The sequence below is a fragment of the Solea senegalensis genome, linkage group LG5 (genome assembly GCF_019176455.1).
Source record: "Solea senegalensis isolate Sse05_10M linkage group LG5, IFAPA_SoseM_1, whole genome shotgun sequence".
Classification (NCBI taxonomy): Eukaryota; Metazoa; Chordata; class Actinopteri; order Pleuronectiformes; family Soleidae; genus Solea; species Solea senegalensis.
Window position 1 is genome coordinate 6,079,760 of NC_058025.1, and position 144,179 is coordinate 6,223,938.

The 144,179-nt window shown below is 41.7% G+C and overlaps 4 protein-coding genes across 11 annotated transcripts; 1 reads left to right on the plus strand and 3 right to left on the minus strand.

Annotated features, from left to right (window-relative positions):
- Positions 1 to 284: 284 nt before the first annotated feature.
- rtkna (rhotekin a) lies at positions 285 to 77,732 on the minus strand. Of its 5 annotated transcripts, XM_044026169.1 has the most exons (12): positions 77,384 to 77,732; positions 11,963 to 12,224; positions 11,129 to 11,182; positions 8,575 to 8,692; positions 7,784 to 8,008; positions 7,602 to 7,696; positions 5,976 to 6,082; positions 5,246 to 5,377; positions 3,919 to 4,084; positions 3,562 to 3,666; positions 2,878 to 2,974; positions 1,279 to 1,653 (listed from the first exon to the last, which is right to left on the minus strand). In XM_044026169.1, the coding sequence occupies exons 1-12, from the start codon at positions 77,492 to 77,494 to the stop codon at positions 1,647 to 1,649; spliced, it is 1,479 nt and encodes a 492-aa protein (XP_043882104.1). In that variant the 5' UTR covers positions 77,495 to 77,732; the 3' UTR covers positions 1,279 to 1,646. The 5 variants fall into 5 exon arrangements, with proteins under 5 accessions (XP_043882100.1, XP_043882102.1, XP_043882103.1 ...); XM_044026165.1 differs by lacking the exon at positions 2,878 to 2,974 and having other exon boundaries at positions 285 to 1,653; XM_044026167.1 differs by lacking the exons at positions 2,878 to 2,974; positions 77,384 to 77,732 and adding an exon at positions 49,138 to 49,796 and having other exon boundaries at positions 285 to 1,653.
- Positions 77,733 to 84,670: 6,938 nt separating this feature from the next.
- Positions 84,671 to 90,284, minus strand: smn1 (survival of motor neuron 1, telomeric). Its single transcript, XM_044027069.1, has 8 exons — positions 90,154 to 90,284; positions 89,279 to 89,350; positions 89,069 to 89,185; positions 88,722 to 88,913; positions 86,676 to 86,861; positions 86,009 to 86,077; positions 85,703 to 85,810; positions 84,671 to 84,820 (listed from the first exon to the last, which is right to left on the minus strand). Exons 1-8 carry the CDS (start codon positions 90,199 to 90,201, stop codon positions 84,764 to 84,766), a joined length of 849 nt encoding a protein of 282 aa, XP_043883004.1. The 5' UTR covers positions 90,202 to 90,284; the 3' UTR covers positions 84,671 to 84,763.
- Positions 90,285 to 90,306: 22 nt separating this feature from the next.
- Positions 90,307 to 92,034, plus strand: hspb11 (heat shock protein family B (small) member 11). The gene is made up of 5 exons (XM_044027070.1): positions 90,307 to 90,533; positions 91,070 to 91,176; positions 91,572 to 91,640; positions 91,728 to 91,771; positions 91,869 to 92,034. Exons 1-5 carry the CDS (start codon positions 90,442 to 90,444, stop codon positions 91,959 to 91,961), a joined length of 405 nt encoding a protein of 134 aa, XP_043883005.1. The 5' UTR covers positions 90,307 to 90,441; the 3' UTR covers positions 91,962 to 92,034.
- Positions 92,035 to 96,655: 4,621 nt separating this feature from the next.
- Positions 96,656 to 116,176, minus strand: lzts1 (leucine zipper, putative tumor suppressor 1). 4 transcript variants are annotated; one of them, XM_044026702.1, is made up of 10 exons: positions 107,243 to 107,427; positions 106,487 to 106,606; positions 104,637 to 104,986; positions 104,418 to 104,546; positions 101,743 to 101,896; positions 101,008 to 101,393; positions 100,737 to 100,910; positions 100,099 to 100,230; positions 98,967 to 99,161; positions 96,656 to 98,045 (listed from the first exon to the last, which is right to left on the minus strand). In XM_044026702.1, the coding sequence occupies exons 3-10, from the start codon at positions 104,865 to 104,867 to the stop codon at positions 97,512 to 97,514; spliced, it is 1,935 nt and encodes a 644-aa protein (XP_043882637.1). In that variant the 5' UTR covers positions 104,868 to 104,986; positions 106,487 to 106,606; positions 107,243 to 107,427; the 3' UTR covers positions 96,656 to 97,511. The 4 variants fall into 4 exon arrangements, with proteins under 4 accessions (XP_043882637.1, XP_043882636.1, XP_043882638.1 ...); XM_044026701.1 differs by lacking the exons at positions 106,487 to 106,606; positions 107,243 to 107,427 and adding an exon at positions 115,903 to 116,176; XM_044026703.1 differs by lacking the exons at positions 106,487 to 106,606; positions 107,243 to 107,427 and adding an exon at positions 115,029 to 115,253.
- Positions 116,177 to 144,179: the final 28,003 nt, after the last annotated feature.

The window sequence follows — 144,179 nt, forward strand, 5'->3', positions numbered from 1 at the left end:
ATCCAGTCTGGGGCGGATCATGAGTCACGCGGGCCCCTGGTCACAGACTGGAAAAGGTCTGAACGCAGTTTGAGGTTTGTTTTACTAATCAGCTCTCGTACCAGAGGTCAACCGATATAGCCGATGATTTTCAATGAAAACAATCTATTAAATAATATTAAACTTAAGTTTAATTTTAGATTTTAGTGACTAAGCCACATTTACCAAGTTTCTGAGAACATGCAAAATGCATAATTTGTAATATTTGGCTGATTATTATTAATAATAATAATAATAATAATAATAATAATAACAATAATAATAATAAATCTAAATGAAATGCAAATTATTTCATATTATAGCAGCTGAAGTCGAGGTTTGACTCACTCGAGCTCCACCACACGCTCAGATTTGTTAAAAACACAATTTGAATGTGTGTTTAAATAAAACGTGTGGAGAAGCCAGAACTGGTCTTTGTGTTTTCACAGGAGACACATCGAGGACGTGTTTTAAGGCCAGGTGTGAAATGTCCTACTTCGGGGTCAGTGAGGACGGATGTGAATACCAGGTCTGAACGAGGCCTTAGAACGAGATTCCGACGAGTCGTCCCGTTTATCAGAGCACTGATCACTTCCCATGACCGTTGTGTGTCAAAGCAAGCAGAGAACCTCCCATATAGTGAAGAAAACTGTGGCAACCCTGCAAAAAGAACACACACCTGCAGTGATTGTCACCTGTCTTTGTTTTTGTGAGAAGACATTCCAGTTTGTCCCCAGGGAGAGTCTTCCATGATCCTTCCTCCACCAGGAGGCAGGACGGAGGCAGCTCCTCTCCTTCTCCGGGCTGTGCTCATGACCTAACAGGTAGCCTGAGGTCGGATCATGCATTAAACCGGCTAATGATTTGATAAGTACTACTACCTTCAGGCCAGCACAGATTGTCTGCCAGGAAACGGGGATCACACTTGACTTTGGAGCCAGTTGCGAGGATCGAGTCTGGCCCTGAGGTTCCTGAGGCTGCGTCGAGCCGGGGAAGGCCTCGAGAAAGGGAGTCCCTCTGAAGACTCGGGGCTGTGGCTGCCCTCGCTGTTGCTGGAGCTGTTGCTGGAGGTGGAGCTGGAGCAGGAGAGCGTGGTCTGCGTGCTGCGCTGCGATCGAGGTGAACAGGAGGAGATGGGAATAGGAACGAGCAGCGAGGAAGGAGGAGGCTGGCAGGGGCACTGGAAGGTCCCTCCTCCTCCTCCGTAACCCCTCCCTCGTAGTGTGCTGAGCTTCGCGTCCAGCGACAGAGTGCGTGGCCTCAGGCGGGACGGGGATGACGACGAGAGGGAGAAGTTTGAAGGCTCAGGCCAGTTGTGATGGTGGGAGCAGGGGCTGGTGCTGCACTGGCTGTCGCTGTCTGAGGTCAGGCTCACATCCGAGGACAGCAGGCCCAGCTGTGGGCAGCGGTGAGGGCTCACAGGGCTCCGGGGGAAGCGGTGGGGGGTGCGGGGGCTGCGGCCAGAGAGGCGAGAAGTACAGGGACTTGGGCGGCCAGCGCTTTTCGGGTTGTCCTCCTCGAACAGAGACATCCAGGTGGGAGAGGTGCCCAGCTGACTGCGGAGCTCCAGCTCCTGCAACCTCCGAGCCAGGATGTCTGACACGGTGCTGCTGAGGTCATCGGACGACTCAATAACTGCAGGACAGATAAAACTCATCGTCAGACTGCTGCAGAGGAATCCTGAGAATCCTAAGTTAAAGATTAAAGTGGAGATCACTAAACCAGCAGGGACAGAAGGAAAAAACAGAAGGTTCACAGGGACACAGGAGCTGCTGATCTACTGGTGCCTTATTTTGGAGGTTTGTGTTACTTTTGTTAAACACCAAAGTCACACGCTAACACTTTAAAACTTACTGACGGAGGCAGCAGCGGCTCAATAACTCTTGTGTGCAATTGGATAAAATTGCTGATTTTCTCTATGGACACTGGTGTGAGGGGAGAGAGGGATTTCCAAAATGTGTTTCCAGCCAAAAAAGGTCGAGTCAAACAGCCAAATGTTTCTAAAGAGTCAGGTTTTTCATTTGTCCCTGCTGGCAGCCGTTTGATCTCTCTCTTTCACCATTTGCAAAAAATGATTTAGTTACCACAGTACTTTATGAATATTTTATTCATTCATCTAGTTATGCTTACAATTACAGGTGATGCACAACGTCATATTGTTTTCATTTGAATATGGGGATAGCAAAATCAGCATCAGTGCAGATTAACAGCATGTCTTCCAACACATGCATGTGGTTATTAGAGCCCAGCTGTAATGTCCGTATTTCATAGGTTTAGCTTCACAAAAAAAAGTGGGTAATTATTTATCAAAATGAATAAATTAGCAAAAATAAATGAATACACATGAAATGTCACAATATTAATATATGTATTTAGCTTCACGTTACCTGCTACACGTGGTCAACTCAAAGAAAAAGGACATCATGTAAACGACAGGGTTTTTGTTTTTATTTATTAAAATCTATCTTACATATCTTACAGAAATTTTCATTTAATGACCTTTCATGGCCCACTAGGGGGCAGTGGCTCACACTTTGGGAACTAAAAACTTCCTGCCTTGTTACTTGTTTTTGCTGAATCTACAAAACCGTCATCGAAGCTCAGGCTGATGCTGAATATGAAACCAATCCTTGCTCGTACATACACATATATATATATATATATATATATATATATATACATATACATATATATATATATATATATATATATATATACATATATATATACATATATATATATATATATATATATATATACATTTATACGTATATTGTAAGTCCAGTCCAGCGTGTGCAGACTGCAGCATTTACCACAACATCATTAACACAGACCGTGTCCTGCTCCTCTTTACTTCACCTGTCGTTGTAATAGGACGAGAGCAGAGCGCGAATCTCAGCAGACACAGCGTTATCCTGCAGCAGGAGACCCTCACAGGAGGGTGTGGCAAGAGGAGCTGCCAGAGGAGTTAGGAAAGATGAAGGAGGAGGAGGAGGAGGAGGAGGAGTGTGAGGGAACAGGCAGAGGTTTTGGTTTGTGAGTGTGTGTGTGTGTGTTTTGATTTCAGGACAGAAAACAATAAGCGAGGAAATGAATGTTCGGGCGTGATGGCAGAACACAAAAAGATTCATTCGAGGGTGATGATGATGGCGGTGGAACGGGTTTAAAATGTGGAGGTGATTGTGAATTATGTGTGAGGAAACAAGGAGGCAATAATAAAGAAGGACAAAGGACACAAAGCCAAGGAGCGACGGATTAAAAGACAAACGTGGGGAAAAATCAGAGAAAGAGAAAGAGAGAGAACACAGAGAGTCAGTCAGCGTGTCAGAGATAAGACACACACTTCTATCTACAGTCCAGAAAAGTAAAGCAGAGTGTGAGTGTGAAATATCAGGAAAGGAACATTTAATTACGGCAGCATCGCTCATGCACACGGACTTGAGGAATTAAATTCACATGCAGTGCAGGCTCAGTGCTTCCTGTCCCCGTCTTCTCTTACTTCTTCTTTTTTTTTTGTTTTTAAATCAGAAAACAATGTCTTACCCATTTCGTGGTAGAGGGAACCCTGTTTTGGTGTGGCAGGTGCCGGTTTCCGTGGCGACGGCAGTTCAATTTTCATCAAGTCATCGCAGCACTGCTTCCACTGGCCTGTGTAACGGTGACAAAACAATAACCTTTAACACATAAATGAGAAATAATAGCAGTTTTGTGCCTGTAAGGCGGCAGCTGTGGTGACACAAATGTCAAACTATGAAAATCTGTCCTTTTTTTTAGATATTTAGTTATCGAGCAGCAAAGAAACAAGGAAATAATCCCATTTAAGAAGATAAAATAGCAGAATTTGACTTTAGTCTATATTTAATATTATGTAATGTCATACGTAGGGGAGAAAATGCTTACTCATGTCGTAGAAGTGCTGCCAAAAGGCCTCCATCCACCGGTGTGTGTCCTCGCGACTGTCTGTGGTCAGCGTGTGAGTGACCTCCTCGCCTCCGTACTGGTTACTGACACAGATGTTCTGGACTTTACTCTGAGGGTCTTTCTCCGACGCTCGTATCCTGGTCTCCTGAAACACGGAAGCACAATCGCCTACTTTTAAGATGACGGTAAACCCAGAGTTTCAGCACAGACAGAAACTGTGCCACTGAGAAATAAGCGGGTGCAGACGTCCACTTCTCACTCTCCTGCAGAACTCTCAAACATTTAATCTCAAGTTATAATGAGTCTTTTTTTTAATTTACACATTACTTTTGCATCATTAATCCATTTAAATTGTCAAAACACAAGCTTTTATTTTGAATTATGTGAAATATCGTCACAAATCTTAAGCTTGTGTCGCCCATTAACAGACATATTGCATGCATAATAAACAAACACACAACAAAATGAAATATCCTCCTTTTATACGAGAATTATCAATCATAAAGGCCCATAACCAACATTATTTTCCTCACTTAACATCCTCAAAAATACACCTTCTACTTTATGACTCAATCTTTCTAATGGCAAGAATTCTGTTATTTGGTCTAAAAACATCTTACAATTAGAAGGTGATTCATTTTTTCCAAAAAGAAGAGAATTCTCTTTGCAAAATATGATAAAAACGAGTAAACAGCAGCATTTCTTGTTATCAATATGACAATTAGACGTGGGTTTAAGTCAAATTCTCTCTGATTTAGTAGAGATTTCGTACACTTTTCCTCCTCATCTGTCCATGTCTGTAAAGTACCCACTAGATGGCACTGTTGCTCCACTCAGCACCCAGAAATCTCTCTTCCCTCTTGTCTCTCCTCTCTATAAAAAGCCAGACAGCTGACTTACAAAGGGATCACACAGAGCCTGATGTCATGTGACGTGATGTCAGCGACTTGGCCGAGGGTCAGCTGTGTGGCTCAGGGTCAGAGGCTACAAAAGACTCAGTGAGTCACTGTGGAAGGAATGAGGAAAGTCCTCAGACGTCCACTCTCAGACACAGACACAGGAAATAAGACACTGATTTAAATGTTTAAACTCGCATTTTGTCGTCTCTTTTTAATCTTTGCTGAATATTTACAGTTCAAAGATGTGACATGATAGCAGATAAGGTAGAAGACTGAAGCTGGCAGCAATCCACAGGTCGACTGTCTATGCTGCCACAGCTGTGTGTGTGTGTGTGTGTGCGTGTGTGTGTTTTCTCTGACATTGGATCAATTTTTCAGTTTCAGACAAGTTTCTCCACTTCTCTGACCTTGTTGATGGCGATAGTGAAAGCCGGTTCAACGTTAGCCTCCACGTCCTCTTGCCGGTGGTAGCAGAAAAGGCTGCTTCCTTTCAGAGCCGCGTGCACCTTTGTCCAACTCTGAGGGTCGGCGCCGCACTGCTGCGAGGAGGCGGAGAGGAGGCGATCAAGTCCGTGCGGCGTAAAAAGGAGAAAGAAACGGTGGTCATAATAATGCAGGTCACACTAAATTCAGGATCATTATCCAGATCCACACCAAATCTTTCCTGTTCATAGCTACGTTGAGAGCAAATCTAAGCCACGCAGGAGTGGCTTTCTATCTGATGGTGACGTCAAGAAGCTACAGTGGCCTCCACATACCAGAAAGGACGATGTTCTTCCTCATTTTCGTTGAAAACTTGCGCTTAAAAATACAAAATGCGCGATTTGTTGAGCGGTCTGTCTGTTCAGGCTACTGTGGAAACACGGCGGCACAAAATGGCGGTCCCTGTAAAGCCAAGTACGTACATTCTGATGCTAGAAAACAAAATTATACAGCTATAAAGAAGTGCAGTGTGAAAGCAAACTGCCGAGTCCAGCGGACAACTATGGTGTGTGAAAAACGACCTCAATGTCGTGTGACAAGTAGGGCAGATTAGATGAGATTATTCTCCTTTCTGGTCCTTTTCTTTCATTGTTTGGGGACTTTCTATGTCCCCTAACAGTGCACAGTGCTGCACACACCCACCCTCAAACTTACCTTCACCTTTAAACATCCACTCATCATCTGCTGGGTCATACAGAGAGGCTGAGCTGCAAGGCGACAACACACGCTGCCATAGAGAGGCAGCCAGTATGAACACTCCTCTGCAGGGGGAGAGAGGGAGAGAGAGAGAGAGAGATGGATGGATGGATGGAGGAGAAACACCGTTAATGACATTCAGTATTCTCTCACACCGACACGTATAATCATGTGTGTTTCATCCCCATGTCACACTGACACCCTTAAACTGCCACAATAAGTTGAAGCAATGAAACTTTACAGCAGGGCTGAAGGGCCAATGAATAAAACACTAGGGGCCTGTCTGTCTGTCTGTCTGTCTTATGGGACCGGGCCCTTGTTAGCCCACATTATTACAGCTTTACACACAACAGCCGCCTCACTGGCACGCAGCCTTTATCACTGTGACCTTGAAAATATGGCTGTCTGTCACAGGAAGAGGAGGACGGATAAGGAGGAGGAGGAGGAGGAGGAGGAGGAGGAGGAAGGTGGGTGGAGACGCACAGAACGTGGGTTTTCAGTTCAAAAACAAACCGCTTCATCTCCCTCATTACCAGCCGCTCCAGTTACAGATGCTACTACATGGAGCTACTCGTTGCTTCCTCGTGGATGAAACAATAACTTAAAGAATAAATAAATAAATAAATAAATAAAGGACTGGCGGGAAAGTCAGAGGAGCTGTGGAGGTGAATCCACTAATCGAATCGGAGAGTTTCGGGAATCCTGAAATGTTACTTTTTGGGAAAAGATGTCAGAGTGGGACAACCTCTAAAATGTTACCCTTATTTTTTTGTGTAGACGACTAATTTGGCAAAACAAAGATTCAGTCATAATCCCACCTCTCCCGCTTATTATTATTATTTTCTTTCCTTAGTCTCTGTCTCTGTGATTGTACACATTGTAATGTCTATTTATTTGAATAAAGCTTTATTTTAACAGAAGGTCGTACACAGAGCACATGCTGCAGCGCCACATACAGGCCTGGTGCATTTATTACAGAAATTTAGAGACGTTTTCGTTTAAATAAAATGCTTAAATAATGAAACAACAAAGAAAAAGACATTTAGTTTCTGTGTGGATAGAACCACAGTATGCTCCTGCTTATTCTGACCCAGTGTTTCTCATGTCTCCCTGATTCTAATAAATGGGTCGTTATCGGGCTTGATGAGCTGACTATTTGAATCATGTGTGTTGGAGCAGGGAAAAACACCTAAAATACGCAGGCCAGTGGGTCCCCAGGACCAGGATTGAGAAACCCTAACTGTTTCTGGCTCGGAACAAAACAATAAGACAACAATTGGGTCCCATCATTCGAGAATGTGGACCTCCTTGCGTAATATCAGTGTCCATGTGTTCGTTATTGTCATGACGACCACAGCACAGACCTCTGTGGACAAAGTGATGTGGAAAATACGACCCAGGACAAACATACGGCTCCAAAAAAACCTCTTACAACAGCATAAGGTGGACAACGTGTGTGTTCTTTTTAAACAGAAAAATGGAGTGGTATGGATGTAGCCGAAGAAGAGACAGACGAGAAAGGAACAGACGTCAGACAGACAGGTGAGAGAGACAGACACAGATTGATGGGCGGCTGCCACTCACCGTTGCCTGAGATGGTGAGGTCGTGTGTGCGAAAGCTGTCCTGCACGTGTGACAGCGACAGCGTGGTATGAGCTAAGAGATGGTACTTGGGGCCTCTGTGGACACAGAAGAGCGGGGAGGAGGATTTATTAGGTGTCTGAGTCCGCACGCTCTCCGCAGTCACGACATGAAAACACACTCACGGTACGGAGGGAACAGGCAGCAGGAGGGGAGACGCCCCGCCGTTGCTGACAGGACTGCAGGCTCCAGGCTCCATGGACGCCCGCAGCTTCTTGCCAGACGATCTGCCCAGAGAGGAGCTCAGTTTGCTGGCGAGTTTCCTCGGTGTGCTCCCTGCTGAGTAATCGTCCTCCGAGCAGCAGCTGTACAGTTCGACCCGCAGCTCGAAACCTGGGCTGGCATCAGTGCTGAGAAGAGACACAGACGCATGACGATGATGAATGTAGCTGCGAGACATGTTTTCTTTCCTACAGAGCAGAAACTTTTTTACACGAAATAGCACCTGAGAAAATATTGAGCTCTCAGCAACATTAAAATACAGTGGTGTAAATAGGTCTACAGACTTTTCTGTTCCCTATAAGACCATTTGCTCTCTCATCATCCTCCTCTTCCTCACATGTCTGGTATAGTGACACTGGATTAAGATGGAGCGAGGGATGTAACGGTATGAAAAAACACTGATAAATTGAAATTATTTCACCAAGATTTATATTTAAAATGATTTATTCTGTATTCAAGTACCAAGTTTATTTTGATTTATTTCTGTATGTTTTTAACGAATAGATTAATAGTGCATCACAAATAAGTTCATATTAATAATATAACTATTTATCCTTCCATGTGAAAACAAACTGTTTTATTTTGAAATTCTATGACATATCAGTGTAAATGTGATTATTTTTTCTCTCAAAAAGTGACACTCTGTGGTTTTGGAGGAGTTTGAGAGCCCTGCTTTAGAATTATAATGACTTACAATACAATGGCGTTGTCGAAGCAGATGTCCGTGAGCGTCCGGTCCACGATGACCATGTCCGTGTCAAAGATCTCTCCTCCCAGCTGCAGCAGGCAGAACACGGCACATCGATGAAGCTCTGCGAGAAAAACACAAGGACAAAAAAAACAGCAACATGAATTGATTTTCAGCTAAAAAAAGAAAAGAACGAACAGCCTTCACAATTTATAAAGCTTTGTGTCTTTAGTTGTAGCAGCAGAAAGAAGAGAGTTCGCAGCTCGACTAAAGATAATATTCAGCCCTGCTTCATCATTTCTTCATAATACATACAGTACCTGTTGTACTTCCCAATTTCAATCACAACAAGTGCCCACTTCTCACAGAGTTTAAAGGACAAGTATGTAAAATAATTTATAGTCGAGCGGAAACTGAAGATACTTTCACTTCTTATTTCTTTGTGAAGATTCTCCGACAGCCTTGTGGAGAGGGAAAGGTGAGGCCAGAGAAATCCAGCACCAGCATTCAACTCCATCAATTCATGTTGCCAAATGTTACACAATGTACCTTCAACTCATAGTCGTTACTGAACCAACGTGTCCTGGACAACAGTGACCTGAAAGCAGGGCCGGCCCCAGCGTTTATGGGGCCCTAAGCAGAATCCCACCACTTGGGATTAGCCTGTGTGTTGACTAAAAGCTGCACATGACACCTTTGCGCCTATTTTTTTTAGGTCTCCGCTTGAAAATTGCATCCGCATAATGACATTAGTCGAGCTCTGCAACCACAAGGTCATATCTGAATACTTTGAGTGTCGTATAGTAAAGAGAACGCGTGGGTTTCTGAATAAAGTGCCGTAGCAGGCGGGTCGACACAGCTCGAGTTTGATAGGTCACGATTTATTTAGCTGTTATTTGAGTTGTGTTTGGCACATTGTAGCCCAGGTTCTGCTATATTCTCTCGTGATGAGTTCATTATTTCTCTCCGTCCCTGGTTTGAAGGGTATTTTTGTGAAAACGCCCTCCTATTATTTATAGGCACCATTTTAATATTTCATATGTGTAAAGTAAGAATGAAGGAAACTCCTGTACAGCGTTATTTGTACGTTTTTGTGGCCGACGCTAAAGCATGATGGTCTTTCATGTTGCGGTGGCCACAGAGAGCAGAGTAACAACAACAACAGCAGCAGCAGAAACTCCGGCCTTATAAATACATTTCAGATAAACTCTCGGGGAAAACATGGGCCTTGTGAAAAACGCAGTACGAGTAATTTATGGGGAAGCGGTGCGCCATCACATCCATTACAGGTGGAAACAATACCTCGGGTGTCACTGCTGTAATATAAATAACACGACCCTGGACCAAGTCCACTATCTCTTTTCTATTCTAGTGTTTCTCCTCTTCAATTACACAACTGTGTAACTGAGGGAGGCACATTTTCTTTTCCTATTCTCATACAAAGTCAAGGTTGCAGAGACAGGTGGTGTGATCGTCCATGTCCACAGCACAGCATTGTTTTTCATAATCGATCAATCCAGTAATCGTTTGGTCCATAAAATGTCAGAAAATGTTGATCAATTTTTTTCCAAACCTGGAAATAATGATGCTCTCAAATGTCTTGTTTTGTCCACAAACCAAAAATTAATCACTTTTAATGATTTCTTTGTTTTATGGAGCAAATAAACCAGAAAATATTCACGTTGACGAAGCTGAAGAACCAGAAAAAAATTGTTTCAATTTTGAAAACACTCACAAAAGTCAATGACTGCTGCTGCTTGTCGTACGATTGAACGCGTGATAAAAACATACGATGCTTCGCTCCTCCTGGGCTTCATTTAAAGTCTCACCGTGCTTAATGACCTTGACTAACGGCCTCATTAAAGCTTTGTTAAGCGTCCTCTACAGTACCCGTCTCTGGAGTTCGTTTAGATGCGACGGGCCGCGAGGATTCATTCTCTTTAAGTTGCCAGGGGAGAGAAGGAGCTGCTATAATAATAATAACCGCACACAGGTTAACCCGCATTGACTGTAGCGAGAGGAAAAAAACACTTTTGTCACATTTTCAGCACAATCGCTGAACTCTGAAATGCCACACACACACACACAAAGTAATATTCCATAGGGTTATAGAACGGGGCGGTCCTTAATGGACAATTCCAGATTTCATTTTTATTTCCACTGTTCTCTGTCCTACTATTAATGGACCCACTTCAGCACCTGTGTACTGTGGGTGAGATTGTGCCGCTCACAACATGCTCTCGCATCTCGACAAAAAACAAACAAACCAAAAAATTGTGTTTTTTGTAAAAGAATGAGCAACACAAGCAGCTGTGCTGTGGAGCCTGAAGAGAGTGGACACATGGATACAGGATACACAGTACAGTGTGTTGAGCATGTTTTTGAAATATGAAACACAAGCACACACGTCCACATGAGGGTTTTACCCTGAAGCCACTGATGACTTCTGCTCCACAGTGAGGGGGAGGAGGAGGAGGAGGAATCACACACACTCGTCACACTTTGATTAAATCGTACAGATATAAATCATTAATAAATCCTCACTGCTTTGGTTCCTCACCTCCTTTGTTCTTGAAGTATTCGGTGTCTTTCCACATGAGAGGGATACGGAGATCTGTAAAGACAAACAGCAGACGTTAGAGGCGCTGGATTGACCTGGTTAAGACTTGGTTTAAGGGTTAGAATAAGGTTAAGGGTAAGAGATAAGCACTTAGTTGTGACGGTTAAGGTTTGGGTAAGGGGCTGGGGTATGCATCAGTTCTACAAGATTTACTATTATAGCATGATTTGATTTCTTTGCAGTTGTATAACTGGATTAAACAATTCATATACACAACGTTGAACACGATCTCATCGATTTTATGCACAAAAAAACCCACATACAGTTTATTATTACCTGCAACTGTAACTACAATACAATAATACAGTGAAACCTTGATATCTTCATTGATATCAAATACCCGATATCAAAAACTCATATTTTCCTGCTCTTCACCGTCCTGCTGTCTGCAGCATGTGTAAGACACTACACTCACTGTGATCAATAACAATGGAGGGATACATTCCCAAAGAGACAGAGAAGCTGCGTCTGACCCCGTCTCCAACATAAGCTGCTCTTTATTACATTAAAAAACCACTAAGCAAATGGCAAAGACGTTCTCTGCATTTCAAATTAAAAGCCCTTACAATTCCACAAAAACATTTCCTTTTTTATTACAGTACAGCAGCCATTCCCTTCATGTGAGAGTGCCAGGACTCGCTTTGAAATCTGAAAATCCTCCTCGATCCAAACCTCGAATTAAGACTCTGATCCAACCCACGAGACGAGGATCAATAATTATCATATTACTGTTTTCATGTGAACACAGGGACACAAAAATGCACTAATACTTGCCTGAAATGGCCACTTTTCCTTTACACGGGAGTCTGTCGTCCATCGGCCCCGCGTCCGACGACCTCCGCGTGACCTTCTGCATGACCTGCGCCTCCTTCATCCTCTGCAGCTCCGACATGTAGGCCATGATGCGAGTGCTGCACGTCTGCAGGCTCTTTGCCGCCTCCAGGGCCTGGTCTCTCTGGGAGCAGGCGGCCAGCAGTTTGCAGGCTCCATCGCGCATCCGGATCTCATGGTCGATCTTCTTCTGGATGTCGCTGTCCTGCAGGGACGAGAGGGAAATGGAGAGGGGGAATTATTGGAGAGAGAACATCGAGAGAGCGAGGGTGAGGAGATCATAATAAAGGACAAATGAAAGACAATGACGGAGCGTGGGTCTGTATCAGATTACGGGCCCTCGGTGGATTGAAGAATGTCTCCGAGAGCGTTCTGGAGTGTGAGTTCACTCGGGCGTGTTCAGTGTGGGAGTTGGCACCGGCACAAAACTCAAAACTCATGGCCTTTCGCCCTCTCACCCCCTGCTGAGCAGACATGTACATGCTGAATCATTTAGCACACACACACACGCACACACACACACACGAGTGAGAGAATAGATTATGAAGCTGTCACACAGTCAAAGCCTGTAACCAAAATGAGACACGATAGACACATAAATGTCCACATAAACACAAAGTGAATTCCTGTCCGCTGTCAGCCTTCTCTAAGGAGGAGAACATACGAGTCTGTGATTTGAAAGAAAGGTTTTCTTCACACCAAAACGGCCAAATACCCAAGGAGAGATATTAGATACGACTACTTAGACACTGTTGTTTTACAGCGTCATCAAACTAGGTCTTCTGTGACTGTTTTTGCAGGAATTAGACACGAGGTTATGCGAGGACGTCCCCCGGGAACCCCGCGCCTGTATGATAACGCAAGGACATACAAATGGGGGTGACTGAGTTGGACCTTGTTCTGTACGTACATCAGAGACACTCCATCTGTCTCTGTCTCTCGTGTCCCTCTCCACTCTGCACCAAACCACTGCGTGCATGAACTTTACAGAGTCGCTGAGGGCATCAGAGTGAAACAATGACTCAGCAAAATTAAAGTTGGCTTGACCTTGTGTGTGCGGTCTTAATCATGAAACACGTGTTGAATCAAATCAACTCACACGTATGTACGTGTATGAATGAATGAATGACTGCTGCATGTGAATGTGTGCGTATCTCATCACAGATACATTAGCGAGCTCCCACAATTACTCTCTAATGCTCTCTTTGCCCTTCTATTCCCTCACCGCTCTGTCAGCCTGATAAAAGCACCTTCTCCTCCCTCCAACGCCGACATTTTCTCATTTATCTTTCTCGGGCCCAATTCTTATGAATTTTTTATTCTTTTGATTTAAGCTTTTATACTTTGCCTTCTCATTTTTTTCCTCCCCTCTCCGCCCTCCATCCGTTCCGCCTCACCGTCCCCGTCTGACTTGTTCTTTCTTCTCCTCCCTTTACTCCTTTGTACCTGCGTCTCGGCTCAGCACGAGCCTCTTACTTTGTTCACAGACAGGCCCAGAGGGAGAGGAATTAATGGTGGTTTGGACAGAAAAAAAAAATTATGAAGAAATCCACATTTGGACACAGATACTTGCTCGGACACCGTGCACTGTAGACTGAGGTTAACTGGAATCCGCTATTAGCCGCTGTGTTGGAAAAAGTGCGTTGCTTCTGAAGATACAAGCCCACGGTGGTGAACGCTACACTAACAGCTGTCAATCACACACACGCAAACCAAACAACTACCAACACAGTCCAACACTGTCGGTACACTATGACTCACTGGACACTAACATGGCGTGACGACAGAGGTGGTTTCCCTTTAGAAAAACAGCGGCATTTATTAACCACAGCATGATTTAACATATTTATATTGACGTAATGATAACTAGAAGATCATCCTCTGACTGGTTAATGCTTTCCATATGAGCTGCGCACTTAACATGGGTCAGTATAGTCTTTGTCATTTCAACTTTTTTACGCAATAAAAATGGTGAACGGCACTTTTTCAAGCACCTAAAGGGCAACACTCTCCTCCAAATCAATACATGGTGTCCTTTTTATAGGTAAGGAAGGAAGGAAGGAAGGGAGGAAGGAAGGGAGGAAGAATCAGCTGACAAAAGACGTGCAACACTTGTATAAACATAAACTTGCTGTAGAGAATTGATCAGCTCTTCTTTCGCCTGAGCAGAGATGAGTAATTATACCTGAGAATGATGAATTATGTTGACGCAAGACAATTTAATCTGTGACACTTTTGATTATGTATCCTGTGTTGAAGCAAATGATCAAATCCCTCATGTTTTCCATGTGAATAAAGTTGCTCCTATAGATATATATATATATATATATATATACATATACATATATACATGATATATATGTGCTCGTGTCCAAACATCTGCTCATGGTGGAACCACAAAATGCATCCTTTTAAATCCTGCTCCACACCCAGGAGGATTTTTCAAACATGACCTGACTTTAAAAACATAGAAGACCACAGACGCAACCAACTTTGTAACCGATTTTCAACGATTTAATCCTGAGAAAACACAGACTAGACCAGATCCAGTCAAGACGCAGCACCACACACAAATGAATATCAGGGAGGGGTGTCCAGGGATTTGGGACGTCCAGTATTTAGAGCAGCTAAATGAACAAACTGCCTCTTCTGGAGGAGTTCCGAGAATAGACGACAGGCCGCCTCGATCTCACGCTCAATGTCATCAACCTGACATTAACATTCACAGATGAAAATACGGCATACAGGCAATTTCATTGAATTTAATAAAACGATCACAGGCACAAGAACACACATGCTGTGAGTCCCTCATCACAGGGAGACAGAGGCAGGTGTTAGACCAGAGAGTCTGACCGAGTGTGAGGGTGACAGTGTGGACGGCAGCCAAACACGGAGTGAAGGGAGGGTGGACTGGCAGCAGGGAAGCAGTGCATTCTGGGTATCAAGCAAGCAGCAATGACACAGAGAGAGAGAGAGGCAGGACGTGGTGCCATGACAGAGAACGGGGAAGAGATATGTGATGACAAGGTGAGAGGTCTGCGTGTGGAGTGAGTGAGTGAGTGTGAGGCAGTAGAGTGAAAAAATAAAGAGATAAGCTAAGAGGGAAAGACGTGGAGGAGGAAGGAGAACGAGCAGAATGTCAAGCAGGGAGACAAGAGTTCGTTTAAGGAATAAAGAGGCAGAAATGTAAATGTTGTGGATGGAAACTGCAGCAAAGAAGAAGAAGAAGAAGAAGAAGAAGACATTTATTTTATGAGCGTCTTTCAAAACAGGATTTTGCCCAAGACAATAATGGATATAAAAGATTCTACTGATTATAATAACTGTAAGAAAAGAGAAGGTTTCCAGCTTGGCTCCATGACGCACACACAGTAGATGCATAAATGACAATGTAACGTTTGGGCAGGTAACGTGACGCCAGATGGTCACTCCGTCCTGTCATGTCTCTGTCCCTGTCTGTTTTGATCCTGACTTGTGTGTGTGTGTGTGTGTGTGTGTGTGGAGCGGGTGTGATCCCACATACACGCTAACACAAGCCACAGTTGGGGATTTGACGCCGCTGCAGATGGTGTGTAATGGTTTGTTTACGATGTGTTGTTCTACATGACTAGGCTTTGCTGTTCAGATGGCCGACCCTTGACCTATGACCTCTATAACTGGACCAGACGGCTGCTGTTACACCATTAGGGTTAATCCATAGGGGTGAGTGTTAAATGCTCAGTGAGTATTAATACACAGTTTGCATCAGTTTAGTTAATTATATTTTACAGTTTAAGCTACAGTTAAACTGTAGTAGTTTCTTGTATATTATATTGTTTATATACACTTTATTTTGTATAGATGAATTCACTAAATTTTTTTAAAACATTTTCTATGCTGCTAAATGATGGTAAATATTGACCTGTTATTCTGTGAATCTTTCAAAAACAGAGGCACAAAAACTGGCCAGGCAAAATATGCTTGGCTAAATTAATTCAAACTAAATGTAGCCACATTACAACAGTAATGTGCCAAGAAAGTTGGGCACAGGCAAGGAAAATAATTTTTTATTTTTTTAAATTTTTTAGATATATTTAGCAGCGATAGGTTTTTGTTGTTGTAAAATGATATCATTTCAAATACTTAGATTCTACATGAACACAACAGACAGCAAATATTACCTCTGACTACTGCAGGTCAGAGGTCAGAGGTCATTTCACTAAAAGACTATAGCTTTCCTGACCAGTAAACAACTGAGCCACCTTTTTCTGACCCTGAGGCTGTTTTCTTTTTCAACAGACAAGATACTGAAGAAGAAAAACAAAAGCCTGATGGACAGGAAGTGCAAAAACACTGACAGATTCACTTTTTCACTAAAGCACACAAACACACACACGCACACACAGACACACAAAAAACACAATCAGCCAGTCTTGGCCACGAAACATGTGCACTCATACAAATGTGCTTTCTCTGAATTTTACATAAACACATGACCATGAGTTGCAGAATCGTGACCCCTCCCGTACACTTTAACGTACAAACTACTGGCTTTCAATTAGCCCGGCCACAGCTATGTGCCTCGCCTTCCTCTCCACCCTCTTCCGCTACTTTCCCTTTAGCTCACCCTCTTCCCGTCTTCCTCTCCCACACCCTGTAATGGATGGAGCGAGCAGTTGAGAATGCAAGACAGGAAAAATGAGTCATTAGCAAATTAGATAATGAAAGTTAAGATGTGGGCATTTGAGTTAAAGTGATGTATAGAACATATATATATATATATATATATATATATATATATATATATATATATATATCCTGGTATCAGATTTGGGGGAAATAATACAGCTTTTGCAAACCGCGCCCAACCCTGCTCAAGAACAATGACCCAATTCACCAAACAACGTCCCTACAGTGTTTGAGGTTCCAGCTGCTGCTGAAAGGGCACGACAACAGTGAAGGGAACTGGTTTGGTACTGGTCATGGAAGACAGGAGGGGAGTAATGGCTTTACTGTTTGCCTTTTTTACGACAGCAACGTTGGCTGCACAGCAGTCCAAGTCTGGTCAATGCCAGGACACACTCAACATGACACACCCAGGGCCCTGTAATATGGCAAAAACCTGCATCCTTATTGCCAACATGCTGATGTCATCACTGAGGTGATGTCTATAGAGTGTCAACTGTGAGCTCTCTCTCCTCGCATGCCCCAAAGCTTATGCATTCAATTATTTCCTGACAATAGAAAGTGTTTGTGTTGGAAAACTACTGTATGTGTGTGTGTGTGTATATCTGCGCGCGTGGTGGACGTATGCCCAAGTCTGTGCCCAAATGACTTTGCAGCCAGCTGTTCTCACACAAAGGCAGTGTGTGTCGATGCAGCAGGGCCCCAGCACACGTGGGGCAGAGTCGGAACATAAAGTGCATAAAGAGAGATAATATGAATGTGTGTGTATGTGTTTCATATACAGAAGGAGGTAATGAAATAAGCCTGTGTATGAGGCCGGGTGAAAAGAAAGAACTCCCAACGGTGTTGCAATAAAACGCAGGTCGATGATGATGTAAAGACTTCGAGTATTTACCAGAAAACACATGAAAGAAATACACAAAACAACTGCCAGTACCGTCCTATGAAAGAGGGTTATCAATGTATCAAAGTAATCTGACTACAAATGGAACTCAGCATAATTGCTGCGATAAAGAAATAAAAACAGCAACTTGTAACTCCAGCAAGAAAACATTTTCAACAGTCTATAAACGTGAGGCAGTAGTTTAACTTTAGCAAATCGCAGGATAAACTAACTCTAATGTTAGTGCTGTTTGCAGTTATAGAGTTAGTTTCACCTGCTAACGGTTAGCAGCACAAGCATTAGCAGCAGCAATTTGCTAAAGCAGTGCTAGAGCTAATGCGAGGGTGGCTAACAGCACTAGCATTAGCAACTAAAATAACAACAGACATCAGCACAGTATGTAAAAAAAAAACAATGTTCTAAAGCACAAACAGAGATTGTGTTGATACTGATAAACGGGCTGCAACAATTATTTGATTAATTGATTACTAAGTTAATCGTCAACTACGTTGATAAGCGATTAACCGGTTTGAGTGTTTTTTTCAATAATTAAAACACATTTTCAGATTTTTTAGCTTCTTAAATGTAATAATGTTCTATTTTCTTTACTCCACATTCCAAAGAAATCATTAAAACTGAATCATTTTGGTTTGTGAAAACCAAAACAAAACACCACATTTGAGACGTTTGGGAATTTTTTTTGACATTTATGCACTAAATACTAATTAGAAAAATAGAAAATAATTGAGAGATTCATTGATAATGATGAAAATAATCGATAGTTGCAGCCCTAATACTGACCAGCATGGGAAAATACTAATTCCATTACTTTGCCATATAGCTTAGCCTTACCTTTCTGTGAGTGCAAATAAATTCATGCAACTACAGCAGTACATACATTTCCGTGTTTTTTTTCCTCTTGCTGAATGGAGCCCCCAAGGAGAGCAACAGTGGGGAGACTTTCAAGCCATAAAACAAATTTGTTTAGGGTTACAAGAGAGTACGGGGAGCTTTGTGTCTGCCAAACAGTGATCACTTCAACAATTTATGGCGCACTAAAGCTTGATGGCTCTCACACGGCTGTGCACACTCAGCCTAATACACATAGTCCACATTATCATATAGTAGCACGCTGGGAGCTGGGGGAACCAGCGAGCGAGCGGGGCAAACCAAACTGCACAATAATTTGAAAGCAATGTATAGGTGATAAAAACAGGAAGTGAGTTTGCGCTCATGCATGGTTGTGTGTTAGAATGTCTACTGTGTGTGTGTGTGTGTGGTCCCACAACATGCATACAACTACCGGGCCCGCAGAGTATAGATTTGGGAAACACTGCCGACAGGTTCCAGACCAGCCTCATAAATAAGAGAGCTGGAAAGAAGTATACATTCAGCCTGGTAGTTTATTACAAGTAACAACAGCAAAAAAAACACTAATAACAGCAGTAACTCCTCCTGACCTCCTTCCATCTCACCTCTAAGAGCTCCGAGGGGAACAAACTGGACCGTGTTCAAAACCTGATTGTAAATTTGAGCTAAAAAAGACAAAAAAACCCCAACTAAATCATAAAGATGGAAATGACAGCCTCTTAGAATAACTGCTCTGTGAGAAGAGAGGCTCTGGTGAGGGTTTGAATGTTGCAAATACAATGGAGAGGAGACCAAACGGCTTCCTTTTTCAATTAAACGCTAATGGAGAAAGTCTAATGACAATAACTGGCAGACCAGGCTGTCTGGGGCGGCACGGGGCAATTAATGAAACACACACACACATACACAGCAATACTGTAACCTCATCAGAGCACTTAACTGGCACATTCTGATTTTTGCACTGCAGGCTGAAACAAAGCCGCTGACTATTACACAAATTCAAACTGTGTTATTAACTGATTAGCTGGCTTTTCCTGTAAGATACAAACCCAGAGAGTGAAAGGAGAGGGAAAAGAAACAGGTCTGATCAAAGACCGCTGTGATCTCTCTCAATGAGAGCACTAGAGAATCTTTAAGATGGAGAAAAGGATATTTAATCAGAGTAAATGAAGGGGAAAAAAGGGCACTGGTGTGACACTGTAATCCACTCTGCTGGAATTCTTCCCCGTGTCGTTACAGCCTGTTCTTTCTCACATTCGCGTCAAATTCGAGTTTGAAGAGAGGTGTTAGTCTGAGGACGATATCAGGCTGGATGACAGGATAAGTGAAGTACACTTTCTTCTTTTCTGTCATGTATCACGATGACTGACAGCTCTCAGCGTGACATGTCATCTCACACCCACGGTGGAGCATCGGGGACGGTTGTAGCTCGAATTCACCATTTAACTGTCCTTGTCCCAGTGTGCAGGCACAAACAGGGAATCTACTTATCAAAGTTGAACTTTCACATCTCAGATCCAAAGGACTAGAGCTTGGCACCAAGTTGTTTCCATGACGAGCACCATTTTGGGTCTTTCTACCATCCATTAATGTGAAATGATTAAATTCTTTGAGCTGACAGAGCATTATGTTTGGTCACTGCTCTGGATTTGGCCTTTTTTGTTTCCCACTGTTGCTTCTCCTTCTTCTTGTGCGGACTAAGGGTGGGTCAAAAATATCCATTTGGTGATATATATCGTTGTCCTTCCTCGTGTAATGCGATAATCGGGTAAATATTGATATTTTAATTAACAAATGAAGGCGCTCTAAAGTGATATTATTGGTATCATGGACAACGTAATGCGTATCGGATCATGGGGTACCCTGTGATTATCACCCTCTAGTGGCCAATTGGGTCCAGTTCAACATGAATTTGGGACAGGTCGCTAGTCCATCACCGGGTCACATAGAGACAAACAGCCATTCACTCTCACAGTGTCCAATTTGCCTAATCCCCAGGCAAACTCCATGGCCAGGGTGGCCAGTGAAATATTCCTGGTGGTCAACAATACCTGTACCTGTTATTTTTAACTAAGCTACGACATGTAAACTTGTGCTGTAGGGTGGAACGGGAAGAAGCGCCGGAGTGTGAAGACATGACGGACAAATGGCCACTTGAGAAACCGATAGCAGGACAAAGAGACAGAGGGCAAGAGGTCACAGTGTCACAGCTTCCTGTAGGGGAGCAGCGTCCCTGCTGGGTTCCATACCATTAAGCTCCTCTTCATCCTCAGCGGGGTTATCTCACTTCCACAGCCCAGGATTAATCCTCGCTGTGCAACACAGTGTAACAAGCTCGCAGCTCTCATTAGCCGTCTTTTTCAAATAAGTGCACCCTGAACCACTCCCCCCTTCTGAATAATGGTTTCCACCAGCTGACACAATTTCAATGCCACACACACACATTCACACAAAAAGTGCTTGTCTCTGTAATCCCAAGATTTCCTCCTCATCTGAATCAGGATGAGCACAATCTGGGTTAATTAGCTCAGTCGGCCTAACTCGCATTTAAGCCTCACAAACTCTGCTCCCGGTCGGCTTTTACCTCTGCTCCCTGTGCAGACTCACGTTACGTTTAAAGCCTGTGAGGTTTAGACCACATTCGTGCCAAAATTCAAATTACATTTGCACATTTAAAAGCACAGGTTTGCAAAGTTAAGGAGCAGATTGAGCTCTTTCTAAAATCCATCTTACGAATGTTTAACAATGGAACAATATACAGTATTATCATATATGTCCCTGTGATTTATTTTAAAGTTCAACAATTCTTATTTTTTCACTTAGTAACATTTTGGGCTAACACAAGTTAACAGACCTTTCGCCTTTGTTTTTCCAGGATCACCAGTCCCGTTTTTGTTCCTGTCTACTCCGACAAGCCCGTCTCCTTCCTTTGTTTTCACGATCGCTGGCTTTCAGTAGTGCTGCCGCTAAATACACCAGACTCCTCTGTTAAATGATGGAGATTAAGTTTTCAGGATTTTTAAGTCTTTTTAACTGATCTACAGTTTAAAAGGCTAATGAGAGTTCCAAGCAAAAAAAGCAAAAAAAACATGCCAAGCCGCTGCGAGTCGTGCCGGGACCACGTCGTGGAAAAAGTGGTATTTTTTTTATCTTTTTACTGAGTCTGCGTGTCTTTGTGTCCTTGCCTGGTGACAAATACACCTATAAAAAACATTTACAGGTGTATTTGGACTTTGTCTGATATATAACAAAACATTACAGTCAATGAGAAACTCATACTACCTCTGTATACAATATCTCATGTGTATTGTTGCTTTTAAACTGCATAAAAGCATTTAATTAGCAGTGGTGGTGGCATTTAAACTGTCAAAGCACCCGTATGGCTCGTCCTCTATAATATTTATACTGTGTGTGTGTGGACGATAATCTCTGCTTCCATTCTTCTCTACACTTTCCAGGAATAGTCCACAATTACAGCTCGGCTCTATGGAGGAAAAAGCCATCAGACAATGTTGTTAACAGCATCAATCGTCTCAATCCAAACTCCAATATCACAATCAATGGAAATGCCGTCATTTCTCCTTCTCTCTGTGCGCTCTCTCTCTCTCTCTCTCTCTCAGAATTCTAGCCTAGAGCTTTTATCACACTGTATTATTAATCACCGTTGTTACTGTATTTAGACTGTATGACCACATGTGTATATAAAAATCACGTGTGCCAAGATAATAAAGCAGTAGGTGCTCTCTATGGTGAAACTGTGTGTGTGTGTGTGTGTGTGTGTGTGCATATGTATGGGCGTGTGAGTGTCTTCTTCTATACGTATCGACCCACGAGAGCCATGAAATGAATGCAGTCCATTATAATATTCATGAAGCAGCAGCAGCAGGACTTCAGAGCGGAGTCAAAGCAAATGCGAATATCACTATTTGACCCCTGAGCCCTGAGGGGACAGTGACCAAGAAAGGGACGCATGAGGCGGCAGGACACGAGGGGTTTTTATGCGAGGACGCCTTTTTTTAAGCACTTACTTTGCAATTAAAGCTGTTAAATCATTAAAGGAATACTTCGCCGATTTGCATTTAGCTTTGTATTACTAGAATAGGGGTAGTATTTTTTTAAATATTGTGCTTCATAGCCTCAGTCACTACCTGTATAAATAAATATCTGCATTAACTAAGACAAGACAAGTGGATGTGAATTGTGGTAAAAGATATTAAAATTGACTTTATTGGATTATTGATACAAATTATATAGAGAATGTCTCTTGTGGTTGCCGTGCAGTTTATACGTCGTCGCAGAACGCAGAGTCCGATTCCAGTCGGACTAAGCGTATACATGCTTAGTCGGACTATGAATCACATTATCCAGGTATGTTAGTCCGACTAAGACTAGCTCGACTGTAGTCGGACTAACGCGTTTACATGACATTAAGAAAACTATTGTCTTAGTCCGGCTAAAATCTGACTGTTAACATGCATGTAAACACACTGATTGACAGGCAAAAAGCTCTGTTACCAGTCTCAGTTTGTCCTCGTCCTCAGACTCACAAAAGAAAACCTTGTGCTCGCTTCTCAACACACTGCTGTCTCTCATGAGTAATACTTTCTAAAAAAAGAAGCCAAATAAATGCAGATGAGAGAATCATATTCCGGTTTACACTGGCACACACACACACACACACACACACAGTGTACCTGAAACGTCACTTGATATACAGTGCAGTTTCCCGCATGTTAGAATGGATGTAGATTAACTCTGATACGGATATTTTAAAAGCATTTTTATCTGAAAGCGCTGTCGTACGGCCCGGGTGAAGTAGTTAACAACCTTGCGGTGCACCAGTAATTAATGGCTGCTATGAATCAAGGCCTGAGTTATGCTACTATCACAGGGTAATAAAAGTTGTATTTGTTTCACTGCCTTGATTAATGACGGCCATATTAATGACACGGGGAAAACATGTAAGATGAGATCCACTCACACTCGCCGACTCTGTCACTTTGGTTCCACCCTTCTGCCACTTCACAGCACTTACAGCCCGCTCTGGTTACTAATGGGACACATTAACCCTTGGAGTCTCTGTGTGTGTGTGTGTGGTGTGTACAAGCTTGTGAGTCAGTTCATTATAGACAGAGGGAAAATGAGTCAGGAAGGAAAGAAGGCGGGTAAGATGGAGAAGACCAAGAGAGGGAATATAATTCATCATGGCAACTTTGTGTAGGTGTGTGTGTGTGTGTGTGTGTGTGCATTATCTCTACCCTCCAGAGCATCTTTAAAAGATTGGGATTCTACATTAACATACAGACACACACACACACAACGTGGCGTGAAATTTAAAAACCTATTGATCAGTCAAATTAATCGACTAACAATTACCAGGACAGAGACGAGGAGACCCAATCTGATGGTGCGTTCGCGCCAACCCTTCTTCATCGAACCCTCGTCCGTTTGCTCGGAAAGTCCGCTTCGTTTGTGGAGGTGTGAATGCCTCGGAAAAAAAAATCTACATGAAGTCTGAGGAAAGTGTAAGTCATAAAAGTTAAATGAAAGTAAGTGCGTTGAAGCGGAAACATTAACTCCAAGGCTTCCACATTTTACTACACTGGAAAAATGGCAGACGGGAGGAGGTTCTGTATGTGTGAACTAGGGCTGAAAAAATAATAATCGCGATTATTTCAAACAATTACTCATCGACTTGAACGTGAAGCAAATTTATGTTGGATTTATTGTAGGAAAAAATGTTGACCTTTACCTTAAAATTATTGTATATTGTATAAATATCTTTACGTGCTGAGGGTTTTGAATTGGGACAGGAAGTCAAACACCATCACCACATTAAAGGCGTTATCTTCAGAATAAAAGCCCCCATTTTGTAACCATCGTTTTGTTTCGATTATTTCAAGTTCGTAATCATTTGGGGCCAAAATCCGACAACAGATGAGACAAACAAAACAAAAACATGTGTAGCACACAGTTATGTCCTCTTATCCTTCCTCTGTGAAGAACCAGGCTCTAAATTTGGTGCCACCGTCAGCTCGTCTCTGTGAACTAACGCGGACAGTGGACGGAAATTGAAAGATTCTGTTAAAATGTCCGATACGTTTCACAGATTGTGGTTCAGTGAATTATGTGTGTGAGGGAGAGAAAGTCTATATAGACATATATATATGTAACATCATTATTATTGATTCTATACGGCCATGCCAGCATTTCATCACCAGGTCGGGGGAATAGGATAAAGATCAGCTGTGATGGATAATCCATTATATGAAATCTCTGCACATCTACTCAAGAGTGTGTATTTATGTGGGTGTTTGTGTGTGTGTATGTGTGTGCACACATTTGTGACTCTCACTCTATTCCACTAAGTAAACATCATGGACACAGACACATGAAGGCAGCAGGTAAGAGTGACTGACAGGTTCATGGGCTGCTTCCTCGGTGTGAGTTGACGGACAGACAGATGTTTTCCACAGCCAGAGGCTCCTCCGCGTCAGCCGTGCTTTTGTTTATCTGTATGAGCGACGGCGCTTCTCTGAAATCACAATCTCTCTGCATCGTGGGCTCATCGCTCCTCGTTCCTAATTGCCTGCCTGTGAGCGTATTAACCTGCCCTCTGTTGGTAAATCACTCACATGCTCGTCCGCCGACGCTGCATCATTAAAGCTGCACCGTGTCTCCGCCTCAGCATTAATATACTCGGGTACATCTTCCTGCATTAACCCCAGTTTCTCTCCACTTCATCTCCTGTCACATCAGAACTAACTCGGCGAGAACTCTCGTCACTCTGCATTTGAAATACGAAAAAAAGATCATCAAGGGAGATCAATCGTGGCGTTTTTTTAACTGCCTTTGTCTCTTGTGTGAATTTAAAGCAGGAGTGGATGACCAAAGCTGGGAAGAAAGACTTTGTGATTCCAGCTCAGAATCAGCATCTCTACAAGTGAAAACATGCACCACGTGAGCATTGTATTGCACTGGACGTGCGTGTGTCGGTTTAAACAGGAAACTGTTTCCTTCCTCTGCGGCTATTTGCTTAGTTGGAGAAACAGGTGAAGCTCATTTCAGGCCCAGTTATTTATACACAAATCCTGCAAATGAACAACTGGGACAAGGAAACGTGATAGTAACGTAAAACTGAAATGTTTAAATAGTGTTTTTATTTACAGTGTGTACGCGCAAATGAAAATGGTCTATACCTCCCTCGCAAAAAACTCGTGAAATGTAAATACAACACAGGAAATATTTCACTTTGACATTTTAGAGGAGGCTGAGATTCAATTCTTGTCTTCCAGCAATCACCAAGAATTAGGATTTCTGTTATGAGAACAATGGCAATTGTTTCAGCTTCTTAAATGTGAATATAAAATGTCCATGTAACAGAGAAATCCTTGAAACGTAATCATTTTGGTTTGTGGTCTACATTCGAAAATGTAATTTCCATTTTTCAACATTTTCTGACATTTTACGCACCAAACGAGTACTCGACGAGTAGTAGCAGCAGCTGCTTCCTCATTTGAAAACGAGTTTGCACCATTTTCAAACTTCTCAGGTTTCTGCCCTCTGAAGTGCCACAGTAGTGTAGACGTCAGGTATGTCCTGAGTAGAATTTATGTGTTTTCACGTGAAAGATCAGCTGACGTGACATCTAATACCAGACATGATGTCTCTCTTCTTCATTTGCATCATAATCTACTGTTTAAAAATGTGAAGTGCATGCTACGGCTGGTTTGTGCACGGCCTAATATGCCTTAAGCACATCTGAAAGGTTTCTTCTCAAGCTAAAAGCAAATACATGGACATACTTATGGGTTAATATATTACATTTCAGCCAATAAATCCTACAAAATGTTACACAATGGGCCTTTAAGTCAGCCCAGAGGAGAGAAAGGTGGTATATTAATAAGCTTGAGTTAAAAGATTTATAATTTGGAGGATGAAGAGGCAATACGGAGGCAGAGCAGTGTTTAAGTGGCTCATTTTTCACACTATCCCTGAAGAAAACCGGCTCAAGGAGACAACGTACACACAATATAAAAGTCCTCCTCCTCCACAGCTTGTGTCACGCTGTACAGTGCATAGAGTAATGGGTTGCAGTTCACCCCGTGTTTCCCAGTAAAAGGAGGTCCTACATATCTCAGTCCCAACAGCTGCCTCCTGGGAAAAAGTGATGGACAATATCAGCAGAGGAAACACAATGTCCTCTACTGCAGCATGGCAAAAAGAGACAAAAAGACATGTCACTGTGACTGCAGAGATGACCGAAGGATGGAGAGGGAGCAGAGACACACGGATACAAGCAGAGGTGACACTGGAGATGGAAGGTGGACAGACAAGAGACTCGGCTGCAGAAAGCTCCTCTGCAGTAAGTGGTTATTGATTGTGACCCAAGGATTCCAAGGCCGGTGAACTGACACTGGATGCTGCTGACTTTTTATCCTGCTTGAATAATTGCAAACTCAATGAGAAAGCACGAGCACAGATGCATTTTTGGGATGTGCTTAACTGCAGCACACACAAACACACACACACACACACTGACCAGGACATTAGACCAGAGGTGGAAGATATGAGCTTAAAATTACATCACGAGTTATCCGAGGAAAATCTGTGCTAACTTAATTCCTGAAGATTAAAAAATGCAAAACTGAACAATGTTTTCTGGCAGCAACATCTAGAAGTACAAAGATGAGAAAATGACTACCTACATAGTAGTGCATGGACTACTAAAAGGTGGCAGCAGCGGCAGGTTATTGCTGTTATTATCGGTGGTTGGCTTTCAAGTTACCTTGAATGCGTCTCATAGCTTTTAGCATCTAATTAGGTTAAAATCCTCCATCTTCTACCACTTTATCCTCCACATGAGGGTCACGGGTGCAATCTGCAGTCTCACCATTAGATGTCACTAATTCTTACATACTGGACCTTAAATTCAACCTCTGCCAATTCTGTACCAATTCTACAATAGGCCACTCACTACCCCCAAACCAGAAAAATCAGCTTATAGAATGATTATATCTTGCTGGAACAAAGCTACTAAACTACTGCTGCCTTCATCGGTGAGTTCATTTTGGTGTTTGAACTCCTTTATTGGAATTTTCTAACGTAATCCATCAATCCGTCAATTATTTTCTCGACTCATCGAGTAGATGTTTGGTCCATAAAGTGTCAGGAAATGTTGAACAATATTGACTGGCGTTTCCCAAACTTCAAAACGACGACGTTCTCAAATGTCTTGTTTGGTGCACCAACCAGAATTATGTCAAGTTTTATTGATTTATTTGTTGCATTGAGCAAAGAAACCAGAAAATACTCACATTTAGAAGCTGGAAACACACTCAACCGATACATCGATAATCAGAATAGTTGATAATTAACTTAGTAATTGATTCATAATCAATTCGTCGTTGCAGGCCTGATCTAGTCCAAGGATAATAGAAAAGCATCACCGCACAAAAAGCATTAGAGAGACTGTGAGTGTGTGTGTTGAAGAGGAGGAACATCAATGACCTTTTCACTACTAATGAGCCGAGATGGCTGCGGTTGTAACAGTAGTAGGGACAAAATGAACACACACACACAGAAACCACATGCATTGAGCTTCCCGAGCATTGTACGTGCACGCACACACACGCACACACACACACACTGCAGGCTGTACTCCAGAAATGAAAAGATCACATCAGCCCTCGTGTCTCGTCTCTCTCTGACTTACACTGATGATGCAGGTGACCTTTTAAATCAACATGAGACTAAAAATCTAAACTCTCACACATCGGGAAGCAGCAAAGCCTGTCATTACGCTAAGTGAAGGCAATCAACAGACAGAAGTGCAGCCGGTTATTTGGTTAATCTGTGCGTGGATCGAGTTTCAATGACAATAATAAAAAAAGCTGATTATAGGAAGTGGTGGAGAGTCTGTCATTTGAATGAACTCATACTTAGAGACCAGTACGGCTGCCTGTCACACATATTTAGGTTCCCTGGCCTCCGCTTTAGAGGGGACAACATTTTTCTTTCTTTCTTTTCAGTATTTCTCTGAGGTTTGGGGTGTGCTTGTGTTTATGTGGCAAGTATGGTGAACTCCTTCCTGAAATAGAAGTACATGATAGACATGTTTGTGCTCCGAGGACCGGCATTCAGGGAAAGCAAGACAAAAAATCACTTCATGAACGAACACAATACTCTATAGTGTAGAATGAAACTGAAAACTCTGCTGTCGCTGTATACTTAAATGCAACATAAGCGCGAGTGCTCTCAGTGTGTTTCCATCATAAACACACATAACAATCATAATAACAAGGCAGGGGGAGAGTGTGCCGGCTGTAGATGTGCTTTGCCAAACAAAGATCAGCAGAAACCAACACACAAATAATGGCACTTTTCCACTACAGCAGTGCTGTCGCTAAATATACAACACAATCCTCTGTTAAATGTTGGAGATTAACGCATGTTTTCAGGATTTTTAAGTCGTTTTAACTCATCTACAGTTCAGCATTGTTTGGTTTGATTCTTGTGTCGGACGACACGCTCATGACTCGTCCAGTGACGACATCACATTTTTGGACAGTGGGAAGACACGGGGAACCCGGAGAAAACTCACACACACACACGGGGTGAACGTGTGAACTCCATGCAGAAAGACCCTTGTTCCAACCGGGGCTCGAACCCTTGCTGCAAAGGCAAGAGTGCTAACCACTACACCAACTGTGTGGCCCCCATGTCAGGACCATGCAGTGGGAAATAAAGCAAATAAGAAAATTCACAAAAACATGCAACACACTATAGAGCCAAGAGCTGCTGCATTCATGCACACCGCCATCTTCTAACAAAGAGAGGATCAATATCAGCTCATGAACGGTCACAATCACTGGATCAGATACCAGAAATGTTAATACTCTCTCTATATACACCACTAATAAAATATACCAATAAAAAGAGCCAGGATTTACATATAACCACTTAAAACCACATGTAATAACACTATTTTTGACAGAAGTTGAACTCAAGCGATTTGTTTCTGCAAAGGCGACGACAGTGAAAGTGTTTCCCAAACATTCTGTAAATGGAGACCCATTTTTTTTATAAAGACGGCAAACTATCATGACCCAAATCACGACAAAAAAAGAGCAAATTTGTGCATCGTGCACATGTTTGGTAAATTCATTAAAACTTAATTTATAAGGCATGCTACTTGTATTTGGGGACCCAAAGAAAATCTCCCACGATCCATGTGTGGACCCCGAGCCAGTGTTTCGATGTACAAAACGCTGCATCAGGACTAATATTAATATTTGTAGATACTCGAGGCTGTAATATCTATATCAGTATGCGACACTATGAAGTCAAACTGAACAAATCTCAATATTCTCACATTTCAAGTTTTTTTTTTTCCTCCCTCAAAATTCAATTTAAATCACGGCTGCCTCTCTGCTGCCTGTTCAGGAAACATTTATTCACCAGAGAGGGGAAAGGTTGACGACTGGGAGACACAAGTCATTATAACAGTCATAACCTACAGCTGTCACTTTGTCCCTCACTGTGCTTTCACACATCATGATATTCAGAGTTATTATTCCCAAGCTAATGCCACAAAAAACATTATAGCTGCTGTTTGGTCATAAATTCCACCACACAGGGTTATGAATGATCGGTCCCTTGGTTAAAGGACGAGGTTACAGAATAAATGTTTAAAGGAAAATCATACAATACATAAAAAAAACTACTGTACAAATGTTGGTTGTTAAAGTGGACAGTGTGGCTTTAAGGATTCCACAAATCATTTGCCACAACAAGGCTGCTGCTGCTGCGACTAATGATTATTCTCATCAGCGATTAATCTGCCCATTATTTCCTTGATTAATCTTTCAGGGCAGAGTACAGTAATGTAAAATGTCTTCAAAGTCATATCAATCGCATTATTGAACAGTGGTTTGTTGCAGGACCTATATTGACGTTTAAAAATCTTTGTTTCTATTCATTCAATGTTTATTCAGTACACTTAAGAATCTGAAAGATTACAAAACATGTTTTTTTTACCCCGAAAAACGCTCAAACTAATTAAGTAATAATTCAGGTAATTGGTTATTAATTTAGCAACAGTTACAGCCCTTTAATTCGGCATATACAGTATCTGATATAGCAGCCCAGCTATTCATCCTCTTTTAGAAAAGGTTCATCTATTATTACATCCATCTTCTACTTCCATTCAGAAAGAAAAACGGTGTGCGATAAAGAGCGACGTAAAACATCTCTTAAAGTTGCAATTTCATACATTAGACACAAGCCGAATTCATCAACTCATCATCAACGATCAGACACAGTACTGATTAGTTCGAGTGAGGAAAGCAGAGGTCAGAGATAAACAAGACAAGTTTAAAATGACATGTTTTTCAGTGGGAGTGTCGCATCTCTGCTCCCTCAGCTGCTGCTACTGCTGCCGCTGCTGCTCTGCGGCGCGTCGCTGGATCAAAACGTGACGAAATAACAGCGAGTGTGACGTGTCAGGTTCCAGCTGACTTACGTTCACCATTTCACCACAAACCCCAATACGCGAACATCCCCGATAATCACCCCAAAACGAGGCAGCTTACCCTGCGGCAGGCTGAGTTGTCCATCGTATTCCCAGAGCAGCGCTGCGCCTCGCAACTCTCCAAGAATCTGGCAGCACGGGGCGCTTTTTACGCAACACCACCAGTGTCCGAGCAACGTCCCAGCACACTGACTGACTGCAGCCCGTGGAAAAGACCTCACTCTGTCTCAACTCACACTTTCCATTCTGTGATTCACACGCGACGCACGTGGGGAAAAAAGAACAAACGAGAGGAAAATCCACGGAAAACACAAAACTGTCGCCCTGGTTCTTGTAAGTTGGTGCGAAAAGAAAGACACGAAATCACTCAGTGAGATGACAGCGGTCATGTGTCTCTGTGTCTGTGTGTGTGTGTGTGTGTGGGGTGCCTTCACTGTCGTCATCATCATAATCACTGTCCTGCACACGCGCGCGCGCACACACACACAGCGCACGAGAGGATAAAGGCTGACCGACTGATGGACCAACCAAGAGCCACTTCTGTGGAGGCGTGTGTGCGTGTGTGTTTATGTGTTCTTGTATTTGTAGCCTTTTTAGGACCATAAACACTGACCTTGTGAGGACCAGTTAGTCCTCATGGAGACCAAAACCTGCTCCTAATGAGGCTGAACCTGATTTCTGAGGAGGTGTAAGATAAGGCTTTATTTAGGCTGTTCAAATAAATGCAAGTCAATGCAGAGACCTGAAGAAGACTAACAAACAATGTTTGGTTCCCAGAACGTTAACTTTTGGTTGCGGGAACGTTCCCTAGGTTCTCCTGTGGTTGATATGGAATGTTTTCATAATGTTCCGCTAACATTACTTTTATACAACCTTTAGAAAATGAAGGTTGAATGTTCCTTTTATACAACCTTCATACAACCTTTAGAGACCGTTCTCCTTTGGTTCCCTGAACGTTCCCCTAACGTTACTTAATGATATTTTAATATATATAAAATAAATCTAGATTTCTTTATGTTATAAAGGTTTTTTTGGGGTTTTTTCTCCACATACTATTGTGCACCTTAATGGTGACTGAGGTGGGTGGGGCTAAGTCACACTCAATTCTGTTTTACCTTAAAATAAATTACTTTAGGGCTGCAACTAACGATTATTGTCATAATTTTCTTGATTAATCCAGTCATCATTTGGTCCGTAAAATGTCGAGCAAAGAAAACAGAAAGTACTCACGTCAGAGAACTTAGTTGTATTAATTAGATTGATCGATTAACCATTGCAGCGATCCAAACAAGGCTTTTCCGAGAGAATTTGTCGTGTGTTAAATAAAAATACCATGAGTCATTATCCTACATGTAATTCTATTAAACAAGGCTTTTCCGAGAGAATTTGTCGTGTGTTAAATAAAAATACCATGAGTCATTATCCTACATGTAATTCTATTAAAACAACTTATCATTTCCCCGTAAGATAAAACATCTCCTCATGTCTCGGGCCTGTTGTCTTTATGTGCCTGCCTCCGTTCGTTCGTTTAATGCCAGGTCCAAATGTGCACACTGGGAAGTTGTTGTGCAGTGGAGCGCGTCTCCTTGTCCACCGGTGATGTATGAGGGTGATTTGTGGGGCAGGTGGAGACGTAAAACATGGGATGAGTCCGGCTAGAATGAGGTGTGGGAATAAAATGGGGGCTCAGGGTGAATAATGGAGTTTCCAAAGACATGGTGTGTTTTTTTTGCAAATATACCAACAATGGTATAAATAACTGCTACAATCCTCAGTAATAAGTGGACAGAAACCACAGCGCTTGTTCTGTTGTGTGTTTGCGGAGTGAACACACTCGGTATAGAGATGAAGCAGATGACGAGTGGGAGGATCAGGATGGAGGAGGAGGAGAGAATCAGTCTGTAGGCAGCGTTCACTAACAGCTACAGTGCAACAAAGTCGCTCTCAGTGGTGCAATAATACATCTATAAAAGCAGCCTGGAGGGAAGTGCTTTTTTTCACCAATAACGACGACAGGGGAGAGGGGGTGTGATGTCACGAGGAGAACGGGACCCTCCCACAATTGGCCAAAAAGCATAAAAACGATGAAGGGCTTGAGTATTTTTAGGAATTGCTTTGACCCGTCTTATTCAAATCTCTTCCTCTTTGTGCAACAACAAAAACAAGATGAGCCTTGATAACCCAGAGATTTAGAGCTGTAAATACACCGTTAATCAGATTAAGGTTTCATCAGAGAGAGTAGCTGCAGCTGTAGCTTTGCCAGGAAGGCTGCGGCCGCCGTCACAGACACGCTGTCGGAGACGACGCTACGCTCACACTTTCACTGCGAGCGGAGGTCACGGCGCAGGACACGCGTGTGAGCGACAACACACACACAAAGATAACTGTCCATGTGTCCAAATAAATCTGTCCATGTCTATGTTTTATCACAATCATCTGCTGACAAAGGTTAGAGCAATATCAGGGATGAGGTTAGTATTGGCCGTTATTGACATTACAATGTTTTATTTACTGTAGAGCTGGGATTATTTATGGCTCTTTGATATCAGCTCCTTCTTGTATTTAATTATTTTTTAGAAAGCAAACAGGGGTAACTCATTTTATCGATTATGAAAATGAGTGATTCCGCTTTAATGATTTCTTTGTGCTATGGTGCAAAGAAACCAGACACTATTCCCATTTAAGAAGCCAAAAAACAGAAAAATTATATTCATTACTGACAAAAAGACACACCAATTCATCGACTATCAAAATCGTTCCAAGTTTAAGATAGTCAGTGGTTAATAATCGAATAATCGTTGCAGCACTGGTCTCATTTAACGAGTTCAGATCAGGATGAATGGTCATGTCACACATATGTGAGATAGTAATCCAGAAATTCGTCGGAATAAAAATGTAAAGGTTTCAGTGTCTGTGCTCTCTGACAGATCTTGATCTCAGGATGAGAGGACATTCCTGCAGACAGACAGACAGTACACCAGTTCATCCTCTAGATCCTTCCTTCTTTCCTACTGGAGCTGTAGGCTGGTCCAGAATGCTGCTGCCAGAGTTCTGACTAAAACCAGGAAACTGGACCACATCACACCAGTCCTCAGGTCTCTACACTGGCTTCCCGAGACTCAAAGGATGGATTTCAAAATCTTACTATGATCTTGGACCAAAATACATCCTGGACTTATGAGTTCCCCACTGTATGACACACACAGAGCTCGAAGATCATCAGGAAGAAGGTTTATATAAACTGTTAAATTGGCAAAACACACTTTTATTTCTCATGATTTGAATGACTATTTTAATTTTAATGTCTTGCTTTTATTATGATTCATGTCATTTCGATATCTAGCTTTTATTTTGATAAATGTCAGTTTTTTCTGGATTTCTATTGTGCCCCCGTGTATGAACAGTGCTATACAAATAAACCTGCCTCGTCTTGTAGATATTGTACCGCTCTGTCTTTCCTTCCCACGTCTGTTCAGTCTGTAGTCTTTCATTTATTAAATGCATGGATACGAATAAAAATCATAATCAATAAAACGGCCCCCGAGCAGTATCAGCAGCCTAAATAAACCTGACTAAACCCTGGATGTGCAGCCTTTTATCGACTTTGTTGTTATTGAAAAGACAGATCTCTGTATCTCCATCATAGATTTTCTCTCTGTGTTTAAAGATAAAAAAGCCTCTGGGCACTTTCACATAAATTGGCCCAAAGGAGGCGCTGAAGCACACGGACGAGCTTCACTTACTTTATTACAAGGTGCAGGGAATAAAAAGCAAACATGCAAGAAGACACTGACACTTTTCTCCTCTTCTTGTTATTTAAGACAGATGTGTCTTTTATGTCGGGACGAGTGCAACATGTGATCAGATGCACGTGTTTTAAACTCACAAAAATAGGTCAATTATAGCGTTAAGTTATGAAATTGTTTGCAATTAAACCCTCAGTTCTTAAGTTTCTATGTCTTTTTAAAAAGCTGTTTGGATTTTATATTATATATATATATATTTCATATATATATATATATATATATATATATATATATATATATTATATTTTATGTTATATTTAAATTTTAAGTTTGAGTTTCCTTTGTTTTAACTTGAGTTTGGTGGAATTTCTGAAAATGAATCAATTTGGAAAAATGCAATAAACGGTTATTAAATTTTTTTTGTGGTCACAACAGATTCTGAGAAATCTGAGGTCATACCATCCTGATCTATTTTATTATTTAACATATTTATAATAATAATAATAATAATAAGAAGAAGAATGAGAAAAGGAAGAAGAATGCATTTTATTTGTAAGCACCTTTCAAATACTCCTTAAATAAGAAGACAAATCAAACCCACAAAGGTTAAGATGAAATAAAACAAACACGATCAACATAGTAGATACTAAACATTATTGTGGTTTGATTAGTATCCTACGCCTATATCTAAAGACCTTTTTCTTACTTATTTTACCATGAGATTGTAATCTTTTTACCTCTCTGAAAATGTTCAACTCTTAAGATTATTCCCTTTGTGTTGATTTCTTTAAATATCTGTCTCTGTGTGTGTTATTTTTAATGTCTGTAAGTGCAGCACATTGACTCTACCTTCATGTATGAATAAGGCTTTATCAATAAAACTATTATTATTATTAATAAACTTATTCAGGTGACTGCTCCAAGAATTCCCTTGTATATATATATAAACATCTTCCCTGGTGTCCTCAGCCCTCTGCTGGCCATTAGAGGGCAGAGTGATACAGTACCTACTGACACTGACAGGCTCATCCTCTCCTCTCTAAACTAACACTGTTATGTTCCCGTCATGTACTCGTCTTCAGAAAGCACAGGACTCATGTAGAGACTTGCTCTCTCTTCCCAGCCCGAGGTGCCGCGCTCATCGCGTCACGGACTGTTGTTTCACTCCGGCGGACGGGAAAACTGACACCGCACATGACATCAACATCACAGGGCCGACTTAACCGTTTCAAACGAGCCTGTAAATCGAGCTTTTACACAAACTGTGAGTGCAGTAGTAGCTCCTTCGCTCCCACGCGGCAGTAAAAACCACATGCGAGTTAAAACTCAACAGTGATCATAGTCAAAGTTATATATACATAAGAGTCACAGTGCTGTGTTTCTATACCGACGCCAAATAAACGGACACGTGTGGTTACGTAACAAGCAACAATGACACAGTCTGTATGTTTCCAGAACTTTAGAGTAAGTTTGAAGAAAAACAGACTTTTAAAATACATGAAAACACGTTAGTCCAACTGAAATTATACTAAATTAAAAGTCAGTTGTAAGTACAAATACTGTACTGTACTTAAGTACTAACTTGTTTACTTGTACTTTATTTATATTTCTAGCAAAGTCTACTCGACTACATTTTCCTATCAACTATCTTTGTTACTCGTTACTACCAAATAAAATCTGAAGAAGAAGAGTTGGTAATGATCTGTATTTATATGGAGTTACACTTTACACTACAGGTTTCACCCATTCACATGCTTCAACATGAGGTGTCTTGCTTACCATGGCTCCTAACTTCTAAAAGTTAAGTACATTTAATATCAGAAAATGACATGTGATACTTAAGTACAGTAAATGTCATATACTTTAAGACTTTTACTTAAGTAATTATCATAATAAAGTGACTTCAACTTCTACCAAAGTCATTTTCTGGTAACATACTTGTACGTTTACTCAAGTATCCCCTTTAAGGTATTTTGTACAAGACTGCTAACATCAACAATAGTGTGGTTGTGAGTCAGATAACTACAGTATAACTGTCTCACACTTCCTGCTCCCGGGCTTTGACCTGGAAACAATAAAGGAAGCTGGTACACAGATGAGGAACAGTGAGGGGAAAAGGAGGCGGAATTTGGACGCTCCGTTAGTTTCAAGAATGAAATCATTTGGTGTAGAACGGCACTCGCTAAAGCCGCTTCAGTCTGCAACGTAACAGTTAACCAGGAAAACACTGAACTAACAGTACACAGCATAAGCAGGACATAATATGTGACATTCAGACCAATGACCACAGGGTTTCACAGGGACTCGGTGCATCGCTGGGTTAATTGGGGTCAACTACAGTCCAGCTAGTAATAATAGTCTCTCACTGAAAACCCAATAGAAATCTGAGCTTGAGTTCTTCAGTCGTCTCCACTGGAGCTGGGGCGGATTAACCTTTTCATCTCCCGAGATTAGGATCACATACGCTGACATATGGACACTCATCCGCTGTAACTACACTCTCCAAGCTTCTCTTTAACAGCTTCACTAACGGTGGAGATGAATCAGAGCGACAAGGGTCAGCGGGAAAGCATAAAGCATAGTCTGCGAGCTCAGCGTGATTTATCCTGACCAAAATATTATTGCAATCCATGGCATTATTGCCAAAACAGGAAAAAAAGAATGCTTCAAATGGGTTAAATGTGCACAAATGTGATCAGACTAAATGATGACGTCCTGAAATGACTGGAAAGATGCAGCCTTCCTTCCAAATAAATCACTAGGAGTTTATGCTGCACAGCAATTTCAAGTTACATTTTGATGTTTTATTTTAACGATAATGAAACCAAAGATCGCTATAAATGAGGACAGTTGACACATGATTTTATCTATTCATTCTGTAATTAAATTTCATGTGAAAATCGATTGGTTATTGGCTTCATCAACTAGTAATAATGTTTATCGATTATATCGGCCCTTAAAAATCAATTTCTAGTGATGCATGATAACATTTGAATGTTGTCCCACGACTAATATGAGCACAACACACTTTTTTACATATCCCTCGACCACACATGCAGACAAACATCTTCCCCCAACATGACCCTGAGCTTTTGACCCTAAAACCCCAAACGTGACGTCATCCAGCTCCAGCATTTGTTCCAGGGGCTGTTTTTTAAGGGAGGGCGGTGTTGTTTTTGTGGGGCGGGGGGGGACAGCTCATCCATGTCTCTCAACACCTCCTGCCACAACAAGAGGCCCCTTTCAGGAGCACTAGAAGTCAGATCTACCTCAGCCTTAAGCCCCGGCTCCTGCTGACCCGCCTTCAAACCCTGGAATTCCCCCGTGACAGTTTGCCTTTGGCACTCAGATATTCCTTAACAGCACAACCATCAATCTTTTTGAGGCTGCAGGCACCCACCTACAGAAGCCACGGAAGAGTCACAGCCTCTTTGTGTTTCTGTGGCGGTGATAATAAAGACGTCGACAGATGCTCGGTGACGCCATCTGTTCAGTTTGTTACTTTCAGGCAACATCAATACTACTACATAATCATTTGAAAACAACGTTTCCAGGTAAAAACAACCTCCGTCCAGATGAGTGTTTCGTCTCCATGTGAGCTGTAATCTGAGTCCATAATAACACGCTTGGAAATATATATCATGTGACTTTTCAGGGGCACTGGTTGTGTGTCTGCTGGTGTGAGCAGAAGCTGATTTACTCCTCTGGAGTTGTTTCAGAGAGAAATAATAACACAAGAAACGACAATGGTCGACGTGAAGAGCAGAGATTGCTGAGATTAGACCGACAATATTTGAAAATTCCTTCGTAACTTTAGCTCATGAGAGTTAGTTACAGTAATGCATGGGTTCGCAGCATGTTTAGATGCTAACAAGATGCATTCAAAGACTGATAAGATGAGATCACTTTTGTGGAACTGACAGCATGTTGTGCTCGGACGAGCAGCTACAAAGTGCATTCAAGAAACCTCATAAACTTCTTCACTTCTGCAAACACAACTAATCCAGTAAATTAATGTGTGTTGAAATAGTCACAGTAACTGATTGGCTTTTTTTTTTATATAAAAAAGCCAATATATAATATATAATCAGACACTCTTGCCCATCACTAGTGAGAAATTCTATTGTTTTCAAAGATCAGACAATGATGCGTCACCAGTTTTCAAACTAAGGCTACATCCATGTTACTGCATTATGTTTGAAAACACATCAAATCTGCTCTGGATACACCTGTTGTTCATAAAGTCTTGGGGTTGTGTGTTTATTTTGGACTGGACAAACACCCACTTCCTGACTGGTTCTTATCAGCTGTGACTCCACTATCAGATGTGCAACACTTTCAGTTTCATTGTGTCACTTGATATTTTCTTTTCATCATTGTATTTCGAAGCAAAATTAAACTAAGCAAACCACTGCAGAGGAGAGACTTAACCGGCAAACACATGTCCACTGTGAATGTATATGAAGCCAGCATATGTTTAAAACTTGACAGTTTTCTGGTCTGTAAAACGGCGACAGCATCAACAGCACATTATCGGGAGCAGAATTGATGTCTGTAGTAGAGAAATGTGGACATGGGGAAATGAGACACGGCGACAGAGACCATTACAACAACATTAGATCATGTATGAAAGAGGGAAGGGATCCTCCTTTGTCCTTGATGAAAGCAGAATGGAAAGCCTCAGATGGTCAGAGGGCAGAGCTCCAAGTGCTGACAGAGATGTCCCACCTGCCAAACACACACACACACACACACACACACACACACAGACCGACAAGTGTCTCACAAACTCAACAGCCATGAAGGATCATGGCCAAGGATCCAGCGCTGTGTAATGATTCAATCAGACACTTTTAACTGTGCTCATTGTGCATTTAAGCAGCAAGCCAAAGTCATTCTGCTTCCTTAGACACGATTGTTGGGGTTCCAGAGGTGCTGGTGAAGTTATTGATGCTGTAACAGGAATGGGGGAGTTTCAACGGCTGCAATTGATTTTTTTGGGCAGCTACTGGTTCCTGCTGGCCCTCCTCCACCTCACTGACTCACACCTACTCTGATCCAGAGGGGAACTCATTTGGTTCTGAGAGTCTGACGTGGACGATGAGATCAAAACCGACAGAAATAGACTGATTTTACACGACCACACTCAAAAAGTGCCCATGTAAGTAAGCCTCATCAAAGACCAATCAAGTCGCTGCGCGAGCCATAAACTTGCACTTGATCGCGCAACACTGAGCGAGACAGGGAGTGTGTGTGTATCTCACAGGCTGACAGACAGATCACGCAGATATGCGCTTAAATTGCATCCATATGGACCAAAACAAAAGCAGCATCTACAGGCTCAATTAAATATGTTATCAAGTGTGGTTTCACGGACACATTCTAAGAAGAAAAACAGACATCTGATTAAAACAGCCTGCACCACCAGCTGCATCTTCAAGACACGCTCACATCTTTTACAGGGGAGCTCAACGTTTTAATATCTCCCCACTTGAGAACAGCGATCCGTGAGCTGTTGACACGGTAAGTTTAACATCGCTTTACACCCAATCTGTGCTGATTTGAATAATGCCTGCAGTTAATTCCTTCCAACAGCTTAAATCGGCTCAGTTTTCATTTGCAGCAGTAGCAGCAGCACAAAAAAAAGAAGTTAAAACCAAAGCAGAAAGTGTGGAGGAGGAAGGATAGAGTAAGGTGATGCAAAAAGGGGAGATAGATGTGTGGAAATAAAAGGCCAAAAGCAGAGAGAGGGGCAGAGAGACAGGAGAACAGCAGAGTGAAATCATCACACAGTTTTTGGCAGAGGTACAGAGTGAGGAGGGAAGCGAACGTCTTAAAAGAGGTAGGGCAGTCTGGGAAGGAGCAGGGAATCGTGCCGATGTTTGGCTCGGTGTTTTCTCCTCCTCACTCTCCTGGCTCACTCACGCCTGCTGTTTTTCAAAGGAAACTGGCTCAGGCTGCCGCATCTAACTGGTTCCTGCTCACACAGAGTGCCTATTCAGACCTGCACTGCTCCTCCTATCCGCTGCATGGGCGATGGCCGGTGTGAGGCCTGAGCTGCAGACGGGGGGAGTATATAAAGCACCCGGAGGTGGGTGAGGTGTTGGGTGTGGGGGTGACACCAAAGGAACCACACGATTTTTGACTGTGGTTAGCAGATTTGACTCTGGCGGAGAGACAGGAAGACGTGGATGAGACGGCTTTGGGCCCCTCCAGACATCCCGCATTCCATATCTGCAGAGTCTCGATGCATGTGGTCTTAAAAATTTAATTTAATTGGCAAAGTATTGTAAGGTACACCTTGTCAATGTGTGTATGGACTTAGGGCCCATTTATACTCTAGACAAAAGATGGAGACGGACGTAGCCTTTCGTCTGTACTTAGCGGTAATTTTGTCCATCATTCTGTGGCGATGACAAACGAAACGGAGCAATACCAGCATAGAGTCAATACTAAATAATGAAGAAGAGTCAATATACAGGCTCTTTGACATGGTGCGAAAATATATCCATCTATATGACATTAAGTTTGATTCAAGGGTCTCTCCGGCCAAGCAGGTTGTCAAAAGTCGCAGATTATAGGAAATAATCTTCCTATAGAGCCATCAGTCTTGCATTTCACACGTTTACTCAAAGAAAATGACATCCCAGTAGGTGGCAGTAGATGACAATGAGTCTGGCTGTCTTTAAAAGGAAGAAGAAGAAGCAGAGGCATTTTTTATTGGTACAAACTAGCGTTGATAGTTGATTTTAACCCCAAAGAAAACAAACTTTAAAGTCCTCTAAATCCTGTTAAACATAAAAAAAGTATACAGCCTAGACGTGTATTAGACCATCTGAAGTCATTCCCGCGTGGTACAGTAGAGAGCGCTGTGAGAGGACACTGATGTCATGTTGTTCTGCTGACAGTGTGGAGGACAAAAGCGTGTTAAAGCGTCCTCCTGAGAGGACACACCACCAAAGCATCAGAAAAGCTGTGTGTGGAAGCATTTAGGGTTTTACTCCATGTTATTAATAGCAAGAGCAATAATTGATACTGTTCGCTGAAGGAACAGCATGTCACAGAATCAAACTTCAGACTTTTTAAAAAGCAGACAGCCCTACAGAGGACATATAAGCATCTTTGTTGGAAATTGTTTAACAACAAAATATACTGAATTATGACTTTTACGTCACACGCACCATGGACGATGTGAATCCAAAGGGGAAGAGGAGAGTGCGATAGTCGGCACAAGGTGTGTGTACGTGTGTGTGATGTGACACAAAGCCCCCTTTCTCCCCCTTTCTCCCCCTCTTCTTTACACACCATGCTAGATTTTGGCACAGAGAGCGCTGGAAAACTGGAGCGTACTGTATGTTTAGGGTGCACATGCCAAAAGACACACACGGGCAAACACAAGATACACACACTCGGCAAACAGAGTAAAAACCCATGTACATAACACTCACAAGCAAATAAAGCTGAATATATTCATTTAGGCTGTTGCTCAACTGTCGGAAACCACTTCCACCTTAATTCAGTACAAATGAAAAAAAACAGAAAGCCCATTCGTATTGGCAGTGAATTTCTACGTGATAAACATAATTTCTCCAATTACATCAAAGCACTCGCTGCTCCATTATACGGCGTTCAGTATCTGCTTATCACACTATTTGCTCGCACATCGCCAGAGGAGACGAGCTCCACAGGAGCAGGGGCGAAGCGCTCGAGTGCTTCGCTCGCGGAGGAATGCGCTTTGGCTCAGACGCGACTGAGAGTCACAAAAGTGCCGAGCTGTTTGCTTTAGTGCACCTTCCACTGGAGCAGGCAGCTCTGCTGCAGCAACTGAGGCTACTTAAACAACTTCACAGCTGAACTAACATGCAGAATGTACACACACACACACACAGATTTGATCTGCTGACCAACTGCTTCTTCATGAAAGGATATATTGATTTGCGATAGGCATCATTGGAATTTAGGAAGAATACGTGGGGGAAAAGTGGTTAATGCTGTTGCCTTGCAGTAAATGGTGCTTTTCCCCAACACAGTTCCAGCACGACTGGACTCGGCTCGACCTTTTCCCTTTTCCATTAGAGTTGCACCTGGTACCTTGTTTAGTACCTGCCAAGGTTATAATAGTTTGGGATGTTTCATTAGTTTTAGTTACTGAGTTAAACTGAGTTAGATTTAATTTGTTTTAGAGCAGGTTTGCTAGTTTTTATTTTTTCTAAATGCTTCGTTTTAGTGTTCGTTTTTGGGAACACGGAGTATTTGCGAGGTGCAAGATTCGAAAAGGTGAGAGTACTGTGTCTCAAATACAACCATTCAAAATTGCCGGCAGGGAAAAAATAAATACACTTCATATGAACCCAAAAGGATTATGTATGAAATTAATTTACAGAGACATTTTCGCCACAATTTCAGCTAGTTTTAGTTAGTTTTATAACCACAAACTGGACTAGCCGGGCTGGGATTGGCTCCAGTGACCCGCGACCCTCATGTGGATGATAGATCCAATCCAATCCAATTGTATTCAATAAGCACAACAATAAGAGGGCTAATAAGGGGTAAAAGACACACATAAAAACAAAAGAAGCATTTAAGAACAAAAAAAATAAAAAAATAACACACATAGGAAACATAGAGTAACAAAAGGTGCTGGTGCACTTCGCCACCATGCCCTGCTTCCAAAATTAAATAAATTACAAATGAAACTGAAGTATAAAGCAGGTAAACCATGGGTCTAATCCTTAAATGCACTCTTATACTATTCTTGCACAAAAAGGATTAACCTTTGGTCTCAAAACAAATTAATCATCAGTCCGGCCAGGCCACAGCGCTCAAGAAGATACTGGTCAACTGTCCCATAGCAGCCAGGTTTTAACTGCAGTCAATTTGGCCTTTGGCCCTTCCAGGACCTCCTACGTTTACAGAGCATGAGATATGTGAGGTCTTAAGGGAGTGAAGCTGGAAAATAATCTCTCTCCAGGCCTGAAACTCAGATGGCTTTCTACACAGCAGAGAAATGCAAATCACCACTTTCACATTAGTGCAGTTTTATATACAGGAGACACTGGTCAGTGGACAGTCAGCTGGTCCATGCAGCTTCACCAGTGTTGTGAGATCAGATGCTGTGTGAAATACCAGCCAATGGATATTTAAGGCCGGCCCGTCCGCTCTCCTGCCTGAGGGGGGGTCGAGAATCCGCAGAACTATCCGAGGCATGACCGCTGCTAAGTTTAGGGTTTGGGAGCGTGTGAGAGGTCAAACATGAGTCCTGGGTGAGGCAGCAAGAAACTCCCGCCTGACCCCCGTGTGAGCTCACTGTCACTGTCAGCCACGGTCAGAGGACGAGCTGCCACCGCCAGTGGCAGTTGCTCCACGAAAAAAAAAAAAAAGGGAAATCATTTTAATCTTCCCTCAGATGATATCACTGGTATTACCAGGGGCTAGCCAGCGCTGCAGCAGCCAAATATCCCGAGCTGCAGGGCTACAGTGATCCACTGTGATCAACAACACTTGCACATAAAGAAAGCATTGTGTTTCTGCAAACAATGGCTGATTAACCGAATGAAATCCCCAATACAAATCCTGCTTTTATAACTAGGGAGGAAAAAAAACCACCACACAAAAAGACCTCAGAAACCCCGTCACAGATGTCAACATGTAACCGGCAAAGTCACGATCAATGCGGTCAAGGCCGATCTAGACGCTAAAATTAGCCCTGGGAGAAAGTGTCCATCTACGGCCCGTTGGCTGTCAACGGGGAGAGAAGAGGGACGGAGCCCGAGATGAGGGACAACAGACGTCCAACATCAAGTAAATAAGAACAAAAACAACAGCCGCTGTGTGGTGACAGGAAATGGTGTGTGTATGTCCATTCATGGCAGTGGGTTCAGTGACACAGTGTTGTCTCTCCCGCTGGGAAACAGCAATTACATGTGACTATTTCCTGTTTCCCATCGGCCATTTCTCCACTGAAGGGGGAATCCTGTGTATCCTGTTGGTGTTTTTTTTTTCTTACACTTCTGAGATTGTTATGGGCCTCATAAGAGAGGAGGGAAAAAAGAAAAACACTGTAGTGGAGACAGGAATGTAGTCATTCCTTCTAGCTGACTTGTTAAAACCTGAATCACAGAAATGTTACTTCCTACTGAACTTGAGAATAACACACTGACTCTTTCTCTTTCTCTCTCTCTCTTTCCCTGACACAGCAGTTAGAGGAGCTCGAGGAATGCTGGGACCTCAGGACATGCATGATCTTTTATTGTTTTTCACGACACACCCCATTTGAGGCGAACATTGCAGACAAGAAAGGTTCACCTCTCTGCATAGAGTGCGTACACGATGAGAGTGACTTTAAACTAAAAGGTAACTATACTGTAGCTAAGTTTCCATTAAACCGACCTAATGTAGGATTTCAACCTTCAAACAACAAGATTATTTTGATAGCACATCAACTAACAACAGGGTAAATGTCACCTCTGTCAGCAGCTCTGCATCGCCTGCACCTTCTCACTCCTGGTTTCTGGTCCGCGCCACAAAAAGAACTTCACGACATTTTTGGACATCAGAAGTGATTCGATAATTTTGCTAGAGTTCACTAGTATATCTGTCTTGCAAGACTTTAAAATCCAAATTCAATGAGCTTTTATCCACATGAAGTGGGCATTTTGGGAGGCTGAAAACACAATTGTGGGTCCCAGAGTGAAAAAAGCCACCCTTCTGTTGTCATTGTCTTCTTGCGTTTGGAGTTTCTACACAGCTTGCAAGCTCCATGCGCATGTTCCATGTGTTCTGATCCGTTAATAGTGTATTTCTGTGGCAGTGTTACATACAGACCTGGCATATACAGTATATACTACAGCGACTTGAGTTGCTTTGAGGGGGGTTATGAGTGTATGAGGACATTTATTTAAATGATGCCATGTTTATTCAAACAATTTCTCCTTTTATCCCCTAGAGAAAAATGCAGAATATTTGATTTATGTTATTTCTAAGCATATTCTTTTAGTTGCTGAAACTGTTTCCACAGGACGGGACTCATCTGTATCTACTTTTCATCGAAAACACCAACTGTTACATCTCCCTCAAGCCTTAAAAACACCGTTTCCAAGTTTTCTGTTTCCATCCAGGTGTTTGAATGCACACAATGTGTATAAAAAAACATGCTGATGGAAACCCACCTTATGTTGCTGCAGAAGAAGAACAACAACAACAAGCAACAAAAGGAAAGTTCACAGCGTAATAACTGTAAGTTGTGACGATGCAGCCCGAAGCAAACAGCATCCATAGCTATACAGCTGAAATTACAGCGAGACTGTGGGCTGTGCAGCTCAGCCACATACAAAGAATCCCTGTCTCATAAACCCACCCAGGCAGAGTAGACATGGGGGGAGGTAGGGAGGGAGGGAGCGAGAGAGAGAGAGTGACTTCAGGGAGTGAGCATGGGAGCAAACAAGTGAAACTGTTTACCAGCAAAAAAGACCCATGAGTTGAGGACGAGTCACCACTTTGGTGTCTCACGTGTTGATGCAGTGTAATCACCCTGACCTGTGTGACCTCCCTGTGAACAGGAGGACAGTGATAAGAACTTTTTCTCACACGGTCGAGTGACAGCTCATCATCTCATCAGCGCACACTACCTGTCCGTGCTAATTAATTTACACACTGAGGCCGGAGGACGGCTAAATGCACAAAGGTTCAGACAGACGGTCAGTCGCGTTGTCTGCATACCAACATGATGCAGAAGCGCTCGATCCAGTCATGAGACAAAGTACCACTTATCTGTCCACATCAGCTGAGCCGTTTGTTCCATCATAAAAGTACCTGTGTCACAGAGTCGTAATCTAATTAGTACCTGATCAACTTGTTAGCAGAAAAAGACCTTGCGATAGCCAATTTGTGCCTGCGATGTTCAGGCTGTGGGCTATAAAAGACTCAAGAAAATCACTTTTACAACAGGGCTCTGTAGTTTAATGACACTTAAAGACAATTAGTGAAACTTCACATCCCACGAGCAGAAGAGACGGCACTTCAAACGAGCTACACAAGTTGGCAGTGCATGTGTCATTTCACATATCTGCTGCTGTGTGAGTACAAGCCATTCTCTGTGGCAGTTGGCACAGGTAACAAAGCAGCACCTCGTGCTGCAGGTACGACACATATCACCCTCTCACGCAGCCTCCGTGTCACACGGCTTACGGCCATTTGAGCAAAGCTTTCAACCGACACAAAAATAAATCTGCTTTTTACACCTCCAAACAGCTGCAGCACAGACAGTCGGTATCTTCTCAGATCCTGAGGCCAGAAAAATGAAATATATCACAATTTCCCTCCAGAGTTCTTGCCACATTTCCAATAGACATGTGTCTCCAATTCGCCTGAACTTTGCTAAGGATGAGACAGACACGTTGGCCTCATCCATCCATACAACTGTGTTTATTTCAGATTTTGGATTGGATTTTCAAACAAAAATAATCTTCAAAAGAAAAATAAGATACAGAAGAACGGTATGCAGGTTCACTGGACGTGCACATGCAGGTATAAACAGGGAGGTGAATTTCTCCTCTGCAGTCAATTGCATAGTTTCAGAAAGCTTACAAGTAAATTGCAGAAGTTGCAATTTAATTCTTCTACGTCTGACTGTTTATTTTTAAATAATTTTAAATCTATTACGCACTGAATATTGTGAACCTTCACTCGAAAGACAAAATACAATATGTGTAAGAAAAATGGCAACGAGATGTTTCCCCCTTAATTTTAAAGCCATGCAAATAAGAAACAATAACAGTGTTAAAGTAAGAGTGGGGTGAAAGTGAAAGTGTGAACAGAGCGTTTGATTTCACAACAGATAAAAGAGCCATGAGTCACAGGGAGCAAATACAGGTAACTGCGTCAACATCTCAACCGACTCGGTGTTTACAAACTTCACCATTTTCAGGATTCTGAAATTCTGAAATGAATGTGGATGGCAGGTGTATAAGATGAGAAAGAAAATATGCATTTTTGAACAAAAACAGTCTCAGTCAGCAGGTTTTTTTTAAAACGTCTTAATTGTGAGGGCTCAAAAACAGAGATAAAATTTGTTTATTTGGTCCATAAAATGTCAGAAAATGATGAAAAATGTCAATCAGTGGTTCTCAAACCTGAAAATTATGACGTTCTGAAAACATCTCGTTTTGTCCACAAACCAAAATGACTCCGTATTAATGATTTCTTTGTTAAATGGAGCAAAGAAACCAGGAAAACATCCACATTAAGAAGCTGAAAAGTCTCTAACTCAAACCAATTCATCGATTATCAAAATAGTTGACGATTCATTTAGTTATCGAATAATCTACTACTCGTTTCAGCCCTAATTGTAAGTATAAAAAAGTTTATTTATAAAGATGCCCTTTATAACTCAAGGTAGTGTGGACGGCAGGCGTATCCAGAGAAGAATAGAAGCATTTTCAAACAAAAACAGTGTAATGTGGACGCAGCCAACAACACTGCCTCTAGTTGTTTTCAACCAAAATAACTTTCGGGACCCAAAAACTCACAGGTAAGATATTAAATCAGAAAGTAAAGCTTAAATTATTGTGGATGAAACCATACTTTCTTTGTAAGCGAGACAGTGGGAATTTGCCAAGAAAAAAAGTGGTAAGACTTTTTTTACGTTGCATGAATCATTACTACAACAACACTAATCAGCCCACCCACCCACAAACACATCAGTACACATGCACGTACACACACTTCTATAGGAAGTCCAGGGCCATGTGTGCAGCTGTGGACTGTGTGTGTGAAACCCTGATGGACAGAGAGACACAGACAGAGAGGGACATGCACTGTTTTCTATTTACTGTCAGACAGAGAGAACTTTTGCTGCGCGTAATGAAAGAGGGAGAGACCACACCAGCGTCAGCCCGGCGTGTCACACTGAGAGATTCTTCAACAAAACTCTGTGTAAACTTTACATCACACTGGGGCACAGCTGCAGACTCAAGTTAACACAACAATGCACTGTGCTGTGTGTGTATGTGTGTGTGTGAGAGAGGTGGTGGTGTTGGACATGACTGAAAATAGATTTCAGTCATCAACCATGTTCTCATAATCGCAGCGGACAGACAGTGAATAAAAAAAGATATTAAAGCCATGGGACACATGCATTGACTTCCATTCATTTGGATGGAAGCCCATTCAAAACATTATAGCGCAACCCTAACCTTAACCAGACAATACATACAACAAACCTCAATTTAACCCCCAACTTTACCCAGTTTCTCAAAAATTAAATGATGTCTCAATAAGAGCATGAGGGACTACCGGTCCAGAAAAGGCAACAAAAACGAGCACACACACACACACACACACGTTGCGTAAAAACAATTACCAGCAGCGCAGATAGCAGCAGAAAAGCGCGCTGTGGGTCAGAAACAAGAAACAAACAATTTACCTGTAAACTCAGTGCAATCTGCCGGATGTACATCATATTTAGATCCTCTAATATCCACAGTTTCTCCTCCATGTTTGCGAACTTGTCAACTGGCATCGTGATTTTCTCTTTTTAAAGGCAAATATCCACGAAAATGAAAGTTGATGCTCGGACTCTAAGCCGCTGTCACGCAGGTACCGCGGAGACGAAGTTCATTCTGACAGTCTGTGAAGGAAAATCAGTGCGTAAAACGGTGCGTAAAAGTTCGGTTACTCATCCAAAACCACGCTCGAGCAGAAACTCCGCCAGAGAAGACAAGAGGTGGAGAGAGAGTGGATGACAACATCAGCTGCACTGAAGTAACCCTGAACATTAAATCCCCCCCTCGACGCGTTCACGTCGCGTTTTCTTCTCCTTCTCCTTCTTCTTCTTTACTTTTCTCCGGGCAACAAAGATCTTCTCAAACACCCACAGTCATCGCGCAGCGGCAGCGGGGGAAGAATGGAGTCTTTTAAAAATCGACTTCTTCTCTTTGACTGTGAAAGCCGTCTGTCCTCTGTGTGACAAGAGCGACCCTCTCCACAAAAGGGCATCGCCTCTGCGGGAGTGAGCGGCACAAACCAGCCCACTGTGCGCGTCCTGGCGCGTCTCAAACCTCAGCCACAGCCACAGTTACAGCCACTGGTGCTGCTGCTGATGCATTAACCCCTGCGACGCTTTGATGATGATGATGATGATGATGGTAATGAAGTTTTTTTTTTCTTAACAAAGAAGAAAACACTAAAGTCTTGAAGCATCCACACCCTTAAAAAAAACAAATATCAAATACCTCAGCACCACAACAACATAGCAGGGGTGTAGAACTTTGTTCTTTTTTAACTGGCTTCATGGTAAATGGAGGAATTAGAAACCACATTTAATCTAAAACCACACCCTAAACCCATGGTGCTCAAACTGTGGTATGTGTACCGCCAGTGGTACATGGGCTTCCTCTGGCCACCATCCTGCCAGCAGGTGGCATGAGTTTTCATGTGTTGATGTTTTCTGGCATGGTCTCTTGTGTCACGTATGAAGTAGTTTTAAGTTAGTAATAAAGACGTTACCTTAAGATAACATCATATATTTTATATAATTTCATTGTAAATTAGTGTAAAATGACAGCTGTTCTGTTTACTTCTGACTTTATGTTATAATACTATGATTTAGCAGTATCTCCTTGTGTAAATACTGTATTTTACAGTAACTTCACAGTAGTTACAATATACATAACTGAAATTCGACATTAAGCAGTATTTTAATGTGTTTTAGTGTGATAGTTGCATTTGTTTGTATAAAGATTATATTTTACTGTGTCTTCAAAGTAGCTATTGCATATTTTGCAGTATTTTTGTATACTGTAATTTACAGATTTAGCAGTAATTTTGCATTTTTTTGCGCGTAGTTAGACCAGATATTACTGTGATTTAGCACTGTAATAATACTATATATTAATATAAACCCATTGTTGTAATGCCATATAGTATATACAGTATTCAGTGTTCTTTCTGTATAAATATAGAATCTGACTGTAACTTCACTGTGGATATACCACATATTAATATGATTTTGTAGTATTTTTCTCTATAGAATGTGTATACTGTAATTCCACAGAGGTTAAACACAGTATGTGACTGTGACTTTGAGGTGTTTTCCTGTATAATTGCTGTATTTAAGAGTATAAATAAAACTGGGGAGAAAGTAATTACTGTAGTAGACTTTCCTTTTATGGCCACACCTATTAAACTTTGACAATAAAACTGAAAAATATGGGTCCGGCATCAAAATGTTAAAGCCAGTGGATGATAATCATGCATAATTCATAGTAAAACATTTACAACTAAAATATTTTTACAGTGCAGTCTGACTCAGAAATAGCCTGTAGGTGTGACTGGCTACACGAACAAATCTACTGTTGCATATTATTTTTAAGAACAAAAATCATTGTGTAATTAGGCTCCGATTAACCATGAGCACAGAGAGCATAAGCAAACATGTGCCTCAGTAGGTCAAAAGGTCAAAAGCATTTTGCCAAGTCAAATACATATTTCATAGCACATTTTTTCCCCCCAGTGTCTCAGTTGGTTTCAATTTTTTATCACTCATCCCTTTAAATATTCATTTAAGTCTCTCTTGGCAATTCTTTCCACATCCAACAAAAACATCAGCTCACAATTTCACATTGAGTGCTGCAGGAGTTTGGATGTTAAGGAAAATACGAGAGAGTTGTTGTTGGACGGAGAAATATTTCCTTATAGACGACAAAAGTCTCATCCACCATCGTCACTCCAGCTGTTTGGCAAGTTTCCTCAAAACAAGATGAAGTTCAGTCCGAGGTTTTTGTCTTTTCTCTAACAGTTGTTTCCATCATCGGTTCATCTGTAGATTATTTTCTCTATTAATCGTTTGTTATTGGTCAAAAATGTTGAAAAATCAGTTTCTCAAACCTGGAAATGATGATGTTTCTCAAATGTCTTGTTTTGTCCACAAACCAAAAATGAAGTAGTTATATATATTAATATTTCTTTGTTGTAGTGCACAAAGAAACCAGAAATATTCACATTTAAGAAGCTGAAAAAATAAGTGATCTTTAGAAATCAGTGCCGACTACATTTTTTTCTCTCTGTTTGATAAAATATAACAGTTTATTAACTACAAATGACAAAAAAAATACACACAAAATAGTTTAAAGTCACATTTACTACACTGTATTTAGGTCTGTTTCTTCAGTCTGCTTGATGTATCCACACTTTGAAATAAAATAATATAATACATAAACATTAAACACATGAAGGAATTTCATGTATGAATTTGGAGGAATTTCGTTGCACATTTTGCACATGACAATAAAGCCTTTGAATCGTTGAATCTACAGATTAAACTCTATTGAAATAACCTTCTGGAATCTAGATCTATGCTCTATGAATAAATAGAGTCATAATAAAAACTAAAAAAGAGAGATGATGGCAACAGTGATACTCAGCTGGAAAAGAAAGAGAGACGACTGCAAACACGTTGAAGCACGATTTGTGGAAAAATGCAAAGAAACGCCCAGAAAAGTTTCAGATTCAGCAGTTTGAGGAGATAAATGCATCTTGTACCCGCCCGCCGGACTGCCCGCGCTCTGCTGCTGTATACACCCAAACGCTCCCTCATCAGGTCTGATAGATTTGCTTGACAGAGCCCCTCTGTCACATAAAGAACGCAAAAAACAATGAACGTGACATCGTTTACGTTCACAAACACTCCTTAATAAAAGTTACATAGTGCAGCTTTAACATTTGGCCTGAGACTTTTTGGGGGATTCTGTTTTTTTTTGTTTAGTCCACGTGACACTTCAGCCACAAATCGTCTCAGACAGCGCGAAAACCTCTGCACCACGTTAATCCTGGACCCCGTAACAGCTGTTGTGTCAGATGTTTGTTTCCTTCCTGGGGGGGTGGGTGAGGCCGAGCCCACCCCTCGACAGGAAACCGAGGCGTCACATTGTGCTGCTCACTGTGAGCCACATTAACGTCCACTCACATTCTTCTGGTATTTCAACCAACCACTGACTCACTTACAGAGCAGCAGGGACTTCGACAAGAGTTCAACCAGAGGAAGAAACTCACTCTGTGAAGGAGGTTTTAAGGAGGTGGTGTTAGTTTTTTCTTTTACGTGACACACACACACACACGCCCATATGGCCCTCCATCACTGCAGGGCACGTCCTCTCAACTGTTTTACACGAGCAAACAGTGAAAACAAAGCAGCTGTAAAGCCCCCTTTCACCTCGGAGCAGGGCAGTAGCAGGCCAGGTCACTTCCAAAAGAGAAAAAAAAAAATCCTCCACCCCTCGAGGCTTTAAATCACCCGGCTAATCTGTCGCAGACACCAGCAAATACGTGCGAGCAGAGCAGAGATTTATTGTTGTTGAGGTGGAAAGAGAAATAGTTCAGAAGGAAGGTTACGGGAGCTCACAAAGACTCTCTGGTGTCCTTGTAGGTGTGTGTGTGCTTGTATTTGTCACCTCTCTAGGACCTTTTCTGGCATAAACACTGACCTTGTCAGGACCAGTTAGTCCTCATAGGAGACCAAAACCTGGCAGAACCCCATCTGAAGAACTGGTTAAGTGAAGGGTATAAGATTTAAATTGTGGTATTGTTAAGGGTTTCAATGCGGTGTCCTTAAAAGGATAGCTGCACAAACCTGTGTGTACATTTAAATCCAGTCAATTTTCTATTAAAGTTGCTGCTGAAGTGGAAATGATTCACTTCACAAGATCTCAAACATAAACCACCACACAGAATTGGGATTAAACAAGCTGTTACTCCCTTAATGAAGTTGTGCAGCTCGTGTCTAACTGATACATTTGAACAGGCAAAATAATAATTTAGGAATGTAAATGTATGTCATGTGATACGTCATAAATAGATAAGAAATGATCAAATGTAAATAAAATATGACATTAAGACCAATAAGACCTGTGACTATATGAAATGTACAGGGACCATTATCCTACACCAGTGTTAGTGGAGCAGGGGAATAAAGCATGAGGCTTTTTAAATCTGACAGGTAGACGTGTCAGGACAAATGGGAAAGAAAAAAAGGAGTTCAGGACTTTTATTCTGAAAAATATGAACTTACAACAATAGATTCTGTTGCTAGAAGTGACAGTTAACCTAAACTTAAAACACTGCTGTTTGGGGAGTAAATGTCCATAAAAAATAACTACTTGTGTTATATGTTAGGCTCCAAGAAGAAGCAGTAATTCTTGATTCTGATTAAAGACAACGTCCACATTATTGTTAACTTAAGGCAGCAAATGTAGGTTTTTTTGTTTCCGACTGAAGACGTTATATAGATACCATGTTTTGGCCCAAATATTTGGCCCTGGACCACGTTTACTTGCTGATCCCTGCTTCATGAGTCTCAGTTTAAACAGCGGTTCCTTAAGCAGAACATGTTGCAGGTGAATCCCTGTGCAGCGAAACACACAAACACTGACACTGCACAACAAAAAGTCTCAGAGGCTGAACCAAAAACAGCAGAAAACAGCTATTATCTCAATGACAGGACAGGAGAGGGCGAGCGGCTCAAACACAGAGCTGCAGCACTGCTTCCAGGTCTGCACTCAGATATACACAGACAACAGATTAGAGAGAGTGAAAGAGAGAGGAGTTTCAGGCCTGACTGGGATTCATGCTATGTTAAATGGTGATTACCAACTGATGGGGTGGTGGATTAGCAGCTTGTGACTAAAGGGCTGATCTGAATGTAACGGGGCCAGATGTGCTAATTGGGCGCCGTGAGGGAGGAATGAAACCAGAACATTAGAGTTAAGCAGTTAATCCAACAGCAACTCTGAGGTTTGATCAAAACTGCCAGGATTAAATGAAGCGCCGACAGGAAACACTTGTTCCAGGAGAAAATCCTTCGCTCGAAGCACACACACACACACACACACACACACACACACGCACACGTACGTACAATAATAACCTCTGCAGAAAAGGTTCAGGGAAGGTTTCAAAACAATTCCCGGTGCCCTTCTTGTTCCTGTGTGGAGGAATATAGACGACTTCCTCTGTTCACACACCTAATCAGCTGGAGGAAACCTGCTGAAGTGCTGCTGCTGCTGCGCCTCAGGGACATTAGATTGTATTGTATGTGGGTGTTTGCAGTGGAGTGAGAGAGAGAGCGTAGTTATTAGAGTGGAATGAGTTGGAGATCATATCCGATTGCAACTTCTTCACGTTTGTTTGGTGAAATTTGAGTTGCAATATCCATCCAATTTCTACCAGGTTATCTCCACATGAGGGTCCTGGGGAGCAGGGCATGGGGTTAAACCCTGGACCGGTCACCAGTTCATCACAGGGCAAACAACCGTTCACTCTCACGTTCTCACCCCGTGGTCAATTTAGAGTGTCCAATAAACCTAATCCCCTGGATTATGAGAGGAAAACCCACGCCAACCTTAGGAGAACATGCAAACTCCAACTGGTGACCTTCTTGCTGCAAGGCAACAATGCTAGCCAAAGTACCACTGTGTGGACACTGATTTACAATATAATTTCTTTTGTCAAGTTGAGCTTGATTTCAATGTTAATGGATTAAAAATGTGATGTGATGGAAAAGATCAAATCAATACAGCAGCTATGATTCTGCAAGGATGGGAATTCTGATCATCGATTTTTTCGTTTTTTTAATATGTTCTGGTTTCTTTGCTCCATATCACAATGAAACCATAATTTTGGACAGAAGACATTTGAGAACGTCATCATTTCGAGGTTCATGGACCAAATAATTACTCGATTAATCAAAAAGAAAACAGCCCGACAGATTGGGTGAGTTGAGCATCCATTATGTTCATATAGGTGTTCATTTAGGTGTATAACATAGATTAAAATGTAAAAAAAACCCACTTATTTTGCATACCTGTTCACTTAAAGCATATTTATTTTATATTACTGATGTTATATCACAGTGTAGTTCTATTGTAACAAGTGAATTTCCCCCGTGTGGGATCAATAAAGTCAAATTTAATCTAATCTAAGCTCCACACATTCATATTCCCATTTGTGATGATGTTAAACTACCTCGGCAGTTTCTTTACTATATTTTATCGCACACGATTATTGGGTCCAAATACTTTTATTCATAAAGTTTATTAGTTAAATTCCTGCCTTTGAGAATCACATGCATGTTTGCGGTGGATTTTATAATCACAATCAGAACAGTGGCTTCTGTTATAATGGCATAATTGCAAATCTCATTTTGTCCAGATTGTGATCAGATTATATGGAAACCAGCACAAAAACTGGTTTCTTTCACATCTTTATAACAGGATTTGTTGCACTGTTAAAAACTTTGTTTTGATGGAGCTGCATTTCACTCCCGAAATCTCAGTTAATCAGATGGTAAATCTGTTTGATATCTTAAAGAGTGGAAATCAGGCTGATGATTATCATATAAATCAGATTTTTTTCAGCTTCTCATCAGCACAATCTCGCTGCCTCAGATTCAGAAACAAAAGCCTCTGTCGGCGCAGGCTGGAGACAAACCCAGTCCAAAAACCACAACAAAGAAACCCCGACTGTCATCTTCTCGACCCAATCTGAGAACAGAACCACACCCACACCGCGACTGCCTGACTCACTGACTGAGACATGCACTACGTACACAGACAGGAACCTACACTTACATACACAAATACAAAGCCAGGCATAAACACACATAAACAAACACTGTGGGAACCAACACACACACACACAAACACACACACCCAATCCCAGAGTACCAGAGTGTGAAAGAGCCTGAAAAGAAATGACAACAATTTATGGTCCATATTAGGATAAAACATGTGACTTGAATTAGGGGGATTTTTAGTTCTTGTTGTGCAAGGGGACATTTAATTATTATTTAAAAGATTCAGTGTGTAAGGATCACTGACATCTACTGGTGAGACTGCAGATTGCAACAAAATGGAAAACTTCTATGTTCTTTTTCCAGAAGCACACGTTTTCTTTTTTACGAAATGAACGCAAAGTACTGTAAAAGGCTACATATCCATCTTAAAGTATAAATGGGCCTCAAGGCGATGAGGAAAGGGTTTTTTATTGAAGAAATTAAGAAATGACACGTTCATTTACACATCCTCCTTAATGTTACACAGTGGACCTTCAAGAGTCATCAAAAAATCTAAATAAATGAATAAGTTCATAGCATTTTACATTGCTGCCTGATTGTCCTCTGAATGACAGAATAAGGACAGGTTGCTCCGTCTACGCCTTTTCTTTGTGATAAAAGTGAGCGTGTTTTTCAGCCCATTTGTCCTGAAATTGCCAGGCAAAGCACAAGGTTACAAATATGATCCTGTGAAATATGTGCCGTCACACGGAAAAAGGAGGTTTTCACAAAAGATAAAAATGAAACGATGGGAGCGTGCATGCTTACAAAAGGAAATAAATCAAGATGGAAATGGACACAGAAAAACAGCAACCGTTCTGGAGTCAGTCGATCCCCCCCAAAAAATGGATTTGAATATCACAGGACTTCAATTGCACAGCTGTGTTACGGCAGGCTGTGGGTCACGTCTGCTCGGCTCGACGACGGCGGCGCGTGACGAACTGCGAAACCAGACGTATCATCGAGAAATTCCCCCCCCAGAGGTCGCGAGTGGAGCGTGAAAAACCTGCCATAACTCAGACGCAGAGACAGAGTAACGACACTGTAAATCTCACAGTCTTCCTTGTTATTAGGCGTATCGCACTCACTCTGTGATGTCTGACTCACTCTGACTTAAAGATCAGAACATGACGACGCATGTCTTATGTTATGTTGGACTGAAAAGTCCGGTGTACAGAAAACAGCCACTTTATTAGGTACAACTGTTCAACTGCTGTCTGATCAACACCTCGCACTTCATCCTTCATTCTACCTCAGAAGTGCTGCTGCTACCTCATTCATATGTCTATGGTTACATTTCCATAACGATAATAATTGTTTTCATAATTCTAGGCCGTCATTACCACCGTCTGTCTTACTGTCTGTGTTTTCTTTGTATCCTGTGATGACATCAGGACGATTCACTCACAAAATCAGTTGCCAAACACATCAAAAAGTCCATTCAAAATATAATAAAATAAAATTACCCGCAGTAAAATTCCTTTGGTCATACCTGTCCTTCGTACACCTCAAAGTGCATAAAAAAGTGCACAGTATTAGCTGTAACTACTTAAATAAAAATGAAATGTTTTTTTTTATAACACAAATAAAAGAATCTTAAAATGGACTCTGAAATGCACAGGCAGCCAGTGGAGGGAGGCCAGAATAGGAGTAATGTGCTGACTCTTACGTGCCCCAGTTAAGTGGCGAGCAGCAGCGTTCTGGACCGACTGGAGATTTGTGAGGGACGACTGGCTGAGTGCATTGCAGTAATCCAGCCGAGGTGTAATGAAGGCGTGGATTACTGCTTCAAAGTGCTTGTGTGCAAGAAAGGGCTTCACCTTTGCCAGCTGCCTCAGGTGAAAGAAGCTGGACTTCACTGTTGCACCAATTTGCACGCTGGTTGCAAATACTAATGAACTATTTTGATAATTGATAAATTAAAGTTTTCAGCTTCTTTTCCAAGAAATCCTTACAACTGAAGGATTTATTTGTGGACAAATAAGACACTTGAGAACATCGTCTCTTTCAGGTCTGGGAAAACATTTTTTTTTTTGAACCAAACAACTTGATTCATTGATTCAGTGAGAAAACAACTGACAATTTAATATATCATGAAGAATCATCGTTAGCTGCAAAACTAAGGGAGACGAAGGAAACACTTGTTTTATAACGCCAGTAAACATTTCCCCCTGTGGAGTCTCACTCTCCAGTTTCAGGTTTTCTTCACTTATCAGAGAATAAGTCATGCTTGTGACTGTGATACACATGTTTGGCTGTGTGTTACAGCCCTACAGGTTATAAAAGATGAGGAATGAGGACACGTCTGCACCCTGGACATCCCGGGTTTTTTTTTCCTCCACATGACTCCTTGTACACAGACACACACACACACACACATGCCATTACAGAGGCAATTCAGCAGCGTGTGGGGAGTATGAGCAGCGTTCCCTGGCTGCTTCACATCATCACCGGTGACTTTCAAGGAACATAACCTCAGTCAGTCACATGAGACGAGAGCATCTCGTCATTTTTGAAAGAGACACTGACTGTGTCTGCAATTCATCTCCATAGATCTCCACTTATCTCTGAGTGTGTGTGAGTGATTCACATATTTTAAAAATAAATAACTGCATGGCCTTCTAAAAATACAACGAATGACTTAAAGCTGAACATAAAGTGAGTGTCCAGTCAAATGAGGAGGAGAGAAAGTACTTCTCGTTGCTTGAGCTGAAGTGGAGCAATGGCTCCCTCTGCAGGGCAGCAGGAGCAACACAGCCAGCTCTGACACCATGTGACCCTCACTCGACACCTGACACTTCACTGATCACTGATAATGACATGGGCAGAGCGTGAGTGTCAACAAAAGTTAATAATGAACTAAATGAAGGGTCGTCTGTTTTGGTCATCAATCAATTCAAGTGGTCCGTTTCTTTAATGTGAATATTTTCTGGTTTCTTTGCTCCATGTAAAGGAAGAAATCACTAAAACTGAATGATTTTGATTTTGGACAAAACAAGACATTTGAGAAGATCATTATTTTGAGGTTAGGGGAAACGTTTTTCAACATTTTTCTGACATTTCATGGACCAAACAACTAATCAATGTGAAAATTAATGTGAAAGAAGGTACAAGGTTTGGCATATTTTAGACGGATAGCACAGTATAAAACTGTGCACATGTCTCCATTTCTAAATGAATCAGTTTTACATCCATCTTAACCTTCTTAAGAATACATTGCTTCATCTCACAGTTTACAAAACTGAATTTTGTAAACTGTTCACTCTCCAGAACCAAACTCCATAGAGAAAACTGCTGTTTTTAGCTCACATCGACACAGGAGCCGCTGCTCTACTGCTGCCCCGTGTGGTAACTTTGTGTCACTGAGGTAAATCTGAACACGGACGTCCAAACAACAAATGAACAAACAATAATTTGAATGCATACTGATGGAGGCAGCAGTGGTTCAGCAACTCCTGTGCTGTGATGTAAAATCGCTGTTTTTTACTATGGGCTTTGGTGCAGAAGAGTCAGTGGTTCACAAACATCCCTTTCCAGGCAGAAAATGCCGTCTACTGGCAAGACAGAGCCCTAAAAATGGATTATTTAGATAACATAGAGTTAAGAGGACGCGGATTTTCTTGGAGGAACGGGGTTAGAATCTGTTTCCAGTGAGATCAAGCATCCTTGTGTCATGCTGGAGCTTACAGACATCCCCCAAACTATCCCTTTAAAAGGCAAATGACTTACAGCAGCAAAGGAATAATAGACGGACTGATGAATAGACAATAATGGATAATAAATACAGAAATAAATACATGTAAGAATGTGTCTGTTCAGTCTCTGTCTACATCTGTGTGACTGAATAAAACCACATTTGTTTCTCACAAAGACACGAAGATGAGTTTCACAGACACGAGTAAAGAGCAGAGAGAGAGACAGAGACACAAAGAGACAGAATAAAAAAAAAATACAGCACATTGTTCTTTTATTTGCCATGAGATCACTCTCCTCAGACCAGAAGACAACTTTTCTTTTTTGCTGCTCGTAGTAAACGAACGTCTGAGGCCACGGATCTAAACATCTGCAGAAACAGTATAAGAATCTAAACATCTGCCAAGAAGACATGTGGGAGGCCACGTCTCAAACTGACAGGGGGGGGGGCGGGGGCAGATTCTAACAAAAGTTAATTTAAATAAACTATTTTTGTCTTTTTCTTTGTGTTTTAACTTATGGTTATCCTCATAATCCAGCAACAACCACTGTCATTTAAAGAAGTTAAATCACAGATTGTGCGACATGATCAAAAATAGAGACAATTAAATGGATCGACAACTATTTTGATAATCGATTTATCGGTTCTAAGCTTTTTTCATGATTAAAACAAGATTTCCGATTGTTTAAGCTTCTTAAAAGTGAATATTTTCTTAATTTATTTGCTCCGACTGACAAAGCAATCATTAAGAGTTCATAATTTTGATTTGTGGACAAAACAAGACATTTGAGAACACCGATCAACAATTTATATGGAGAAAATAATCGTCAGATTAATCGATCATGAAAATAATCAGTTGCAGCTCTAATCAAAAACAAACAACGACGTGTCGTAATAATGTTGACAGATATTGCAATAAGAGTCACCAAAGACACTTAACATGTTTCCTCATCATCTGAAGTAATCAACTTTGTTTTGTTTTTTTTCAATAATTGGCTTCTTAAATGTGAATATTTCCTAATTTCTTAGCTCCATAAAAGAAATCATTAAAACTGAATTATTTTTGGTTTGAGGACAAAACAAGACATCATTTCCAGGTTTGGTAAACACATTTTTCAACATTTTATGGACCCAACAAGTACTTGATTCATCGAGAAAATAATCAACAGATTAACCGATTTTATGAGACTAAGAAATCACGACAAAAACCTAGGAGTGATGCTGTGTGGGAAAAATGCAACATGGGATAAGTTATTCAGTGACACATCCAGTCAATTTTACATGATTACTAAATAAATATAGTGACAATGACAAAAGCATTGTTAAATAATCTGGATTATCATGATTCCATGTGCTTGTTCTTTGTTTCGTCTTGCTGTCTCTTGAGGTTTGCGTGTTTTTTTAAGAAGAGATTATACGTACTGATGCTTTTTATGTTATTTTCAATACATTTCTGTACATGTCAATGTTCTGATGTGTGTGGACTCCAGGAGGAGCAGCCATGTCTCTGGTGGGACCTGATTAATGAAGAATCTGAATCAGAGCACTCAGAACAAAGTTTTCATGTTCTCCTTGTGTGTGCACGGGTTTTCTCCGGTTTCCTCCCGCAGGACAAAAACCTTCAGATTTGGAGATTAGGTAAATTAGACACTCTAAATTGAGCATAGGTGACTTTGACTGGCGACCTTTCCAGGGTTTGACCCCGCCTTTTGCCCTATGTCAGCTGGGATTGGCACCAGCAACCCCGCGTGAACCTCATGTGGAGGATAGAGTGGTAGTAGAAGATGAATGAATCAGCTTTATTGGCCCAAGTAAAAGTGCACATACCAGGGGTTTGTCTCCAGTTTTTCCATTTTTCTGTTAAAAAAGTAAATAAAGCGTTGCAGGATTTCATCACACTGCTGTTAAGTCACTCGTTTTACCTTCATTCCTTCACGGTCATGTGTTTTTATTTGGATATTGCACTTAGTGGAAGTAGAAGTGGAATTTCAATCTCTGGACACATAAGGCAAATAAATAATACCGTTTATTATAACAATGTGCCTCTAAATACTATTTAAGGTGGGACTTATATAATACTTAAAGATGATTATGACAGCACATTATTTCCCATTTAAAAAAACCCAATGTGTGAGTGTGGTATTTACGTTTAAATTAGACATAGCGCATTGCCACAGTCCACTGTGCATCTCTTTTAGTGCAGACGAACGGCACAAACTGACATTTAAACTAATCCATGTATCTATAATGAATAGTCGCTGACGTGACTGCTAATGTTAACGCTGCCTTTTCCCATTTCTCTGCGCCTGTGGTGATATTCACAATATCATTCATAACTACAAAATGGCATTTCCCGGCAGCCATTTGTGGAGCGAGAAAGGCCAGCCTCGTCACGTCCAGCTGAAAATGGGACACATTACATTTATCTCTCTCTCTCTCTCGTATAGAGGACAAGGTCTGTGTGTTTCACAGAGCAAGTCAAAAGTGAGAGGTAAAGCACGGGTGATGAAGTGTCCAAATCCCCTCCTGAGAAAACATCGAGACAGGCTTTTTTTTACGAGATAATGGCAAAGCAGCGACACAATAAAGATAATTGCTGAGACAGCGGCAACAACACAGCGATACAACGCGATCTGACACCACACCGTCTGCCACTGGGCCCAGTAAACAAACGCATTAAAGCACAGGCAGTTCTGGCAGCGACGAGTACACTATGCAGACGCGCATAATAGACCCATCTGCTCTCATAAAGTCAAACACCTGCTTGGCATCATCAAAGCAGAGAGCAGCGGCATCATCGGTGATGCTTGTGCCCCCGCCCTTCGCCCCTCTTCAAAATGTCCGCCCCGCCAGACCACGCAGGTCATTTTAATCTGAGGTTTTTTTTTGTTTTTTTTTGAATTTCGACCCAATTCTGAAAGTAAAGTGCGAGTCTGAGAGAGGAGCACAGTATCCACACCTCCATCAAACGCACACCTACACAGCGTGGGTTATTGCACAGTTCAAATACGGGAGGGTATATGTGGGTGACTTCGCTCGAAGTCATCACTTTGTAATGAAACCTTATAGAGCAGGAACAGGCATGTGCAACACACCTATCCATCACACACACACACACACACACACACACCTCTTCAGTATTGATTCCTTTCACCCTGCATTCCTCTGTATGAAAGAGAGGCCCTGACTCCAACTGCTTTACAATAAACTCCGATCCAGTGACATAGGAGCGAGGGACAGAGTGTCTTTGTGCAGAGAGAAAAAATAAAGTACGGTTATTAACCTGAATGTTTGAGGTGGCCAATTATTAATCAATTTAATCAACAATCATCATGGTTCTTAAATGTGAATATTTTCTGATTTGTTTGCTCCCGCTAACAAAAAAATCACTCAGGTTTTAAATACACTGATCCAACAAGTACTGGATTAATCGACAGATCGATTGATTATGAAAACAATCGTTAGTTGTATAACCTATATGATCTAAATGCAAAGTTAAAAAGATGATGGAACACAGCGGCGATGTCGAGTGTGCAGCGCGAAGCAGGCCTAAATCTGGTGGCAACAGGATGATTTATGCAGAAACTACAGATTAAACGTGCCATATTTTTTTTTTAAAAACCTCTGTGTTGGCTCACAGAGAATCTGTTTATGTTTGACCTCCGTCGGGTCGTACGGTAGCCTGCAGAGCAGAGGATGCCTGCAGAGCAACACAGCGTCTCGTGTTTCCAAGGCCTCGGTGATAAATCAAAGCGGTGGGGGGAGTGGGGGGCTGGAGGGGGTTGTGGGGGCCTGACAAACTCACAACAAGTGTCCCGGACTGTAAATGAAACCACACGTTGGAATTTCTGTGTGTTTACGCGTGGGCGTCGTTTTGGTCAATGTTTAACGGAGCAGCGCGTCCCTCGCCGGAGGTCTCGCATTCACGGGACCGAGTAAAGGACTGAGATGTGAAGCAGTCACAGACAGATGAAGTTAAAATATAATCAGGCGGATCAATGGCAGCGAGATAAAGGGATGTGCCGTAAAATAAATAATAATGTCCGACTGTATCGAGGCACAGAGGGGGGACGCTGTGTAATCTGGATCAGGAAATTAGGTTAGGACAAGAGAACATGAGCAAAAAAAAAGCTATTTTCCTGCTCCATCAGGGGACCAGAGCCGTGGGGATTTGGTGTGGCCCACATAACGTAGTTCTCCTGGGAAGGAAGAGGAGTTAAGGGTGATGGATTAAAAAGAATGAGAAAGTGTACACAAGGCTGGATAAGAGGGTTTTATTTTTCATTTCTTTTCATTTCTGGATGTGATGACATCATTTTACCGCTGTTGTACTTCATCGGAGTTCCATTATAGTTTATTTGTTTCTTTTCAACGACTGAGACTCACTGCCCTGACAATGGACTATATGAATGGTCCAGGGTTCCCACACCTTGGTGGACATAAAATTTAAGGACTTTTCAAGGTTTTTCCAGGTCCAATTTCCTCAAATTCAAAGACTGAATGTCCCATGATAAAGATGGGAAGGCAACTTGTAAGAGCTGCTTCACCCATGGCTTTGTCCTCTTTTATTAATTTACAGCACACACTGCATCTGGACAGGTGATCGTCCTTGGGATCTAGTCAGTCTTTGTAATTTGTCTCTTGGAATTTTCATTTCCCAGACATCATATCATCATTTGCTCTCTCTTGCTTATTGTTCTGCATGGAATTTCACATCGACGGTGGAGAGAGACAGTGTACGGTGTCCACAAGGCCTCGTCTACTTACATCAAGCAATGCAGGGCATGAAACAGTAGGTGGCGTCGTAACAAACAAGGGAGACATTTACCTAAATATAAACTTGACTTCTTTCTTGCACAAAAGTCAAGCACTTTCCACGACCCGTGTCTATTTAGGGTGATTTTCAAAAACTTTCAAGGGCCTAAAATGTTCTTCTGAGAGGTTAAAGGTCTCAATCATGGGTTTCTGGGGTTTTTTTTTCAACAGAACATGATGTCAATTTTGGAAATTATGTTCCCATTTAGAGGAAAATAGTTGACAAAGTACCATAAATATAAGTGTGTGTGAATTTCCAGTTCTATCGTGGTGCCAGTCGAATCACAATGGCAAAGTGGAAGACTACGTCCATTTCTTACAAACAGCACATGTTTACGTTCCTTACACCAACATGATTATGATTTCATTTTCTGATTTAATCTCAGGCAGAAAACAAAACGTCGTTTGTGTTTACTCATACCGAGACTGAGAGACACCGAGCTACTGCTAGACACCAAACTACAGTGAGAGGTGTCACTTTTACATAATCATGCTGGTAGAATATCAATATGATTATTATCAGATCTTCTCTCTGTCTATTTTGGCTGGAAACGGCTTACGTCAAGCACGGGGAAACAGGCGAGACGCCAAAACTCAACCTTAGACGCACGTCTCACACGTTCATTGTGAACACTGTCATCTGTTATGGGCACGAGAATTAAAAACATGACACAATGCAGCAGTGACGCACACACGACAGGTTCAGTGTGAACCAGGCCTTAACTATACATCACAGTGTGTCCAGCCCACTGTCATTCACTCTGTAGCAGAGAGCTGAGCTCCATATTTGCCTCCAGTGTTACACAATTAACAAAAAAAAAACCCACAAGACAAGAAGGGACTTGCATGTTATCAGACTCAGGTGTTTCATTCACCTCACTAACCCAGGTACTAACAGGATGAGGCAGAATTGATGATTCATTGAGGAAGTTTACAATCTGGGAAAGTGGGACAAGCATCCGGTTATTACGCCATGGCCATCAATCTGTCTGTCTGTCTGTCTATGTGTCTGTGTGTGTGTGACTGAGTCAGTGACAGCCTCCTCGCTCAGGACATCACACAGCGACAGAACAAAGTCTGTGTCTGTGTCTGAGAATAATCAGTGGACCTTGTCCAAGGAGACGCTGCTGCTTAGTCACCGTCTGGTGATATGTGTTTGTGTGTACCAGAGGTTGATGAAGTGCAGCTTTTCATTCATAACACTAACCGTTTATTGAAGACAAAAAAACTGAGAACAAAATGCCTTTTTTTTTGGGTGGCAATTTAAGTACGAGCTGCACAGACCATTGACCGGTTCAAAAAGCTGCTAATGACTCATCTTTTCTCGCTGGCTTTCAGCTCTGGTTTAGCAAGATTTTGTATGTTTTAGCCTTTATTTATTCCTGCATTTTCAGTAATGCACTGGCAGTGCCGTTGACCTCGCTGATGCAAAATTAGGATTTTTATGTCTGTGAAGTTGTCTGGCATTTTAAAATAAAAAGATGCGAGTGAAAGTTTGTGTTAAAAATACATTTGCAAGCCTCCGAAGAGTTAAACTCATACCACATGCATATTCTAATGGCCAAGGATTTCTTGAATAAACCTGGCATAATAGACCTTTCTCTAGGCAGACATTTTTGACATGTCTAAAGGTGAACGTTGCCAAACACATTAATTAGGATTCCACTCAAGGTTTAAAATAGCTAAAGTCCTGCTATTATTCAAGTGTAAAGGGAGGTCACACTAAAAACTAGACATGTTAACCTGTAGAAGCTCTTTTTTTAAATACTGCACACTTAATTCCCTGTAAGTATTAGCAGTCTAAGACTTATGTAGACAGAATAATGTAGCTGTGGTTCTCAGACTATATTTGAACAAACTTGTCCTAGAGCTTTAGTGCGATCATCTTCAGACTTGGTGAGGTCACTGTGGACAAGTTGAGGATCACATTTAATCTATTTTTGTTTGTATTGTTTCATTTTCAACACACTCTGGTCAGAATTCTGATCACATACCATGGTTTATACAATAGAACAGCATTTCCTCCAATATTTTTCTCCAAGTACCACCAGAGGAAGCTCCTACCACAGTTTGAGAACCATGGCGCTGTAGAATGTTTCTTTTTAACTTACATGTGACTCACTTCCTGTGTATATACATGTGCTGACAGATCTGTTTTCTATCTTTGCTCTCTTTGTTAACACCACTATAGTGTAAATGGTTGTGCGTCTGTGGTCGGGGTGAGGTTCAGTCTGATGCAACATCAGCAGCAGACCCTCAGCTGTTAAACTGCGCCCTGACACCAGCTGCTAAAAGGAGACACACAGACACATTACCAAGCACAAGGCCAGGCTTGAACAGCCTGTAGTGCAAGGCCCGGCCTCACTGAAAACACATAAAAATAATTTTCGACTCCAGCTATAAAATATAAATTCAGAGAAGTTTATATAGAACCAATCTCCTTGGGCAAAGGTCCAGAACATCTTAATGTCTTTTTAACAGTGTTATGATTCACAGCTGTGAATATACGGTGTATTTAAATAAGTGCAGTAGCATCTGTGTGTAGTTAAAAACTGAAAGAAATTGAATCATATTGTTACAGTATATATTTTTTGAGAGTTTTCTCTAAATTAGTACCGTTCTCAAGACGCACAATTACTTCCTGGTTAGCACAACTATTTCCAGCAACTTGTTAGACATGGATGTGGAGATGTTTGACAATCAGTGTCTGCAGATGTTATTTAGCAATAAATCACAGAATTTAGTGCACAGAGCGATGCAACTGTGCTGTGCTGTGCTGTTGCCCCCTCAAATAGCTAAAATGAAAAGTCCTTTTTCGTCTTAAGGCCACGTGGAGTCCCTCAGGGCTAACTACTAAGGCCTTGTTTAGGTTGCAGCCCAAATTGGATTTGAAACCATATCTGATCAGAATCTGATCTTCCTGACCAACTGTTCACGTAATTCATTGATAAAGTGATCAGATCCGATCTGCGTGTGTCCATACTGATATCGTCTCATGCAGTCTTGTATCTAATCCAGTGTATTATATTGGTGTTCCGACATCCTGTCCCACTTGTGTTGAATTCTGTCGTCGGGCAAAAATAGAACACTTGCATATTTTCTGTGAAAGCGTCTACACTAAACAAACAGCAATGCATTCAGATGAATCCCTCGGAAGACACTGAAATGCTATCTGAGCAGCTCTCTTATACCTTAATGTCATTTTCTTCTGTTATCTGAAGCTTTAACTTCTATCTTTTTATCTCTAAGTTAATTTATTTTGCCAAGTCATGTTCGACATCCTAAATATAGCCTTCAAACGCATACTGTCGACCTTTCTGTCTGCTTCTGTCTGAGATCACTTTTTCATTTGTGTAGTTAGCAACAGTGGGAACACCATGAAAGATTGAAAGACCTAGCAACAGTAACTAAGGCGGGGCAGAAGTTAGCTAATTTAACTTGGAGTCAATTGACCAAAAATGACTAATTTTGGGAGGAAACTGTGTAAATACCCCTTTTCTTCTTTTTGAAAACATAATAGCCTGTCCGGATTAAAAAGTCTGGCTGTCAAAACATGCCATGGGGAATTACTTTGCTTACTTTTCTCCAATTTATCAGTCTGTTCTTCCTCCCTTTGTATGCGTGTCTCACTCACTGACTCTGTTCAGCTCATCAGAATTCACTGCTGTGATTTGCTCAGTGTTGTCACAATGATTTATTAGCTGTAGGTCTGAGCCTGGACAGAACTGTGTCTGGGTCTGGGTCTTAATCTGCGGTTTGTCATTTAGTGACCGCTGAATTAAAGAAGAAGGACTGGGGAACTAGCTGGTATCAGAAGATAGTAAAACAACAGCAAATACAAGAAAGGAGTAAAATATTATATATACTGTAAATCTAAACTGCCTGTAGAAATCCTCAGACAAAGATTAAATAATCCTCATACATTGTCAGTTCTTCCATTTCACCAAGTGGAGCTCCAAACAGTCTGCTTGTGCATTGTGTGCAGTCAAAGGAACAAAGATAAGATCAGCTGTGGAGAAAGCGCTGGCCTTGGGCGTGGATTGGACCAGCGAAGGGTCAGCACATGGTGACATACTGTATCCATGAGAGTAGTGTTGTTGAATGTGGAGCAATGTATTATATGAAATATAGGTATTATATAAAAGGCCTCCAGGGCCTTTGAAGAAAAACAACATGTGAAAACATCTCACAGACTATCAACACAGATTATCAACAGATACCAGCGAGGAAATTGTGTTCTTTTGATAAAATTGTCCTCACAAACAACAGCACTTCTGTTAAATGACAAACCACAATGTACCTTGTAACAATAAAGGTTTGCTTTGTTTATTAAAACGTATGAGGGGAAAACAGTCCTGCCATTACCATGGGAACAATAAGAGGACTTTGGTTGAATTTTGCTCACCGCTTAAAGAAAGTGAGATTAAACAAATTTTCATTTGTGCTTGCTCTTCAAGTCTGAGAGGGAACATTGCTCCACAATGGTGCCGACACAAAGCCTTTGTGGAATTAAAAGCAAAGTTAAACATTTGCTTGTTAAAATATCCTTCGGGCATACCCGGGAGAGCCTCCAAGCAGAGAGCTCCGGTGGTAGGGTTTTGTTTGAGGAGACAGGTCTTCGAAGGGGTAAACTTTTCACTGGCATCTCCAATTCAATGTAGAACATACCAAAAAGCCCCGAGGCTACAGACACACAAACACTTGAGCATTCACAGGGATTTAAGCACCGGATAGTCCCACACTCATTTGGAAGAATAGGCTAAATTCCCATATCACTGCTCTCTCACAGAAGCTGGTCTTGGCAAATTTGACACCGCAGTTGTTCAGGAATTCTGGTAGAGTACATTCACTCTTAATAACCCCCCTCAGGCCTCTGAGCCCCTCTCCGTGCCATTTCATGCCCCAGAACTGCGTTTTGGTTTGGGGCTGCAGTGCAGTGACGGCCTATTGTTCTCTGGGTACACAGAGCTTCCTATAGAGGGAGACTTGGGGGATGTTCTTGGCATTCCTTGAAAGCAACTTGCTCTCTGTGGGTTCATGATCCGCGGTGCTTCCTCTTTGCTGGCAAAAGTCGCCCTGGAAACATCCAAGGCCTTCCTCCCCTGCGTGCATGTGTGGAGGCACACATATGCTACGAAAACAGGAGGAATTTATCGCAGTTTTGTTCCAGGCCACATTAGAAGCAGCAGAAGCTACAGTGAGAGGCCACTTTGAGTGCAAGGGCTGCACCTGTGAACTATAAACCTCTTATCTAAGCATCTGGAAAGAACACATCAGCCTGACAATAACTCTAGCGTGGGAGCAATCCCACCATGAGGCATCAGTTCAAAGTAATACAGACAAAATCCTTCAGTTAGTTAGTTAGGGCTGCTACGATCAGTTGCCATTATCGACAAATAACCTAAACGATATGATGTTCTTTTCGACATGAATGTTCTTTTAAAACGCTACAGGAAGTGCTGGGGGCAGTACTGTTAATACTAGCGTTTATTCTGAATTTTAAATCTACAGTTCATCTATTCAGCCACTGGCACAGAGCTGTCGTGAGCTAAGCTAACAGCGCGCCGATGCTATGTTAGCTTAGCTTGTGAATCCATTTCATTGTTGACAATGACTAACATCTGTGATAAACATCATTTACTATCATATAAACTTAAGTTGCAGCCCTTGTACATGAATTGATCATCATTTTTTGAGTTGAATAATTATAAACAATCATTTGGCGGGGTATTTAGCTAAAACGACGGCTAAAACTGACTAAGCTGAATCATACAGAGGATTACAATATTAAAATACAATCATGTTACTGCACAACTGGTGTAGTCAACACATTCTTTTCAGGGTGGGAAAAAAACATGCTGAGCACAGGAAACACCCATCGCACCCCGAGCTTCAGTGAAGCCACTGGCACGTTCAGTTTGGATACTATACTTGTGAGAGTGTGTGGATCTACAGGGCGGAGAAGGGAACAGCACCAAAACCAACCAAACCACAGCCCAAAGCGTGAAAGCTTTTATTCCCCTTTAAATGGCTGACTCTCCAACCTGACCATACACTCCTTCAATCGAGGGGAGTGTGTGTGTGTGGGTGGATGGGTGTGTCATCAAACACACACACATCTCTGACCACTTCCTGCCCTGCATAACTAGATGGTGGTAGCCGCAGTGGTGTGGACTAACTGGGACACCCTTGAGTAATGCAATGTTGGAGCATTGGAAGAGAAGGACATTCCATCTCCACCTCCATAATAATAACAACCGCATCGTCTCAGGCTCCCTCTGCATGCCTGTGTTGCCTCAGCTGAAACAGCAGAGCGAGATGAAGATGAGAGAAGGGTGGCCCTCAGGACCAGCAAAAGCAGATGTCTTCCCTGCTCCCACTGAGAGCGGCAGACAGAGGATGGACAGGACGGACGGCTGCCGAATGGATTTCTGGACAAATCCCGAATGAGCGTGCATTCTACTTTCTTGGTTTCTCATTCTCCATCCACTCCCCGAGCCGTATTACCCTGTCAGATCGTGATTGTGCACACAGCAGGATAATTCGGCACCAGCTCTCCGAGGACGTGAAGTCAGGAAGACAGACGCGCCAGGAAGCTGTAGCATGTGAATTACTCAATATAGTCACGTGCACACATTTAAAGTGGACGCCTGACCATATTTAAAACATTTAAATGCTATATTTACATCACAAGTGATCGGCATAATTAGACACACTGTACAGAGAGATCCCTAAAGCCTTGTTTTGCAGACTCCAGATTGACTTATACAAAATCATGCTCCAGGATGACGCCCACACACACACACACACACACACAAATGCACACAATGTAGACAGACTCTCCGCTGAGTCTATTTGTACTAAACGTCAACCCACCATGACACAAAATTTAATTGGTGCTGGGATTCTTGGAGCGCTGCTGCAGCACATATTCAACTCTAACATGCAGTTGGACAAATGAATGACTGAATGAAAACGCATGTGTCACTTTATTCAAGAGAACAAACCCTTACAAAAAGACATTTTTTTCGACCAGTACAGATAGGATAATGATCGGATAATGATAGAATAAATGCTTCTCGTCCCCGCCCACTGCTGCACTGCTGCTGTATACACACGGATGCTCCCTCAGAGAGGTTTTCAGAGCATAAAAATAATATTACACAATTTTAGGTGGTAGAAATCAAATCCCAATTGCAATATATGTCAGAGAAATTGCAAAAAGGATATTTTACAATAATTGTTTAGTTCCACTATTCAATAGAAACTAAAGTTTTCTATTGAATTCGCTGTCAGAACAACCATTAAATTCAAGTCTACTGAAGTCAGGTGGACATAATTCAATGGTTTGTTGACAAATCTAATCAGCGTCCCGCTCACTTCTCTGAGGTTTTCATCGGCCACATAAAAACTCAGGTATGCAGCCACATAGCCACTTTGGGTTTCAGGCCAACGACACATTTCAAACGTTTCTTCCTCTATCAGTTGTTTGAGCATTCTGTGCATTTCATTCGCTGATAACGCATCGCTGAGTGAGGGGAAAAATAAACTCCAGATAAAGCGGCTTTACATACAGAGGCTCAAACGCTGGCGCAGACGCACATAAACGTGAAATCCGCCGGCCCGGGTGAGAACAGAGGTGCTTTCACACCGAGGTGGCCTGACTCATTGAAATGCCACAGAGTGGTTCTCCTGGTGGCACTGAGAGAGTCGTGACACACAGAGCCGGAGGGAAGTCTCAGTCTCTGAAAGAGGAGCATTAGCATTGGCAACAAAAGGCAGAGACACAAATTAATCTTGTATGTGAACCAAACGGCGAGAAGATTACAGAGTTAAGGAAGCAATGATTGTTGCTGTTGTGAAAAGACGGGAAGTCTTTACCCCGATTTGGAAATGCTGAGATTTTAAAAGGGGGAAACTAATGTGTTTGCTGTGAAATTTCAATTAAGTGTGTCACCGTGGAACTGTTCAGAATATCAGTTATTCTCAATCACTTCTACATCTCGTTTGAATTAAAGCTGCAGCGCATGCATTTAGTGATTACTGTTATTAATCTACCGGTGTATGGTCTTCAGTTTTAACTGTGATCTGACCTGACTGAGGGAACGTCAGTGAAAGGAAGCATTTATTCTATCAAGGCGCTGATTTAACAAGTTTTTTTCAGCAGTAGAATTCACTCCTGAAACGTTCAGTGAGCGCTTCTTTGCGTTTTCACTCGCACCGACTCTGGAAGCTTAGCACAAGAATTCCTCTGTGCCCGGATTTGTCTATGTGTGCAAAAATATGCAAATAAACATCTTGAATCTTGAATCCAACCTGTTTCGAATCCCACTGTCGTGCATTACTTGTGCAGTGTGTGGCCTTCATCCGTCTCGACATAAAATAAATCACTTCCCCGCCGTTTGCAGCATGGGAATGTCATTAGGCAACACAACATCTAAACACTGCCGTACACAGAGACACAGAGCGAGCCATGAGGAGCTGATGGCCTTAATCAGTATTGTATCAGATAATGGTTTGAATGTGATGGACATTTGTTTACATTTGAAAGTAAAGCACGAGTCACTCACTCATCGCCTTCTGCGTTATCCTCCACAAGAGGTCACGGGGGGCATGAGCCAATCCCAGCTGACATAGGGCAAAAGGCAGGGTCACACTCTGGACAGGCGGCAAGAACAACATACAAAGACAAACAACCATTCACGCCAATTCAGAGAGTCTAATGAACCTATGCATGTTTTTGGACTGTGGGAGGAAACTGGAGTATTAAGAGAGAACCAAAGCACACAAGAAAGGAACATGCAAACCACTCAGTCGACCCCGGGATTCAAATCTGTAACCTTCTTGTTGTGAGGCTACAGTAGAGTTCTCAATGGGTCGGATTCAGACCGAAAAAATATGCAAAGAGTCAGGTCGGGCCAGGCCTCGGGCTTCCTTTTTTCCGCTCATAAAACACATTTCTTGCAGGTCGTAAGTTATACGTTGGTCATTGTGAATCATCGCTGTTCACGTGTGTGGGATAATGGTGGAGAAAGCTACGTTCAATACATAGACTGTATGCACTTTGTGCTCTATGTTGTGACGTGCTATCGTGACGTATCGCTACATGATTGCCTTGCAATATATTGATTATCACAGAATCACTGCATCGTGATACTACTGGTATCGTGGACCATGTATTGCATATCATATAGCATTGTGATTCCCACCCCTACTGTTAATATTGGTGTTTATTCTTAATAATTTTAAGTTCATCTATTCAGCCACCGGCACAGAACTGCAGTGAGCTAAGCTACGAGGGCCCCGATGCTATGTTAGCTTAGCTCATGAATCCATTTCATTGTTGACAGTGGAAAACATACACATGCCTTTCGCTGCTCTGTGACTAACATCTGTGATAAACTGTGATACATATGCATCCGTTTCATTTACTACCATAATAAACTCAAGTAGCAAATATTGATTATCACAGAATTGTTCTATTGTGGACGATGTATTGCGTATTATATCGTGAGGTACCCTGTGTTACGCACCTCTAAGTGCGAGCCACTACCGCTCCCTGTGTTCCACTCCAGCTTTAAACCCAGCAAAATTCAAGCACGACTTAACTCCTGACCACAAAAAAATCATATGATCTTCCTCATCTCTCTTACTGTACTACACGGTAAACTAATCACTTGACTACACTCATCAGCTGTGATAAAGCATCTCAAACATGTGAGATCTTCCACTGCTCCCTTACATACTGTCCCACATGTGACCACATTAAAACTACTGCACCTTCATGAAGACTTCTGTGTTATTGACCAAAACAAAGTCACAGATATGAAGTCACACCACTCAGACGGATCAATATGAGGGAGTGGAGTGTGTGCCGCGCTTCTCCGGGGAGCTACTGGTGTTTTCCCTGTTGTGGCGTAACATTATAAACACACTGTACAGCTGGGACCGAACAAGTGAAACATACTTTCAAATGAATGGGAATCTGAAGGACACAGTGAGTGAACAACACAAATGTCTGTGCACACACACACACACTAAGACAGAGTAAAAAAAAAACAAAAAACCCAAGAGATCCGGAGAGAGCAGGAGAGGAAAAGAATCGATATCCTATCTCTTCCATTCGCTCTATTGCACCATTAGCATTCTTTAAGTATCTTCTTACAATTGAGTCTCCCACCCTCTCTCTCTCTGTCTCACACACACACACACACACATACATGCACACTTGCGAGAGCAAAATCACTTCTCTCATATTCCAAAAGCACGGACGTCTCAAATGTGCAATTTCCTTTCAATTTAACAGACACAAATGCCCACGAAACAAAACTTTGTTTCAGGCTAAACAACCAAATACTCTTACAAATGTATACTTTCAGACTTTATTAAGAACTCAGAGGAAGGTCCACAGCAAAATGTGAAAAAAAATAATAAACAGCAGTGTTTCCTCCTACATTTGTTCAGCAGCAGTCAACGCCACCGCCGCTGCTACAGTTTCACACAATCTTTAATATCAATGTGCATTTTCACTCGAAACTTATATGGGCATTTATGAAGATGGGTTATGAAGAGATGCCTCATCCACGTTCAATACCTAGACTTTATGCACTTTGTTCTCCATGTTGTGAATAAATAGAGAAATCCTGCACTTTTCACTTTTCACATTAACATTTTGTTTTCTTCAGTCACACAGATACCGCGTTGTACCGTAATGACTGTCTTGTGATATATTGATTATGACAGAATCGTTGTCTTGTGATATTATACATGTTCTAACCCCATCATAAAAACACCTATACATTACAAATCACATCAGTTGCAACAGTCAACTGCTGTCACGCCTTCAAACCATAAAGAACCAGTCATTGTTCCACAGTCTGGATAAAAGCCTGAGAGAGAGCAGAACTCAGCGTGGGGTCAAGGCTTGATTATTACTATTTTCTGAAATGGTCAACCTGCACATAAATCATCAAATGAAATTTCTTATTATGGTACAACAGGTCGGCACAAAATAATATCACTAAAGTCCGAGATGGACACCAAACAGTGAATGACAAAAGGTGAGACAGACTGAGGACTTTCTCAGTTGAATGTGAGTAAAAATAGATTGTTGGATTGTCTGCAGACAAATATGAAGCAGATGTTGACATGGGAACTCGAGTCTGCGGAGAGGAAAACATACAGGAAGACCACCACCACTTCTAATCCTGTGACAAACAGCTCGGAGCGATAATGCACATTATAAGCTACAGCTTTGACCTACTTATCAACTTTTGGCAGTTTTTTTTTTCTCTCTTTCTTTCCCCTCGGGGGGGAACTGTCCACGTGCTGCAGCCACAAGTAAAGCACTGGAGTGCAGCTAACAGGCTGAAACTGTGATACACAAGAAGAACAGATTTGAAAACTTTGCAACAGCTGAACAAGGCAAACATTTCAGCAGCAAGAACACAGCGATGGTTTGTGCTGCCGGGAAAGGAACACGAGCCGATTTGGAAAACTGTCAAGAAATAATCTGATGCAGGTGCAAGCAACACGGTGAAACAAAAAACATGATGCCAGATGCAGGTAACAGGTAAATGAATTAAGTTCATTCAAACTGAAGTTAACAAGATACATTAGAACAACTTCATATTTGATTTGAATATTGTGACAATTGCGACTTGCATATCGTGATAATATTGCATTGTGACTCAAATATTGTGATAAAATCATATTGTCACTTAAATATCGTGATAATGTCGTATTGTGACTTAAATATTGTGATAAAATCATATTATCACTTAAATATCGCGATAATATAATATTGTGACTCAAATATTGTGATAAAATCGTATTGTGACTTAAATATCGTGATAATATCGTATTGTGACTTAAATATTGTGATAAAATCATATGGTGACGTAAATATTGTGATATCGTATTGTGACTTAAATATGATAATCGTGACTTAAATATTGTGATAACATCGTATCATGACGTAAATATTGTGATATCGCATTGTGACTTAAATATGATAATCGTGACTTAAATATTGTGATATATCACATTGTGATTTAAAAATCGTGATATATCGTATTGTGACTTCAATATTGTATTGTGACTTAAATATTGTGATAATATCGTATTGTGACTTAAATATTGTGATGTATTATATTATTATATATATCGTATTGTTACTTAAAAGTTGTATCATGACTTAAATATTGTGATAATATTGCGTTGTGACTTAAATATCCTGATAACATCAAACTGTGATTTAAATAGTGTTCATATCGTGACTTAAATATCGTGATAATATTGTATAGTCTCTGTTTATTCCCACCTAAAGTTATTGTACTGAACTATTCTGAAATTAATTAATTTAAACAAAAAACAAAACAACCTCTCAACCTGTAAAATGACGGCGTATTGAAATGAAAATAACCCAGAGAAGAGCACAAGTGTGTCAGATTAGTTTGGAGACAGATGGAGGCATCAGACAAAGTTGTAAACAGAGTGAGTGTGTGTTTGATGTGAGAGCGAGAGATAGTGGTGATGACTGGCGGACAGTCTTACCTGTGATGTCTCCAGAAAAACGCTCTTTCTGAACTTGCCTCGCCGTATCTCCATTTCAAGCGCAGAGCCGCGGGCGACGGTGGCTCTGGCTGTTTGATTTCGGCAAAACATCGTCTTCTGCTTCCCGAACAACTTCACACACACACACACACACAAACACAAACCTCACCAGCTGAGCTCAAACTTCTCAACAAATCCAGGTGGGGGGAAAAAAAAAATCGACTAACACCGCTGAAAAGTCACAGAAGACTGAGACAAAAGTCCCGAGTCAAACAAATGTGTCCCTCTGAGGCTGAGTTTAGTCCACACACACACACACACGGCGTCTTCCTTCACAGCTGACTTTACACTTTTCACACACACACTCACTGCTACTCTGTGAGTCCCACAGTGACACGGTGCTGACACACACACACACACACACACACTCCACGCGGTGATGGAGTCAGCGGAGACCCGTAGCTCAGCTCCAGAGACCCCTACCGGCCATTACTGGTAATGTCTCATTATTCCTGCCTCAGGCCCAGAGGTGGAAAGAGTACTGAAATATTCTACTCAAGTACAAATACCACTATTTTGATAACATTTTACTTAACATTAAGTGAAAGTACTGGTCTAACAAAGTACTCAAGTTAAAGTAGTAGTAGTTATTTTTTTAACAAGGTTATTTCATGTGTATTACAAAAAGGACAAGGGGACACAAATCACAAATTAATTGTTTTAAATTAATAATTTAATTTAAACAAATTAAAGAGCTGACAAACTAACTTTCAACTTTTTCACTCACTTACTCACTCACTCAGGGACCTTCATTTTCTCTGAGTTCACTTTTTATTCTTGTTTGTTTTTATTTGGTATTTTCATGCTTTGATTTGTGTTTCATGAATGTGTTGTTAGTGTCTGCTTTAAGTGCTGTGTGTCTCTGTACTGCTTTTATTTTGTAAAGCACTTTGGGCTGCAACTGTGGGCTGCAGAAATAAAGTACACTACATTACATTAGTGCCAATTCACCTGTCCTCATCATTTATTATCTTTATTTTATTTGATTTTTTTAATCCAGACCAACATTCTTTTTACTCTTTACTCTTAAAATGTTGTACAGTACTTCTGCACTCCAAAAAACACACACTTAAGTAAAAGTAAAATTACACATTTTAAAAATGACTTCATAAATGCCACAAGCACAGACAAAAACCTACTCAATTACAGTAAATGGAAGTTGATGTTGATGTTATTGCTGCCAACTAAACAGACCTACATTACTTACGTGTGGTTTCTAGTTGTCAAAATATATAAAACATCTCTAGGTTCATGTTTCAAAGTAACATAAATAAACAAAACATGTTTAAAGGCAAAATACGCAGCAGAACATCACTGAAAGGTCTGAAAGTCTGTAAGAATTAGTGACCTCTAATGTTGACACTGCAGACCTCTCTGTTCTTACCAAGTGCATCAGGGAACTACGGTGGCCTTCACACGTCAGAACGGATGTCATCCTTCTTTGTTTGTGTTGTACGTTTCTGCTTCAAAACAAACACTTTTAGCTTAAAGTACATATAAAAGGCTTATTTTAAGGCTAAGAAAAGTGATTATATACACATACAAGCATAGTTACTGTATAGTCATATATTTGTGTTCATTTATTCTGCTAATAAACCCTCCTTATTGTTACACACTAGACCTTTAAATAATAGTCCTGCTGGGTTAAGAGTCGGGAACCTTTTGCATACAATACCTTGATTTAAAAGGAGCACAGTCAGATTACATGTACCCTACATACTTTTCATTGCCCCTGTAGTCTGTGATAATGACCGGTAATTTAATACAAATGTCGCAGCCTCCGCGGGGGGTGCGCGGGGGGGGGAGGGGGTACAGCATCTCTGCAGCAGAGCACGAAGACGCAGCAGCAGGAATTTCATTCACGAGTCTCGGCGGCACCGGAACTTTGGCGCACCTGCTGGGAGCGGAATCCTTAAAGGTAAAAAGGTCACGAAGGACCAGCCTCACCAAGGCAGGGGTCGTTTCCATGGTGACAAATGTCTCCTGGGAAGTCAGAGTCTTTGTTCTGACACAATGTGGCACCACAGTGTTTTTTTTTGTGATATCGTAGGAGAACCTTTTCAGATTCTGCAAGGAACCCTCAATCTTTAATCTACCTTAAGTTCTTTAAACAACCAAAACAGAACAGTTTTTATGACTTCACTAAAGAACCAGTTCAACAGGTTCTTGAACATAATTATTGAGGTTCCTTTACTGCTTCTATGAAGAACCTTTTATTACAGATTACAAACACTGATGGTTGAGTAAATGAGCAAAGGATCATAGTGACAGCGGTGTGAAAGTATTATCTACTGTCTATTCAGTTCTATTCAAACTCAGCAGGTACAATGAACACATGAACATCAAATGGGTTTGTAACCAGCGGTGTCACGCTGTGTTTGAGGACATGAGGACTGGACCACAAACACTTTCACATCAAAGTCTGACTAAACGTGAAATCAAACAAAACAAAACCTCCATTCAAACACACGCGGACTCCCGAAACTAACAAAATAATGAAAACATGTGTATAAGTGTGAGAAACCTCTTCCTCGGTGTGTGACAACAGAAAGGAAGGACCTCTTCTTCCTCTTCTTCTGGATTCTCCCTTTACAGATCGCCACAGCGGATCATTTGCCTCCATCTTGTCCCCTCCCTTGTGTCCTCTTCTACTACAGCAACTGTCCTCATGTCCTCCTTCACAACACCCATGGACCTTCTCTGTGGTGTTCCTCATTTCCTCCTGCCTGGCTGCTCCATCACGCCACAGCCTCAGTACCTTTAGTCACACATCAGCCCTGACGCTCCACACACTATTTACACTCATTCTCTTTCTCTGCCTCTACTTCTTCCTCATATCATCACCGTAACACCTGGTCATACATTCCAGTGTCTTTATATACATCCTTACTGATTATATTACATTCTAAATGTTGTATATTATGATGAATCAAACAAAGTAGAATATTTGGCTCTGCATTGTCGTTGAATGGGATTACGATGATATTTGATATCTGATATTTGACACTGCTTATCTTTTATGATAACGTCAAAGCTTCCGTGTATTCCGTATTTTCTGCAGAACACACTACATACTGTGTCTCCTGCAGCAATCAAAACATGGTTGGGGGGGGGAGCATGAGCCTGAAAGCCTGATGTGATGCAAGGCTGAAAATCAGTGCAATAAGATAAAGTCTATATGTCAGGCTGTAATTACGAGCTATTGTTCCCCCTGATTTTCCTTTTGTTTACAGCATAACTGAGCTCACATATGATGTCTGACACCGTCGTATCATTTTGTAATGGGGCGCGCGCTCATTTTAGTCTGAATCATAAACAGCCTTGATGCTGCAATCTGGTGTCTGCCATAAAATCTATCTATTTATTGTCAGCAGACTTTTGTTTTCTGAGAAAAACACATGATTAGTGTTGCATTTCCAGATCACTCAGCAGTTTGGTGCACCAGCGAATCTAACGCACACTTTAATCCAATGATTTGGAGCAGACTAAACTACACTTGGGCTGTTTTTCCTGTTTCAAAAAAAAACTAACTCTAATCAGTTGGGGTTAATGGTGTTTGCACCACAATCTAAAAATTGTAATGACCGTAGTTCTGCAGTGAGTGTTTGCGTTTGGTCTCTATGGGGAAAAGGAAAAAGGGCTTCTTCTTTTTTTTTGTGCAGCTTCTGTTTTTCTAATCTTCCCTCAGACTCTGATTTAAAAGCAGGATGTTTGCTGATGTAGGGAGGTTGAGTAAATAACTGAAGGCGCTGTAATTCACGCAGCAATGTGATCTCACTCGGGTGCCTGTCTTATTTTCGAGAAGGGCCTATGTGAAATGCAGATTATGTTTACATGCCTCATGCCGCTCAGGTCAGTAGGGGGTAGACAGTCACGGAGAGGAGCAGCGCTTTCCCAAGCCGGATCCGACCCCCTTCTAACTCCTCGCCGGGCTACCGTCGAGGCCTTTGGGGCGGCTCAGTTTGCAGCAGAGTCAGGCAGGCGATGGGCTTATGTGCAGGCTTTACTGTGGCAGATTTTAAATCCATCTGTGGGGAACAGATAGGTCTGGTTTATCACCTCTTATTCACAGCGCATATTCTATTTGTTAATCCCACAAAACTCCCACGTATGGTCCGGTTCTCCCCGGCAAACATGTGTACATTAAACAAACAGCGAGTGCGGCGGTGAGACTCGAACACAGCAAACGGCAGCAGTTTCGACGCTGGCACAGTCGCCGACAGTGGGCTGTAAAATGCAGACCACAGTCGCTTCGACAAACAAAGGCAGCGCTCTTCACTCAAGAGAGCCGAGGCTGTGGAGCAGCTGGAGGAGGATCACATGCTACGGCGAAATAAGGGACACAATCATGTTGTTACATCCCACCGCTAAACCGTACTCTGTTTCTCTTTCAGGCACACAAACGCACACGCTGTGGTACAGCAGTCCAAGTGAGGACACTCGCAGACTTAGTGCATCCTAAACCACCACAAATAGATGCCGAACACTGACCCTTAACCTAAACCTAAGCATAAAACCAAAGTCTTAAGCCTGAAAAAGCCTTCAACAATTGTGAGGACCAGTCTTATTGTGCTGCAAAGGTCAAAATGTCATCAGAAAGACATAATGTATTTCCGAGTGCCAAACCCTAAAACCAGGCCTTAACCCCCAAAAAGCCCTTTAAAGATGTGAGGACCAGACAAAATATGGTTTCTATGTTTTTTGAGGGCAATCATAGACCTAAGCATAACCTTAATCATCGCAACTAGATGCCTAACGCAGACCCTTAACTTAACCTTAACCCAAAAATAACTCTAACCTTAACTTTACCACAATTCAAATCTCAGCCCTAAACTTAATTGCTTCCTCAGAAATGTGGTTCTGCCTCAGTAGGACCAGGTTTTGGTCTCCGTGAGGGCTACTGATCCTGACAAAGCACACACACACACACACGTTTGTGCAGCTACCCTTTACGAGACTCTCATTGACTTCCACTCACTGTGACAGCACTAAATAAAACATTATCCCTAACCTTAACCATAACCCGTTCCTCATAAATTAGGTTCTGCACTCCTTGAGACCAGGTTTTGGTCTATTTGAGGCTACTGGACCCAACAAGGTCAGTGTTAATGTTAGAAACAGAAAGAGTAGTACACACGCTGTGAACAAACACACAAACACACGCATGCTTGCACCCAGTCCACTGCCCACCAGCTTAGCAGCAGAGTAGTGGGTGTTCACAGCAGGAGGAAAAACCACCAGTATAGAAAAATACAGGAAATCTGTTTGGCTTTCTTTTCATGGACTAAATGCACTACAGGCTCAGCAGAACGATTGTGGCTGCTCCAACTGTAATTACACGTGGTTTTTCTACATTCTAAATATAAACGTGCATACAGTACTTCGCTCTCGCGTTACGCGGCTTCAAACATTCCTTTTCGGAACAAGTCGGGGATTAAAAACTCAACAAAAAACAAAAAAAACAAGCAGTGACCATCAGGGTCCAGTATATCAGACCCAAGAGAGAAATAAACCTTGTGAATTCACTTGGTTTTCTTGTTGACATAAGAAAAAGGCAACTTATTTTTATTTATATATAAAAGCACTTCTGAGGATATATATATATATATATATATATATAGTGACATCAGAGCAACAGAGACAGAACAGAGGTAATTATACAAATATTTCAATTGAAAATAAAAAAAAATAAACAATAAATCTTTTACAAATACACTCCCTGACCACTTTATTAGGTACACATAACACCTTATAAAGTGGCATGCACTGCAGTCTTCTGCACCAGGTGGTTTGATTCCCGGCTCTGCTGCTACTATACATGCTGCTGTGTCCTTGACACGACTGTACTGTTGTGAATGGGTATGAAAAGATGTGTGATAGAAAATGTGCTGCTTAGATACTGAGATGCATAGATGCACTGTGAGTGAACAGCAAAACTGTCTCGTAAAAGCTGCTTTGAGTCATCGAGACGAGAAAAGACTAGAAAACCGTTATATTCTGCTGCCTGTCGGACACATTTTTAACTGTCAAATCTAAAGGTGGTTGTGTGAGAAAATTCCAGTCACACTAAACGTCATTTAAACAACTTTTATTTCTCATTCTGATGCGGATTCGGGCTGAACTCGATCACGTCTACATACCCTCAGTTGCAGAGATGAAACAGGTGCAACAGGTGCAACTAATGAAGTGGCCAATGATGATAAGATAGGGTTAAAATAATTAAAAAAGCAGATAAGATTATCATGATGGTATAACCTCAGATTGCACAGGGTCAGGTCTGGCGGAACTGCGATATTGGCATTCTAAGGTAATATAATCACAAAAATGCCCTAGTTTTCTATTTTTGCGCTTTCATGTTTAAAGTGAAACATTAAGTGATGTGAATTGAAAAATGACAAAAATACAACAGCAAAGATTGCATTTAACACTATTCCAATAAATAAAAGTATCTAAATATATCTTGAAAACATTACTATTGCCCAAGCAGCTGCTCAGTTTGCTAATGAATCCACGACAATAGTTAATTAACCTGGAGATAAACCTGAGTTTGTCAAATAGAAAATTGGGAAAAACGTCTCTCAATGATCTCAATGCGTCAGTTATTTTCGCTTATGAATCAATCTTTATCTGCACAACTGGCCTGACACGTAACACTCTCTGCAGCTGAAACTCTGCCCATCATCGTCCTGAAATAGTCATTAATCTGATTTAAGCGGAATATTATGATGATGGATGCAAACCCATATAGGACGGCAGATGAAGAAACACCGCAGGGAAAGCGTGGGGCTGCAATCTCAGGCATGGAGTCATTGATAATCTAAATTAAAACACCCCGTGGGACTTTGGCAGGACTCCAGTCTGGCTTCATACGAGATTCTAGGAGACAGAAGTTAAGAACAGGAACTTTTTTTATGCATTAAGAAGTGGATTCTTGTGTATGTGGTGACATAAACGCAACAACACTGTGATCTAGTCAAGCCACATTCTCCTACATGAATAAATTATACTAGTGTGACTTCTACTGGACATTACACGCTATTACAACAACACGTCCTTGAATGTGAGGCACATTTGCATAAATAATCAAAGGCAAACTGTTCCCCTATGTGTTGCCAATAAAATAAATTGGATCAATTTATTTATATTTGTCTATAATTAACACCAATCTACTGTCCTTTTTATAACATCTCACATGTGTGTGTACGCAGGGTAATAAACACAAAAAGCTCTGCTCCGATAGCCTTTATTTCATCTATTTACAAAGAATACAAAACTCATGTCCATGAACTCCGAGCACACTCATTTCATAACATTACGTTTTCATTTGTGGTGCAGTTTTGTCCAGTCGGCTGCTTCTTTACGACCTTGTTTCAAACCCTGGGAAAAAAAAGAAAGAAATATAAAGTTAAAGGTCATCTCATGAAAAAGAACCTGGAGGCATTTAATAACTTGAATTACATGCCTTTGCCAGACAGTCAGCTTGCAGTTTACACGCACGTCTGTCTAGATTCACGAGTAATACATTCTTTAAAAGAACGTCAGTGTATTTTGTCATAATACGTAAAAAGGAATTCTTGAGTTATGACCAAAGCAAATGTTGCAAGGTCACCGTAACGTCGACTTTTGTTTATTCTGTCACTCGCACAGAAATACAGATGGAGAAGTTTGCAAAAGCGTTCTGCAGATATCGCAATTAATGATGCAAACAGACCGTCTGTGAGGTGGAACTGATGTTCAAAAATCTGTCAGCATTATTTTTCAACACAGACCACAGAAAAAGACAAACGGCTGACAAAGGAAGTATAATTTACAGAATATTAATAACATAAAAAAAGATGAATATTGCCCCTGCCCTAAACAAACAAAGAATATTAAAATGTGGCCAAGACATTTTAAAAAGGAATAAAGACTGATCTCTTGTCTTATATGCATCTTTTGGTGTCAGCAAGTACTCAAATGTAAACAATTGAACTTGCACTCGGTCAGAAAAAGGTTGTACGCGTGAATCCCTGGTTTTATGGCTCCCGAAACGCCAGTGCTGTGTGAATAAAACGCTGATACGATATAAAACGTGTGGATTCTCCTAAACTCGGAGCCTAAAGATAAGAAGCACAATAGCGAGGATGAAGCAAACCTTACCAAAGAGTCCAAACTGACATTTCAGCCCACGGCTCCTCAACTACATAACAAGAGACTGAATAAAGCTGCATTTCCTTCTTTTATGGCTCATAATAAGCCAGTTAGACTCAGCGCACATACCAGGTAGTATCCTGTGTGATATCCACTCATGTACCAGGAGATAAGCATGCTGCCCAAGGCCTCATCATCCACCATGTCAGGGCTCATTGGTGGAGGTGGAGGGATCATCTGCAGCAGAGAGAGAGTGTGTGATCAGAATGTAAATGCCGTGCTGTGAATCATTAACGTGCTACATGATCACTTTGTGTCTCAGCAGAGCGGCAAACGCGCCGACTATACGACAATCGTACGCAGATGAATCAACATCTGCTTGAGCTTCTGTTACACACACGGTGTAAATACAGTAAAACCTATTCCCAAACTCACTGGTGGACCAAACGGCATCATGGGAGGCCAGGATGGAGGTCCATGACCACCAGATCGCCTGTTTCCCTTCTAGAGGACACAAAAGAGAAAAAAAATGACTCGCACATCATTTTTATATCAAAATGAAGTTAACTTCTACATAAAATAAGTTCCAACTCATCATCTCATTCAGTTTTAATATGTGCCGCCTGCAGAAAGTCTGAAAAATATAATCATCGTTTATCTTCTTTTGAGATAGACCCATTAATTGTGCTTTTTTTGTCCCAGGCGTCACCGAGTTATTGTCAATGTGTACCCAGAAACTTGATTAATGCTGCTAAAAACTTTATTTAACGACGTTTAAAGTTTTGCTAACCCCATTTTATGCATTTATTCCATTTCAAAAACATATATATTATTCTATTTAAGATGTACACAATGTATACAGTGAACTGCAGTGCAGAAAAAAAATGCAGACTGGAGAGACAGTGCAGTAAAGTTTGTGTTAAATCTGTTATTATTGAACCGTTTTATTTGATCAAATGGCAAATGACTGAATGAAAATTGGCAAATGACTGAATGAAAATTCAAAAATAAAGCCACACTCAGGTCAGCATTTAAAACTCAAGCAGCAACAACAACGACTTGGCTCTTACAGAGATAAAAGAAAAGGAGTCTGTTTTCTTACCTGTTTGAAAGTGTGCATGGGCGGAGGACCTGGAGGAAACCCGGGGAAACCAGGAGCCCACATGAAAGGAGGAGGAGTTTCTTTGTGGGGTTTGTTCTTCTGAGCTTTACTGTGAGGCTTCTGTTTGTGCTGGTTTGGTGTGGACGACCGCTCACTCTCCTCTGTTGACGATTCTACCTCGTTTGCCTTCATTGCAAGTGAGTGAAAAACTGACTTAACCTAAATGTTTCTAATTGCTTTGATATACATAGAACAGTGAAATACACCTCATGGGAAATGTTACATACATTTATATATACATATATATACACACACATCTATATATATATATACATACAGATACACATATATATCTATACACACATATATACATATATATATATATATATATATATATATATATACATATATATATATATATATATATATATATATATATATACACACACATCTATATATAGATATATATACACACACACACACACACAGACAGGGAAAAATAACACTATAGGTGAATATGAGGAGGCATAATGTTACTAAAAACTCTACAGCACACATTTTAGATCTGAAATTATTTTTGCAGCAAGCGTCAGGGGAGCGTAATTATCTCTCCACAGTCTCCCATTTTGATCAGTCTCGGTTAGATCATCTCTTTCAAAAAATGTTAGAAGGAGACACAGTGAGTTTTGTAACCGATTTTCAATGTTTTAATCCTGGGAAAACACAGACGAGACGACCCAGTCAAGACGCAGGACTACGCACTTCAAATGATTTCAGGGAGGAGATTCCAGGGATTTGGGATCTCACAGAATCTTGCGTGATTTAACGTGACTTCGGCAGCGTCAGTAAGTTCTACGTTCGTTTGAGATTGTGATTTGTCTTGGTTATCTGCTCATGCCCTATCCGCTGTTTCAAGTCGTATATATCAAATCATGTTCAATTGAACTAGAGTTTGAGAGACTCTGGGGCATCCAATGATATTAAAACCACGTCTGTTAATCCCTCACACTATGGTCACTCATAGTTATGGCCAGATTATGTTTAAACAAGCCTCAAATCTGAAGGCACTCACACACACTGGTCAATAATCCTCTAGTGAGGGGCAGGACTTAGTCTGGTCCATGACTTTGGGCATAAAAATTTAAACCTAAAATCTGAAAATGTTGGACAGACAATAACAGCTCCTCAACATTAACATTAGCTTCTGACTATTATATTCAGGCTACAGTGGATAGATAAAAATAAACCAGTGCAACACTTTTGGTGAAAAAATATGGCAAGGATTGCTCAGCTATTACTTAATCCTAAAACTTTGTGTTCGAGGGCCTGAACGCTGCACTTTTAGTGATATATCTGTCACATTTCTACCAAATATCTCTTGCATTTATTATCCAAACAATGTCAAAGCTAGCACATTTAGCAAGTGACCTGCCAGTTGGACAGTATCTGATCAGACAAACAGTCCGATGTTCCTTGAAATTATAGATAGATTTTTAAAGAGGTTTAGCCACAGACATGAAGATCTGTACGCGCAACATGCTGTTCGTATCTGTGCAACACCATCTGGAGTGCGTGTGATGGCAAGTACAATATGTGGTAATGTGCAAAGCTGGCAGCTGGATAATTATGCATGTTAATGTTGTTTTTAGTTTTTCTTTCTCCCATACCCAATTAATTCAATCATTACTTGCAGTATGTGTAGCATTACAGAACCCAATTACAATTTTCCTATGGGGACAAAAAAGTACATAGTATCATATTGTATGCCATTTATTTTGCTTATATAAAGTGCTTTTTTTTAGAAGGAAGCTCATTTATTTAGATTTTGACAGTTTATTAGCAAAACTTGAGTTTTACTTTGTCAACATGACTTATCATCTACACTTAACATGGACAAACTATTAAAACCCAACCGCAAACAAAGTGGGGGAGCAATTAACGACTCAAGACATGCAATGTACACCATGTCACTATCAAAAACCAGGTAAAAGTATAAAAGTAAAGTATAAAAATACGACAAATAATAAATAATTTGTGCTGCTCTACCTTGAGATTTGTCTCGTTGTCACCATCAGAACTCCCTTCCAGCAGGTCTTCAAGGTTCTTCTCCTCCTCGTTGCCGTAGCCCGTGTAAACCACTGAACATGTGCCTCGCTGCTCGTCTATGGAGGAGATGGTTGCTGGATAGAGCTGACCATCTTCTGACCAGTGAGCACAGCATGTGTCACCAACCTGCCACTGTGACAGTGCAGAAACTGTCATTAGGGTCAAAGTGTAACCTGAAGGGTGTCTTCTGCTTTGTAGTGCAATAGACAATTGAAAAACAGTGGAGTGTAAGACTAATTCAGAGCACTATGTGAATATTGTGAAACACAGATTAAACTGTCACACACCTCTTTGTCTGGTGCGTTGGTTCTCTTCCTACTCTGGTTCTTTTTGTTGTTTTTGCGTTTTTTCCCTGGTTGGCTTTTCTTTGACGCTTGTGGCTCATCTTCACCTTTAAGTGCAGTCTGGCAAAGAAAGTAGCAGCAGAAAGATGTGAGACAATATCACAAACACAAACAATTCACAAGCTCAAATACAATTTAAATTGAGTATTTTACCTTGAATGATGCGACTGCCTTGTCATAGGCCTTTATCAGAGCGGTGTCGTCCCATATGTCAGAATCATCACTCTGGAAAAGAAACAGAGCATCACTTACAACTTAAAGTAAAAACATAAATCAGTTACAAAAACATATACAAAATACAAACTTTAAATAAATACAAGGATGAAGAACATCAGTTAAATCAAGGACGGTAATGGAAATTGTTGAAAAAGTTTCAAGCCTGACATATTCTACTTGTATTATATTATATTTTGTATCATATTCTTACCCCACTTCATATTGTACTGAGAACATTAAGATCGTTGTATAAAATACTGTAATATTTGGTGATGGAATAAAGTAGTCTATACATCCAGTTGCGTGTAATAAAAATACTCCTTTTCAACCATGTGGCAAGAGAGAAACATGTACGTGTTGTCACTGTATCTAACCTCAGTTATACAAACACATTCTAATCTCAATGCAACCTCATGATACAATAAAGGTAAAATTGGATAATAGGAGAGGCTACAAGCAAAAGACTGTGGACAATTTACTCAATTCTCTGACCTGGCATGTTTACTTTTACATCCTCTCCACTGTGCAAATTATGGTAAGAGTTACAGTGCGACATCTTTATGCATCTCAAGTAATCTACCTTATCTATCTGTTCAAGACAATTAGATGATGCTATGCACAAAACACATGTATAATTTACAATTTCGCTAAATGTCCTGTTGTTTTCCTCTTTGTTTTCCAACTTAGCCAAACTCAGCTTTGTAACACAGCTAAGTTAGCATCCTAGCTCCCCGTCCTCCTTCTACTCCACAGCGGCTATAAATGCTCCGTAAACCCGGTCATGTTGTGTTCGGTGGCGCATCGTAACCAACCTGAGCAGACCCGCGTGTAAACAACACGTCTTTGCAGCCATTCGCCATGTGAAGCTGCGTGGATTTCTCTGCTAAATGCTAACTCTGCTAAACGAGCAACGTGCGTCGAAATGAATGACGTGTTGTGGCAGTGGTGACGTATATATCCTGCGACGGAGTTGACGGCTTGCTTGGCAACGACAGTCGCTCGCCTAGAAACAGCGTAGTTTGCTCGGGTTTGTTGTGGAAAATACTGTTATTTTTTATTTAACAGTTGAATATTGATCTTTGCTCGGTGACCTGCTGAACATGACCGACTCTCCGCTCAGTTCTTTGGGCGCTAAAGTTGTTGTCGCTTCGTCCAGCGACGAAAATCACCCTCCAGAAAACATCATTGACGGGTAAGTTTAGCTTCTTTATGGTAAATCCTGGTTTTATCTCGTTTACAGTAAAAGTTAAACAAAGGTTTTGTGACAAGCAAATCTGCATACACATATACGCGATTTAATTATATAATGTAGAAACGAACATATTAGATTAGGGCTGCTACTAACGATTCCTTTCATAATTGATTCATCTGTGGCATATTTTCAAGATTAATCGATCAGTTGTTTGATCCAGTTTCCCAAACGCCCGAAATCAAATGTCTGACAAATGTGAAGTGTCTTTATTTATATACTACATTGCAAATCTCCCCAGCTGTCATTTAAGATGTGCGACGATGGGAGTCGTCAAAATTTAATAACTCGTCATTATGTTGCTGCTCTCTGTTATGATAATCTCAGATTTGATGTAGTAAATGTTAAAACAATGATCTGATCATATCAGTCTGTAGAGTTTAAGAAAGTGCTGTACACATGAAATAAAACAAGAATAGTGTAAGGAATATATGGTGTTTTGATGTTGATGGTGTTTGCTTTTTTCCTTCCCCCCACAGAAACACTAACACGTTTTGGATGTCCACTGGGATGTTTCCTCAGGAGTTCATCATCCGCTTTGCTGAACCCACAAACCTCTCTTCCCTGACAGTGGACAGCTACAACGGTATGGAGGCTAATGCTGTGTCAACATTTGACAAAACAAAGAAGTAATCACTCTCATGTGCCTGGCGTGCTGAGACACACACGGGGAAACACGACCTCATGGTGGCAGTAGATGGACAAAGGGAGTGCCAAAGTGATTACAGGTGATCCTGAGGGGGTTTGATTGCCTGTATTCATTGCGACCAAATCTAACAATCAGCCATCTGCTGTGAGCATTGACTACATTTTTACCGCTCACAGTTTATAAGTCAGTGCCAGAATTCACAGTATGACTGCCAGTCGCCAAAATATTCACAGTTTGCCACGTTTTCTTACAAAATCTGAAAAGGAAGAGCACACTCAGTTTGTGCTGTTTCAGTGTTTATTTACAGCTACATCTTTTTTTCTCTTTTGCAGTAAAACACCTAAAGGTGGAAAAGAATATGTCGCAAAACGCGTCCCAGTTTGAGTTTGTTACAGAGAAAGGTGAGTCAGACATCCATCCATCCATCCATCTACAATAACCGGACTTTTAGAATATTTGAGATTAACATTTAATTTAATGTTTGACAGACTGTGAACACACAGAAGGACATCTTCAGTCAAATTCTGTCTCGGTGAGTCGAAATGAAAATGTGTTGAAATTGTATAAATATCGTATGAAATAGAAGGAAAACAGTAAAAAAAACGCTGTGTCACTGTTTTCTCTTTCAGCTAAACGGTGGCAGTGCAGTCCACCTCCGTTTCATCATCACAACAGGACATGATCACTTTGTCTCCGTGCACAGAGTCGGCGTACAACACTGACACTGTGTGATTATTGTAAATTAAAGCCAATATTTTTATATGTATATATGTATGTGTGTATATATATATATATATATATGTATATGTATGTACATGTGGCAAAACTGTGAATGTTATGTTGATGTTATTTTGCCTTGTCACACACACACTCTGACAACTTGTGGTACACAGCTGTAGTGATAACAAGGCATCTGATAAGAATATTCCATGAATACATGAGGTGCAAAAAAAAAAAAAATCAATGAATGTATGTCCAAACAAATTGAATTTTAATCGTCCGCAGCTTATCAGTGAAGTTGCGAATGCAGCATATGGTGGAAAACCTCTGGTGCATTCTCACATTTGGACTCTAATTATGAAATTTCCTTCACTCATTTGCTCTCTTTTTACTTATTTAATAGTATGAAGTCATTTATGGGGGCTTTTTTCTTTTCTTTTTTTTTTAATATCCCACATTTCAACTGTTCCTGCTAATTTCACTCGCTGATAGTGGACAGTGCTTTGGAATAAAAGAGTTGGATTGTGATGAATGGTGAAATGACTTACAAAGGAAATTTCTCTCTGTGTGAGAGATAGAGTTAATTAACTGGTTTAGAGCCATAGGGGCTTAAATTGGCAACAGCACACGACACACACACACACACATACCCCATGAGCAGAATTTGACATCCCCATAGAAATGGGGAATCATGGGTAATGCAGCTGGGGGTTGGGAGAACCAGATGGTTACCCAGTCAGCCAGGGAGTCTGTAAAGATTGCCTGTTCACACAAAGTAGTCAAACCACCTCCAATACTTATATACTCCTTCTCTCTCTCCTGCACACACTCACTCTCTCTCTCTCTCTCTCTCTGACACATACAGAAACTCCTATCTACCTTTAGAGCCATTTCAACTTGTCAGTAGTGAGGGGGTTCAGCGGTGTGCGAGGACCCATTGGGACTCCCTCCCCAATTACTTTGCTGACTGTGGAGGAGCGCTGGGATTTTTTTTTTTTCGAGGCTGTGTTTGCTGTACCTTGGTCCGCATGCAAGACTCTGAATAAACCAATAAAAATATGAAATACATGCCAGAATAACTAGCCCCCTGATATTTTAGAGCAACTAATTGCTTAGGGATGTGGCACATATAGTGCCGGAGTGTGTAATGAGTAATGAGGGCGAGGCAGAAAGTGATACACTCCTATTGACTCATCTATTATTTACTGGTATGGAATATTTATTATAATGTAAAAGGAGAGGTTTGAGTCAGGAAATAATGAAGTTATTGCACAGAACAATAATTATTTATTGTTTTTTCGGATCTGGAATTGTGACTTTATTACATTGTAATGGAAGATTCTGTTTTTTTTTTTGGTAAGTTGAATATGGGGGGGTTTGCAAATGTGCCTCCCTAATGAATTCAGGCCCCTTTGTGCTCGACTGTCAGTCTGATCGGGAGAATCACAGCAGGATATGAGTGCATTATTATCATGTCTCTGCAGGGCAGGCTTAAATTATCACCCAGTGTCTTCTTATGGCTGCCTAACTGCTGTCCAATCATGCAGAGACATCTGCCGGACCAGGATTCTGTATGTTCAGCTGAGTCCACAAAAAAGAGATAGTATATCATAATCTTCACCTAAAAAGCCTTTTTTTTGTTTGTTTTTGGCTGCTCTGTTCCATTTCTATGAAAATAAATCATGTGCATAAATGAAAATCATAGCACTGATTGCATAAAACATAGGAGAACAATGTGGCATCCTATTGTCATGCATAATTATCTGTGTAGTTTTTTCTCTATTATTTGGTTATTAGAAAAACATCCTCCCAACACACAGCTCTGTTTTTTTTTCCCCTCTTCCTTCATGTCAAAGCAGCGACTTTAAATTTCTCGTTATCTCTCCCGCGTGTGGTCCCGCTTTCATGTCAGCGACGGAGGCACACACACTAACAATGGGCCTTAATTTGATTTCATTTCTGATTTGGTTCAATCAGTTTAGTTATGACAGAAGCTGTGCCGCAAAGAACCTCTGTGTGAGGAAGGAAACACTATCAAAAGGCTGAAATTAGATGATTAGATGGGAGAAGAAAACAAATGTCTCATTATTTAAGTCCAAGAGGAGCCGAGAATGATAATGAAGGACAGACAAAGAGCGCAGTTCAAGACGGCTCTGAATATTTAAGAACATTCATATTTATTTAGAAAATCCAGCCAGTGCTTGGAAATGAACCACAAGAAGGAAAAACTTTCTCTTAAAATACAACAAGTTTAGACTTGCAGTGGATATATATCAGTTTACTTTACACTTAAGTATTGAACCATTAAACATGAAGCCAATTCATATTGAATAATATTTACATGTGTGAAAAGTTCTTTGCCTCAAACTGGAGGTGACCTCACAGTCCAGTCCAGTGCAATTGAATTTATAAAACACATTTAGAAAACAACAGTTGACCAAAGTGCTGCACAGTAGTATTAAAGATAATAATAATAATAATAATATTAATAATAAATAAAATAAAATAAAATAGAATAAAAAGAACTAAACAGACGTAAAAACAAACAAACAAACAAAAATATAAAATATAAAAGACATAAAACACGACATGGCACTCTTGCCTTTGCAGCAAGAAGACCCGAGTTCACGACCTGGTCGGAATAAGAGTCTTTCTGCATGTTCTCCCCATGTGTCCCCCATAGTTTGTCTCTATGTGGCTCTGTGATGGACTGGCGGCAGTCCATTCCACAACACAAGGGCCTGCACGTGTGAAAACTCAATCCCCTCTGAGAGATCCCCTACGAGCAGCTGATCAGCTGATCTGAGAGACGGCAGAGGCACACATGGCTGCAGCACAGTCGTCCATGTCGGACCTCTGTGCTTGACACGCGGACCCTAACGGAGCTCTGACCACACACCGTGGTTCCCTGACACACTTGGGTAAGGATTGAGGTTGAGTTGGACGCGCACTCGTTACACACGCTCATTACAATCTGCATTCTCAACATGAACAGAATTTTAGCATGCGGCGTATACGAGCAAAACAAAAGAAGCAGTGATGCACACACAAACGCTTGCACGCTTGCCTGCGCCTTGGTTCTCATATTTACAGGATTATCACAGCAAACAGACCTATTCACCAAGGGCCGGTTTTGTTTGCTCCAAGTGTACAAGTTGCACGACGTTCGATTTTATGCCTCGGATTCCAAGAATTATTATTTCATGTGCACCGTCGCTGCAGCTTTTACAGTCCTTCTGCTGCCCGCCCATTCCACCACTCCTCTGTGCTGAGGTCATGATTAAGGTCTGTGAAACACTTACCAGTCACTTGACTTTAAATGCCACCCGGCTACAGCATCTCACCTTCAAGTTCCACTGGGAGTCTGTCTGCCAACACGTCTCTGCTGACCTGCTGCAGTAATGTCATGTAATGATGGGAGGCTGAGTGTTCTTAAGCAGCCTCGTAACAGAGGCTGGCACACCGTCTTCATGCAGAGTGCGCGTGTGTGTGCGTGCACATGTACTTTTGCCGCATCGTTAGTGTGAGCCCTGGAGTACTGAGTGTGTGTAGTTACTAAACTTTGGCACTTCACAAACCCCCGTGGGAAGTGGAATTGTTCCAAAACAGCACAGAGCCAAAGAGCCACGGCCGGTGTGAGAGGAGGCTGTTTTTCTCCTGATGGCAGCAAACTCTCATCAAACGGAACACAACGAGAGAAGAGAAAGAGATATTTAAATATCTGGTTTCCTCTCTGAAGCTAACCTGGAAGTAACGATATATTGAATAGCCACCAGGGGGGGGCAACTCTGCGATGAGACTAATGAGCCTAATTCCCAGTTTCAGGTCTTCTTCAACTGAACATGATGTCAGTTGTTTTAACCGTATTCCCATTGAGAAAGAAATAGTTAATACAGTACGGCACATATGATTGATATTGTTCAATAACTGGCCAAATTATGAATCTAAAAACTTCAACCCGGGAGTTCATATTCCTACACGTTTGTTTGCTGGCCTTACTGATGCAAACTCATAATTCTATGCGTTTTAAATGGTCTGATGTGATCCAAAGTTGGCTGTGCAGGTTAAAGTGTGTGTACAGCAGCTGTTTTCATTATGTAACTAGCACAAACACAGGTTTTTACCTATGACATTAATTAGGGATTCCAGCACGTTTGAAGCCGGTTTAGGTTTTATGTCCAGTTCCTTATTATGGCCCATTTGTTTTGTTTCTAGTGTTAAGAGTTTTTATTTTTATTGTCAAAGAAGAACTATTGGAAGCGTTTAAAATAATCTGATAATCTGAATATACACGTTGGCAAAATGTGAAACATAAGTCCAGTTTTTAGTTATTTGATTATGGACTAAATATTGATAATAAATAGATGTTGATGAACATCACTTCTGGTATCTTCCAGCGCTAAATACTTGACACTCGCGTGGAAGCATTTGTTTTTCTGATTCATATTTCCTGTACTTTCTGGTCATTAAAGCGCCGCTAAAACAACCTCAGACTTTTGCACAGCACTGTATATTGTTGAACCACTTTTATTCTCTCCCTGCCTTTCTTTCACACAACACAAGTATGTACACACACCACTTACTGTACATCTAACTTTATCTGAAGTGATTTTTGATTCGTTTGCTTGTCTGTTTCAGTCAAAGGAATAACAGTGAAATAAACCTTTTTCATTCTTATTGTCCATCGACCCAAAGATATAATATAATCCCGGTTTATTTGGACGTTTAGATCACACGAGGAACCAATTTCAAACATAAAGAAAGGAATTCCTATACTGTATGGTCTTAATTTACTGCCTGAAAAGACTTTTGAAGTAACAAATTCACCAAAATGTTCTCCTCAATGGAAGAAAATCATTATTTATTTACTAAAATATATTAATTTCACAACCGATTCGAGTGACACGGCATTACAGCAGAACACGTAGTTAAAACTATTGTTTTGTTTTCCTCTAAACAGCGCTGTCACACACGTCGCGTGTATTGACTGGTTTTAAATCCATACATCTCCTTCAGAGCGGCTCGTGTGGGAGGAATCCGGTGAATGAGACACACAAGTTAATTAGGGTTTGGAGACCTGGGCTCACAGTGGATGATACGTCACTGTCATTTTCCTGAAGAGCCTGAAGAGACAGGTGTTCAACCACAATCATGCTTTCCATGTGCCACCACAGGACATTAATCATTAAAACTCATGAGTCAGCTATTGTCTGGCCCCAAAAAGCCAACATAGTGGATGACGATGATGATGAGTGAGCCATAAAAATAAAAAAAACACATTTAAACATTAAATAAATAAGTATTTACTTTTAAACCAGTAGCAACAGGGTAATTACATATCATATCAAGAATAATTTTACTCTTTTTGTGCCATGGACTCCAAAAAACAACAACCCACTAATGATGTATATCCTGTTAAATAACCACTGTAAAAGTCTATTAGCAGTGAAGAAGCTCCAGTTGTAGCATTGCACGTGACAGTGAGACACATACAGTGAATATCTGTGGTAAAACAGCAGCCATGTGACCATGTGACAGTATAAGTGCTCCCATCATATCTCTGTGGCGATGACGTCGTCGTACGTCTGTAACCCTGAGCTGTAAGCGAGGTCCATGCCCAGCTCCGTGCGGCTCTCCAGCTCGGACGTCAGCTCCTTCAGGATCCTCTCCAGGTCCTGGTTCTTCTTGTGCATTTGCAGGTAGTTGACCTGGAGCTGCTTCTGGTACTTGATGACCTTGTCCTTCTCCTTGTTCCACGTCTTCCTCTCCTGCTCGAAGCTGCTGGCCTGCTTCTCCTGAGTGTCCTTCTCCTCCCTGAGCTGCCGCTTCAGCCGCTCCACTTCTCTGTGGAGCGCCTCTGTGGAGATGTCTTCCCTGTTCTCCTCGCCCTGACGCTGCACTGGGGAATCTGAACCTTGGATTAGTCTTTCTGAGGCCTGACTCTGGGCACCGGCGTGTTGCAACCTCTCCTCTTTGGCCTTCGCCAGATCTTGTTTCATTTCTTGAATGTCTTTCTCGAGTTTGCCCACTTTCTCCCTCAGGAAATCAGCCTCATTCTTCTTGCGCTGGAGCTCATTTTGGCAAACCTGAAAATAAAATGGAAAGTAGATCAGATATAATCCTCTAATAAAAGGGATAGGAGAGGGCGTTTGAAGTTTGGTTGTTTTCAAAACTGACTTTGGTGGGTTTGCCACAGATTCCATAAACTTCAGTCAGACTCTCAGTCAAGGACTGAAGAAAAACTGATTTTGGCCAAACATACATATATCCGCACCTAATATTACCTATGTCTGCTTAAAGCAATGATATTTAAGGATAATATAATAAGTTTGTAAACCGCTCACTCTCCCACACCAATTTTACTTCTTATTCTTTACTTATCAGCACACAGGAGTTCCACTGCTGCCTCCATCCATAAGTTCATGTGTGTGGTCATGTGACTTCAGGGTTCAAAATGTTTTTCTTTGTTTGGGTAAAAATTAGTGGCACAAACTTGCCAAACGAGGCAGGAAGAGACCAGCAGCTCCTGTGCCCCTGAAATCTAAAAACAATGATTTTCTCTATGGTGCAGTAGAGTGCGTATAGTCCTTGAACCAGTTTTGAAGCGCACTGTATACTGGTGAGGAAAAAGCAGCAAACACACTCCCAAGATACTGCAGACATCAGCAGGCATAGATTATATTCAGCGAGCCTCCTGATGGCAGCCAAGTTATCAGTGGGAGCGAGTGTCTGACTCCCAGGCAACAGAGACTTTGTTGATAATGCATCAACACCTCATACAATCATTCTTCAAAACCCTAAAGTATTCCTTCAAGTGTGATTACAGTTCTCAATGAATGATGCACAGTGAAAGGTCTGAAGATCAAAGTGAAGTTCTCCACATAGCAGCGGGTCCATCACCATCATTCTGAACCCAAACTCTTAAAAAAGCACCACGTGGGTGTTTTATTCACACGTTCCTTATTTGGACTCCGTGGTGCAGCGGCGTGAATCATCCACAGACTAACCTCAGCCTCTACAGTGCGTGAGCGCAGTTTGTCTTCACAGTCCTTGTTCTGTCTCTCCAGCATCTCCATCTTTGCTGCGTTCTCCTTCAGTGACACCCTGAGGCTGACGATCTCATTCAGCTTGTGGTTGACGTCCGCTTGGCTGTCTCTCAGCTGCTGCTTCAACAGGGAGATCTCACCCGTCTTCTGGCACACCTATATTAAGACACAGACATATTTATACATACAGTCCAAATCGGGGATACTAGACACTAGGACACATGAAGCAACCGAAGGGCCACAACTAAAAGTTTGCAAAGAAATAACAATCAGTAAACCAATATTTCTATATATTGTCTCTTTTTTATGGTGAGATCACAGGGCTTAATATCAGTGCAAAGGGAGGTGCATCGCACAAAGGGGGGGTTCCATTATCTATCTGTCTGTCTGTGTTTGGGCGTAACATCAATTAAAATCAGTCAGAGTGCATTTGACACCTTGCACAATGTGAGCTCTGGGCGTGAAAATGAAGAACAGCTGCGTCAGTTTGGAAAATTAGCCATGATTGTGTAAGTAAGAGCCCCATATCAGATTTTAAACAGACCTTTGTCCACACTAATATCACAACATTAATCCGTCACTCGAGCAAGAGTAAATCCGAGGTAACCCGTGAAAATGTTGCGGGCCGGATAAAATTAGTTTGCGGGCCGGATCTAGACCCCGGGCCATATTTTGCCCATGTGTGGTCTATGTGCTGTACAGTCTACTATAACATACGACGTCAATACGTAAGCAGACACGACATGTTCAGCATGCCATCGTAAAGAAACGCCTCCCTTTTACTACCTCTGACCCCTGTCGGCTGTTCTTTTATCGCTATTGTGGATTAAAGAGACAGAGACATGTCCAAAAACGTCTTGTTAGTGTAGCTACATAACATGCTAACCAATGTTAGCTTTATGAGGGTAACGTTAGTTACTTGGAGTTAGGTAATCAGGGAAAATCTGGGAGAGCTCAGTTTGGAGGGCTAGTTAGCATTTAGCTCAGCAACAAGGGGGGTAGGGGTAAGTACTAAGTGGTTGGAGCAAGGAGTGGAAAATGATTGAGAAAAAGGTTTTGGACTAAGAGATCACACATGCGACTAGTCACTCACCTCCCACTGCGTTTCCTCGAGTGTCGGAGCCAAGTGTGTGCTCTCGTTCTCATAAGACCTCAGTTTGAGGTTGATGTGGTCCCTCTCTCGGGTCAACTTTGAGACGTTGTCCTGAAGCCTCTCCTTTTCTGCCTGTACGAGAGTTCATTTCACATTATTCACAAAGTCTGCAAGTGTGCGACGTGGAGTTTCTGTGCGCCGTCTAATTGGGGACATATTCTGATCATCATATTTGATTTATATGTGAATTTGTTGATTTGCGCAGGAAAAAAAAGGACATATGCTCCAGTTGAAATTGGACGTTCACAGAAATCAACTGCAACCAGGCACCAATTGGACCATCATATCATATGTGCAATGATTCATGGTTTTCTATTTTTCTCTAAATGAGAACATAATTTTCAGAATTGATCGTGTTCTATTTGAGAAGACCTGAAACTAGCAATTGAGAAAATTAACTCCTCAGGAAAATGTCCCCTGACATTATTATAAATCAAGTAACAGGTTCGTTCATTTTCATATAGACGTCTATGGTGGTGACTCACTGCCACTCCAGTCCTACTCTAATTTTCAAACCAGAAGACTACGTCCTTTTTCTCTTTTAAATGCAATCAATGGAAAGGTGGCGATGGTCTGACCTGGAGCTGGCTGACCTGCAGCTGAAGGGCCTGCTGGGTTTTTGCAGCCATGTGAGAAACCTGTCGCAGCTTTGTGGAGCATCGCTGCTTCAGCCCCTCCATCTCCTCACTACAGTACTTTTGTCTCTCTTCAAACAGCTGGCAGGTGTCGACTTCCTTCTCCTCGAAACTCACCTGTTGTAAATGGCACAAACCCCAATTAAAAAAAACAACCCCACACAACACTGATCTCGATTAAGAGCTCAGATGTCGTTACACAGCGGTTTGTCACCTGTAGCTCCTGCAGTTCACTCTCTCGTTCCAGCAGCCTTTGTTCCAGACGTTCAATCAGTGACTCATCTGTAGTAATGGGGGACCGAATCCCCCCTGCTGTTTCACAGAGAGGACCCGGCTCATGTGCAGAAGGCGGGGAGCCGGCGTTAACCTTCGCCGCCAAAGCGGCCGTGTTTAACACAGTCCTGTAGCTGCAGTCAAGGTCAGCGCCACTTCCCTTGACCCACGAAGGCAAACTGGGTTGTAGTTCCTTGCCGAGGCTGTTTGTGGGAGCAGAGGTGCCATCACTCTGACTGACGGGGCCTGTGGAGGCACTTAGGCTGCCGCTGTTGCTGTGGGTGGGCAGGCTGGACATAGAGTTCCGTCCAGAGTCTGAGAGTGTGCCTGAAAGGAGAGAAAAAACAACCCCACATTGTTCGTCAGTGTAATTTGTAATTCAACCTCATTCAATAAACTCAATAAAGAACAGACCATTGTTTTGCATTTGATGGTAGGAATGCTCTTATTAATGCAACTGCCCTCAACCTGTCTATAGATTCCAGGCCAATTAGTGTTACGCTTTTATTTTGGTCAAAAAGGACAATAAATGTACCATGGAAACTTGATTGTTTCAGCTTATAGGCTACTTACTGAAGCAACATACCCACTGTAATGTTTGTAAGGTGCACCCCAGGAAGACTCGCTGCTCTTAATGGCAGAGCTAAATAAAACCAAAATAAACAAAGATAAAGACCTGAAAAGGTGTCCTGCTTGTGTCTACTCCTTGCTTTCTCTAGAGGACAAAGGATGTGATCCAGGCTGCTGTGGCCCGTCTCTGTGGAAGACGTACTCTGGAGAGGAACAGGCTTGAAGGCAGTGGAATGGACCAGTGACTTCTCAGGATTGGTCTAGAGGAGTGAAAGTGACACACAGTCAGAGGGGGTGAGGGGGTGTGTGCTCTTCAAGATATTAGTTTTTATAATCAGCCGCTTCCTTTAGCTGACAGCACAGAAAAAAAACACAAAGAGTCCACGGATGAGTCACATTGTGAAAGTTGAAAATCGTAATGACTGGCTTTTACACAGATAAATATTGTCACACGCTGGAAGTCTGTACAAATGAAAGGGACAGACTCCGCCAAACGCCAGCCCCCGCCCCGCCGCCGCCCCCCCCCCATAATTTCTTTTCATATTAGAAACAGAGCCGTTGAAGCATACACAATTGCTTCATTACAAGCTGGCAGCATTAAAAGATACACAGCAGTAGTTGCAAGTAAAATTCACCAGACTGTCATAAAGGAGAAAACTCATTTAAAAGATGAACTTATACTCCACATGCCCCATCTGTGCTGTCCAAGAAACGTCACAGGCAGTACCACACCTCCCCTCGCCTGCCCTCCGTCCTCCTCCCCCCGCATCCCACATCTCTCCCCTATGTGCTGTCTGAGTGAAGATAAATAGCCTTTCTCTGGGATATTAATAATATGAGCTACCGCTGAAGTAAAAGAGGTAAAGCTTGTGAGCTCAGCATTCCTTCTCACTGACTTCATGACTGGGATGCCTTTCCTCATTTTTTTCTCTCTCTCTCTTTCTTTCCCTCAAACTCTCTTTGGCTCTCTCCTCTTTTATTCTCCTCCACTGTCTCTCTCCTTTTTTTTAGTTGCCTCCTATTTCCTTTTCTTTCCCTCCCCTTTACCCCCCGAGGAATAAGAAAACCCATTGAAGACACCTCTGTTTGCTTTCCTTATTCTTGGCACAGAAATTACTTCCCTGAGAAGATCAAGGCATTCTTTGGTCATTAATTCGAGGAGGAGGTGATTAATAAACCGAGAGGGCTCGACGCAGGTTATAAGGAACGTCTGCTACCTATTAAACCACCTGCTGTGCACGTTGAGCTTTTCAAAGTCTGCCGTGGTTATGCTAGCTGAGCTGTTGCCAGCAGCAGGTTAGCTCCGCTTCTCAAAAAAAAAAAGAAGAAAAAAAGACAGAAAACAGGGTTAAAAAGCAAACTTGGCTTTCTCCAACGGCAACAAAATGAGTCCCAGAGCACCTCTAAAGCTGGCTAATTAACAAAGTCTACATGGTTGTTTCATAATGCAGAAAAACCTCATTTAAAAAAATGATATTTTGCCACTTGTATGGGGTTAGATTATATATGCCGAGCTTTTTCTTTACTGCGAGCACAAACGTCTCCACTACGCCAGAAAAATAGAACAGCTGCAAAAACCCTGCGTGAAATCAAGACTTGTTTGCTCACCAGAGCAACTATTTACATGTTAATAAGATTTTTCAAACTTGGATCCAGTAATGGTGCTTTTACAACAGCGACTGAATTTCACTGAGCGATGATACGGCTTTTATTTAATTCAGACCGAAGGGTATGTTTTTTTTAAAGTTTCGCGTTGGGCATCCAACCAACCAGAATGCATGCTGTTGATGGTGCGATAATAATCGGGTGTGCATTGCTCAGACCTCTTCAAGCTGTCCGACAGACATTTGCAGAGTCTTTTGGCGCTTTTCCACTACACAGCGTTGGCGTGGCGTGACTCGGCATTTTTCCATTAGTGATAGTACCTGGTACTTTTATATGGTACCTTCTCTGATGAGGTTCCAAACTATGCGTGACGTTGTCAGACTGCCGGCCACTGATTGGTCAGAGTATCGTCAGTGGAAGAGCGCGATGTCCGACACAAGAATCAAACCGAACAATGCTGAACTGTAGAGCAGTTAAAAAGACTCAAACATCCTGAACACTTGGGTTAATCTCCAACATTTAACAGAGAAAATCTCCGATGTCTCTTTATTGGCTTATTGCGATGAGATTGGCGGCTGCCTGCACTCCGCCTACTGTCTTTTAGTGGAAAACCGGGCATGCACGATCAGGGCCGCCGACCCTGAGTCTTCAGAATCAGGAGATCTTACGAAGTTTCGGGTCTCGCAGAGATACATAAATTGCTTTGCCGCACTACACAGGCAAATGGACATGGCCGGGAGAGGGGAAGGGAGTTTTTACGACAGTGAGGATAAAACACCTCGACACAAGGGGGCGCTCTGTAGAGGGAAAAGCGAATAAAAACGACCAGACTTGCAAAGGTCCTGCTTTAAGCTGGAACTTTTTCTTTTCTCTCTTCAGCAAACTGCCTGAGCACTTGCTCATCATAAAATACTGACTTTCCCTGTTTATTCCAATTAGGTGATTATTTTTCCGGCCCTTATATTTTGTGTGAAAAGTAAGTGTGCGTCAAAATTCTGTTTGCAAATGAAGGCACAAAATAGTGCAACGGCTTTTACAGTATAAACAAAGACTAAAGTGTGCGTCAGTTGGTGAGGGTAAACGTAAAGCAAGAAAGTAAATATGAACGGTTAAACAACTGCAATATTGTACTGACAAGTTGGGCTACTTTAAATTGTATGGTAACGTTTTTTTCACCATCTCAGTCTTTTTCCCCGACATGAGCGGCAGCTTTGGTTGCAGTTGAGCCTTTGATTCTCCATCTCTGTTCCCTCGGTCCTCCATTGATCCCACTTTGTGATGCACTGACCTCGGTTTATGGTTCACCTTGAATGAAACAATAAACATTTATCTCGCAGCAGTGGAGTATTTGCCCGTTCTATAAATTCCAGCTCGAAAAAAAGCATGTGAGCTCACCTTGATGTAAAAGAAATCTTCACTTCGTCCTGAGCGGGAGTGTGCGAGACCTTTGGAGGGATGCGATGAAGACGAGGAGCCCGGAGTGAAGCCACAGTTCAGTAGCCCGTCAAGGCTGCAGCCTCCGCTCCTTCTGTGCTGGTTCGTTCCCTTTCTTACTCGATACTCGGAGGCCTTGCAGTGTTTGGTGTTGAGGCTGTTGCCGTTGATTAGGCTGCTGACACTTCCCATGATCCTGCAGGCATAGGTGAGCAGAGGGTGGGGCTAAAATGGTCCAGGTGGTGAGGTTACACAGAAGTGAGGAGGACACCCAACTCATGACATCAGGGAAGAACAGTCAGTGGCTTCATCTGCAGGACGAGACAGGGACATTACAGATTAAACACAGGATTTATCACTGTTGTTGTTGATAGGATTCTCCCTCTCCCTCCCACTCCGTCATTCACCTGAAAATGCACTCAGGTGTCAAGCAAAACTATCAGACCTGACCAAGTATGTATCTCTCTTGTATCTCATATGTGGCGTGCCTTTGTTTTGTCTTTTTTCCTCTAAATCGGGGGTCCAAATTCCAAATACTATATTTTCCGGTTGCATATACCAGTGACAAAATGCTTGTGCCTTTGTATATCCACTGTGATCTGTAAGTTGTTACTTATTTTTCTCTGGAAATTGTTCATATGTTTTTCTAAAAAGATGTAAAACAAAGACCAAGAAAAGTTGGAGTTGTTGTTTATAGATTATTATTTTACTGGTCTAGCCCAGTTGAGATCAAATTGTGCTGTATGTGGCCCCTGAACTAGCATTAGTTTGACACCTCTGCTCTAAATGGAACCATATTTACAAAGTCAACATCACATGCTATCAGAAAACATCCCCAAACACAGGAAAATGTACAGAAGTTGGCTTCAGGGGGAAACTGGAAATGTACGTTAATCTATGTTACATGGACCTGAACGAGGGAGCATTAGAGAGTATACAGCAGTAGTAAATCACTTCCTCTGTGCAGCACAGGCGTGGCACCAGGTGACACAGAGAGAGTTGTGTGGAGCTGACGGGGTTAATTGGCATTGCATCAACTTATCTGACAATGGTCTGCATGTAACAGACATTTGTTTGTGTTATAAAGCCACGCACGACACTTTTGAAAAGATTTATCCATGAAAGGACAAAGCCGTAGCGCAGTTTCCCCTATTACACGTCGGCCAGTGTTGTTTAAGTTTATTGTTCTCCTTCGGTCCAGACGAGCAGTAGCAGGTGTGTTCACACATTTGCAGAGTGAAATAGGTCTGTCTTGGCATCCTGCCTGGTTCTGGGTGCCCAGATTTATAGCTCGGCCGTTGAATTTGATAAATAAGCCTTTGGGTGCCCTTCCTCTAAACAAACTGGCAATTAGGCCATTTACTGCCTGCTCAACACTTGGCTGGTGCTGCCATCTCAATAACACTCTGCAATCATTTTTGTGTTTGCTATTCCACTTGGGCATCTTATAGTGAGATAGCACATAAATATTCCAGTTTTAATCATGCGACTGGCTTGGAATTAAAAGTGACGGTAACATTCTTGCTTGACACATCAGAGTTACTGTCACCAGCTATCGTTCCTTTTAAAAAGGCAACCAGACCCCAGATGTTGCTTGCCATGATCGCTAATCCACAGGGGGGGGAAACTCTCCTCTTAGGGAGGAAAAAAGAGGCTCCACACTGGCAGATCAGGCTTGTGGGCTCCCCTAACCACCTGGTCGTCACTCTCTAAGCTCTGTACAACAGCCACAACAACAGAGCTCGGGACTAATGACCCGCTGTAAGTCACATATTAGTGTACATTGCATTCGGCTGGAGGCTAATCCATACTTATTGTCTGCGTGGTGGAGTTTGTAGCTGTCACTTTCGGTGAACAAGCTCGGAGGAGAAGACGCCGTATGAGCCCCGATCAAGGCTATCACTTTTCATCACCAGTGCAGGAAACAAAGACTAGTGAGATGAGACATGTAGAAAATAGACAGAGAATAATAGGAGGAGAATCAGAGACACACAGTGAGTGAGACTGAGGAGCCTGCAGGGAGGAAGCAAGGTCTGATTACTGACTGACTGAGAAACTGTTTATATGAGGTGAAAACAGCCAAGTGAAGCAGGAAAGAATCACAAAGCTGTAGTTAATCCTCAAATGCTGCTCTGCGTTTTGATTTATCTATTTTCACGTCTAAAAAAAGATTCAGTGCAATTTCCATGAGAATATGACAGAGAATTGCCTACAAACACCCTCAAATTTCACAATCTATACAAAACATAATAAAAAGTAACCCAAACATAAACGTATAACAGTGGGAAAAAGAGTTTGCTTTTTGATTTTCCCAGAATTAAACTGAACACTCTAGAAAACAAACAGTCACAGAGAACGCTGAGTAATAACCGACACGTGCTGTTGAATTGGTAGCCTCACAGATACAAAGCGAAAACAGTCCCTCGTGTCTCTGATGTAAACAGTCCCTGACAACGCGACGGCGACAGCCTCTAAATCCCATCCCTGCTCTTCACCATCACTCACAGATATTAACATCCACTACAGACGCGGGAGATTGAAGTAATGAAACAATAGATTTTACTTACTGCCAAGTCAAACTAAGCATCCATCTCTAGCAAGGCCCCTACACAGTCATCCATCCAGTCATGGAGAAACTGTACAGTCAGGCGCGCGTGTGAGTGTGTGAGTGAGTGTGCGGCCTTGAATGAACCAGCAGCAAATGCAAAGCTCCCACTATCACCACAGCCAGAGGGGTCTGCTAACTGTTCTGTGGAGGGGGTGGGTCTACTTGGCCTGTACCCAGCTTTGCATTATAACTGACATGGAAATTCAGCTGTGTGTGTGTGTGTGTGTGTATGTGTGTACTTTGGGGCCCCCCCTCCCTCCCCAGGGGAGCCAGTGTCCAACATGTGCTCCCATAGAACCGGCGTGTGCCGCTCAAGTGATTAACTCTCGGCCTTCACAAAAGATCTTTTACGCCGCCCCCTTCTCTCCCCCACTATCACCCACAGACACCCCCTGTTTGTGCATCGACTAACTGTGTAATAACCATTCATCCTCCCTGCGTACTTCCATCAGTCCCTCCCTCTCTCTCCATCCATCCGTCCCACTCGGTGCCCTGCACCCACCCCGAACAAACAACACTTCATCTGTAAAAGGGGAAAAAAAGGCGCTCTCTCTCTCTGTCTCCCTCTCCCTCTCTCCTTTCACTCTTTTGTCTGTTGAAGTGTGCCCGCTCTTTGTTTGGACTCTCGTGTGCCGCTTGATATATTCTCCTCCAAACAGCCCAGGACCATATTTGAGTGTTAAATGAATGACTAGTCCTCACAGTGAGAGTGAGTGTAGAGGTTCAGTTTTACAGTGATTTACCTCCGTCCTTTCTTTACGCTGTTTGTTCAGACGTCTTGCACACACACACACACACACACACACACACACAAGAGTCTCATTCCTGGACTTCAAGAGCACTCGGCGTCCCACAGAGTGCACAGTGTTGACAAAAACACCTTGTGGATAAAATACAGTCACACACTGCGACAGGAAGAAAATATATATACAAGGGACTGTGTTCCAAATGAAGAAATAACAAAAGAAAAGACGGGGGGGCCCGCGGCCCTAAGCTCTCCTGCTGAGAAAATGAGTGTAAATCTTTCACCCCAAATGAAAAGGTATATTTTCTATACATGTGCAGGAAAATGTGCGGGAAAAGAACCCTGTGATAATGATTCATCAATGATGAAATGAATGTATGTCAAAAGTGAACTGATCGCCTCAGGCCCCGTGACCCAGCTGTGATCTCTGATTCAATGTGTGCAGACAGAACTGCACGGAAGGTTACATCACGTTACATCATGGTGTGGAAGATCAGAGCCACTTATCAAATAATACACCATCTGCGCAGCGGAGTTACAAAAGTGCTTAATGAGAGGATGAAAGCAAAATAAAGAGCCGAACAAGGTGGTTTCATCCAAATGAGCAACTGGCTGCAGAGAGAGGGAGAGAGAGAGAGGTACAGTAAAAAAAAAATATGTACAAATCATATATTCATCCTTTCAGCTCACGACCATTGTTCCTTGATTATTTCTCCTCACAGCCTCGAGTCTGTCTGTGTGAACAATGATCCTATGATCAACACAAACTGACCTTATTTACTTCCGTTTACATTCAATTATCATTTCTATTCCATTCACTCGTAGCGGTGATTTGACAACACTTTCATGGCTCCATCATTGCAGGACTTTAATAAGACGCACAAATGATCTGACCCCGCGGCTTCAGGGTGGACGACATGATTTAAGACCATTGGTGAGGTGGGACCGGGGGTGTGTGAGTGTGTGTGTGTGCGTCTAATCTCACGTCTGATTGGCCGCGTGTTCCTCTGCATCCACACAAAAGAGCTCCAGCTGACCAGTGTGACCCCACCACTAACATCACCACCTCCTCTTCCTCCTCTTCCTCCCTCACACAAACTGCTTACTTACATGTAGACACACAGTTGCAGAGCATAGCCAATCCATTAGTGCGGCCAGTGGACGCACAAAGATGCAGGATTTATACCTGTTTCACAATGACCATGAAAGCGTCTTGTGTCTTCACTGTATCGCGCCGCTGTGCCAGATGGCATCACTTTAATTCTCACTGTCTGTATGGTAATTTCTAACAGATGTAAGTGTAATCTATCTGTAGCAGTCTGTCGTGTTTTTTTAGGTCATTCTTGGACAGATTATTGTTCTTTGTTTGTGTTGAAGCGGATACGTGCGGCTTATACATTAATCTGTAGTCCCAATCTGTTATTTAAGATTGAAGATATTTAGTATTGTGTTGCAATATTAATCAACCTGTGTGAAACTTTCAACCCAAACTTTAATACACTACTTTATTCTATTTAATTTCATTTCAAATGGTGCCAAAATAATGTGATTTCACATCGTCCTGCAAGTCTGTGAATGAGGCTTCATACTTTGTAATAAACTCATTGTAAGTTTTTTTTTCAAGGGGAGTTTGTAAAGTAAAGCAAGCCTTGTCCTCAATATGACCCAAGGGTTGATAAATGGCGCAGACTCGTTTGTGTGACGTTGAATAACAGTGACTCACACGAACGTAACAACGATTCACTCTGTAATTATGAAGGATATATATATATATATACACGTGTGTGTGTGTGTGTGTGCGCACAATTATTACAATCCCACGTGTGACAGAGTAAAAACAAAAGCACTGATGAAACATCACATTTCCAGCAAATAATCTGCTGCTGATGTCCGACTGTTGCAGAGCATGACACGCTGTTGTACAGCTATCAGTCATAGACCTGCTCCAAACTTAACTTAACTATCACAACTTAATGTCTAACCCCAAGGTCTCACTCCTGGTTGCCATGTCCATTTGTGCTCAGGGGTCTTTGGTACAAATGTGGAGACTCCCTCTACCCAAATACTCCCCCCCCAAAAAAAACACACCAGCAACACATTAAACAAAACATTCAGAAGGAGGATCAAGCCTCTTATAGTGGAACCTCCAGTGCAGGACCAATCAGCTGCCAGGATCCATCGACACACTCACACACACCTGTCATGCAATCAAACATGCACACCTGCAACTCATCACACACTCACTCCTCCTTTCTCTGCCTACTTGTTTTCTCTTTTGTGGACATCATGTCACCAAAAAAGAGAGGCAATTCAACAAGAGACAATAGAGTTTTATGGGGAGTTTTAACCCCAAAAAACTCTAATACCAGAGTTTAGAGACAACCCAGAGTGGAAGTGTTTAAATAAGTTAGCTATGTTGATTTATTTAGAGTGAAAAAAGTCACTTTTTAGTGGAAAATGTAATTTCAGCTAATGTTAGTTAATCATTTCTTGCTAGTTTCAATCAGGAAAAGAAACTATTATTACATTTTGTCTCCTGAACATAGGACAATTTGCAGGAGTTTAGAGTAACACACATAGTACTAGCATGTGTGTGTGTGTGTGTGTGTAACCAAGTACAATCAAACACACACACACACACTCAAAAAAGTCAAAAGACGTACTCATTATTACCTATAATGCACATCGTCACACATTCGCACAATTAGCAGGGCAGGATTCTGAACCGGTGTTTGAAGACTTACAAAGAAAACCACAACCACACACACACACACACACTTCCCCGTCTTATGTCCTACTCACTGTGGATGAGTAATGTGGCCTCTAGCAGAACATCAACTGGGAGTGAGGTGCAGGGTAGAGACAACCATCCATCATTCACTCCTCATACCAACACCAAACGCACACACACACACACATTGGCATCCAATAGCAGCTAATTGGGTAATCCTTTTAGAGCATTGTAAAGGAGATTGAGCATGAATAGGGCGTCAGTGCTGAAGAGCAGACTAGCAGACACTCATTACCGGCCCAGAGTGAAGAGATGGACTGCCAGGCACAGAGAGAGAGAAAGAGACAGACGGAGAAAGTCAATGTGTGTGTTTGAGAGAGAAAGAGAGATTTATATTCTGTTGAGCCACCGCTGCATTATACATTGATAACTGTTGCATTATCTGGGAAACAGTCAGTGTCTGGTCTGTTCACGGTGAGATGATGAGGGTTAGGATGCAGGGAGAAAATTAAAAAAAAAACAAAACTGTGGAAGAAGAAGGACCACAAGTTTATTTAAACAATGTGAATAATAAAGCATGTAGCTCTCATTAATTCCATCTCCGTGTCTCTTTATTGGCAGCCACATGGCACCACCGTTGACTCGAGGCCAGCTTTTAGTGAACGACCCCCTGCTGAAATTAGATTGCAGTCAGATGCTATAATGTGCATCCAAATGAGACATTAGGTCAAGCAAACAATCACCCTCCTTGGGTTTTAATAGATAAGGAGGTTCGTCTGCGCTGCTCGCTGGGTCTGTGTGTGTGTGTGTGTGTGTGTGTGTGTGCGTGCCTGGACATCTACTGCTCTTGTACAGACATTTGCATAACCTTGGCAGCTGGAGTATGGAGGAAAATGTATTTTTAATGGAGTCCAAATGGGAGCCTTTAGTACTGTGACGAGGATGGGAATTGATGCCCGTGAATGTAGGGAGTTCTAAAAGAGTTCTAAAATTATATCCAGGACATTTTCCCTTTATATTTCTATATTTACTTTATTGGGCTGCATCTGCCCCCGACACGATTGATCATTAACTCACAATATGTTGCCGTACTTTGCTGCTAATGCTTCAGAGTTATGCATTATACTGGAATGTGTCCAAAAATGGTTTTACAGAGTTGAATGTGTCTTCAGTTCGAAAGAGCAGATCAGCAGCTAGCGCCATATAGTCATGAATTATTTACCACTGAAAGGCTTTTATCCCGCTCTGAAACAGTGAGTGAAAACATACTGAAACAAGTGGAATTATTTTTAGACGTTTTTGAATTATCGCCCATCCCTTGCCCATAAATATTTACTTTTTTTCCATTAACCGCCACTTGTTTGGCTGTGATGTTTATGCGAGATGTGAGAGCCCGATAAACGTAAACGTCACCGACATAAAAGCCTTGTTGTGGCTTCCGGTTATTATTTGTGCACTTTTGAGCTTTCAGCGAGATAGGGGCGCCTATTGTCAAGGTGTAGACGTTGTGTTGGAATACTGGGTCTTCACAGGTCAGTTTTTGTGCCGGATCATAAATGGGAGATGGACATTTTAAAATTCAAGCTCTCATTGAGCTTGAATTTGAGCTTTCATCAGATTTCATCTCCACGTCAGCAAACTATCTGAAAACTAGGGGTTTAAAAATCATGATTTTGACACCTGAATCCTAATATTTCTACCTCTAACTAACTAACTTCTAAAGTTAGAGGTGAACGGTGCAAAAAGGCATTGTTCAGTTCCATTTGAAGCATTTTAATTTGAAGGCTCACCGTTGCGACGTGACATGTTTTGAGAGGTTCTATTCGTGTCTGCCCAGCATTTCATTGTATTTTTCTTCAAATTCAAATTATATTCCAAGCAGGAAAATGTCAACGTCAACGTCTCAATGAATGTCCCGGAAGCCAAACCTCTGTTCTTTAATCATGTTACACGACATGTGTTGGTCACGACCAAAGCACTTGAAAAACAGCCTGAATCCATGTGATCCTTAACCCGGCCAATAACAACCATAGAGGAAATGAAAGTGGGTAAAGTGGACATCAACCTTTATTTAAGGTCTCTGTGTGCTACCACTAAAGGTGGATATGGTGGACATCAACATTAACCTTGTTCTTCTCCCTAGTTTGTGTCTTTCCTTCCTGTCCCTCTCGCTCTCTCTCTCTCTGTCTGTGTCCTCATCTTGCAGGCTACAGGATCCAGATCCAGTTATGAGGCTATTATTATTATTATCATTCATATCATACCATACCATCACCGCTAAAATTAAAGTTGATATCAGTCTAATTATTCATCAACAATCTCTGCTGTTGCTTAAATAAAGGACATTGTAGTTTTATAAACACGTCACCACTGATTCAGAACTGTCTTGCCTCTCCTCTGTCCCCCATTTTCACCTTTCACCACAACCGGTCGAGGCAGATGGCTGATTAACTCTAGTTGTGTCAAATATTTCTTCCTGTTCAAAGCCTAGTGCTTGCTAATGTGAACGTGTGAATTGTTGGTCATGGTCATGGTCGGTTGGAACAATTTAGGAAATTAATACGACGGACGGTGTTAGCATCTCCAAGGGTTTCTGTTTCTGTGTGTCCAGACGGAACAGATGCCCTGGAGTTTTCAAACTAAAACTAAAATGTTTTTAAATTGTGGGGTAGTGTAGACGCCGGGCCTTTCCACGGAGGAATTCATGTATTTTTAAATAACAACCTTGCTGCCTTTATGTGCACAGTTATGCACAGGAGCATCACCATTAGCCTTGGAGACCGACAGATTAAATGTCATCCCAGAAGAACACAGACTGTGTTTGATGTGTGAACTCGAGGGAATTGAGAATCACATTATTATTTTTTTTAGTTTCACTGCCCTGTTTTATAAGGATATAACGATTCTTCTTTTCAGTAAAATGACCTGTATTTGTGCTTTTGTCCTTTGGTTGGATGACAATGACAAACTGGAGTTGTGCTTTAAGGAAAAGGAGGATTTGTGATAGCAGAGTTTATTTTCCATTTAGAGAAAAGAAGGCAGATTATTATTTAAGATTATTTGGAGCGAATCATTTTTCAACTTGAAGGTTGTGGGTTCGATTCCCGGCTCCGCTAGTCACTTGCTCCTGACAGCAAGGTTATAATAGTTTGGGATTTTTCTTTCTTATTTGGTTTAGACTTTTTGTTTTTAAAATTAGTTTATTTTGCTTTGTTTTTAGAGCAGGGTTTGCTAGTTTTATTTTTTTGTAAATGCTTAGTTAGTTTAGTTTTAAGTTTAAGATCATAAGTATTGTGTCTCAAATACAACCTTTCACAAATTTTAGTTAGTTTTAGTTTATTTCAGTTAACAAAAGTGTTTTTCCAATTTTAGTTTTCGTTATTTCATTACTTTTCGTGAACTATAATAACCTTGGTCTGCGGGCTGTGAATGGATATGAAAGATGCTGCGATACAGCAGAAAATACAGTAGTGCTGTATGAATGGCTCTTTCTAAGTCTATCTGACTCTTCGTTGATACATGATCACAGTGGAATAATATGCATAGGTAGGTGGAAAAGAATGAGGCCCTTTCCTGGCACGGGGGCCCGTTGACCCTGCCAGCTGAAGACTCAGCGATAAGGTTGTCATTTAGGAGCATAGTCTTCCTCCCATTCTTCTAATCTGCACCTCCCCCCCACTCTCTCTCTGTGTGCGTGGTGTAATGTGGGAGTGTGGAGAGACACAATGACATCACTCTCAGGGATCTAGTATATCACTTTGAAAGCAGCTGGAAACATGTGCTGTAGGCGATACCTGTGCTCAGCCACAAAAATAAAAAGCTCTCCAACTTTGATCGCAGACAAACTCACGCGGCTCCATAAATGGCTCCACGTGCCATAAATAACAACAAACGTACGTATTCACCATCTGTGCACATCTGTTCGGCTGATTCTCACAGTGTTTTGCTCTAATTCTATTCCAGGCGGTTTTATGGGAATCATTAGGGGGAATGTTGAAAACTATGCAGCATCATTATGACGGTGGGTGAGACGCTGCACTTCCCCGACAGAGTGTTCACTCATGAAAGGATGCTGTATTTGGGAATCTGGGACAGTTATTTAAAGTAGCTTCTCCTTTAGCAGGTCATGACAGCTCCAGTGGTTTTGTCACACAGTTATGCAACTGAGCAACCCAGCAATTCCCGTGGGCAAACTATGAAAGATGGGAAACATTACATTTTCACCCGCAAACGGAATTCTGTATTCAGGATACATGAAGAGATAAATACCTCAGCTACGCTCTCTCTCAGTTCAAAGACGTGGGAACTGTCTCTGTTGTTGTCGTCATCCTCCACACCCTCTTCTTCTAATTCCACTTGTGCTCTGTGATTCTTTCGGTATAATAACACGCAGCGCGGCGCAATCCTGAACAGGCCTGAACAAGTACCCGTCTCACCGTATCCACCTTGTCACCAGCACAGTGTACAGTCGATGTTGATCCCTCCATGTCTCAACACATACAGTGCACATGAAGGTGTGACGGCTTTCTGAAAGTGGGAGGTTGTGCACGGGGCAAACTCTTCCCCTCACACATCTTTTGTATGTTGCCAGTAATTATACAATATATTATAATGAGACTGTTCAAGAAAATCATTGGGTGGGACAAAAGCAAGATGGACAGTTTTAATTCATGCTTAACCCGCCACAAACCGCTGATTCTGCGACCGATGCCATTTATCCCACCAAATTGCTGTGTATGGTGCACCACTGAGACAGATCTCCATGCTGCGCCCTATTATTTCACTGCTTTAAAAACAATAGGTTGTCCAGACAAGGCTGTGCTGAAAGCAGAGAATGAAGTTATTCAGCTTCGTGCAACAAAACAAAATAAACGAAAGTTGGAGGGCATGCTTTTATTTTGAAAATGCAGCATCTACTTCAGCGAGTGCTGCCATGAATTTCTCCTCCACACTCTAGTTTGCAAATAAGTTCACTGAAAGGCCACGTTACGACTGCACTTAGGAAATCACCGTGGGATCCGCTCAGTTTCACTTCACGTTCTGCGCGGCTGTGATGTGAGTGAGTCTGTGCCGTCGTTTGTCCCCTGTCACATCCACTCAAACAGCCATAACCTTCCTCCAAGCCTGACTGGAGGTGACTTACCTCCATTATAGTCAGCCTGCCCCCACAGTCACAGTCTCTGCCTCTGCTGCTCTGTCTCCCAAAGCTGTGAGGATCACAGTAGACAAACCAATTCCGGCTGGATACAAGAAAGAGAGATGCCTGCTTCTCCCTGGGCTTCCCCTCTCACTCTTGTCCGGCACCTGATGTGGTGAAATGAGTCCGTCCCATCTCCACTACACTGAACACTGTCACATTCCTCCATAAACACGCTCTTCCTCTCTCCACCCTCACTCTCTTTACACTCTATCCTTGTTGCCTCTTTCCTGAACTCCCTCCCACTCTGTGCTTCACTCTGAACATCTAACTCTCCCTCCCTCTGGTGTCTGCCTCGACCTCCTCTTACGTACACTACAGTGCATTTCTCTCAAACTGAGCTGCAATTACAGTGTATTTTCTGTCTCTTTTTTTTTTTCGTCTCTCGTTCTCTCCATCCTTCACTCTTGGCCGGCGTCGCTCTTTGCCCGGCAGCTCTGATGTTCTCCTCAGCTCACATCACAGTCTCTGTGTGCCTACGTACAGCATGTCATCCCTGCCCACACTCCCGAGCCCTACAGTCCGACACCAAAAGTGTGGGAATTAAGCTAATCCCAGTTGATTTTCTTTGTTGTGTGTCCATTCATCAACCTCTGTGACCGACACGTGTGCCTGTGTTACAAAACATTTGTCTAAAAATCAAGAGATCGATGTAACATCTGTGAGAAAACAAGAACTTGGACAACACTGCACAAGTTCATCTGGTTGCATTCACTTAATTCCATATTTGTTTACATGTTTAATTAAAAACTTAATTAAAATATTTGATATTTTATATGTTATTCTACCTATATTTTTATTCTATTCAGATTCATATTTATATATCATTCTATGTTATTTTCTTTACAGTAATATTTAGCTTTTATTTCATATTGTCTTATGTTTAAAGATTTGTAAATCTATCTGTTATCTCAGTTTATCACAAAATCTCAGTTTTTATGACAACATTTTACAAGAAATTTGAAAGTAATTGCCACTTCCTGAGGCCTCCATACAAGGAGGAGCTGACAATTGGCTCTATTTCAACTAAAGATCTGTCAAAGAGAAGAACTTAAGATCTGTAAGATCACACTGAACAATAAGCTCTTGTAAAGTGAGGATGAATAAACTGAGCCAGATTACATGTGATTGAGTGTGCGTGTGTGTTGTTTTTATTACTCAATACAAGTGAGCAAAACAGGCCATACATCACATAAACAACACTGTAAGGATGTAAAAATTACAAACACACCAAAAATATGTGTGAATCCTGGTTATGAGATTTGCTGAGGAGACGTGTGCGCCCACTTTGGCTTTTTTATTTACTATTTCAAACAAAAACAAAACATTTGCATATAAGTCAGCAGCAACTATACAGATTATATAGCAATGTCCAAGTCTAAGTCTGAAAGTCCAGCTTAGAAGGTAAAAGCTACCAAACTCAACCAATGTCTTCAACAACTAGGACCTGAACCTGATCGCTCTCGGGGTTACAGAAGGATGTGAGTCTCTAAAAACCAAGAGACTCCAAGTTGCTAACCTGGAGGGACATCCGTATCGTTAGTTTTCCTTTGTCAATTAAAGATCCCTGTCCATCTCTCGTGTCTTTTTCTCAAATTCTTATCGATGTCCTCGACAGTCTACCAGCAGGGAATCCCCGGCCTGTCATCCTACATTTCCATCGCTTCCAAGACTCTATTTACAGTTTATTTGTGTCATTTTCTGCCACAGGAAAATACAATTTGACACAAACATGCACCTTTTTCCCTTTCATTCATACTTTTTGTCAGACCGCTCGTGTTCTACAGAACAGACGACGCTATCTCCGTGCAAGCGTTGACGTTGTTTTGAACGTGTCGTTGAAAAGTGCAAGAATATCGCAGTATAACGCAGTTTGTAACCGGGAAACAAGAGCCTGTCAACTGTGAGGAACTCGACTTAAGACCTGAAGAAGCCGCTGCAAGCTGAGCACAGCTTTGGAGGCGTCGAGGCACGCGGAGGAAGAGGATGATGCCGCGGGCGAGTACAGCTCCAAAACAACAACAGCTAACTTTTAACTCAGCAGATGCTGTCACTCCGAGGTGGTTTTAACAAGCCTGTTACAGGCTACGTGGTGGAGGAGACGCTGTTATTGCCAACGTCAATTTGAACATCATCAATACAATTCCTACAGTGCTCGACAAGGACGGAGGAGAGGCCCTAACAGAGAAAACCGTTTGTCAACAACAGCAACAGACATGTAGAACTACTGATAAAGATGTTTGTACGACCAACAGTGAGATGTTTTCTGGGCATGACAGCAAGCGATGGATTCCTCTGCTTTGCGGTACATGAGAACTGCCACCGTGAGAGGAGAGGACGGCGCACCTTTGACACAGTGACTGAAGATTACATTTACAGGGGTTGTTATTTAGGAAGTGTAAATACTTATTACACTATGTTACATGTACTGTACTGGGTGTCCAGCTACTCCCTCTCTAGGGGTCGCCACAGTGGATGATCCAGATTTTTACGCCGAATGCCCTTCCTGATGCAGTCCTCCCATTTATCCAAGCTTGGGACCAGCACAAGGAGTAGACTGGATGTGGCTGGGGTCAATGTAGAGTATCCAATTAACATTGAGCAATGGGGATTGGGTTCTTTGCTCAGGGGAACCCAAGCCCTTCACCTGGCAGGTACTCAAATCGGCAAACCTTGGTATACAAGCCTTGGCTATGTGCTGCCCTTCTTGGTATCTAAAATAATTACCGTAAACATCAATTCTTCAGGAAGGACATTCTTCTTCACTTTGTCCTAAACATGGGGCTCAAGGAATTCAAGGTCGCGCACCTTCTACATACAGTATGTCCAAGGAGAAATGCCTCCATATGACGTGTGCCTGGATGTTGAGTAATAGGATAACAGAGCGCTCTGACATACAGACATAAACATGGCGGACAGCTGTACAGATGACCTCTCAACCTCAAGATTTCTCTGAAGGACGGACATTCCAAACTGTCGTCCTCGTCCTCTTGTTTGTTTTGACACATGACGAAAGATCGTGTAGTCTGATATTGACAGTCCAGGCATAAGTCCTGGTAAGTGGCTGCTTGTCTCCATCCATGCTGTTACCCATCATGCTCTGCTCCGACTGACTCCATCTTCTCTCTCACACCGAGAGAAAACCAGGGCCAGATATTGGATGCCGTGTTCTGGTTTACTGATGCACCAGATGAGGTGAATAAATAGCATTTGTGTGGTTTTTAAAACCCACACAGTGTAATCTTGATCTTGGCAGAAAAGAGCATTTTTGACTTGCAAGTACACCCTCTCATCTCCCTGTTTAGCTGTTTTTCTGTGCATCTTTCAGCATGTTTTACTTTACTGCTGTTCTTGTTATCTTCCTCCTTCTCTTCCCACGTTCACAGTCCCCACCTTGCCTTCTAACTCTTAATCCTTTGCCCCGAAAACACTCAGGAAGTGCTGAACTGTCACAACCTCCTGTCTCTGTCACACGTAATGTGATCAAATAAACTTGAAAGTGTGTTTCCTCCCTCTCTTCGTTGTCTGGGTGTGTTTGATGAAGAGTGTTGCAGACTTTCGTCTGCTGTGCCAATTTGTCTTTTTTGATATCACCCTACAGTCTGGGTAATAATATATAATCAGCAGCCAGTAACACAGTGAGGGAAGTAACCTTTACGCTCACTGTTTGGGTCTCTGTGTAACTATGGTTACACAGGTAATTCAATAGTCGGGACTGAAATGTTAATTATGTCACAAAAAATGACTTATTTTACAAAGACATGTTAGAAAATGTTATCATGGAACAAAAAACATCTTATAAATGATACAAAACCCAATCCTTTTAGTACCAGAAGTATGACAAAATGTTGAAATGTTACCAAAAATACTATTTATATCACAAAAAAATACTCATTCACCCTCCTAAGAAATAAAAAATATGTTTTAACATGAAAAAGCATTTTGCCAAGGATACAATAAAATAATCAGCACGAAATGTGACGAAATGTTACAAAACACATTCATTTTAGGATGCAAAAACTACACAACCACACAAAACACAATCTTTTCATTACAAAAAAAATTCCCTAAAATGTTAAAAAAACAACATACTTTATGGAGAACCTTCTTAAGTGTCAAACAAGAATCTTGAAGTGTGAGTGAGGACACCCCTTAAAAGGGCTTTCTGAGGGTTAATACTTGCTTTTAAGGTTAGGTTAAGGGATTGGGGAATGCATTATGTCTATGAGCGTCCTCACTTTGAAAGGTGCCAACATTAGGTTCATGTTTGTGTGTGTGGGCACATCTGCAGTCGGATGTGAGGTCTTTTTCGCTGGTCCTCACAACTTTAAAGGACCGTTTGAGGGTTAAGAGAGTGTGTGTGTGTGTGTGTGTGTGAATACATGAATGTGATGGAGCAGGGATAAGTTAGCAGTGGTGAAATATTGAATATCGATTTTCCGTGTTCTCGATCATCCTTGGTGCTTGTTCTTGTCGTGGGAATTATTCTCACATACGTCTTAGAGCAGCTCTCTAATGATGACCCAGTGTGTTTGGCCAAAGTGCAGTGACATCATTACTCATGTGTTTTCCGTACGTGGTGAAGGAGCAGCTCGGGACTGTCTGTCTGTCAGGCCGCAGCCATTGATTAGATTGGATGTCAAACTTATTCTTCCAGAACGTGCCTCTCTTTTCTGGGCCCGGCCCCCGTCCGCCTGCTCACTCCCCCACACACACACATTTGGAAAGGAGACTCACAGACAAAGACCCTTACCCGGATACACGCTCACATTAAAAAATGCAAAGGGGGGGTTGGGGGTGGATCAATACCTCTGCATAATGTTGTTGACCCTGCAGCTGGACCACGGAACTGACCCTTAGTCAATGCTGGGTGGATCAAGGCTGTGTCCAAGGCTGTCCACACACACACACACACACACGTTACCACTTTAAAATAAGCCCACCCCAGACCTCTAAAGTATTTATTAATGGTTTATAATTAGGTTGTTAACACTAAACATCGTTGTTAATGATGTAATAACACATTAGATCGTTGGCTAAACCACCCGTTATAATCGTCAGCTTCATCAAATATTTAATACATGGCTGAAAAAACATTATGGAATCCAGACTTGAACTTTTACTTTTACAAATTCATACATTAAGACTTGGGTAGCATTTTCTACCGTGACATTTTCAGCAAACCAAGGACTTCCGTCAATATTATTATCAGAGGACAGAGACTATAGCCCCGGACATATATATAGATATAAGTCTCCTATTGGTGATGATATTTCCTTGTTATAAAGAGCACCATCTCAATGATACATATTGATTTGCAAGGGAAAAAATATAATTAGGCTGCTTCTTCTTACTTAAGATAAATAGTTGGAACACATTGGTAAAAGTTTAATGGAAAGTAAACAGAAACAGAATCTTCAGACTGAATAAGTGAAAGAAATAAATAATAATCAGACTGTATCAACAGACATTAAAGTAACACAGGGCAACATTTTTACCTGTACAAAAATCCATCATGATTATTTTACTCTTAGAGTGACTGTTAATATGATGAACGATCGCTCTGTCTGTCAATATTTTTCCTATTTACGCTGTTTATTCAGCCTCTGATCCGACACGGGTCACTGGTTCCGAGTGTGCACGTGCGGCGCTTTATGGCACGCAGCATGTAAACAAGGAGAGCGTCCGTGGCAGAGCCAACAAAACCAAAGCAGATACTTCCAGAAGAAGCCAAAAAAAAACGAGAAAAAGAGAGTCAGACAAGAAGGTTTTCAGACGATTTCAGACGATGACGACATGTGTGCTTCAGGGTGGTCGCCGCGTTTGCCTTCTTCCTTCTGGATTAGTAAGCAGCACATGCTAACTGTACTCGCCACTGTTGCATCACAGCTGAATATCAGAATTCCGCCTGGTTGATGCCGCACTTTGTTTTGGTTTTTAGAGCTCAACGCTTCCTGTGACATTCACGGCAATTGTGAATGGAAAAGAAGTTCACATCCATAACAATGTAGAGTTTTTCTAAAACTATTGTGATTAATGGCACAAACTTCCTGACTGCATTTACTCACTGTATTAACTGTTTTAAGTATGCATAAACAAATAAAACTAAAGTTAACAAATGCTGGTACGACAATATAAAATATAATTAATCATATACAGTGCCTTTACTTATTAAAATTTTTTAGCCAGTGTCGGTGCCCCTTGGATCAAGATATTTATTTATGCCTTAGTTTTTAAACCATGAAAAAGGAAAAAATGTTGTGAAAGATTCTAACCAGTGTTAAATTATAAGTTATCCACTTTAAATGAACTTCACATTATAATTGAACACAAGCTCATATTGCAAACCCAAACCAGGTTTTAACACTTTAAAAGCCCTTTAACGTTATCGGACCCGGACAAAATGTCCCCATAAAGACAGGTTTTCATGGTTTTTGGAGCTCACAAAGCTATAAATACATGCACAAGCACACACACACACACGCTGAGCTGATCTGTAAAATCCAGTTTCTTATGTAAGCCCGTTCTATGTTTGCACATATGCTTTTTTGGCACAGCGGTGGACGTGGGCAGCTGAAACAAGAATATGAATCCATATTACACTGGAGATTAAAGCGACTCTTTCAGGTCTTAACTGTATCACACACCGAACAAACACCAACAGTGGCTGTGTGTCTTTACAGACATCATTTTAATTTGTAAGCAGCTGTAAACATTCAAATGCTTTTTTATGTCATGTTATTTGAAATAAAATGCTCTGCTGGCTTGAAACGTTGGACTCAAATTTGACATGTTTCGCAGGTTGTTTTTTTTTCACCCCATACCAACTGAAATAACCGGAGAATAAATGTCTGAAATAACCGGAGAATAAATGTCTGAAATAACCGGAGAATAAATGTCTATATGCTTTCAAGTGATTGTTGGAACTGGAGCAAAGTGAACTGTGTGAACAAAGTGACGTCACATGCCCAGGTTTCATTTCAGACACGAAGCGGAATACACACAAAGCGTTTCAAATTTCACGCGATCATCAATACTTCCCAACTTCCCAAATAACTATCATCATTTTTATGGCTAAATATTTCCAGGGGAGATTGAAATTACCATTTCCCAGAATAAAATCCACGCACCGGCGGCAGGAGGACTTCATAATGGGAATCAACGGTAATAAATGAAAGGCAAACATCTTCACCACAGGAAAATGCTACTCTTTTGAGTCATAAACAGGTAGCAGTGACATTGATGCGCCGGTTTAATTACTGCAAACTACTCCCCAGTGCTTCCTCTATGTCTCTAATAGCTTTTTCATTGCTGTCTGAAATAGTTTGTGAATACTACACAAGGTCCTCCATCATTTAAATTGTCTGTATGGGGACCATTCAGCCCCTCCACAGCTTCTATCACTCAGCCCCTTGGAAAAAAAAAAAAGAAAAAGAAAGAAGAAGAAGTTTGCATTTGTCTGTTGCAGGTGCTTTTGCACTAACAAGCTGAACGGCCTTCAGTAATCCTCCAGCCTTGGGCTCGTGTTTTTTATCCCTCCCTCTCACCTCCACTTGTCAAGGCTGACAGCTTCACTGTGAATCAGCATGTTCACCCAGGGCCGAGCAGAAGGGCAGATTGAGATAATATTGACAGAAGTTGTAGTCAGACACAGATAAATGATGTCACCCTGGAAAAGACAGAGGTGGAGAGGAAAAAATGGACATGAAATGTAAGTAGAGTTGGGGGCTTGGAAGAAGGGATGGAATTTGTGCGAGAAAAAGAAAGATAAAGAGGCCAATGTGAGGTCTGAGTGTGCTGAAGTGGGGCTTGAGCTCAGGCTTTATTGATTCTGTTGGCTTTGTCTGTCGCCACCTCAGAGGACACAGCTGGTCTGTGATGTATGGCTGCTTCATCCTCTGCTGCTGCAACAAAGGACACGAGTCAGAGAGTCAGCGAGTCCACAGGGAACTGGTGTGACACTGCTGTTACAGCACGGGTTGTGCAGAACCTCCTCACCTGTATATTAAAACGGATATAGTCTTACAGTTTTCAAAGTGAAGCCTAAGTAGAATGGAAGTGGCACTCTGCCACCAGGGTGATGACGAGGCCGGATTCCAAAATGTACTCAGTTTGAAGTTTTAAGATGTTTGTGTTCATGCTGACATTTGTGAAGTTCTGGTAGAAACAACTATCATGGTGGCAGTCATGTCACAAAATCTTGAGGCTTTGAAACAGGAGTTCATTTCTTATAAACAGTATTATCTGGTCGTCTAATGCATTCCATTTACATCGGAACTCGGAAGTTGAAGCTGGGAGTGACATCATCTCCGGGTTCTCCGAGGAAAAAACATGGCCACAAACGAAAGTCAGTGTTAACGCCCATTTATACTCAATTTGTGTCCATTTCGCATCCGTCCGTTTCACAGGTATGAACGTTACGCAATACTTCCTCTAGAGGGCAGTGCCGAGCACCACGGTGCAGAGCATAGACAAACATGGCGGCCATTGAAGAGCTTATTGTGCTTGATCTGACCGAGACTAAAAACGCAAGTGGATTTCGCGATTGTTGTAGAGGGAGACAAACTTGCTTTAGCCAGGTAATCAAACATTGGCCCATTGTGGGTAAAGCTGAATGCCTGGCAGTCACTCTCTGTTTTCTGGCTGTAGGGATAAACCAATAAGCTGTGACAGCCAGTTTCAAATGCCCGTACAGACTCTTCTTTGTTGTTTTCATGACTCACTGGTCTATTGACACTACACTGCCCCCACAGTTTCCTGTGGCATTGCTAGATTTCCTCCATCGCACGCACTCGTGCGATGTGCACCATGATGGACAAAGTGAACAGGAAGTACGGTCTCCATCTTTTGTGAGGAGTATAAATTGGCCTATAGCCATAACAATGGCAATACAACAGCTAACATTACCAGGCGATAACATCCTCTACATGGTATTTGGTGCAAAGTCCTCACTCGGGGGAATGTGACGTTGCTCCAAATGTTCAATTTGGAAACCTCAGAAATTCAGAATTCCCACTACAAATGGAACGTGCCATGTTTTTCCTGCCCAGCGTCGGCTACAACTCGCGCCGAGAGCCACAGTGAACCAAAGTGAGCGGGAGAGACGTTCAGCTGCTCGTTGACCTGTTTGAAGACGACTTCCCTCTGAACTTGATCATTCTCCGGCGCTCACAGCCTGACACCCAACAACATAAACCTGTCGTCAATAAATAACATCCACGCGCAGATATTTATTCCTCTCCTGGCATAAATATGTACAACTTGTCCTCACTGTTGCAAGAGATGAAGGGAGGTTATGCCCGCACACACACACACACACATGCACGCACGCCGGCGCACAGATGCTCACACTTCAAAGCAGTGATGTCTGTCTCTCTGTGCAAAGGCAATTTGCTCTTCCCAAAATCTCTCTCACCAGCAGCATATAAATAAGCCTGGCACCAAGCGGTCAGAGCGCACAGTAACAGCCTGTCAGGTTAGATGAGGACAATAAAGTTGTCTCGTCTGCCCCGGACACCTGATGAGAGCCACAAGTTGTGAGTGTAGTGCACATCAGGCAGCCAGCTACTGATGCTGTCACTAAAACACTCACACGGAGGAGGGGGAGGGGGTTATCAGTATTGATTTAATGTTCTTCCATAACTCTGACGAGTCTTTCATTCATCAACATACTCTCCATGTTTAAAGGTGTTGGGCACACAGCCAGATGATGAAGGATTAACCGACGTCAGATCAAAGTAAAGGGTCAAACGTGGGCAGATCTGCTGATCAATGGACGACTTGACCCCCAGTGAAGTGTGCAGACATGAGGAGTTAAAGGTAGAACTCAGTTAATCTTATGAGCCGCAGTTTTAGCCTCATTTTACCTTTCACATCTGCACACGATCCTCTTTAGCTGGTGATGGTGTTTGCTATGTTGTTGGTCCAGGGAGCGTAGAAACGCAGGTTCTCCTGAGGACGCTATTGACGTTTATTGGGAAAAAGGAGCTTCTGCTTCCCATTTGATTTATACTTTCAGTCAACATTTTCCTGAGAGGTTAACAGGTTGTAACTGCCAGTTTCCTTGTCTTCCTCATTATACCGCGTTGTTAATTTTGTTAATAATGCTCCCGTTCACAGAAAATAAAGCAGGACGACACATATGAGTGGACACCAGTTTAATTAACACATGTCGTCCAATAGGAGCCTATAGCTGCACGTGACGTCTGTGAATCTCTGGCAAATATGCAACAGCGGATGTGAGTGGACCCAAGTGTGAGAATGGAGCAGGTAGTTTTTACAATTGAAATTTTTGATTTACAGCTGTAACCTGTGTTTATGTTGTGGTTTCGGTTGGTTTTGCTGTGTTGATCCACTCACCGCCACCCACTAAGTAACACAGCTGGTAGCACTTTGGACACTCGGGCTACCAGCGGATTTAATCAAACACAGTGAGCAGCAGCTTAGAGTCACAAATGCCCAACATTACACCACCTAAAGGGCCTCACTATGCCCCTTTTCACGAAAGGAGAAGAAAAATGAGCAACCGCACTGGAGACGTCTCTGACAAATGAAGACAGCGGCAGAGGAATCTGAAGCCAGAGGAAGCAATTGAGCTTAAGCAAAGGTTAGCAATCCCAATTTCTCTCTCTCACGCGGACAAATACACTTAATCAAAGGAGATTTAACATATTTAATGTCTTACACTCTTTCTACACACTTTAACTATCAATCTCCGCCTGTTGCTGACAGTTGCAGTTCTGTGCAAATGTCTAAGCCCTATTTATACTCTGTCCATCCCAAATGTTATCTCTGTTGTGACCTTATGCGTCTTTTGCATTAGTATTGGTGGTTACGCCATACTTCCTCGAGAGAGGGCAGTGCTGAGGACCAAGCTGCAGGCATCAACAAACACCACCGCGACCGTTCAAGAGGTTATTTTATTGTTGTGCTCGCTCCGAAACAGACTGAAATGTCGTCCCATTGACATCATACAGATGTAGACTCTTCTTCATCGTGGTATTGCTCTGTTCTGTCCATCATCGTAAGCTCTCCGACGACGCGCAGAATGACGGACAAATTCAACGCAAAGTAAGGACAAAAGGCTCCTTCTGTCTTTGGCTTTTGTGTACAGTGTAAATGTCGTTGTTTGAGCAATGCCATCATGACCGTACTGTACAATTATTTATTAATTTCTTATTTAAATTACACATTTTTCAGGGGGGAAAAAAACAAATGGGCCGGCTCTGTTGAAACTAGAGTGGAACCCAAATTAGTAGACAAATGTCGGCTATGATCAGCAGGTTTATTCAAGACATGAGTAAAACGTTATTACAAACGCATGTTGTGCGAGTTAAACGCAGTATAAAAGACCGACTTTCAGTCACATCGTTCCAATCCTAATACCAGTGATCACAGAATTTGACAAAAGTGCGTGTGTATCTGCAGTTACAGTTACTGAAGTCCCAGTTTTTCCAACTATTTTAAATGCTACTGTTCGTTGTTTTACATATATTACACACATAGAAAACACTGAATTTCTCCTCCCACTGAACTCCGTTTCCCCCGAGCATATTTACCACATGTCGGTCTAATATGAATGTCATGATAAAGATTGAAAACGTAATCAATGTAAATTGAAATAATGGCCAACCCACAGATGGATTTTTGACCTGACGCCAGCTCTCAGCAAGTGTCTCGCTTGAATTATGAAAATAATGGTGTGTAAAGCCAGCAGTTACGGCCCTGCAAATAGGCCAATCTCCTGTAAAAATGGCCTTCACTATCATATAATTAAGCCCGAGCGAACATTGGCACAGCAAACTGAGCAAACATGTCAATACCTGCTACGCTAATTAAAACAGAGGCCGTTTTGATTTAATGCACTCAGAATAATCCCACTGCAGTCGACATAATACCACGTTGTGACTGTACCTCGTCCATCCATTCTTATCCCCTCATCTTTTATTCTGTGTCACGCACTGTTGATGAGCCGCTGCCTTTAAATAAGCGATAAGCAATTTTGGTGTGTTGACAGTTTGAGGGTGAACTTGCACAAACCAGCTTCATTATGTTCAAAAAAAAATGAACTTAAAATAAATAAAAAATACACCAAATCTTCAGCTGTGGTGTTGATGAATGCAGAGGAGTTGCCAGTCAGCTTCACAAGGGGGCACTGTTGCCATTCACTGTGTGCACCCAAGTCTCATTCATTCTTTTCCTTCTTTTTCTCTTCCTTCTGAGATGATATCATACATGAAATGAAATGATGTTATTCCTTATAAGCAGGGCAGAGGTATTAACAACAGCTTCACCGTTTCTCTCCACGGTTCAAATTAGCTGACTGCTGATACAGGGGGCAGTGCCTCCATTGTGCCTGCTGCACACAGGGTCCCTGTTAATTTCCTAGCTCAGCGAGGCAGTCATTATCTAAGGATGGGCATCTACAATGGATAATTATCCTGGGAAAAAGGATTTCAAACTGTGTAGAAAATACAGCTTTCAGCGAGGGGGCCGAGATCCACAAAAACACTGGCGGGCAGTTAGTCACTGCCATTACGTCTTTTCGAGCTGCCGCTATTCCAAAACGCCCAGTTGCGATTTGGACCAACCCCTGACAAAACAATTTTAAAAATCACTCCCTTTCCCCATCCCTCCCCATATAATTCTAAATGTATTGCAGTTTTAAATCTCATTTCCAAATGGGCTTGCTGGCTGGAGAGACCAGATAATAGAGTATGTCATTTTAAGCGGAAAACAGAGGTAGGAGAAGAGCGGGGTGAACACAAACACAAGTGCACGCACACACCAGTGAACACAGGTGCACGGCCACAAACTCAGACAGAAAATAAAATAAAGTTTGAAGCTGTGTACAAAGTATGACAAGTGTTTTTTTTTTCCCTTGTTGAGATGATTCCAGTTATTTCTTTTCTCTCCAAAGTTTCACTTTGTTTTTCAGCTCCTCAGCGAGGAAGCAAACACAAGTCCAGCGTCAAACAGTCAATCAGAGTTAAACTGCCAGCGCGCTCACTGTCATGCAGTGAATTCTGATGAATAATGAAACAAACCTCTTGACCCTCTAAAACCCCCTGTGGTGTCAATTATTTTATCACAAGTCAAAGAAATAGCTTACTCCACATAATGTCACACAAGTGTAATGGCTAACTCTTAAATACAGCGGTCAATTTCTTTGTTTTTTTGACTCCACTTTTATGGTCAAAGGGCCACACAGTGGGGTAGTTGGCTAGAACTGTTGCCTCACAGCAAAAAAAAGTTAATGGTTTGAATCCTAAGGGCCTTTCTGTGTGGAGTTTGCATGGGTTTCCTCCCACAGTCCCTGCAGAGGTTCACTGGACACTCGAAACTGACCATAGCTGTGAGTGTGGGAGTGAACGGTTGTCCGTCCCTGGATGTTCGGACTGTTGACCTGTCCAGGGTTCTCTGGATTGACTCCAGCTCCTCCATGTGGAGGGTAAAGTGAGTGAGTGCTATGGTCAAAGCAGCTGGTTGTCTCGAAACGGTCATGTGCAGTGAGATTATTGTTATATGCTGTGTCAATCATCTGTGAAGCAAAACTATCACACACCTGACTGAGGGAGCGTTTGTGTGTAAACAGCAGCAGTGCAGATGGACAAGAAGCATTTTTCAAACTTTTTCAAGGTTTTGAGCAGAGTAATTCACTTCAGGAACCTTTCGAGGGCACTTCTTTGAGTTTTTAATCATACAACGTTCGGTGTATATCGAACAACGTCGCGATCTAGACCTCCGAAAGCAAAGGCGGAATCTGGGATTTAACCACGCCCCCAGTGTGACGTCCTGCAGACGTGCCAGAGGAGAAAACAACGAGTGTTGTGGTTGTAGCCTTTGTAGCACGACGACACATCCTCCCTCCTCCCGCTAACACAAAGCTGCTGCCAACTAATAGTAACCACGGCAACTCCCGATTTGGGCGACACATCGCTCAAACTCTGCCGACTTCTCTGAAACAAAATATTGTGCAAATATTTTACTGCTCCCCATGAGTTTTGTCATTGACAAGAAAACCACGGTGTGTAAACTATGTTATGTGCGTGTAGCATAGCACAGGACACGTCCACATGTATTTCAAGGCCTTAGTTTAGTCCGTCGCAAACAAACGATGGACGCTGTCACTCATGACTCCTTGCAGACAATCCAAATGCCATTATGACATTAAAACCAATGATCTAAGACTAAACTAGACTAAACCCATCTGTGCAAAATGAGAGAAAGAAAAGAAAAGATTTCAATCGAATCTGCAGAATCGTCTCCGGGCGACATGAGCTGAGAAACACAGAGAGAGAGCGTCGTGTGGAGCTGAAACGTCTTAGTCAGCATTGAGTGAACTCATCTGTCAATGGTTTGAAACTAATAAAGTCTCACACACACACACACTATTTTATTTACACACTGTTTTATTCTGCTGTGAATTTCACACAAGTCCTGCAGAGACGTATCGATCCACAGCTGCTCTGTGTGGTGATCACAAATTAACTCATATCTGACGAGCATTATTAATGACCCAGAGCAGCCTCTCCCTCTCTCACAAACACACACACACACACACACAAATAGACATACTGTATATACTCCACATTACAGTAGTGCTTGACCCCCAGTGGGCAAGCGAGGAGGAAACCAGATCTAGAAAAATGGGTTATATCCCATAAGCAGATAACGGGAGACATAAAATAAGGGGAATTCTCCGTGGATCGGGAGTCAGCGGGTGACACCGCGCGCTGATTTGTTTCTGGTGTCCTGGTTCAGCTCAATATAATTGGCCATACGGTCTGCAGAACACAGGTGATTTAAAGATAAGTGGGTCTGCGTGGGGCCTGGTTCAAGCTAATGCTCAGCCACTCACGTCAGCAGTTGGTCTCCTTTTTTCGTTTCAACTCATTAGAGCTGAGTGCTGCGGGGGGTGCAGTTCTTCAGACTGCCTTGTCATTCTACATCTATAATTTCTGGAATGAGAACAATATCAAAAAGAACTTAACGCAAATATACACCTGCTTGTTACTGGAATTCGCTGAAGTGAGGGTGAAAAATGAGAAGAGACAGAGAGTGGGAATAAAGATCATACTAAATTTTAGGCTCTGTCGTGCTAAACCCACCACTGTCACTTCAAAAGTGTAGTCTGGGATGTTGGGATTACTCACAGTTTCAATCCCTTTCCCAAAGACGCATCAGTATCTCCTGTGTCAGTGGACTGAGATTAAAGATACCCCAGCAGAGAAAGAAAATGCAATTCCAAGCCTACAATTTTGCTATCTGATTATGCGGCATATAGTTTGTTTCACAAAAAGTGATGGACCTTGAGCAGGAGTTCTCGACTCAAAGCTTACGTGCTTTCATAATATATTGAAACGTCCCTGCATTTCTAAAGACCTGCTCCTCTCAAATGAATCATTTATATCAGTAAATGAATGAGAGTATGACAGGATTCTTCAATACAGTGGCCTTCACTGACGTAGCGTTTACTTCAATAAAAAAAAAGAAAGAAATAAAGAAAGAAAGAAAGAAAGAAAGAAAGAAAGAAGTAAAATAGAAGGAGTCTGTCCAGAAAATCTGACTTTTATATTAGGTTGAAAGACGGGCAACAACATCGCCTCTGTTGACAGGAAGCATTTGGAGGAGCGAGAGCGAATCACCAGCTCTGTGGACTCGGCGTCCATTATCTTCTTATTGTCTTTCCCCATTAGCAGCGCGCATCAACAAGCAGGCGTCTTCTCTTTCAGTGTACTTGACCCCCCCTCAATTAATCACCCCCCCTCCCCTACTTTTTCCACAAAATGTTTACCCTCTCACTCTCCGTGCGTTGTCTAAATGTCTCTGAGATTTTTTTTCCATCTCTCAGAGTCCCCGGTGATGTCTTTATGAAAGCGGAGCAGTCGTCATTGGCGGTGATGGAAAATCGTCATTCGTTTAAGAGAAGAAGATGTGTGGATTTCCAGAGATGCATTCAACTCTGATCGGATCTCATTATGAATCTGGCATCTCACTGATGCTGTTTTCACTTAAAGGAAGAGTTCAGCAAATTAGGAAATACACTTATTGGCATTCTTGCTGAGTGTTATTTGAAAAGATTAATAGCTCTCTCCCTCCCTCTCTCTCTCTCTCTGTCCATTAAATATGAAGCTACAGCCAGTAACCCAGGAGCTTATTAGACTGAAATCTTTCAGTTAGTCTGAAAAAAACACACAGCACTTTTAGGGTTACATAAGCCACTTATGTCACTAAAATTAGCGGGCTACATCCATGATTAAAGCAGAACGACGCAGGATTTTTAGCCTAATTTAACAGCTTCGGAGTCATTGTGATGGTTAAATGACTTGTTGTGGGGAGATTGGGCAACCTGTCCTCCAACTGAAACGTACATATAGGTCGTTTTCTGAAAACGTGACTGTGGGTAATTTTTTTCAAACCCCTGAATGCGACGTAAAGGTGTGTTTTTACTAGTATTTTCCAACTCGAATATGCACAGATGTTACTGAGGGTTAGGGCAAAAAAGACAGGGTTAGGTAGTAAAAATTAAAAAGGTGGTATAGTTAGGAATTGAACCATTGTTGACCACAATCTGGCGCAGTGCTCTCGCCACTGAGCCGACTGCCGGTGCTGACATCAGCGAAGCTACTAGATACCGCATCTAAGGCGGTAGTGGTTGCTGTTATGTATACAACCGCTAGGGGCGCTGGTTTTGAAAATGTAAACATAGGTTGTAATTCTGTACGTTTCATTGGAGGACAGTCTCGATTGGGGGGCTGTCTCCACTGCCCCCTACTGTCTGTTAGCGGAAAACCAGCACTGCAAGATCAGGGGTGCCAACCGAGGAATAATTTCTGACACTGACAACACCCCCAAGCCCCCAGGTTCATCATGGCAGAGCCGGCAAAAAACAAGCAGGAAAAAACAATTGTCGGAGGAAGCGAGGAAGAGGAGACGACAATAGTAAACATTGGACCCGCTTTTTTTGAACGGCGAGATTGGACATGGCTCATTGCTCCGTTTAAAAACAAATGCACATTCCTTCCAGGAATGTGGAAGTGGTGCGTTTGTACAACAGTGAGGATAAAGCAGAAGACAGTGGATGGATGAATGTTTATGGTGGTGTTGTAAGAAATATGTTCTCTGAAACTGTGCGGGGAGCCCTGTAGGGAAGAAGGCAAAGTTCCACTTTAATTAACTCAAGTAAAGCTACTAGAAATGTGAGTAACACCAGAGCTCTCGCGAGACACACGCCTTTCAATAAGTTCACGCCCCACCATGACATTAGTCATGCTGAGAAGTGATAAAACTCCCCGCACATAAATTAGTAATCTGAAAGTGGATGATACAAAGGCAGATTGCTAGGCGTAGTCCATTCATACAGCTGTCTTATATTAGCAACCTATCAGCCAACCAGAAAATAGTATTTCGTGTTGCTGGGTAAAGTCTGGAACTAAACTGGTCAGTGGGAAAAGGGCATTTTTTTTGTAATAGCAAAATTGACTTATTATTAGGAATAACTTAATAAAACAACATAATAACGATGAGAGCATGTGGTTAATTGTGATTAATTACAGGACATTCTGTAAAGAAGCAAATAGAAGCTAAGCTAAGTTATTCAGCGTTGGACCACATGGACTTTTTGGTCAAAACTTCTGGTGGAGACATTAAATATGTTGGACAGAACAGAGAGAACTTCTGAAATATTCTATTCTAGCTGTGGTTTATTGCAGTCTACTGCTGAAATATACTTTTCTGGTTCCAGAATTGTTGCGTTGAACAGTTTGGTAGAGTTGGTACACTACGGTGCATATTTTTTTGCGTTTCCTTTAGTACCAAATTAACCGGCCCCAACTGTTCCATTCTTTTTGACACGCTTCCCTTGGGGTACCTGAGTAAAATTCAGCTGATTTGGTGATTGGTTTCTTCAACTGCAGCAGTCTATTCTCACCAAAAGCGACAAATGTCCTCCACTGTTGACGTTACTCTATGTATCCCGCTGACACTGCCATCGCCCACACCCAGCTACCAAATAAAGGTACTGTTCTCAGTGAAAACACAAGCCTGAACCAGGGTTTTACCATTCCACACCATACCGTGCCATGATGGAAACACAGCTTTAGTTCCATCCTCAGAACCTTATTCTCAGTTGTAGCACTGGCTGCACGTACTGTACACTGTGTGTGTGTGTGTGTGCTGTATCAGTATTCGAGTGGAAACTGCTGTAGTTGGAGAAAGAAAACACAAAAAGACTGACTTGGTGAAGAAGAAAATCTTCAGCGGAGTTTGTGATTTCTCACTTTTCTCTCCATATCTATCTCCCTTTTTGCTCCCTCTCTCTCTCTCTTTGCGCTATCACAACACACTCACACTCACACACACACACGAACAGTGAAACTAGGCCTCCCCCTTCTCATTACTATCTGAAAAGACATCAGCCCCCCATCCCCTTTCATTTTCCCTCCATTTCACCAACTCTCTAGTTATTTTCTCGTTACTCTATCTTTTCCTTCCTCCTCACCCCCATGTGTAGCCCTGGTTGATGTGTGGTTGTAAGAGGATGTGTTTTGACCTGACATTGGGTTTGTTCAGCACGTCTGTCCACTGCTGCTGGAGGCCCAGTGGGTCCTGTGGGGTTTGGGTTTGTCGGCTGTGGAGTGTGGTTCAGCCGATACGCTCATTCAGAATACAAACCTGGCTCTCACCTCTGGAAGGGAGGGAGACAGGGAGCTGGGCTGGAGGTGGACGGGGTTTCAACACCACTTCTTCTTTCCTCCATTCATCTATCCCAGCTTCAGGTACTCACTCTCTCTCTCTGCCATCCCATCCCCTTATTTTCTGCCCCCCTTCTCTCTCTCTCTCCCTCTCTTCCTCTCTCTCTCTCTCCCTCTATCCCCCAATGCATACATAAAGTACACAGACTCAGAGAAGTACAATGGCCATGGGCAAAGACCTAAAAATACAAGTTTCAACACATCCTTAGGTAAGGCTACACACACACACACACACACACACATGCTGAGATCCCCAGTGTTGCTCTCATTGCACTGAGCTCTATGATGTTTCCCTTTTCCCCCTAAATAAATCTGTTTGCTCTTAAACCTGAGATTTTGATCTGAATTTAACTTCAGTTGTGTTTTACAGTGTTTTATCTGCCATAATAACGTCTAAATTAAATGTCTATATTCTTTATAACTGTTTATCGCCTTTCATGGTGCGGAGTGGGGAAAAACAAAAAGGGAGGAAGGTGAAGATGGAGGTTTGATAGAACATGCAAGCTCCAAACCCAGACCATGCAGGAAATCGAACCCAGCACCTTCTTGCTGTGAGGCAACATTGCTAACCACAAATCCATCGTGCCTACGGACAAACATGTGGCAGCCTGGCTCAATGAGGGAGGAGATAAGACACATGAGTTTGATTAAAATCAAGTTAATTACAGAGAAACTTAAAGAAGATGTGTGTTTCCATAAGCAAATATTGGGATGGGGTTCGTGAGATAAGTAAAAATCCTCACAGATGATCTATCTATCATTTATTGTTGTAGTTATGTTTTCCTCTTGCACTCAGAGGCTCTGGAACTATTTTTCCATCACTTCCCATCACAGTTGGTCGTGCTCATGTTTTAGTTTTTAGTGTTTTCATTCTTTTCTTTTCTTTTACTTACTATTTATTAGTTTTAATTTGATGCCTTTTTCCCAGTCAAAAGCACTTTGTATGTTTGCTTCGAGTAATTCTACATAAATAAAGATTATTATGTATGAAAGAAATGTTTTTGTCACTCCATGACTTTTGTGGTCTGCTGTGTTTCCACCATTTTCCCCCAGAATGAAATGAGGTAGCTGGTGATTTCTAAATGCAAATCCTTTATTTGCCAAATCTATTTCCATTGCAGGTATTTGTATTTTCCACCTTCATGAAGCACACATCTTTAACTACAGTGTGTAAAATTGGGCAATTATTGGTGGAGTCACTTGTTGCAGCTGAATATCCCTCACATTTCCCCTCAGAGTGTTGGAGAATGTTAATGTCGCCTTCAGTTACCACAGTGTCCATTGTGGGTTGTTAGTATATCAGTATGGAAGTGATATATATGATATATATAAATGTACATATATATAAATATATAAATATTGTACACTTCTTCTTTTGACTTAGGAGTCGCCACAGCGGATCATCCGCCTCCATTTCGTCTTCTATTACACCAACTGTCCTCATGTCCTCCTTCAAAATACCCATGAACCTTCTCTGTGGTCTTCCTCTTCTCCTCCAAACCATCTCATTTCTAATCCTGTCCATCCTGGTCACTCCCAACAAAAACTCTCAGCATCTTCAGCTCCATCTACTCCTCCTGCCACTGTCTCCAAGCCACACATCTAAGCAGGTCTCACCACCATCTTGTAGACCTTCCCTTTCACTTCTGTTGCCGTCCTTCTGTCACACATCAGCCCTGACACTCATCTCCACCCACGCCACCCTGCCTGCGCTCTCTTCTTCTTCTGTCCATTGCTTGAATAGTTGACCGCAGGCATTTAAACTCATCCACTTTGTCTATACCTACTTCTCGCATCTTCACCGTACCACCACCTGTCACTCACACACACACACACATTCTCGCTACTATACTAACCTTCATTCCCCTTCTCTCCAGCCTCCAAACTCTCTTCCACCTGTCCTGTATTCTCAGATTACAATATCGTAGTAGTAATATACTACTACTATACTGTACTACTACACTATAAATTAAATAATCAACAACAAATAATAATAATTCAAATGTGGACAATCAAAGATAACAACACAATGATTTCATTTACATTTCCAAAACAGGATGGGAAGATGTACAATTTATTTAATCCAATAATCTCCATAAAGTATTAACAACAATTATTTATCTTCCTCTTACATTACTCTTTTTTTATTTATATATATATATATACATATATATATATATATTTTCGTTACATTTCTGGATTGCGTATCATCTGGAAAACAACTGAGACTCCTGTTGATAAATCTGTGTACCCGCATTTTAACAGATTGGACTTTTATGGTAATATTTCAAGATTTTATTTTATGTTTTTCCATTCAGGACTTTTTTGAAGAAAAAAAAAACACCCACTGTTACACTACCCTGACTTCCTCTGAACAGAGCTGCCATTGTTAATATTGTCAGCAACACCTTCTCCACGCTAAAACGCGTCAAAATATCTGTGCTGTGGAAAAAAATAATAATCAGGAACTACCTGCAAATGAATTGTTGAATCACTTACAGTTTCAGGTTTATGAGCTGCTGATACTAACAAATACACTGTCTATTATTATAATGTTTGTTGTAATCATGATCAATACTGTTTGATCATGATGAGTGATCCACAGAACTGGTCACTTCACCCCCAACAAGTCCCCCTCTGCCTCTGGTTGTGCAGCACACTGAAATATTTATAATTCATTAACATTATTTGCAGTTGGTCACAGAACAACTGTTGACGCCAAGAGATAAATAAGGCCGCCGCAGTCGCTGCAGATTTGCTGGAGCAGCTAAATATTCCGTTTTACGGTAATTGATGAAGCACTGGCGTACCGTATTTCATGTGCGGAGTAATTTTCTAATTGGATCGGCTGGTACCGAGACGTCGTGCTGGCCCCTGCAGCACACTCAGCGAGGGGGGAAACACCCACTTGCTCATCAGCAAATGAGGGGAAAAAGAGGAAAGAGATGCAATGAAGTGTGAATCTGCCCGAGATATGCAGCCAAAGAAGTGTGACTCGGAATTTCCAATGTAAATCATTATTTTCTGAATACTTGTTGACTTGCACACACCTCTGGTCTTTGCATTATAACGTTGATGTTTTGGCCTTGAAATTCCTTCCCCCGGTAACTGGGTCTCATACAGGAATATGTGCAGTCTGCGTAAATATGATTACAAGCCTGGAAGACACTCACATCAGGTTATATGCAACGTGTACAAGTCCACAGAGGGAATGCACAAAGAAGCTCCTATATTGGCCCCCTTCAACGCAGAGGTATGGACTGAATACATTTCCATAATGTATTTCCAACACCTTTCAGGGTCTTGTATGAATTTACTCTGATGTTTTTGACAGTTGAAGTTGCGTGAGATTAGATGAGGAACGTGTAGCGAGGCTATATCATTTTCTTATTAAACAAAACGTATGTATAGGCGACACTACGAGAAGACTGCCGTCGGACTACACTCGGATAAAGCACATTTTGAAGTAAATAGACAGAAATCACAGATTTGTTTTTATTTATTTGCCCTTTAACTGTGCAAGTATTTATTTCTTTTATTTGAACTTCACTATATGAAGTGAAACCTTATATTCAGTGTGTTTATAAATGAATTTGATTCTACTTAACAGCAATTAATTATTATTATTTACATCTGCTGTCATGTTTTTTTTAAAAAACGTTAGCTTGCGTTCTGACACATTATTTTGTTCATTTATCCATTCTTACATTTTAGTCCATTGCAATCTCATCAGTATTTATTAGCGTCATTACACCAATTTTGCCTATTTTTTTTGTACTTATAGTGAATTAACATTACAAATTATGTTTCAACAAAAACATACATTTTAACTGCCAAATAAACACATTTTGATGATTTTTTTAAAAACAAATTAACAACATTTAGATCTTCAATTAATACAAAAACCAAAACAAATTAAAGACAGGGAGGTAATAATATTTTTTAAATTGTTCTTTCATTAGTATTTTAGTCTCTGGTGAGATCTACGATAGCATTTCCTCATTTCAGATTTATTAATTTATTTTGCTACATATGCAAAATATTTTAATTATACATGTTGGGTGGGGATGTGTTCCTTGTTGCTTCTGTTATGGTTCCATCCTGTGTAGCATTGCTTTATATGACAAGAACTACATAAGTAAGATCCATCCAATTATTGATTTTAATGCTTCATCTGCACCTAAATTCAAATGGGAAATAAAAAAAACATAACAAAAAAACAAAACAAAGCCTTATATTTCCAGGGCCTCTGTGATCCAAAAACTGCCACCGTCCCCAATACCGCTTTAAATATCCTCCAGCAGAACAATGAATCTTTCACTATGTGTATGTCATAAACATGTAAGCGCACTGGGCCGAGAGATGCAAGAGTAATGAGAGGCAGTTTAAACAGTCTGTCATCATCTATGCCTTTAGAGTGCGTCCACCAGCCGAGCAGCCCCTGCAAAGTATATTGGTAGCATTATAGCATAGCGGTCCTCAATTTATCAATAAAAGAACCAATGTGTCACTCCGGCAAACACACAGCCGGCATTTGCATTCAAGATAACCAGACCTGTCATGTGAATTTTATACTCTGTCTCCTCGCTCTGTTTGTGCTGTCCCTCTTTCTCGCTCTCTTGGCTTTTCCTCTCTGCCTCTTCCCTTGGAAATATTCGGATGAAAGCTCCTCCTGTGGCCACGGCAGCCAGCTCGACACGGACCTGCAGACTCCACTCTAATATTTAGATTCCATTCAATTCGTTTCAGAATTCATTACACACTCACAGTCCAATGAAAGAAAAGTAGACACACAGAAAATACAGAACAGTAGCGGAAAAGATTCATAATTCATAATAATACAGTAACTACAAAAGGTATATAAATGTAAATGTACTCTTAAAAAAGGAGTGTAGTACAATACTGCTAAATTATTCATCCACTTGTTTTGCATTACATTACATAATCTGTTCTTTATTATTCTACATTTTCTCCATATGTACCACTTGGAAAAAGTTTACAGTGAGATATTGACAGATAAAATCAGTATATTGAAAATGTAATTTCAATTAACAGCTTGCTGTCTCATCTCACAACCAAGAACGCATGCAGCTAGTAGCACTTAGTTAGCACCTAGTCAAACACCGCAAGGTGCTGTGGCTCATAAATGTGACAACATTTATAAGCCAACAGAACTTATGAGTTCTTATATAAGATAAGAAGAACTCATAAGTTCTTAACTTATGAGTTCAACAGAACTGAAAATCTAAACAAAACAGAGAGGGATTGAGCTTCAGTGGAGGTTATGTGAGCCATAGTAGTGTTGACTATTTATTAACAAATGAAGAACAATGGAAAAGTGCAGCTGCAAAATGGTGGTGAGGACAAACATCAGAAGCAGCACACAAACGCGGGCCAGTTCACTGAGTAGACTGCAACCATCTGGCGACGAGTGACTGCAGATCCAGGGAATAAGAAGGCTCCTCTTGATGAGGAGATTGGGAGCAGGTGTGCACCTGACACAGGTGTGTTGATTGCAGGCCACACAGAGAGAGTGAAGCAGGCGGAGACAAGGCGGAGCATGACAGGTTTGTTACATAACCTACACAAATCAGCACTTTAATTCATTTTCTAGTGAAAAAGAACATTGCACTCACCTTTTATTTGCAAAAACAAATTGCTTGAGGAAAAGTTCTGTCAAAAAACTGCCCTGGTGTGTTTTTAAGTGGTTAAAACAGGACAGCCATACCTGATTGGTGGGTGGATCATTGAGAAAAGGTCTCAACATGTGCCATATCCTCGACTGTCCTGCGGATGGCAGTAATGAGCCCATCACTGTTGAAGCCTGCACATGTTTTGTTTTGTTTTTTTAATCTGTGTGTATAGAGTGTAAAGTTTTATAAAAAAATAAATGCCCTTTTAATGAGGGCCTAGGGTGTACAGGTGATGAAGGCCTGGGGCCCCCCAGAGTCCAGGATCGCCTCTGGCTATATGGAAATCCTGGCCCTTTTGTAGTAGGTATACGACGTATATCCACGTATCACATAGACTACACCACTGACAACAGCGTCACACTAATGGGTTGTAAAAGATCTTTTGTTTGTGGTCTGGCCTTGTCACTTTGTCTGTGTGTGTGTCTCTTTTTATGTGACAGGGTTAGAGTGGGCTGGTCTAGACACACTGGACCGTACCACTTTACTAGCACTGCCCACTAATGCATCAGCGTTATAAACAGAGGACAATTAAATAGAATCAAGTGACACTTAAAGTGCTTTCACCAGACTACAGACCCAACTCTACAGCCACCCAGACGCTTGTTATTACCTTTACAATGTTTATTGTATTTTAGGCACATTAGCTTGCTAGCACCCTTCTATATTGGGAAACCCAGGCATGACACAGCATTAGCATTATATCCCTCCCTGTTGATAGTCCAACCAGCTAAAAGCACTGTCACCATTCAGTGTGTGTGTTTGTGTGTGTGTCTGTTCTTGTATGTGTAGCTTTGTGAGGACCACAAAAACATATACACCTTAGGAGGACATCTTGGGAAAATGAGGACATTTTGTCTGGTCCTCACATTTTTAAAGGGCTTTTTGGGGGCTAGGACCCGGTTTTAGGGTTAGGGTTTGAATTAAGGTTGGGTAAGGGAGAGAGAGTTCTCACTAGAATGCATTGCAGCGCAAGCATCTCTTGTTCTTCTTCCTCCGAGCAGACACACCATCACTCTCTGTTCGTCCGCCTGTTGCTGACATGTAAAAATGAACCACGTGTTTGATGTTTATAGAGCACAGACATGAATGTGTAAGAACATGAACACAGTGTCACACGGGGAATAAGAGTCGATTCAACCAGGATCTTCAAACTATGTGGGGGGAGGGGAGGGGAGGGGCTGAACCCTTTCCAATATACTGAATTTTCGATTATCGTATAAGCACTATACGATTTTATATATTGTACAAACCCTTTAAAACAGTCACCGTTATTTCAAGCGGCAGCGGAGTCCTGAGTTCTGAGTGCTCCAAATCCTATTCATCCAGGCTGAATCAGGTTCACAGATGACCTCCACTGTAGCAAAGTTAAATAGCTGACACGGTGAACAAAAAGGGGCCACATTAAATCAGATGACTCCACCTTTTTGGACAGCTCTTGTGCAGATCTGACATAAAGTCTGTGAAGCAACTTAGCATTTTATAAACATGAGAGGATATGCGGGTGAGTTCTGTCCACCAAGAACCGCCAGCTCAGCTCGGGCAGCACATCACCGGGGGGAGCACACCTTATACCAGCCTTGAACAAAATGGAATAATGTTACCCCCGCTATACATATAGCTACAAATAGGTTATTCCAGTGGTATTGAAACACTCAAACAAAGTACCACCTGAGAAAATATTGAGCTCTTGAAGTAACACCATTATCACCAACGTTAAAATACAGTGGTGTAAATAGGCCGATCAAAGTCAGACACAGGCCTCTCACAGGAGGCAGATTTGTTAGATTTACAAGTTTGCACTACTTTGCAATGCAAATCTATTGATTTCCAACCTACACAGACATTTGTTTACATAAAAACATTGTTATGGTTGTTGTCCAGCCCTGTGTGTTGTTTTCACTTCCATATGACTTGCGTTTTTTTCTTAAAATCAGCTAAAAACGCAGCTGCAAGACTCTCTTCAGGGGTGAATAACGTGACCCGTGGTGTATGATTGGGCGGCCCAGATAAGATACATCACATAATATGACCGGTGTTGTTTGGCTTCAGGGAATCATGTAGTCGCACTGATATCAGGATAGTAACGCAGAGTCCATGGGCCCCTGGGTGTGGGCCTGGTAGACCTGTTCCATAATCCATCCTTGTTTACCAGTGCTCAAGTGCTACAACTCTGGCAGCACATTTGGCTCAGCTCTTCATTCCTGCACCTTTTACAGCCAGTGCTCTTTGTATTAGCATTGCACCTTCACACTTTTGCAATCATTTAATCAACATTAAGCTCCTGATTTGATTGATTTGACTGTCCTCATCCCTGTGAGAGGGAGAAGCACAGTAATAACTGCACCAGCAAACAGACACTGTGGACACACCGAACCAGAGAAGGTAAACAACAGATTACAGCGTAATCCCTGCACACTAGACTCCATACAATCGAGTGCATTGTGCTTATATGGATCATGTGTGTGTGTGTGTATCCTGTGTAACATCCAGACTACAGCCGTGTGTGCGTTTGTGTGTGAGAGAGAGAGAGAAAAGAGGCAGAGATCCCATCGCCAAATCCAATAAGAAGAGTAGAATTTCATTACAGATGTTCAGCTTGGATATGACGGCTCCATCAATAACCCCCCCCACATGTGAGAGGCAGAGAGGGAAAGAGCATGACGCAGTCAAAGTCGCACAACCATGGCAGAGTCTATATCGGATTGTGTCACAGTTCCAGCAGCTTGACTCCTCGTCTCCCTCCTCCCTGTCTTCGCCATCTCGCCACTGCCTCTTTGTTCTTGCCTCGCTTTCATTCTCTCTGCCTCCTCTCTTTCTTTTTATCCTCACTTTTTGTGTGTGTGTGTGTGTGTGTGAGTGTGTCTTGACAATAGAGATGTCCAGTCTATCTTCAATGGAGCAAGGAATTACATGTCAAGTGGTCCGGTTCAATACTGCTGTCCACTCTCCTCAGCAGACAACGAAGACGTTTGCTTAAAAAAAAGAGAGAAATTTATGGGCCTTGTTTTGATTTTGAATTACTGCATTTCTCTGTGTGTGTGTGTGTGTGTGTGTGTGTGTTCCTCTCTGTGTTTCTGTGCATAAATGAAACAATTTTTACTTTCCAAATAGACTGTCATAAGTGCCGCCATCTCTTATGTAGCTACTCCAGAAACGGCTCACAACAAATTACAAGAGCACCCACATTTAATGGAAAAAGAATCCAATTATTTGTTCTTTTAGAAAAAAAAGAAAAAAGAAAAATCAATGTGCATGCGTTCCCCTCATTTCTTTTACGTCAACATAAAAGGAGATACATTCCCTCTCTGCTCTTTCGTGCTTACGAGAGTCGTGTTGGTGCAGAATCTGCTTGTTAACAAGAGGCCGTGCCAACAGAACACTGAGGTCCATTGGTGATGAAAGAGGAGGAGGACGGAGGTGTCTGGCAGTCGTTTTACCCCGCCGAAAGTTTTTCTATCGACGCTCAGATTATAGGTAAAAAAAAAAAGAAGCCTTTTCAGAGAGAAATATCTAAAGAGTTCAGAGTTTTCTTTTTAAAAGTGAATCTCTTGTTTCATAAGCCGCGGCTGCTGCTGCTGCTGCTGCTGCTGCTGCACACTTAATGTGACGACTGACCATGAAAACCAGACAAGAGACGAATACTTTTTCTTTCCTTTGAGTTGTACTACTTTTATTATATCACGAATGACCTCCGAGTAGACGCAGGGTTTTTCAGTTTTTTTTTTCTTTTTTCTTTTAATCAGATAGCAACATTTTACACGTTGGTTTTTAATGC

Coding starts and splice junctions, on each gene's coding strand:
- lzts1 (XM_044026701.1), bottom strand. CDS start 104,867: ATGGGAAGTGTCAGCAGCCTAATCAACGGCAACAGCCTCAACACCAAA. Junction 104,547..104,636: donor AAGATTTCTTTTACATCAAG/GTGAGCTCACAT, acceptor GTTTCATTCAAG/GTGAACCATAAACCGAGGTC. Junction 99,162..100,098: donor TCGAGGAAACGCAGTGGGAG/GTGAGTGACTAG, acceptor GTCTTAATATAG/GTGTGCCAGAAGACGGGTGA.
- hspb11 (XM_044027070.1), top strand. CDS start 90,442: ATGACCGACTCTCCGCTCAGTTCTTTGGGCGCTAAAGTTGTTGTCGCT. Junction 90,534..91,069: donor CCAGAAAACATCATTGACGG/GTAAGTTTAGCT, acceptor TTCCCCCCACAG/AAACACTAACACGTTTTGGA. Junction 91,177..91,571: donor GACAGTGGACAGCTACAACG/GTATGGAGGCTA, acceptor TCTCTTTTGCAG/TAAAACACCTAAAGGTGGAA.
- smn1 (XM_044027069.1), bottom strand. CDS start 90,201: ATGGCGAATGGCTGCAAAGACGTGTTGTTTACACGCGGGTCTGCTCAG. Junction 88,914..89,068: donor CCAACGCACCAGACAAAGAG/GTGTGTGACAGT, acceptor GCACTGTCACAG/TGGCAGGTTGGTGACACATG. Junction 86,078..86,675: donor CCATGCACACTTTCAAACAG/GTAAGAAAACAG, acceptor TGTGTCCTCTAG/AAGGGAAACAGGCGATCTGG.
- rtkna (XM_044026165.1), bottom strand. CDS start 77,494: ATGTTTTGCCGAAATCAAACAGCCAGAGCCACCGTCGCCCGCGGCTCT. Junction 7,697..7,783: donor CTGCCTGTTCCCTCCGTACC/GTGAGTGTGTTT, acceptor CTGTGTCCACAG/AGGCCCCAAGTACCATCTCT. Junction 6,083..7,601: donor CCTCACCATCTCAGGCAACG/GTGAGTGGCAGC, acceptor CTCCCCCTGCAG/AGGAGTGTTCATACTGGCTG.